Source organism: Lacerta agilis, chromosome Z, assembly GCF_009819535.1.
Source record: "Lacerta agilis isolate rLacAgi1 chromosome Z, rLacAgi1.pri, whole genome shotgun sequence".
Lineage (NCBI taxonomy): Eukaryota > Metazoa > Chordata > Lepidosauria > Squamata > Lacertidae > Lacerta > Lacerta agilis.
Window position 1 is genome coordinate 16485309 of NC_046331.1, and position 141740 is coordinate 16627048.

Here is a 141740-nt window from a genome sequence, read left to right on the forward strand (position 1 = left end):
TGCAATATTTTTGAAGTATGATTTTGGCAGATTTTTTTTTTTTTTAAAAAAACAACAACTATTGTGTGTTGTCCATACTTAATTTTGATGCATGATTGTGACAGCTCAAATAGTAATTGCAGTTCAATAGAAAACAGCCCAAAATCTGACACTGTGCCGACACTTAGTGCCACCAACTCTGGAATATTGCTATAATGGAGAAAATGACACATAATTTGAGATTTCAACAAGGACTAAAACCAGGCACTTTTTATATGATTTGGCATTATTTTATTACATATGGAGCAGAACCATCATTTTCAAGATAAGCCTCATCACAAGCAGGGGCATAGGAAGCCTCTTGGCCACCCGGGGCGGTATGCGGAGGCACCCCCTGGGGCGGGGCATCGTGGCGCTGCGTCGTGACGTCACGACGTGTGCAGCGTGACATCGCAACATGTCAGGCAGACTGCGCATGCGCAGAAATGCCACACATGCGCAGTCTATCCAGCCTGGTGCTGCTGCTCCCGCGGCGACCGGGCAAGCCGGTGAGTGGGTGTCGGCTTGTGGGGCTGCTCCGTCCATGCTGCTTTACGGGTGGGGCAGCCCCACGGGCCACTGCTCATTCAGCGGCTCGCTCGGTCGCCGCGGGAGCAGTGGCGCCAACGGAAAATCCGGGCATGCGCAGTCCATCCAGGCTGGTGCTCCCGTGGCGAGCGGGGGAGCTGCCAGGTGAGCGGCGGCTCGTGGGGCTGCCCCAGCCATCTGGAGCAGCACGGACAGGGTACCAGGCGGCGGGGCTCGGCTTGGGGAGTAGTGGGAGGGGCCGCCGAGAATCACCCCCCCTCCCCTGGAACACAGGGCCTGATCACAAGCCTGGCAAATTACAATTCTAGAATTCTATGATTCTAAGACTTCATAATCAGATAACACTGGTAGTCTTTACGTGGACTTTGTTATTTTAACCCATGTACTGAATCTATTTTAGTACCTATTTTATGGTTTTGTTTTTCATTTTTTAAATTATTATCTGTTGTTATAACTGTTCTCACTGTTTTATATATATTATTTTTAAAAACTTTTAAAAATTTACACCCCTACCCTCACAAAAAGGTTGCTTTTTACAGTTGTTCTACATGTCAAAATAATTAAAGATTGTGTGAAATGGGTGGCTTCCAGGATACCTGGAGAAGGGAGTGGTTCAGATCATGTCATTCATGGATGACAGTAATCAAGGAAGAAACCCATAGTCTCTCTGGAATTCAGAGAGCAGGGCAAAAGCCTTTTAAGGCAACACCTGCATGCTAATTTTGCATGTAGCACAGGGCCAAAAATCTGCCCTCCAAACTGCTCAAAGGTTTTCTCCACCCACCCCCATTTACATATTTTATTTTATGAAATTGGTATAGCACTTGATGGTAAAGAAAACTTCACCGTTATTTGCAAAAAGAATAAATAGGGTAGAATGATAAGGGGGGGAAACAAAAGCAGCTATTCAACAGCAGGATACAGGCAAGGGCATAGAAGCACAAATTTGTAAGAGTTTGAAGGGACCCAAAGGGTCATCTGGTCCAACCCCTTGCAATGTATGAATGGTAGACTGGTAGAACAGAAGAAAAGATCACCCAGTGAGCTTCATGGTGCATGTGGGAGGTTTCCAACACTTGAATCACTACACCGCACTGGCTAAAGATGCCTCATCTGCTCACTGTATATCCATCCATTCAATAAGTGACTGGTATAGATACATACACACATACACACACATAATGTATCATCATTAAGACAGCTAAATACCATTTTTTGTCTCCCTTACTGTGAAAAGGAGGCAGGGAGAAGAAGGGAAAATTTGTCTGCAAAATGAAAACCTTGCCAGCCACAGAGTGAAATATAATTCAAATAGCTCCTGACAGGTGTTCTAACACTGATAGATGACTTAGAGAGAAAGGAGCTATCTATACAGCTGGCTTAGATCTCATATTGTGGTGGAAAACCGCGGGGGCCACGGGGAGTCAGATGCCCCCTCCACTTTGCAGGCACTGCCAGGCCAAAGCAGCCCAACCTTTCCTACCAAGTGGACCACAAGAGTACTTCAAGGCCAACATCTGACCCCCTCCCTCCAGCCCTTGCCCTGCCTTCCCCAAGTCATATAACTGAGGCACTGGGCTTTGAGAAGGAGGCACAAGTCTCTGGCAAGGTGAAGAGACCTCCCATCTCCTCCTCAAAGTTGGGAAAGCGCTAACTAGGCTTTGGGAAGGAGGCAGGAGGAACCTAGGACCCTGTCAGAGCCCTCATACCTCCTTTCCAAAGCCCAGCACCTAGCTTACCTGGCTTTGGGAAGGCAGCATGAGGCCTGCGGAGGAGGGCATCATATCTTTCTGAGGGCTGCCAAAAAAAGGTCCTTGGGTCATGTTTTGGACCACCCTGTGTTAAGACAGTCACCATGCTTCCCAAACTATTCAATTCCCCTCTCCAAGTTTATACAGGAGTGTGGTGTTGGCCATTCCTTCTGAATAGGATTGTGCAGGTGGAGACAAAAGAGTTAATTAGCTGACCAATAGGAAGGCCCAGGGGCGGAGCCTAACTGTGTTTAAGGCTCAGCACAGGGGTTTTGGCAGTTAGTTGAGTTGGGGGTTCAGTTAAAAGTAGCAGTTGGAGTTAGCGGTGGGCAGTTGGTGTTGGTGGTTGTGAGGGTTGGTGTGTGGAACTATGTGGTGGGGAGGTAGAGGAGTTAGAGTGAGCTAAAGGCAGAAACGAAACTGAGAGGATAAAGTGTAACAGTGTATTTAATATTGAAAGCTCGTTGGTGTGTGAAAATAAACTCTTGATATTCTTTGTTTAACTTAAATCCTGACTGAGACTCAGTGTTTACTAGGGAGAACCTGGTTGGTGGCAGCGGTATAGTGGTGGCACAGGGTCAATAGTCCGTGGAACGACCGGGGGCTCTTTGTGAACGCCACAAGGAGGCTTGATATGTTTGCCATGGAATCATAGAAGTGTAGACTTGGAAGGTACCCTGAGGGTCATCTAGCCCAACTCCCTGCAATACATGAATTCCAATTAAAGCATTCATGACAGGTGGTCATCCAAACTGCTCAAAACCTTCAAGGAAGGACAATCCACCATCTCCCGGAGTCTGTTTCACTATCGAATAGCTCTTACTGTCTGAAAGTTCTTCCGGATGTTTAGTTGGAATCTCCTTTCTTGTAATTTGAATCCATTGGTTCAGTTCCTACCATTTGAAGGAGAAGAAAACAAGCTTGCTCCATCTTCTTCCATGTAACAGTTCTTTATATATTTGAAGGTGGATATCAAATCACCTCTCAGTCTCCACTTGTCCAGGATAATACCCAACACCCACAACCATTCCACATAAGACTTATCTTGGTCGCTCTCCTCTGCACGTGTTCCATCTTGTCATTCTCCTTCTTAGTGGCCCCCAGAACTGGACACAGTATTCCAGGTGCACTAAAGGAGCTAGATGTCCTCTCAGAACATCCATCTATAATCTTGAAGAATTCTTGGAGAACAGGTGTGGTCCTTGCAGACTAGAGGTGGGCAAATCTTCAAAAAGGAGGGGGGGAGCACCTAGTTGGCCACTGTAAGAACAAGATGCTGGACTAGTTGGGTCATTGGCCTGATCCAGCAGAGCTCTTCTTGTTTTATTAGGAAGAGGAGGGGAAATATGTCTTTAGATGTGATTCCTGAATTGCAGGGGGTTGGACTAGATAATCCTTAGGGTACCTTCCAACTCTACAGTTTTATTATTCTATTCTCTTGTGTTAGAGCACTTTATCTCTATAAAGCTTCTAGTTTCCCAGGCCAGTGCTTTGACCTCTTTTCCCCAGAAAACTATACAAAAATGGGGCAAAACCGAGAAACCATCAATACAGAAATATGCAAGAGAATTGAGCTAATCGCCTCAGATGCCTTCAATCCAAACACACTTTTTCTTCCAGGAGATCCATTAGTTGCATCTCTGAATACAAAACATTTCTGTGAGGGCTCTGACGCGAGGAGAACAAGCCCTGTGCCCTTTTCCTGAGATCCTCCGCTGCCTAATTTCAAAATAATATTGTTCTCTGTTAATGATCAATCGCAATTACTAAGTCATTTATATCCAATAAAGGCTGCCGCAGGAGGTCCGCGCAGTGATGCCTGGGTAAATTCGCACCCTGGCAATGGCTTAATAAAGCATTATGATAAGCAATCATGTTGCTGGTAGGAGCACAAGTCTTAGGTGCTAATTGAAGCAATCCAGCAAAATGTCAATGACTTTTTTCCCCTTCCTCGAGCCTATGAAATATTCATTAAAATCAGGCATTTGCATGAGAGGCAAATTGTTTATTTATACCTTTTTATTGGGCTTTTCTAGGAGGTTGCAGGAATGCACAGCATTTGGGATGCTTTCGGTTTTGTATGTCAAGTGCCTTTTTCAAGTTGTACGTATCACTATTTCCCCATTTCTTTGGGGGAAAGGACTGTGCCTCTTGGTTGCATGCAGAAAATCCCAGGTTCAATTCCCAATGGCACCAACAGGTAAACTTGGGAACGTCCCATGCCTGAAACCCTGGAGAGCTGCTGCTGCCAGTCCATGTTGACAACTCTGAGCTAGATGAACCAATGGGTCTAATTCAAAAGAAGGCAGCTTCTTAGGTTGGTATTTAAATCAAGCCTATTCATAATCATCAGGACTAGAATATTAATTTTTAGGGGAAGGGATGTGGCTCAGCAGTGGACCATCTGCTGCGCCTGAAACCCTGGAGAGCCACTGCCAGTCAGAGTAGGCCCTACTGACTTAGATGGACCAATGGTCTGACTCAGGATAACATAGTTTCTTTTTTTGCTATTTAAATTGAGTCTTTATTCAGAACCATGAGGACTAGAAACTTACTTTGTTTTCAGGGGAAGGGCAATAGCACAGCGGTAGAGTGGAAGGCTCCAGGTACAATCCCCCATAGCATCTCCAGATAGGGCTGGGACAATCAACTTCTTGAACAATACTGAGTCTTTATGGACCAAGGGTCTCATCCAGTGTAATGCAGGTTCTGATGTTACTGTGATCACCCAACCTGGGACAGGGAGAGTTTGGAGGGCCAGGAAAGTGTAAGGTAACTGTAGTGAGATTTGAATCAGTACGTCAAATGAGATAATGGAGGAACAAATGGAGGTAGGAAAGGTCAAGTTTGCGATGGCACAAAAAAACCCAGACACCCCTATTAATGTAGGCCTCCATGTCAGGCAGCTAGTGCCTATTTAGGATGGGATGGATGCCAGCAAAATCCATCTATGCAATTTTCCATCACTAGTAACATTTTCATGAAAAACACAGCACTTTCCTGCTGCCCTGTCCTTTAAAAGAAAAGTGTATAATTGTAACCAAATATAATGGACTACAGTATTGAGCTTTCATAGCTTTCTCCACATATTTGTCAAATCCTCTTTTAAACCATCGGGTGGTGGGGAAGAGAGATGGTGTCAGAGGCCAGGGTAAAGAGGTGTGCTTCCAGCACAAGGTGAAAGCTATGCAATGAAGATAACAGGCACATCTCTGCAGGGAGGGAATTCCACAGCTTAGGGGCTGCCAGTGCCACAGAGAAGGCCCCTTTCCCTGACCTGCCAAATTTCTGAGAGCAACAGAGCAACCCACAGGACCCCCTCTACCAAGCTTAACACTGCATTGAAGGAGGTGGCTCATCAGACAGCAGCTACATGAAGCTACTGACTGCAGGTGACATAAGGCCCATGGACCAATTGAGGAGCCTTCACTGCCCTATACTCTGTATGGACAAAGTCACTGGCAGATCCCTATCTAGTGCTTTCTTGTTATTTCAGATTGGCTTTGTGTAATCAACTAGGGACCCAGGTGGCGCTGTGGGTTAAACCACAGAGTCTAGGGCTTGCTGATCAGAAGGTCGGCGGTTCGAATCCCTGCCACGGGGTGAGCTCCCGTTGCTTGGTCCCAGCTCCTGCCCACCTAGCAGTTCGAAAGCACATCAAAGTGCAAGTAGATAAATAGGGACCGCTCCAGCGGGAAGGTAAACGGTGTTTCCGTGTGCTGCTCTGGTTCGCCAGAAGCGGCTTTGTCATGCTGGCCACATGAACCGGAAGCTGTCTGCGGACAAACGCCGGCTCCCTTGGCCTATAAAGCGAGATGAGCGCCGCAACCCCAGAGTCGGACACGACTGGACCTGATGGTCAGGGGTCCCCTTTACCTTTACCCTTGTGTAATCAAAGTGCAATTGCTGGGCTCAGCTGTTGGGGGCAGCAAAGTGCTGTTAAGGGCTCCTGTGCTTTTAATTAAAAGCTTCCACCTTGCTGATTATGTCCCATTTATTGCTTCCTGGGTGAAGATGTAATAAATTGTCTCTTAATTCCTCCGCTTCTGTTCCATTCAGGGGGTGGAGGTAGTAATTACTATTTTCTTTCCACTGTTTTCTTATAGCTGCTGATACCGTGTTTTTTGTGCCATCCGCTACTAGTGGAATTAAAACAGTTCCAGGCCATTTAAAATCTCAGCCAACAGTTTATGTGTTATTGTGTTTTAATACTTTAATTGCTTGGCTGTGTTTTTTATTGCTGCTTAATTGATTATTGGCTATTGATTTTTTTTAAGGTTTAATTTTGTGAGCTATTCTTGAGTGCAGACATGTTGCAAACAAAACACACTGCTCTTGCGGCACAGGGGAGCCAGTAAACAATGTGCAGCAAAGAGAAACACCCAATAGGTCTCTGGGTATACAGCAATTATCACCCTTGGTAGGGAGAGAACAAATGGATGAATCTGTCGATATTTTTCATTCTTCTCAGCTTCTGATTTTCCTAGCCGTCAGTCCAGTTTGCCAAATGTCTGCATTGTTTGCAAACGGAATTTAAGAGTCCTCACAAAAATTCATCATGGATTTGTAGAGTTGGAAGGGATTCCCAAGTATCATCTAGCCCAACCCCCTGAAATGCAGGAATTTCACCTGAAGCATCCATGACAGATGGCCATCTAACCTCTGCTTTAAAACCTCCATTGTAGGAGAGTCCACAATCTCCTGAGGGAGTCCATTCCACTGTCAGGCAGCTGTTACTGTCAGAAAGGTCTCCCTAATGTTTAGCTGTAATCTGCTTTCTTGTCATTTGAATCTATTGGTTCAAGTCCTCCGTGCTGGAGTGAATTATGAAGAAAAGAGCTGCCTTCCAGTTTGCGTACTGTTTCCAGGAAGTGCAAATTCAGAGAGGCCAGGATGAAACCAGAACCAAACTCTCTCCCCCCCCCCTTCACACAGTCTCTTCTGGTAGGGTGCTGAGTTGAGCGACAGTGGTCTCTCTTCTCCTGTGTCCTCCTAGGATGATTTGAGAAAATCAAATAAAATTGACAAGCAGGCACCTGATGAAAATTAAATAATGACAGGGACTTGGCTGCGTCCCATATTATTGCTGGCAGCAGCATGACAGGCATCATTAGACAGAAAGAGAATGTGGGTTTTTTTCATGAGTCAAAGCTGCAAATGATCAAATTTCAAAGCTTAGTTATAAGAGCTAGACAGTACACTGCAGATTGAATGGAGGGGTTAACGAAAAACCCTACAAGTGTTTTTATATGTCTATAAAGAAGTGCTGTTGATAGCAAGCCGGCACAAACTATGACCCCTGTGGACCCTCCTCCTTGCTCCACTGCCAAGGCTTCTCTGTGTGGGGTGCTGCTCAAAACGAAGCCCTGGATCAATAAAGCCTTTTCCAAACAGGGAAATCAATGCCAATGGCGCAGTTTGAGAAAGCAGCCTGGTGATCACAAAGCTATGTTTGGCGTGCCCCAGGCAGCAGGAACATGGTGTCATTTTAAGCCAGGGCATTTGTAAGAGGCCTCCCCCACAACACAATGCCCTGGCTCCTGAGAACGGTGGTTAAAAAAAAAAAAATGCAGAGAAATTGCAGCACATTGATCTCAATGGCAGGGGTAAATGATGGCAGAAAAGGGGGTGGGAGACAGGAGGAAAAGCACTGCAGGGGATTGGACTGGATGACTCTTGTGGCCCCTTCCAGCTCTACAATTATATGATTATATATACATGTTCACCTCCAGTAAAAACTTGTAAACGCTTGGGGAGAAGACAGATGGCAAATCCATCCAGAGAGTTAAGATTTCCATATAAAGAAAAGGAGGTGGGGGGAGAGAGAGACACAGAGACAGAGAGAGAGAGAGTCCCCTGTGGCCCTGTATGTTGGTGATCCCCATGGGGCAACTGCGCTGCAGCAATGCAGGTTATTAGGAGGGCATCTTTCTCCAAGAGAGACCTTCCCAAGCACCCCATTGGGCGCCATTGCCACGGACATCAGAGCTGTTAATCTTGCAATGCCCTCCTGGTGCTTTATGACAGCAGTGAGAGAAAAGCTCTTCAGAGATTTACTAAGAATGTTGGCTAGGAAAGGTCTGTGAATAAAAATATAAAAAAGCTTTGCTTTTTGCAGCTATTAAGGCCCGGCATCATGCATCTAAGTATTGGATTCTGGAGCAAGGTACTCCCAGCTGCCTGTTATTTGTCCTCTGGAAATAGCCGTCTCTTTCTGGTCACAAACTGCATTATGATTCTTTAAATTGAGTTAACGGCTCCATGGATGGGATGGGGCTCAAAACATCCGTCACAGATGAGTTCCATGAGGCCGAGCATTTGGAAGCTCAGGCAAGAGGGTGGCTCAGGCATAGGGAAAATTGTTATTGGAACTTAAAACATAAGACGAGTACTGCTGGATCAGGCCAGAGGTCCAACTGTTCTAGCATCATTTTCTCAAAGTGGCTGACCTAGAAGCCAACTCCAGGGGCTGAAGGTGCTTGGGCACCCACAATAATATAATTGTGGGGGCCGAGCACCCAAAAAGTCAATAAAAAAGCTGGCAAGGAGAGAAGCAGTTCAGCTCTGTCCTCCACACCCAGCCAGTGAGGCACCTTTTTCTGGGTAGTGGGGCTCAGGTATGAGTATGAGTTCCTCACTGTGGAAAAGGGTGCCTTGCTGGCTGCTGGCTATATGACGTCACACACACTACGTGCAGGTGTGTGTGTGTGGTGTTGCACATCTGCAAGCGGTGGCGGTCACCCACAACCCTGAGGGCAAGATAGCACCCCTGGTGGCCGACCTGATGCCCCCATGGGAAGCCTGCAAGCAGGACCCAAACCTCTCTCTCACTTTTGATTTGCAGCAATTGGTATTCAGAGTCATACTGCCTCTGGTAGTGGAGCTGGAATATCAGGAGAGCCTGGCTGCTGGATGAGGCCAAAGGGGACCCACTTAGTCCAGCATCCTGTTCTTACAGTGGCCAACCAGGTGCCTCTTATGGGAAGCCCAGAAGCAGGATATGAGTGCCCCAGGAACTCTGCTCTCTTGAAGTTTCCAGCAACTGGCATTCAAAAGCAACTAGCAAGGTACAGCATGGCTAATACTTTAATAAATATTCTCCTGGTAGCCGACAACCTCCAGGGTCCACATACCAGTTGTGGGTGGGGCCAGTGGCAAAAGAAGGCAGAGCAATATATTTATGGTAGGTTGTATCTCAACGTCATGCAAAATCCAGAGATTTCTACACACTACACATCTCTCTGTCCTTCATCCAGGTTAAGCAAGAGGCACCATCAAGGTTCAAAGACACTCAAGGAGGAACATGGCCTAGGGAGGGTTTGAGGGCCAGGCAGAGAGAGCCAGAGGGCTATGTTTGGCCCCCGGGTCTGAGATTCTGTAGCCTTGTTCCAAAGCTTCCTGGGAAAACTAGAACGTGGGCTGAGGAGGGCAACCAAGATGATAAAGGGTCTAGAAACTGAGTCTTATGAAGAATGGTTGAGGGAGTTGGGTACATTTAGCTTGCAGAAGAAGAGACTGAGGGGTGATATGAAAGCCATCTTCTGATGATATCTGAAGGCCATCTTCCATCACATGGAAGATGGAGCAAGCTTGCTTTCTGCTGCTTCAGAGGTTTGCATCCTAACCAACGGATTCAAATGACAAGAAAGGAGATTCCAACTAGGATTAACTTTCTGATGGTAAGAGCTGATGGTAAGAAGAACAGACTCCCTTGGAAGGTGGTGGACTCTCCTTCATTGGAGGTTTTTAAGCAGAGGTTGGATGGTCATCTGTCAAGGATTCTTTAGCTGTGATTCATCATTGCAGGGGGTTGAACTAGATGACCCTCAGGATCTCTTCCAACTAATTATACAATCCTATGATTCTATTCCTGTTGTCTTTGTCCATGGAGTTTTCTGACAAAGGTCCGTATAGTTAAAGCTATATGACATGACTAAACGACTAAACAACAACAACAAATGATTCTATGCTTGAAGCACATACGCTTTAGAGCACATCTCTCCTTGCAAGAGGATGTTCCTTTGACTTTGTCATGACTTTCTCTGGTGTCCTTTTCTATTTTTAAATTCAAGGATGCCAACTAAAATAAATTACTATGTTTCTGTTAAGTCTTTTTTTAAATATATATACATTGAGCTGGGTCCTTAAACTGTTGGATTCTTTGCAATCTGCCAGGAGCAAGCGAATGCCAAGGGCAAACCTCCTGCATTCTACACCCCCCCCCCACCATTACATCTTCTCTGCTGCAACAGTCCTTACCTCCACATTGTGTTCTGCTCCTCAATGACAAACCGCAAAAAACAGGCAGTGCTGCCTCTCAGTGGTGTCTGTCAGAATCTCCTTGTAGGTTTTACACATCGATTGCTTGCTGCGTGGATACCAATCACATTTTTCTCTAGGTAGCTTTTGAAGCATCAAAGCAGTGGCTACCAACCCTGATGGCTGTGTTCTACCTCCCCTGTTGGAGTCCATGTGGCTCTGGATGCCAGTTGTTGAGAATCAGATGTGGGAAGAGTTGCTGCTGCATTCAGACTCTGCTTTGGGGTTTCCCGTTGGGGCATCTGGGTGGCCATTGTGAGAACAGGATGCTGGACGAAATGGGTTTAAGGTACAAAACAGCAGAGCTCTCCATATGGAGGTTCACTGTGAGAGCAGAAGCTCAGGTTGACCATCCTGAGAACAAGATGCTGGACTAGATTCCCCCTTGGGGGCTGATCCAGCAGCCAGGTTTGTTTGATGTTACACCTCCCCTGTTGTAGATAGTATACCTGTGGACAGGGGCGTAGCAAGGTAAATTGGTACCCGGGGGCAAAAAAATAATAATTGTCGCCCCCCCCCCCGAGGCATGGGAAGGTCAGGTACCCGGTGCAGAAAATTTCTTGTCAACCCCCCCCCCATTTATCCCCCCCCAAAATGGTTTTACATTATTTCATTTTTTTTTACAAAGGAATAATAACAAGTAATAATAAAAAAACTTTTATTTATATCCCACCCTCCCCGGCCAAAGTTGGGCTCAGGGTGGCTAACATCAGATACATAACATTGGTATAAAATCAAACAATAATTAAATTACCTCCTAAAAACATCTCAAAATCAAATTAAAGTCTAATTGGATGGCTTTCCACAGGGTTAGGGTTGGGAACAACAGTAAGTGTTCTCTGAACTGAAATTTCAGCCTTCATGACATAGGAAAACAGCCAAGTGAACAGCTATTTTGGTGGAGTCAAGATATTAACCAATATGCATGAAATTTCATATATAGCTATATAATCCCTAGTATAGTAAGATAATGTTCCTTGATAATTTGTCACCCCCTCCATTATGGAACACGGGGCAGGCCTCTCCCCGCCCCCCTTGCTACGCCCCTGCCTGTGGATACTGGAATCACAGATAGTTGCTAATGCACTCGAGTCCCACTTTGGGGCACTTTCTTACGTTCTTAGGTTTAATGATAGCACCTGCCTAATGTGCAAGTGTTGCCACAGTGAATGAATGATTCCTTACAAATTCGAATCCATTCATTTAGAGGATAGGAACTGAACCAATTGATTCAAATTATAAGAAAGTACATTCCGACTAAACATTAGGGGGGCTGGAGATTTTTAAATAGAGGTTGGATTGCCATTTGTCAGGGATCCTTTCACTGTCATCTCTGCATTGCAGGAGGTTGGACTAGATTACTCATGGGGTCATTTCCAACACTATGGAATGCAAAACAGACCCTGTGCTGCCCTGTAGAAACGTCTGACATTTTGGACTGAGCTCACAAAGGCGTGGCATCTGGGGCAACTGGGGCAGCATTAGTGCAATGTGTCTGGAACAATGCATCCTAGTAGCAACTCTTCCACCATTGAAAAAGAACAGAGCTGAGCCACTGCAAGCCCCAAAGTAATCCTCAGGGTAACCTGCATCAATCTTTCAGGCCTTCTGCTGCATCGGTACAGCAAAAAGGCTCCTGTCAGGTTACATAATGGCACATTACAAAATCAAAGCCATCAAATTGGTGCTACCCGGCAGAGGCTCTTCTGGGGGCCGGTGATGAAAGATCCCCCCCCCCAAAAAAACAGGGAAGACATTAATAAGCTGTTTGTTCTTCCTGACATGAAAATAATCATACAGGAGAACCCTCCAGACCTCTCTGTGCTTCTATAACATGAGAAAACCCTGCCCGGGGGGGGGGGGTCTCCAGGAGGGGAGGGTCAGCTTCCAAGTGTTCATGGGCTGAGCAAAAAGCAGCTAGGAAAATTTTCCTGCTAGGTGATTTTAAATCAAAGAATCTAAGAACGTAATAAGAGCCTGCCAGATCAGGTCAATGGCTCATCTAGTCCAGCATTTTCTTCTCACAGTAGCCCACCAGATGCCTCTTTTGAGAAACCCACCAGCAGGATTCAAGCACATATGCACTCTCCCCTCCTCTGGCTTTCAGCAGCTAGTGCTCAGGGGCATTACTGCCTCTGACCATGGAGGTGGAGCACAGCCATTGACAGCCCTCTCCTCCATGAATTTGTCTAATCTTCTTTTAAAAAGTCACCCACGTTGGTGGTCATCACTGCCTCCTATGAGAGCAAGTTCCATAGTTTTAACTATGCACTGCGGGGAGGACTTTCTTTCAGCTGTCCTAAATCTTCCAACATTCGGCTTCACTGGATGCCCACAAGTTCTAGTGTTATGAGAGAGGGAGACAAACTTCTCTCTCTCTCTCTCTGCTTTCTCCATGCCATGCCTAATTTTATAAACTTCTATCATGTCACATCTTACACAACTTTTCTCTAAACTAAAAAGCCCCAAATGTTACAACCCTTCTTCACAGGGAAATCGTTCCATCCCTCCTGCCTTGAGTTGCCCTTCTGCAGGTAATTTCCATAGTTGGAAGCAGCAATGCTTCTGAATACCAGCTGCTGCTGCTCCACTTGGGTCCTGCTTCTGGGACCTATGGGCCCATTGGGACATCTGGGTAGCCACTGTGAGGACAGGAGATGGATCTTTGGTCCAATCCAGCAGGACTCTCCCATATGGAGGTCCAGTTTGAAAGAAGAACTTCCATGCCCAGGGGCAATCTAGCACTGAATGCTGGTTGCTGAGAATCAAAAGTCGGGTGAGTGGCTATTGCACTCAAATCCTGCTTGAAGGTTTCCCACTGGGGCATCTGGTTGGCCACTGTAAGAACTGGGTGCTGAACTAGATGGACCATTGGCCTGATCCAGCTTCAGGGGTCTTCTTATGTTTTAATGATGTCCAGCAACATCTGGTGTGCACAAGCTTATTCCTCTGTAAGGGTGAGGGGGGCAGGGTATGTGTTTTGATGTGCTTCGTGCCACATGAATTCCTCAGTGATGCCTGAATTTGCTGGCAGACCTATTACTGAACTAATTATCACTTTCCTCACTGCTGATCTTCTGGAGGCAGCTGCGAAGGCCGCTCAGAGCCCAGGAGCAGCACAATCTCACTCTCATTTTGAGAGAAAGAATGGAGGTCACATTCGTCTTAGAGAAATGGTCTTGGTGAGAAAACAGCAATGCGTTTTTGGTCAGCAATGCGAGGAACGTCTGTTCAGCTCACTCAAGGATAGTGCTGAGTGCTGGCTAGGTAGATGAGATCAGAAGGTGTAGTGCGGGGGACGACGACGACTATTTGAGGCAAGGACTTTATTTGAGAAGGGCTACAGCCTCGTGAGAGAACATCTGCTTTGCATGCAAAAGACCCCAGCTTCCTATTTATTCAGAAGAAGAGGTGGAGGAGGAGGAGGAGGAGGAGGAGGAAGAAGAAGAAGAAGAAGAAGAAGAAGAAGAAGAAGAAGAAGAAGAAGAAGAAGAAGAAGAAGAAGAAGAAGAAGAAGAATTTATTATTCTTCCAGAAGGATGTTATGGTTGATGGTGTCAAAAGCTGCTGAGAGATAGAAGAAGAAGAAGAAGAAGAAGAAGAAGAAGAAGAAGAAGAAGAAGAAGAATAATTTATTATTCTTCCAGAAGGATGTTATGGTTGATGGTGTCAAAAGCTGCTGAGAGATCCAGCAGAACTAGGAAACAGCTCTCACCTTTGTCCCTAGCCCGCCGGAGATCATTGACCAGTGCGACCAAGGCTGTTTCAGTCCCATGATGAGGCCTGAATCCTGACTGGAAGGGATCCAAATGGTCCACTTCTTCCAGGCGTGCCTGGAGTTGTTCAGCAACCACTTGATCAATCACCTTGCCCAAGAATGGAAGATTTGAGAACCGTGAGGACTAGGATCTTACTTTATTTTTAAGTGAAGGACCACAGCTCAGTGGCAAAGCATCTGCTTTGCATGCAAAAGGTCCCAAGTTCAATCCCCAATGGCATCTTCAAGTACAGCTGGGAGAGACTCCCTATCTGAAACCCTGGAGAACTGCTGCCAGTCAGTGTAGACAATGCTAAGCAAGTGGATAGCTGATGGGGAAAGTGGTTAGAGATTTTTTTTCTCTCCTTCTCTTAATTCTAGTGCTATACTACTTGAATGACTTTAAAAGAGGATTGGACAAATGCATGGAGGAGAATTGTAACCAGCCACAATGGCTCTGATCTTCCTCTATGCTCAGAGGCAGCAATGCTGCTGAATACCAGTTGCTGGAAACCACAGGAGCGGAAGGTGCTCTTGTGCTTGGATCCTGCTGGCACAGGCATCTGCTTGGCCACTGTGAGAACAGGATGCTGGATTAGATGGGACCCCTTTGGCCGGATCCAGCAAGCAGAATAGTTTAGGCATCTAAAAAGATATCATCTGCCTAATGACAATAGGTAAGGAGTTTCAAAGCTCTTATGATCTTAATTGTTGGAGAAAAGCAAATACCGGTACATTCCCTTCTCTTTACAAACTTAATGCATGTGTTACACAAGGACACTGTTTGTCTAATTACTGAGCCACCCCCCCCCAGCTTGTAGCCTCTGTCTAAGTTAACTCCACCCCTAAAAGACAAGTCATTCTGTTTGTCTTCTCTCCAGAAAAGATGTCTGCTATTTTCTCTCTCATCTCCACTCATACTATAAATAGGTGTTGCATGAATAAAGCCTTTGAACTTCAGAAACTAACTCTTTATTCCAAACTGATTCACACAAACTGCAAGGTCTGCTAACACTTATATCTTTTCAAAAATAATAATAATCACAAACTAATGAGGAAATGCAGCAAGATGAACCTGACGATTGGAAAAGAAAAAAGAAAAACCGAGAGAAACAGAAGTCATCCCTGTTCCATGGTCAGCTTGCTCTCTTACGTTAGGGTAGAGAGAGCCTGGATGGTTCTGCAGATGGGGTTCCCCATTGAGGAGTGCTGCTGTGGTGAGCATCAGCTAACATTTCATCAAGCATGCTGTAATGCGGAATGAAAGCAACTCTGGTTAGAGTGCCTACAAAAGCAATCTCAAACACTCCCCCACCTCTGGCTTGACCACCTCCTGGCTTTACTTCATGTATATTGAACACAGAAGAAGCTGCCTTTGGATTCCCTGGCAGCATTGTTGAAAGGAAATTCGCCTGCGATAATTCACATACCGATAAAAACATATGAAGAGCCTGCTGGATGCCCCTACAGGAAATATGCAAGCAGCACCCAAATGCAAGAACTCTCTCCCTTTCTGTGATTCCCAGCAACTGGTACTCAGAAGCATTGCTGCCTTGTGGATAGTATTATGAGGGAGAGACAAATCTTTCTACTCAGGAGACTGCTCTCGTTCTGAGGGATATTGATTGATTGATTGATTGATTGATTGATTGATTGATAAATTGGTTGGTTGGTTGCATTTATATCCCACCTTTTCCTCCAAGGATCTGAAGATGGCATACATGGTTCTCCCTCTCCTCAATTAATCCCCACAACAACCCTGTGAGGCAGTGACTGGCCCAAGGTCACCCAATAAGCTTCATGGCTGAGCAGGGATTTGAACCCTGGTCTCCCAGGTCCCAGTCTAATATTTTATCCACTTCACCACATATAGCAATCTTCAGGGCTGTGGAAGAGCCCCCAGTAATGCAGGAAAGAGGTCCATCCCCAAATTGAATTAAGTCTCAAGGACCTGAAGCTTTTCACAGCAACCCATCTCCCACGTTGAGAAAATAAATCCGCAACCAACGCAGGTCCTCATTTACACTTCTGCTTTCTTAACTTTCCCCAAGATGTGATCAGAATGCAAATTATAAATATGAGAGGAAATGATTCCATTCCTGATAATAATAACTACACACACACACACACACCAAACATGAAAAGAAAAAAGTCAGGCAGGAGCTGGGTGGGAGATGGAGAAGGGGATTAATGCAGATGGAAGGAGGAAAGAGGTAATTAAAGCTGCCTGGATCTGTGCTTAGCCCCAAAGGAGCCCCTTGAAGCAGGCTGGGTGCTCATTAAAGAGGGATAATTAGAAATCCGACTCCACTCATGAACCACTTTGAATCCCCAGCTCTGATCAAGAGGCCTCCAGCTCTTCCCTCTCCACGCCCGAGAGCCCTAATGAGCAGGAGGCAGTCAACACCAGGAGATTTAGGGGGCACGGCAAATCACACCTCTGCCACCCATGCAAAGAGGGATCTTCAAAAATGACACCTCAGTGAGAGGAAGGAGGCCCAGAGAGCAATGGGAGAATGCCCAGCTCTGCATTGTCCTCCAAATGCTGGACATGGATCTCTCTGGTTGCCTTGCCTCCAAAAGGACATTGTAGAGCCAGAAAAGGTTTTTTTTAAAAAAAGATTCAAATTCATGGAAGAGAGGGCTATTGATGGCTACTAGCCACAATAGCTATGCCTCCACAGTTGGAGGCAGCAGTGCTTCTGAATGCCAGTTGCTGGAAACCACAGCAGCCGAGAGTGCTCTTCTGCTCAAGTGCTGCTTGTGGGCTCCCCATAATGGGCATTGGTTGTCACTGTGAGAACAGGTTGTTGGACTAGGTGGACCCTCTTTCGGTCTTCTTATGTTCAAACTGAAAGGCACAGGAGCCATTTCAGAAAGAGAATGGGACACCCCCCTCTTTGCTCATGGCTAGCCTCTGTTTTGTCTTTAAGGACACGCCAGCCATCAGAAGCATCTCCTTGCTGCTCTGAATCTCCTCCCAGCATCGAGCATCATTTCATTCTCATACGCTGCATCCCAAATATCTTTATTCAAGCTTCACCAGAGAGACCAGCTTCTCTCTTTCCCCTCTGTCACTTCTCTGCTCAAGGAAACAGAGGCAAAAGACATGGGTCACATTACTAACCTCGCCATTTTTCGTCATAGGAAATGGAGTGTACAGCAAACTAGGAAGCAAACGCAGCCAGCCAGCCGTTTGCTCAGTGACCACAGGTCAGTCATCCTTGAAAGCAGCAAGCAAAAGGCAGGACTGCATATCAAAAAGGACCAGCAAATTTACATCTAGAGGTGTAGTTCATGCATTGGTGACTTCTGTGCTCTCTGTAAGGTTTCCCTTGTGCTTGATCCAGAGCAGGGGTAGGCAACCTAAGGCCCGTGGGCTGGATGCGGCCTAATAGGCCTTCTCAATCCGGCCCACGGACGATCCGGGAATCAGCGTATTTTTACATGAGTAGAATGTGTGCTTTTATTTAAAATGCATGTCTGGGTTATTTGTGGGGCATAGGAATTCATTCATTCCCCCCCCCCCAAAAAAATAGCCTGGCCCACCACATGGTCTGAGGGATGGTGGACCGGCCCACGGCTGGAAAAGGTTGCTGACCGCTGATCCAGAGGCTGCAGTCAGTGCAGAATGCTGCAGCATGATTGCTGACAGGAATGAGGTCTTGTCATACAACAGCTGTGCTCAGAGATCTGCACTGGTTGCCAATTTGCTAATGGGACAATTCAAGGTGTTGCTATTAATATATAAAGGCCTTAACAACAAGGGACCAGTTTACCTGTGAGATTGTCTTACACCAGATGCGCCAACTCAAACACTTCAATGATCAGAACTGGCATTACTACAGCCGCCACATACCGGGTACCGTAATTCCTATTCTGCATTTGTAAGTACGCAATCTCTTCGTGTGGCAGCACCTACACTTTGGAAGTCCCTTCCTCTTAACATCAGTCTTTGTTTAGGCAAGCCAGATGTTTAGAAAGCTGGTGCCAGTTTTAATCTGTTTTTAGTCTACTCATAGAATTGTAGAGTTGGAAGGGACCCTAACGGTCATCTAGTCCAACCCCTTGCCATGCAGCAATCTCAGCTAAAGTTTGAACTTTTTTCCCCTGACAAGGGCTTAAGTGGTTTACAGCTAAAACAGAAACAGGTAAAAACAGTTGGGGGAAGCAGTAATTAAAAAACAATTAAACATTACTGTATTAGAATTAAAATAAAATAAAAATGAACCTAAAGGTCACTTGCCTTATTCATAGGGATAGGTGGATCTGCTCATTTCAGTTTCTCCTTTTTGCCATTTTTAAGCTTCATTCTTCACATTCCCAGATCTGCATTAAAAAAAAAATTCTCAGGAAAATTCATTCTTGTGAATTTCTGCTCCTACACACATTTTTACATGCAAGTCTCCCTAAAGTAAACACATCTTTGCACAGCAATTTCCCCATATATAATACATTTTTAGTGTTAGTTTCACTAATGTATGCATTTTTGTATACACTTTTTCCATAGCACATGCTATTTCTTGTAAGCATATTTCGGCTGGAGAACGTTGCAAATTTCAGAGAAGCCTGGTGGGATTTTGAAGGATGGCAGTGTTTCTGTTTCCTGCATTTTTTTTCAGAACCTGCAAATCAGGTTAAGTTCACATTTAAATGCAGACTGACTTGAACTTCCTCCCACCCACCACCCACCCCCGCCTCTACTTGTTACTTTCTGCAGCCTGTTGCTTAATATGGTTGTGGTGGGAAGTGAGGAGAGATGAAAACCGGCTGGCTTTCGCAACACCTGCCTCAAAGGAGAGGAGGATGTGACAAGAGAAAATGTGATGTCTTCCTGGCCTGCCTCCCACAACCAGTCCAGCACCCTCCCACTGGGAGAGACATCTTCTGGGTTTTGGGGAACCAAATGTCCTCCTCACAAGAAAGCAAAAAAAAAAAAAAATGTCCTGTGAGGTTTCTTTCCCCATTTGGTTTTATTAAAGCTTTTTCATAATATAATACAATAAGAGAAACTAATCTAAATAGAAACAAAAGGGGGGGGGAGAGAAAAGAAAATGCAGCGTCTTCTCTCAAAGGTAGCTCTTAACCCTTGTCTCACAAAGAAAGAGGTGTTACAGGTGGGTAGCCGTGTTGGTCTGCCATAGTCGAAACAAAATAGAAAATTCTTTCCAGTAGCACCTTAGAGACCAACTGCGTTTGTTCTTAGTATGAGCTTTCGTGTGCATGCACACTTCTTCAGATGCACACGAAAGCTCATACCAAGAACAAACTCAGTTGGTCTCTAAGGTGCTACTGGAAAGAATTTTCCATTTTGTTTCAAAGAAAGAGGTGGACACTCCCAGCGCTCACCTGAGAGCTTCCCTTTCTTCTCCCAGTCTCTCACCTTGGGAGGTCTTCCCTTCCCTGCCTCTCACACACAGTTTTTCACCAACCAGCTATCACCTTCATGTGTGTGTAATCCTTGGATCCAGAGCAAAGGACACCAAGGAAAACATAAGAAAAGAGAGAAAGGGAAGAAGAAGAAAAAAAGAGATAGAGTGACTGAGGGGGGGGGGGTGAGTGAGTGTGTGTGAGTGAGAGAGAGAGAGAGAGAGAAGTCTTCCAATTTTCCGTCTGTTAATTACATAAAAGAAATTATTTAAAACATTCACTCTAGGATGATGACATCCAGCTGTTCTACTTTTTACTAAGCAATATTTTCCCAATCTTCAGACCCAAATGTCTCAGAAAAAGGTGGGATAAAAATGAAATAAATAAATAAAAAATACGAACTTATAAGCAGTATGTTATGCATTATCTCCACATTGCCAACCATTGACTAATGAATCTGTGCACACCCAAACCCTCGCATTCCCACATTAAACTGGCCACCCGTCAACACAGCAGAGAAGGTGGCAGGGTGTAAGTCATCACAAGACAGCACCTGCAGGTGTCTTCTAACTTCCAGGTGTGTGTTTGGCATACAGAATCCATCAAATTACTTCTGGCAGATGTTATTTTGAGATGCAGAGTGGGGCAGCCACCGCAGTGAGGAAGGAGAGGGGGGAAGGTGCAAGGAAGAAAATCACCTCTGCTGAGATTCCCGTCAAGACGCATTTGCATAATTAAAGCTTAAATTAGTCCCTCTCCTGTCATAACTATTGGAATGCTTTCAGAGCATGTAAGGTGGTGTTGACTGCAGAAATGTTCTGTCCCAGTAGAGGGTCAAGAGATGCGGGCAAGAATTCAGATGAAGTGTCACTGACAGCTGGGGGCGGGGCACTGTTTCTGTGGCTCTCAGTGGCCCAAAAAAATCAGGAGGAAAAATAAATGCAGCTTCAAGACAACAACTACTAGTCTGGTAATAGCCTTTGCCTTAATCAATACTAGGACTCGGTCCCTTTAGCTGTGATTCCTGTGTTGCACAAAGTTCAGCTAAATGACCCTTGGAGTGGCTTTTAACTATAATTCTATGATTCTCTAGCAATCTGCAGTCCATTGGCAAGTGATGGGCTTACTCGAAGAGGTATCCTGGGGAAACATTACTGATTGGCCCCACTCCCCCACAACTAGGACTTCTGACTCTTCCATTGCTACTGCTACAGGAAAAAAGCACCAAATTAGTTCCTGGGTTTATCTTTATCTTCATGCCTCCCCATCCCTTTTCTGTGTGTGGTGTCTTTCGGTTTATGAGGCTGTGCGCAGGGATTCTTCTGTTGAACCAAGGCCCTGCCGCCAAAATAGATAAATTAAGATTCCAGCTGATATAGACCTGGAGAAAGGGCTGGGTTAAATAGGAACCTATGAAACTGTCTTCTACAGAGTCAGACAACTGGTCCACCTAGCTCAGTATTGTCTACACTGACTGGCAGCAGCTCTCCAAGGTTTCACGCTGGAGCCTCTCCCTACGTGGAGATGCCATTGTGATTGAAGCTGGGACCTTCTACATGCAAAGCAAGTAAGTGCTCCACCACTGAGCTACAACCCCTTCCCAAAGTTAGCCAAGGTCGTTAACATTTCACTGGCTCAAAAACTGAGTCTTGCTAACATCAGACACATACAACCCATTGTCTTTTATTCTGAGAATTTGGTACTCTTTGGAAATAGCGAGGGTTGACTGGCGGGGGGAGCATTCTGTTTGTGAAATGACAAGTGTCTTTCTCAGGAACATCCTGGCAGGACACTCTGTGCAGAGAACAGATTCTCCAGAAATAGCATGGGAGACAGATTTTTATCACGAGGTCCACAAAACACTAGGCCTGCTGTTTCTGCCTCCGTTTCTGAGAGCAATGCTGCTGTCTGTGGAATGGATATGGGAGGAAAACTTTGGAATTCTCTGTGTTTCCAAAGAGGGGTGCGCTGGAACATATTGTCATCACCCCCACCTCTCTCACAGCTAGGGAAGGGGAAATCAGTCGATTTCAGTTTCTCATTTTTTTCCTAATCTGAAGTTTGATTCTCCACATTTTGACATCAGTTTGTGATTTATTTATTTTTAAAGACCTTGTGGAAATTCACTAGCATTTTACCAAGAATTTCTCCAAATGCACGTGTGCACAGACATCACTTTCCACTACCTCTCATTTTAATAGCATATGGACATCAGTAGAGGCTGCTGGATCAGGCCAAAGGCAGCCCATCCAGTCCAGCGCCCTGTTCTCACAGTGGCACCCCAGATACCCCAATGGTAAACCCACAAGCAGGAGCTGAGCAAAAGAGGAGATCCGTATTGCCAATCCTCTGTGTTCCAAATAAACAAGTTTTCCTATGATTCTATGATTCAGCAAATTAATGGAAAGGGATGATCACCCTTAAAGTACAAAGCCTTCTTTAGGCTGCTGCAAATCTGAAACAACCAAGAAAAACAGGTTTGCAAAAGTGCTATTGTGGGGCCACAGCACGGCAGCTCACTTGTATGGAGACTGTACCAGAGGCAGCAGCTGCATCCTCTGAGCACATTTACCACCCCTCCCTGAAGATTCCTGGGAACTGTAGTTTATCTCACACAGGGCTACAATTCCCAACACCCTAAACAAACTACAGTTCAAAGGCTTCAGGGGTGAAGGTGCTTTAAGTGTGCACAGCTGACATCCATAATGTTTCTGTACGGAAAACAAAACATCCTTGTCCATGCAGTCTGTCCTTCATCTTCTTGACAAGTCGTAACATTCTTGACAGCTGCTCACAATGATCCTAATAGGACTGAATAATGAGCTGCCACCGCCCCTTTTTTCACACTGATAGGTAGCTCTAAGATTTTCATAAGCCATGTGGGTTTCTAATGTTAGAAGCCTGACATCATGTGGACATAAGTGATATTCCCACCAAAATGTAAGTGTAGTCAAAGCTGTGGTGGATTGGGGCCTTCCCACTCTTGGGGTCCCTTCCAACTCTACAGTTCTACGATTCTGTGAAACGGCTTATTTGGAAGCAATGTGCAATTTCTTTTTAACAAGGATTCCAGCTACAATAGAAGCTAGTTTTATTACCAGTCCACCATGGAGCTGTGCTGAGATTATTTGGGGGATTGGGGAGGGGAATTACCTTAACGTGAAGTGTTCGAGCTTTTATTTTTGCTCAGGCGCTGTGATGGATGAATGTCCAACCAAGCCATTACCATCTAAGAGACGCCACAGGTATTTATTCGGGACAGCAAGCCTGCCCAAAAAGCAAGCCTGGGATTTGGCAGCTAGGGCAGAATGCCTCGCTCAGGGTTGTTGTTTCCTTTGTTATTCCTTTAAAGCAAATTTCTACTGGTTTGATGAATAGACCACAAAGATTCGAGAAGTTATTTAAATGTGCACAATAAATTTTAATAGAGGCTGCTCTTGTCTGTGACCAGCAAAGCATTTCCAAAAAAAGTCTATAATTGAATTCATAGAATGGCAGAATTGTAGAGTTGGAAGGGAGCCCAAGGGTCATCTAGTCCAACCCCTTGCAGTGCAGCAATGAAAAGGCTTTTTTAAAAATTATGAGTCATTCATCACCTTTCTCAATGTTGTTTTTGTAAGATAGCACCCAATTTAAAAAAACAAAACTGAAACAGGATTCCAGACAGTCCCAACTGGCAGTGACTTAGTGCTCAGGCCTCCCCACAGCAGCTGGGATCATAGAGATGGGCTAGAGAGGTGCACACTCAGGCAGCAATCTTTCAATGGCAACCAGCATCACATAGCACAAAGATAGATGAAAAAGTAGAGAGGTACATCTCGTTTGTCTGTCTGACCATCATTCAAGTCACCCCAGGGTGCCACAGCACCCTGGTTGTAAAACCACTGCTTTAGATACTTGAAGATGGCTCTCCTATCTCCTCTCAATCTCCTCTTCTCCAGGCTAAACATCCTCAAATCCCCCAGCCATTTCTCATAAGACTTGTTTGCCAGACCCTTCATCATATCAGACTCCCTCCTGCTAATTGTGCCCAGAACTGGACCAAGAACCCCAGGTGGGGTCTGAATAGGGCAGAATAGAGACGTACTATATTATTACCAGCCTGTCCTGACCGATAGCATGAGATGTGCAAAATTGGAAGAAGGGAGTTTCACAGAGCATTGCCCTTGAGGGGTGTAGGAAGGTACCAAATGCCCTGGCAATTAAGCCTGCAGTTTTATTATTATATTTATATTCCACCTTGTTTCCTCCAAGGAGCTCAAAGTGTCATACATGGTTCTCCTCCACATTTAATCCCCACAACACCTTGTGCGGTAGATTAGTCTGAGAGGCAGTGACTGGTCAAAGATCACCCCGTGGAATTCATGGCCAAGTGGGGATTTGATCCTTGTCCTCCAAGGTCCTAGTCTGACACCACTACACCACACTGGCTATCACAAGGAGAAGCCAAGGTAGAGTCATAGGACCAAGTATCCTATTTCCCATAGTTGTCCATTAAAAAAAAAAACTGTTCAGGAAGCCCACAATAATCTGGCTTCCTGCTTGTCCAGCAGAATTGGACAGGTATAGTTTTAGCTTGAAACTGATACCTGACATAATTTGCTCCCTGGACTATTATAAGATCTTTTGCCTGGGGCAAGAATCAATTATCTAAAATGGGTTTGCTCTGGAGAAATGGTCAAGAATGGTAGTTGGGGTTTTTTTTCTAAAAAAAAATGTGGCCTGGGGGGTAGTAAAAAAATCAACTAGGCAATGTTTTTGGCAGAAATTGCTACCTGTCAGGATCTGCTGATTATACCACGCTTGTTTCCCAGCCTTAGGAGCAGATCAGACTTGCTTAATCCAGACTGATCTTTTCTGGAACCAGCTCCCTGTCAAAACAGCTGACCATCTGCTTCCCAGTGCCAAAGGCAACAGAATATGATGGGCAGCCTGTTGGAATGATTCTGTTGCCCGAATCCTTCCTTTCAAATATCTGATGGGATATCATTAATGACAGCCAGGTCATTGAAACCTGCCTGTTGGAATCTCCTGCCTGCCTCCTCTTAAAGATTTGCTACAGAAAAAATCAAACCCATTTCCCACAGCAAACATATAAAGTATTGATGTCACAGATGTGTGTACATGCATATTTGTTTATAAACGTGTACCTTCCAACCAAATAAAAATAAATAATAATAAACCACCTTCATGTTGGCTCACAACCAAGGCAATACAATAGAGTAAAACTGTCAAACCAGATCCATAAAACATCAGCAACTAAGATCAATTAACATTGGAAGCAAAATCTGCTTAACAGCTTTTGAGTCCAGACACTAAAGTATGAAGCCCTGGTGAAATAAATGTTGTTTTTTCAGGATCCCCTAAATTATAGGGCTTAAAAGAGTCAAAATCCCTTAGGTACATATGAAGCTGTGTTCTACCAAATCAGACCACTGGTCTATCTAACTCAGATGTTGTAAAACAGCTTTTAGATGTTTTACATTCAGGCGTTGTATTAATTTTTAAATAAATAAATAAATAAATAAATTAAATAAATAAATAAATATCTGTATTGTCTATACTGACTGGCAGCATATTTCCAAGGTTTCTGCAGGGATTTCTCCCAGTCCCACCTGGAAATGCTACTGGGGTTTGAACCAGGGACCTTCTGCATGCAAAGCATCTGCTCTGCCACTGAGCTACAACCCCTTCCCCAGTTTCTGTTATTTCTCTTCTGGATGAGGGACCAGCATGTTGCTCCCCAGAGATGCTGTGGACTACAAGTTCATTGCTTGCCGTCTGGGACTGATGGGAGCTGTGGTCCATGACATCCGAAGAGCAACACATTTGCACCTTTGTTGCAAGGGGTGCAGCTTCTTGAATTCAACCTGGAAAGTAAATTGTAACCAACAAAGCTTTGGAGCAGGGGTCCCCAAACTAAGCCCCGGGGGTCGGATGCGGCCCAATCGCCTTCTAAATGTGGCCCGCAGATGGTCCGGGAATCAGAGTGTTTTTACATGAGTAGAATGTGTCCTTTTATTTAAAATGCATCTCTGGGTTATTTGCGGGGCATAGGAATTCGTTCATATTGGTTTTCAAAATATAGTCCGCCCCCCCCACAAGGTCTGAGGGACAGTGGGGCGGCCCCCTGCTGAAAAAGTTTGCTGACCCCTGCTATAGAGGATTGGACAAATTCGTGGAGGAGAAGGATATTATTGGCTATTAGCTACAATGACTATGCCCTGCCTTCATGGTTGGAGGCAGTAATGCTTTTGAATACCAGTTGCTGGAAACTGGAGGAGGCAAAAGTTGTTGTTGCACTCAGATCCTGATTGAGGACTTCCCATAATGAGAATCTGCTTAGCCACTGTGAGAACAGGATGCTGAACTACATGGGCCGCTTTTGGTCTGATTCAACAAGCTCTTCTTATGTTCATAGTGTTGGGGGGGGGGGTGGAAAGATGACAAAGTTGAAGCCAGCACCTTTAATTCTGAAGTTAATTTATATCACGAGATCTCTGCTCCTTTATGTGTTTGTGTGTGTGGAGAAGTGACCTCACATTAGGAGGGAAAAACAACTGGGGGCTTCTGAATAGGCAGGAAACAATTCCTCCCAAGAGCAATTGTAACTCTGGGAAAGCAATTTGAGATGGAGGCTTTGTGTTTCAATTTGAGGGTCAACAATCCAGCTAGGTGATGTAGTTCTATAGCTGTAGCAATTCAATTTTTCTGTGCATCGTGAAGTTGATGGGTACCAGAATCTGATACCGAGACAGCTAGCATATTGCTACAGGCCACCTCAATCTCTGCCAAGCAGTAGCAAAATTTTAGGGCTCCTGGCACTTTGGACACTGTAGTGTTTTTAAGAAATCCTGTAGTATTTCTGTACTGTAGTGTTTTTAAGAAATATGGTTTATCCACACATATTTACACCTGAGTTTAGGAGGAGGGGGTGCAGAACATTACATCCCAGTAATGTCCCTTGTTGCTCTCCTCCTAAGTTCAGCAAGCTTGGGCCCAGAGCAAAGCCAGCCATGTTCCCCGGTCTTTTGGTGCAGCATCTCCCAGCCAGCGCACATGGAGTTCTGCCCCTCCCTTCTTCTTCCCAAAAACCATTGCTCTAACAGTACTCAAGCCTCATGTAAAAAGGGCATCTTTTTTCCTATGGTGACATCATGCCCCTGTAACCCTGGTAACGTCCTCTCCCAGCTCTGCTATTGTCTTTTGCTAACATATAGGTAGCTTGAGGATGAATTCCACCCCCCTATTTGTCTGATACTTTTTGTCTCTCGCCTATTGTCAGGGTAATGCCCCTGCCATCACCTGTCTTTGTTCTTTGATGGCACCTCTGTCAGCCAATCTTCTGAACAGGAGAACTGACTCAGCCTATATTTTTACACTGTGCCTGCCCTGGCACCTTCCCGTAATACTCCAAATGCTAAATTCTACCATTTACTAGCAATAGCATTATTATTATTATTATTATTATTATTATTATTACCCAAGGAACTAGGAATATATTCAGCTAATGTTTTCAGAAAGCCTATTACAAAGTTAGCCCTCTGATGTGACTCACCTGGGGCTGGGGGCATGAATCAGAGAGTGGTCAAAGCTATCTTGCCCTTGGCACATTCTCTTTAGCACAATTTCCTTGGTGGTCTTTGAGTGTCAATCTCCCAGGACATTTTATACAAGATCTCAAAGTAGCTGTCTTATTAAAAAGGAATTTCAGAAATAGACTGGAAAGAGAAGTTGCTGAACTGCAACTCATTACCAAACTTAAAACCATGGAGAGACCTGGTCTGAATAGAGACATTGGATTCTTATCTCATAATACATGACAAAGCTATTTTTAACCTTCCCACGCCTTGCTTTTTCCTGTAAGACCAATTGCAGTCGTTAACAGTCGTCAACAGGTTTACCACAGCTATCAGCCTATCACCCATTCCCACCACCCTTCTTAGTAATACCCCTCCCCACCCTCTCACTATATATACTGGTAAGTGTCTGGTGACTTCTGTTTCAGTGTATCTGAAGAAGTGTGCATGCACACGAAAGCTCATACCAAGAACAAACTTAGTTGGTCCCTAAGGTGCTACTGGAAGGATTTTTTTTATTTTTGTTTTGTTTTGACCCAAAGAAAAAATATTGTTATGAAATTGTAGGGGGGTAGATCCCCATACATTTTTAATTTAGTAAATTTGCACAAACATAAAGAGTTTTTGAGAGAAAATGAGCTGAAATGAAATAAATAAATTAGTAAATAAATGCACTTTAGGGAAGAAAGAAAAGGAACAGGAAACTGGTGGGAGGAAACAATAAATAAGATTTAGGAAGGGAGGGAGGAAATGTTAGAAAAGGAGAAGGAAGCAGCCTAAAAGAAACTAAGGCAATGCAGAAGAAATACAGAAAGCAAGAGGGTGAATAAGTTTAGGAAGGAAAGAAGAGAAAGAAGATGCACTCTGAGTGGAAACTGAGGCAGAATGGAATAAAGCAGAGGTTTTTTTGGGGGGGAAGGAATGAAGAAATTTAGGAATGAAAGCAAAGGAAGAGGGAGCATTTTGTGGTTGACTACTGCAGAGAGAGTCAGGAGTGGAAATAGAAGTAAGTGGAGAAAGAAAATAAACGTTAGGAAGGAAGAGGAACAGGAGCTTTGAGGTAAAACTGAAGCAGAGTGTAATAAAGTGAAGAATGGTTTTGAAAAAGGAAGGAAAGGTTGAGAAGACATCTGGGGGTAACTGAGGCACAGGGAGACAGAAAACAGATTGGGGGGGGGGAGAGAGAAGGCCCCACCCCAAATATCTCCCTGTGGTGGGAGGGGGTGGCCTCCATTAACCCTTTCTTCCACGCCGCCCTCTCCCCTCCACAGGCAGAGCCCAGGTCTCGCCGTCTTCGCCGCCGCCTCCCCGCTCCTTCTCTTCTCGCGGGCGGAGGAAGGGAGGGAGACGGGAGGACGGAACAGCCTGTCCGGTTTGAACCAGCGGAGGCTGCGGCGGCAGCAGCAGAAGAAGAAGAAGGGGGAAAGGCGGCAGAAGGGACGCCGGGCTAAGTCTGGGAGGCGGTCCATCCCGGTGCTTACTTCGGAGAAGGTGGAGGAGCGGTGTTCCCTCGGAGCATGTGAGGCCGGGCAAGGAATAGCGGAGGGCGGGAAATGGAGGCGGCTGGCCCCGGGTCCTGTTGGTACTGCGCAGGAGGCTGCTGGCTGTGGCGGTAGGCCTGGGAGTTTGCCTTGGCAACGAGGCCTTAGGGGGAGGAGGGCCCTGCAGGGGACGGGAGCTGAGCGAGCGAGACAGGCAACGGCTGTTGCGGTTTTAGAGTGCTGTTTTGGCGCGGGAAGGGAGCCCAAGGCCAGGGCGGGGGAGAGGGAGCGTTTTCCTCACTAATAATAATAATAATAATAATAATAATTTTATTTGCAGCTTGTTTTGTTTTGTTTTGCTATGGCAAGTCTTACAAAAAAAACAAAAACGAAATACACATTGAAGTGAGGTGTGGCGGAATACGTTCGTCAAAACACCTCATGCTCCGTTACCCTTCAGGGCGAGGATCCACCTGCAGAGGCTGTTTCTTTAAAGCGGATACTTAGCGTGTATTTAAGGACACGGGATTTCATTGAAAACTCCATTGTGCTGAGTTAGGCAACTGGGTTCCGTCCAGTTCAGTATAGTACTGGCAGCAGCAGCGGTTCTCCAGGGTTCAGCCCTGACTGAGGATGCCAGGGATTGGGACTCAGCATGCAAGGCAGGTGCACAGGAAGCTACCTTCTACAGATCCAGAGCAACTGGTCCATCTAGCTCAGAGTCCAGTCTTTCCTAGACCTACCTGGAGATGCCATAGGGCAGGCATGTGCAAAGTCCGTTTCGGGGGCCTAATCTGGCCCGCCGGTTGGTTTAATCCTGACCCTGTGGCAGTTTATTTCCTGGGGTAAAATCCTTTTAAAAAGTCAACAACTTTGGTCGGCCCTCACAGCCCTTCACTTCATCAAATCTGGCCCTCTTTGAAAAAAGTTTGGACACCACTGCATAGGGGATTGAACCTGGAGCTAAGCAAAGCATGTGCTCTACTACTGAGCTATGGCCCTTCCCTAAATTTGCATATCCTAATTTATATGTACAGGTAAAAGTTTAGAAATTGTGTCTGTGACTTTGTCAGTGGTGGTGCATTTGCTTTGCATGCAAGAGGTTCCAGGTTCAATCCTCAAAGGCATCTCCAGATAGGACTTACCAGCCCTTCATCTGCTATTGAAAGGGTATTAGTTAATATAGAACATGTCATATGTATAATTTGATTGGGAAACTTCAGTGCATTTGCTTTCTGCATAACTGGCATTGTGTTCATGTGCATCCTTTATTTTTGTGTTAGGATGGTGTAACAACTTGCCTGAGAACCTGTACCTGAGAGGGCCTCCTTGCTACCGATTAGGATGTTTCTCATGAACACCCCCCCTTTGGTAGCCCTCCAGAGGACATGGGAGCCCTTTGTCCCATCGAGGAACTGCAGGTACCCCATCTGCTTCTCAGAATCTGAAGATGACATTGCTAGGACAGCTGTCAGTGCCCAAGTCCAGATGATCATTAACAACCTCCAGAGTGAAGAGGCATCCTTGGATGCCAGTTGCAGTGAATATGGCTGCCTTACGCAGAAAAAGCAGAAGGGAACCAAGGTCAGGAGCCCCAAGCTCAGGGCCAGCAGCAGGACGCTGCAGAAACACATTGAATACACCCAGAGTCACTGCCCTGCTGACTCTGATGGCATGGAGGTGGAAGAGAGCTCAGAATTTGGCCCTCTCTCACTGAATTCTGATAGTGATGATTCCGTTGACCGAGACATAGAAGAGGCCATCCAAGAGTATCTGAAAAACAAAGGCCAGTGCATTTTGCCACTGCCAAGCGAGGCCAAGAGTTTGCACAGTGTAGACAATGCAGCTTGTAATGTGTTCCCTACAAATGTGAAGTTGAATGAGGTTCAGTGCCCCTGTTCCCCCAATTACTTTGAGGGAGACACCGCTCTCTCCCCGTGCAGTGTGAGCAGCAACGATTCTTTTGAACAGAGCATCAAAGCTGAGATAGAGCAGTTCTTAAATGAGAAGAAACAGCAGTCAAGGAAAAAGGATATAACACTGGGGAGTAGGAAACTTCACCAGAAAGAGGCCCAAGAGAAGTTGGCAGTTAGGAACCGGAAAGAAAGTCGGCAAAGGTATCTGAAGCAAGAGCGGGGCAAGGCACTCTTCTTAAGGCACCACCTGGAACTCAGAGGCGCCAATGCTTCTAAACAGGAGTCAAAAACCAATGGAGAGGAACTTGGTGACTTCAGTACAACAGGCCAAGCACCCTTGAAAACACCTTTGGTTGGTCATTCTTGCATCCTGGAGCAAAGCAGAACAGGCAAGAAAAGGCAGGCACTTTGGAAAGCCAGGGAAGAGCAAACCCTTCAAAGCATAGACATCTCTGATTCAAGTAGTGACGATGGCATTGAAGAAGCTATCCAGCTTTACCAGCTGGAGAAAACCAGGAAGGCAGCAGACTCCAAAGTAGGCCACACTCCTTTTCCGAAAGAAGAGTTTGGGGCCATCAGGATAAAAGATATATCTGCCAGGCTGATGATCCGTTCAGTAAAAGGTGCCTTGCCAGAGATCCCCAGGAAAGCTTTGAGCAGGAAGGGGAGGCAAAGCTGCTCTAAAGCAGCAGAATTTAATAAGTTGGATGCCATTTGCAGCAAGACAGAAGAGAAAGGCAATGTTGGCCCTACTCTGAAAGACAGCTTTGCCAAGTGTGCACTCACCTTCCAGGCCTCTTGTAGGACAGACACTGCTGCCGAGCTGATGTGTGCAGAAGCCATCCTGGACATCTCCAAGACTATTTTACCTCTCCCTACAGGAAGCAGCAACAGCAGCAGGTCATTCGCAACAAGTGATCCTTCATTCTGCTCCCAGAGTGTGCCACCCTTCCATATTGAAAGTGACAGCTACAGCGTGAACAGCAATGACAGCATTGAGCAAGAGATAAGAACTTTTTTGGCGGTCAAAGCACAAGCAGGAGGCCTGGTAGCAAAAAATGAAGGGGTCTCACATATTGCCCAAATTCCTCCCTTCTCTGGGCAACCATTAAAACTGTCACCAAGTCAAAAAATGAAACCCAAGGCAGGAAGCAAGCAAGGCCAAAGCACACAACTGATGCTGTCAAATACACCCCAAGGGGAAGGTGGTCTGAGCATACTGAAAAACAGTAAGGTTGGAGGGGCAGTGGCTAGCTGCCAACAAGATGCTGTAACCATTGCCAGTTTAATAGATTTTGGAAACCCTTTGTCACAAGGACAGCTTGGTGCTAGAGAACTTTTTAAAAGCATGGCATGGGGTCAACAGAAGTACATCATAGAGGATAAGAGCAGTTCTTTGGATAGTGATGAGGACTTGGACACAGCTATCAAGGACCTCTTGAGGTCTAAGCGAAAGTTAAAGAAGAAACCCAAAGACCAAAGAATCCCATGCAAGAAGAGAGTCCGGTTTAGCGAGACAGAGATGCAGATTCTGAAGGATAAAGAAACAGACTGCAAACCCAAAGCTCCCACCTTGCTGAAGAGTTGCCTCATGAGCCCCGGAATAAACTTTGGGGAAGAGGATGCAAAGAAAGGGCCCCGAAGCATCATGAAGTCCCAAAGTGCAAAAGCCACACAGTGTGTGTTGGAATTTAAAAAGGAATGCCACACTAAGTCAGTGGCAGGGCCCAAAACTCGGGATGGAGCAAAAAGCAATCAGTGTCTTTGGGCTGCCACATCCCTGACAGACAACAGCAGCTCCATGGATAGTGATGACAGCATCGAGCAAGAAATCCAGAGGTTCTTGGCAGAAAAGGCTAAAGATTCCACAGAAGTACCCAGAACTGATGGGATTGTTGAGACCTTGCAAATTGATAAACCCCAAACAGCCATATCTAAAGCCAAGCACCAGCTGTTCAGAGACAGAGGCAATGCCTTGCTGGAATGGAGTAAAAAAGCAAAGAAGGCAGGTCCACTTATGGTTGTGTTGAGAAGTTCTCTGAAGGCTAAAGAAGACATGCACGTGGTCTCGTCTGAGTGGGATCTGTGCAGTCAAGGTACTGTGCAGACAAAAAGATCAGGTTTACCTGCAAAACAGGCAGTGGTTCAAAGAAAGGTTGGCTATGATAGCAAGCTTGACCAAAAAAACATTCCACCTGGGAAGGGCAAATCTGAGAACTTTAAATCACAAAATTACTTTAAACCATTGTCTTCTTTCAAAAGGAAAAGCCCATATGAGTTCAAAGTTTCCAGCAAGTTTATAGCAGGCCTCAGAAGCACTCAGAATAAAAAAAAACCTGTGTTTGTAGGGAAAGGGCAGGGTAGGGAAGATCTGTCATTCAAGAGGCAGGGAGGTGTCCCAGTATCAGATTTGCTTAGTAAGAGGCAAGTAGTGAGACTGCAGAGAGCGAGGGTTCTAAGATCCAGGTGTCAGGCAGGATTTAAAGAGGCAGATATATCTTCAGGAGGGGCTTGTCCCTTTTTGACTGGTTTTCCTTTGCACGTACCCAGCACAGCTAATGACCAAGGGGTCAGAGTTAGCACAGTGTCCCTGTGTGCTGAGTTCCCTGACGGGGTAAAAGAACGGAAAACCCTGGAGCTTCACACCAGTTGAAAGGAGTGTAGTAAAGTTCCCAGCAGCTCTTATAGCTTGCAACAGATGGAGAATCCTTGATTGGCCAGGATAGGATAGCAGAGGAGCAAGCAAGCCCAAAGAGTTTTAGAGGAAGGCTGTGCAGAATTTGTAGGTGTAACCCCAGTGGAGTATACACGCTGGTGAAAAGCAAGATCTCCAGTTTGTAAGGGCTTTATTTTTTACAGCATCCGTGTGTGGGGGTTTTTAAGGTAAAAGCCTGCATTACAGTTAGGTTTTCTGACATCTTGATTAATTTTCATGCTGGAAGGGGTGAGGATTTCGTTGCAACATTACTGGGGTGAATGTTCTTTTCCTCACCCTCCCCTGCATCATCCTTGAGTTACAAGGACAGAATCTTCTAATTGTAGAGTTTGAAGGAATCCAAAGGGTCATCTAGCCCAACCCCCTTATCTACTCAGCACCTCAAGATATTCATCCACAGTGGAAAACTTATGCCTCCCCCCTCCCGACCAAGAGATTTATCCTTATCAGAGAAAGAAAATGTAGTCTTTATTAAGTAGCCCCGAGTGTCGTGGTCTTCAAAGTATTCAAAATGGAAAGAGAATTTGGGACAAATGCAGATAGTATATCTTTCCATTGAAGGAATCTGTCACCTATTACATAGACTTGATTCCCATCCCCCCCCTTTTAAAGACTGTTCTAAGTTATTTTAAAAGTGCTTTGTGAGTCTTTTTGTAACAGTTTATAGAGCACCCCTAACTGCAGAGAACTGTAGTTCATGTTCATTGTACTACATCAGGATTGGAAAACTTGTGGGGTCTCCAGATGTTGCTGGAGTAACAATCCCATCATCCCCAGCCACTGGTCATGCTGGCGTGGAGTTGATGGGAGTTGGAATCTAACAATATCTGGAGGGTGCAGGAGTTCCCCACCCACTTATCACAGACAATGAAGATAACTCTGGTCTGAGACTTTTGACCTTATTCTTAGAACAGCCTTCCCTAACCTAGGGCCTGTGCTTCCTGGAGCTGATGGGAGTTGTAGTCCAGAACTTCTGGAAGGCACCTGGTTGATGAGGGCTGTCTTAGACGCTTCCACAGAGTCATGTGTTTCATTCCAAGAGCAGGTATATTGAAGTTACTTCTTGCCTTCCTTCATAGAAGGTAAACGTGATAGCAGAAAGTGGTTGCATCTCAGAATTTGCATTTCCCCCCTCCAACTAGTCTCTCTCTCTGTGTGTGTGTGTGTGTGTGTGTGTGTGTGTGTTTTAAAAAAATGCTGCTTTCACATCTAATTTTACATTGAAACCTCATGACAATCTGCCTCTTCTCACTATAAACCCTTACTATAAATTCTTCCATTGCTCTTTAAAACCCCAGATCAGTTTATGGGGACCCTTGGGGGGGTGCATCTGTATTCATCAGTCAAATTGCAGTACTTTGTAGCTTGTGGTTTCGATTCTGTGTGACTGAAGAAGCACTTTTAAACTTGTTTTGTATATAAGAAATGGTGTACATTCATGCATTTATAAGATTTAATAAACCGGGTTCAGAGTTTGAACCATGAAACTAAAAGTGTTTTCTTTTTTAATGTCTCAGATGTTTCGGAGAGATTTAGGTCCATAGCCACCACTTGGTCCGTTGCCGTTTATCTTACTCGGGCCGTTTCCAAAGGGGCTCTGTCCACCATCTTAAGGTGTGAGCAGAAAGGAACAGTTGTATTCTGTACCCCAGTCAATAAAAGAGCCTACTAGATCAGGCCAGAGGGGTCCCATCTAGTCCAGCATCCTGTTCTTACAGTTGCCAACCAGAACCCCCAATGGAAAGAAGCCCACAAGCAAGACCAGAGCAAGAGCAACTCTTTCCGCTTATGATTCCCAGCAACTGGTATTCAGAGGCATTCTAGCTCCCAACAGCAGAGGAAGAACAAAAGAAAAGCCTGCTGGAAAGGTGCCTGCCTGGTATCAATAGCCAGGGTGTTCCCAGAGTGTAGGTGCTGCCATACTAAAAGATGGATTTCTTACTAATGGGGAATGAGTATTATGTGGCACCTGTAACAGTGCCAGTTTCACAGGTTGAAGCAGTCGTGTGAGCATTTACGGAGTAAGGTAATTTGCAGGTAAACTCATCCCAAGTTTATGACTTCATTGTTCTGAATTAATTAGGAACATAAGTGGCCATATTCCAGCTCTGACTGTTGGTCCACCTAGCTCAGTATTGCCTACAATGACTAGTCTTCCCATAGTTACCAAAGTCTTTCCAGGGTTTCAGGCAGGGCATTCCCAGCCCTAGCTGGAGATGCCAGCAGGGATTGAACCCGGGACCTTCGACATGTTCCACCAATGAGATACAGCCCTTCCCCAAGTGTGAAGGCAGACAATGCATGCAGATTGCTGCATTCCCAACATTTTAATGATGGACACAATACTATTGTTACACGGTAACCTTAATTAAGCCTAACAGTGATATTCTCTGCAAGCTCTTTACCCTGGATGCAATCCAACGCCATTTAACCCCACTTGTTGAAACCTGTAAGAGCTTTCTAGAGAGAGGAGCATGTAAGCAGAAATTGTTTACTGAAACTAGGAATGGGGGCCACAGAAAAAAGCTGTTTTTTTCAGGAGTTTCAAAGTAGTCAGTTTTCATAATCATTCCTTGGTGTCGTTAGTTAGGATAAAGGAGTGAAAGCTTAAATGGGCAGCAACTTGGCTTCCAGGTGCCCCCTACTCGCAAAAGGATGGCCCCCCAGTCCTGTAACTGGGGTGGAAGTTTAGCGTGTCAAAGCAGGTGATGAAGTTTTCTGAGCCTGTCACATAGCTCTTCTCTGTGTGGGTGTTGATCCCGCTGTTCCGGTATGGGCCAAACTTCACAAGGTGGTTTGAGAAGGCATGTGGGGAAGCATGAAAGCTGGTCTGTTGGGAAGAAAGTGGGATGTGAATGATTATCTGGAACTTGAATACTCAGACCACAGGGAACCCCCTCTAGGCACACAAAATGAAAGTTTTGTTTAGGAACCTGTGCACTAAGGACACTGACTCCTGCCTAGAAGGCAGGGAAGTCACCCTGCAGTCTGTATAAGAACATAAGGAGCCCCTGCTGGAACAGAACGAAGGGGGCCCACCCAGTCCAGTTTCCTGTTCTCACAGTGTCCTACCAGAGGCCCGCTATGGGAAACCCACAAGCAGAATTCCTAGTGGAAAAGTCTTCTGCCAGTTGGCAATTCCCAGCAATGTACTGTATTCAGAGGCATAGTGACTCCAGCACTAGAATTAGCATGTAGGACCTAAGGACCTAAAAAGAGCTCTGCTGGATTAGGCCAAATGCATATCTAGTCCAGCATCCTGTCATCACAGTGGCCATGCAGATGCCCGCTATCAGAAGTTCCCAAGCAGGACCAGAGCACATGAGCAACACTCCCATCCTGCGGTTTCCAGCAACAGTCATTCAGAAGCATTATTGCCTCTTAGCTTATGGAGACAGAGCATAGCCACCTTGGCCAGTAGCCATCAATAGCCCTCTTCATGCACACACAGTTGTCCATGTCCCTAATGATCAACTCACCCACAATTATGGCACCCCAGAGGACTACAGTGGTGCCTCGCTAGACGAAAATAATTCGTTCTGCGAGTGCTGTCGTATAGCGAATTTTTCGTCTTGCGAAGCACCAACGAGAGAGTAGCGGTTTGACGAAAAAAAGAAAAAAAATCGGAAATTTTTTCGTCTTGCGAGGCAAGCCCATTGAAAAATTCGTCTTGCGAGACAGCCTTCCGCTAGCGAATGCCTTTCGTCTAGCGAGTTTTTCGTCTAGCGAGGCATTCGTCTAGCGGGGTACCACTGTATCATAATGAGGATAACTTCTCTCAAAGAATGGGTCTTTTTCTAAGAAGCAATTTCCCTCTTTCCTAGGGACAATTAGAAGTAAGGTTCCAGCTGCATTTTGAGTGCTCTTCTCATGGAGCAACTCATGATATTTTATTCATTATTATAATATCTGTATACCACACTTCCATTAAAAATGCAGCAATACAAAATTGCTGGTGTTTCTGCTTATCTTCTTGTAAAAACATCAATACATACTGACGGGGGGTTGTGGGGGGTTTTAAAGCCATGCTCTAAAGGCCTGTCTGGGTAGCACCATTTTAAGGAGACATCTAAAAAAAGGAAAAAATGATTCCTACCAAACCTCCACTGGCAGGGAGCTACTCAGGGCAGGGGCTCCCTAATAAAGGCTGAGTGAACCAGTGTAGTGTAGTGGTTAGAGTGCTGGAGTAGGGCCTGGGAGGCCTGGGTTCAAATCCCCACTCGTCATGAAGCGCACTGGGTGTGATCTTGAGCCAGCCTACCTCAAAGGGATGTTAGGAGGAGAAACCGGGAACATGTATAGTGCAGTGTTGTGGTTAAAGTTGTCGGACTTGGACCTGGGAGAGACCAGGGTTCAATTCCATACTCACCATGAAGCACACGGGGCATGACATTGGGCCAGGCCCTGCCTATCACCCAAACCTACATTGCAGGGTTGTTGTGGAGATTGAGCAGAGGCAGAACCAAGTTTGCCACCTTGAGCTCCTTGAAGAAAAAAAGTGGGATATAAATAAAATACATAACCTCGGTGATTCAGGTAGAGCATAAGAGATCAAGTGGTTCTTAAGGTGTACTTTGGCCTCATGATTTCTAGGGCTCCGTGGATTAAAACAACGACCATGAACCTGTCTGGGACACAACAAGTCAGCAAAACTGCTCATACCGGCATGTCATGCACCGTGGGGGGTTTCCCACCGTAGTCCATGTTGGTGGTCCTGAACAGCGGGTTGGGCTCTTTATATCTGAAAGACAGGATTCCAGTTGAATGTAGGTAATCACACTTTTACTATTAGGACAACCAATGTTGGCAGAAGAATTGGTCATATATATGATCTTGGCAGCTCGGACAGTAATTGCAATTCAGTGGGGGGGAACCCCAAAAACTGGCACTGGACACTCAGTGCCACTCACTCTGGAAGAGCTAAAATGGAGAAAATTACAGATTTGAGATTCCAACAGGGACTAGAACTTCCAGACATTTTTTTATTTGATTTGGCATTCCTTTATGACGTAAACAGCAGAACCATCATTTTCAAAGACAAACCCTCATCACAAGCCTGGCAAATGTGGAAGTATTCTTTACCACCAGTTTCGTTATTTTAACCCCTGTGCAACTGGATTTGTTATGTGCCTACTTTGTAGTTCCATTTTTCATGTTTTGATTTGCATCTGTTATAATGGTTCTCTTTGTTTTATATACCTGATAAAATTATATTTAATCATATTTACAAAAAGAAAAAAGCAGGCACTGACTGGCAGCTGCTCTCCAGAGTTTCAGGCAAGGTTCTTCTCTCTCCCCCCCCCCCAACCCAGTGATTCCTTTAGGGGAGGGCACATTTGTTTGCAAAGCAGGTGCCCACCATCCATCCCTCTCACCTGTAGCCCTGGAACCATCCAGGATTGTTGAATCTGCGAGGCAAGGTTGGCTCCACTCTGTAGTAATCAGAGGTCCTCTGGCCCACCTCCCCATCCTTTTTCTCAAGGGAGACTGTTGTATCTGGGCAACGCTGCTCCTGGGACATTGCAGAAAGAAGGGGCTATGGTGCGGGGGGGGGGGTTGTAACTCTCTTTCTGAAAGGCTGCTGTGAGGGGGGGGGGGGAGTGGCAGAAAAGAACCCACCTCAAAGATGGTGGTTGGCTCTTGTATAGAAACAAAGCCACTGGGTTGCTAGGAGACCGTGCCAAGCAGGAACAGCTCTTAAAGGGACCATCGTCCAATTTGGACAACTTTCCAAGAATATCAGTATGGATTTGACACCCAGTAATACTAGGGCAGTGTTGTGTGGTAGTTAGAGCAAGGTTCAAATTCCCACTCACTCAGGAAACTCATTCAGTGACCTTGGGCCTGTCACTGACTCTTAGCCCAATGTACCCCTTTGGGCTGTTGTACACCACCTTGAGCTCCTTGGAGGAAAGATGGGCTGTAAATAAAATACATAATACATAGGACAGGACCACCAAGACCCACCCACCCCCACCTCTGGATTGATAGTGGGTCAAACCACTGGTTCATCTAGCTCAGTATTGCAGACACTGACTGACAGCAGCTCTCCAAGGTTTCGGATGGGACGTTCTTAGCCCTATCTTGAGATGCCAGTGGGGATTGAACCTGAGACCTTCTGAATGCAAAGCAGGTGCTCAACCACTGAGCTACAGCCCTTCCCCTGAAAATAAAGTAAAATTCTAGAGCTCCTAGCCCTGAAAAAAAGCCTGCATTAAAACAGGAGCATGGGCAGTGGCGGAGGAAGCCGCTTGGCTGCCTGGTCCAGCGCTGCTGCTCCCGCAGCAACCTTACGAGCCACCGCCGCACGGACGGGGTGCTGGGTGGCGGGGCTTGGCTTGGGGAGTGGCGGGAGGGGCTGCCAAGTGTCACCCCCTACCCTGGAACACAGGGCACCCCGCCCCTATCACCCCCCACCTTCCTACGCCACTGAGCATGGGTCCATATAGCTCAGTGTTGTCTACACTGAGTGGCAGCAGCTTTTCGGGGCTTCAGACATAAGGCATCTCCCAACCCTACCTGGAGATGTTTCAGTGGGCATTGAACCTGAGACCTTCTGCATGCGAAGCAGGTGCTCAACCACTGAAGTATGGCTTTCCCCCTGAAAATTAAGTAAGATTCTAGTCCTCATGGTTCTGAATAAAAGGCTGGATTAAATAAGAGAATGGGAAGCTGCATTAAACCAATAAGGACATTTGTCCATCTAGATTAGTATTGTCAGCACTGACTTTCCTGGTGGTGGTGGTGGTTTGAATTTATATACCGCCGTATACCCAGTTCCTGCTGATCTTTTAGTGGGGCAGGGTTGAATTGGATCTGCTTAATAATAATATATATATATTAAATTTGAGGAACAGACCTAGTTTGGTGGTAGATAATCTGCTTTGCGTACAAAAGGTCCCAGGTTCAGTCCCCAATGGCATCTCCAAGTAGCGCTGGAAGAACCTCTCTCCCAGAAACCCAGGAGAGCAGCTGTCAGTCAGTTGTCAACACAAAGCAAGATGGAGCAACGTCTTGATTGAGTATAAGGCAGCTTGCCCTGTTCGTATCAATAAGATGCATTATTTGATTACCCTTTCAGGTTGTTTTGAATGCTTGTTTTTGTAAGTTAGGTCTCTGAGCCAGGCGTGACAAAAAAGGGCCTTGGGGATCCGCATTCACCGCGCACGATTCACTTCGTTCTGTAAAGCTGCATTGGCGGGGAGGGAATTGCGTTTGAGTCCGCTTTGCGCTTTTGCAACAGCAGGTGGAGCTGCTACGCGCAGGGACAGGCGGCCTCTCGCTCCCTCCCTCCGACCTTCCTTCCTTCCTGCGGCCAGTAGAAGCATAATGGCGGCGCCCAGGTTTCTCCGAGGAGCAGCGGCAGGTAAGGAAAAGGAAGGGCGAACGCGGCGGGCAAAGGTTCCCCCCCGCTAGGCATAAAGCAGCTTTTACGCCTGCAACGCAGGAGGAGGAGGAGGTGCAAAATAGCCTGCCTCCAAGCGCAATGCAGAACACAAGCCCCGCGTGCACGCGTGTACGGAAAGGGAAAAAAAGCACGTTGTACATGCTCCAGGACTGCTGAATCGGGGTTAGGAGGGTTCTCGTAGTTTTCTGTAGGGAAGGAAATTGGAGACGGGGGCTACAAACCATAATGCAGACTTGAGGGCTTAAGAAGTGCCTGGCTGCTGGATCAGGCCAAGGGGGGCCCATCTAGTCCAGCATCCTGTTCACACAGTGGCCAAACCATAGCTGTCAACTTTTCCCTTTCCTTGCGAGGAATCCTATTCGGAATAAGGGAGTTTCCCTTTTTTAAAAAAAGGGAAAAGTTGACAGCTATGCCAAACTTCCCTAAAAACCTAGGAATCTCGATAGACTCCCTCTGGACTTGGACAAATATAATATAGAGGACACCTGCCTTGCCAGTAGTATGTGTGAAAAGGATCTTGGAGACTTATAAGACTACAAGCTGAACACGAGTCAGTGGTGTGATGCAGCAGCAAAAAGCACTAATGCTATTCTAGGCTGCATCAACAAAAGTATAGCGTGCCGACCCGTAGAATGTAATAGTCCTGCCTTATTCTGCCTTGGTCAGACCACACTTGGTGTACTGTGTCCAGCTCTGGGCAATACCATTTAAGAAGGATATTGATAGTGTGCACAGAGGAGGGTGACCAAGATGATGAAGGGTCTGGAAACCAAGCCTTATGGTGAACAGTTGAGGGAATAAGGTATATTTAGCCTGGAAAAGAGGAGAAAGAGAGGACATATGATAACCATCTTCAAATATCTAAAGGGCTGCACATGGAAGGTGGAGCAAGCTTGTTTCTTCTTGCTCCAGAGGCTAGGAACCAAATCAATGGATTCAAGTTTAGAAGAAAGACTAAGCATCAGGAAGAGCATTATGAATGTAAGAACTGTTCAACAGTGGAACAGTCAAGAGGTGGTGGGTTCTCATTGGAGGTTTTTAAGCAGAGGTTGGATGACCATCTGTCATGTATATTTTAGTTGAGATTCCTGTATAAATTCTGTGCTGCGCCAACACGTACTTTTATCTGTCCTGAATCTTCCAACAGACTTATAGTTACTATGCCCGTCTATTTCAGAAGTTTGTTGTGACTTACCTTCTACAAAATTGTGTTGTCCCAACCCCATCCCGGTTTCTCTCTGTACTCTCTGCCTGGATCAGTCCTCCCCAGACTTTGCAGCTTGGGTGCTTGGACCAAGACCCCTCCCACACTTCAGAGGCTTTATACAACTCTTCAAGCAACAAGTCCAGAAGAAGCTCCCACTGGTGAGCATCGCTGGGGAAAGAGGAGGGTGGGATTGCTGCTGACGGGAGTGCTGGATTTGGCCCTGGGATTCAAAGCCACTTCAGTCACAAGTTGTAGCTGGATTGGGGCAGGGGAGGGATCTTAGGCCATTTCAATCCTCTCTTCCATTCAGGAAAGGGTGGGGAGGGTGAGGTGTTGACGAAAGGAAAATGGGGTGAGTGACCCTATGAGAACTAGTCCTGCTGAATCAGGCCAAAGGGGGGGGGCTGTCTAGCCCGGCATCTCTGTGGCCAACCAGATGCCCCAACAGGAAGCCCATGGGCAGGATCCAAGCACAAGAGCCCTCTCCCCTGCTGTGTTTTCCAGCAACTGGGATTCAGAAGCAGAATAGCCATAATGGTTAATAGCCATTTCTATGAATTTCAAAGCCACTGAAAGGGTAGGCTTAAAGGGTTGTGGGACAAATAGCTGGCAAATCAAAAGGAGCTGTGATGTTTTTGTACAAGGTTTTGATGCAAATCCCAAAGATTTCCTCTTCTCTTGTGCTATGTCATTTGGCAACTGAGTTTGAGCCAATTAGTCACTTTCTCCCCCCTCTTTCAGTCGATTATGACAGGCTCCTAGGGGAGCCCCTGAAAAACCCTGATTTCTTCAACCTGCAAGAGCTCTTCTCCTTAAGGGACCTCTTTGATGCCAGAGTCCACCTGGGCCACAAGAAGGGTTGCCGTCACAGGTCAGTGATCCCACCAGTTTTCTTGTAAACAGAGCCCTTAATACAGGGGTCAGCAAACTTTTTCAGCAGGGGGGCCGGTCCACTGTCCCTCAGACCTTGTGGGACACTGGACTATATTTTGGGGGGGGGGAATGAATGAATTCCTATGCCCCACAAATAACCCAGAGATGCATTTTAAAGAAAAGGACACATTCTACTCATGTAAAAACACGCTGATTCCCGGACCGTCTGCGCGCCGGATTGAGAAGGTGATTGGGCCGCATCCGGCCCACGGGCCTTAGGTTGCCATTACACCACACTGGTTCTCATGCATTAAGACACCCTGCAGGTTCACTGGTCCCAAGTTGTGAAGGGCTTCATGTTCTAGTAGATAGAGAGATAGATAGATAGCTACACATACACAGAGAGAGATTTTGAGATGTGTCAAGTCTCCCATGGCTTTACAAAGACCAAAAACCAAACCCCACCACTGCTCATGTTTCGCCTCTGTCTCCTACAGATTCATGGAGCCATACATTTTTGGGTGCCGCCTCGATCAGGACATCATCAACCTGGAGCAGACAATGGCACACCTCCAACTGGCTCTCAACTTCATAGCTCACGTCGCCTACCGCAAAGGCATAATCCTCTTCATCAGCCGGAACCGTCAGTTTTCCCACCTGATAGAGGCCACCGCCAAGGAATGCGGTGAATATGCTCACACTCGCTACTGGCAGGGTGGCCTGTTGACCAATGCCGATATCCAGTACGGGCTGGGCGTCCGCCTGCCTGACCTCATCATCCTCACCAACACCCTCACCAACGTCTTCGAGCCCCACATGGCCATCCGGGACGCAGCTAAGATGAACATCCCCACGGTGGGCGTGGTAGACACAAACTGCAACCCAACCCTCATCACCTACCCCATTCCGGGTAATGACGACACCCCCTCAGCTGTCGAGCTCTACCTCCGGCTCTTCAAGATGACCATCACGAGAGCGAAGGACAAGCGGAGGCAGATGGAGGTCTTGTGCAGAGGGCAGGACAAGCCTTGCTAAGGAAGCCGGAGCGGCTTGGTGGGAAACCATTCCCCCCCCCCCCACTCCTGAAAAATTCACTAGCTGGTCCTAGGTGCAAAATCTCTCAGACTGTCTTGGCCACAGGCAACTGAGCCACATTCACATCATGTGTTTAAAACACCATGGTACCATTTTAGAGCCATGGTTTCTCAAAAGAATCCTAGGAACTGTAGTTTGTTAAGAGTGCTGAGAGTTGCTAGGAGATCCCCTATTCCCCTCCCAGAGCTATAGTTTGCAGAGTGGTTTAGCACTCTTCCCCAGGGAGGTCTGGAAATTAAAGCTCTGTGGGAGGGAAGAGGGGTCTCCTAACTCTCAGCACCCTGAACAAGCTAAAGTTCCCAGGATGCTCTAAATCCATGACTGTTTGAAGTGGTATCACAACACTTCAAATGTCTGGTGTGAATGTGGCCTGTGTTAGGTCCTGTCCATACATTTCAAAGCATTCTTAACACCACTTTAAACAGCTGCGGCTTCCCCCAAAGAATCCTGAGAACTGTAGTGTGTTCAGGTTGCTGCGAGTTAAAAGGCGACCATGTTGTTCCCTGTGAACAAGGAATTAATTGTTAAATCACTCTGGGAATTGTAGTTTTGAATGGGGTGGAGGGTGTCTCCTAACAGCTCTCAGCACCCTTAACACACTATAGCTTCCATGATTCTTTTGGGGGAAGCCATGAATGTTCAGAGTGGTAACAGATCGCTTTAATTTTGTGTTTTAAGCGTGGCCTCAGGTTGCAATTCAAAGCATGCTTGCAAGAAAGAAAGCATACCACAGATAACTCTGAGGTTATTTTCCCAGGAAACATCCGTCTAGGGTGCAATAACGTTCCTTCAACCCCACAAGTCGTGCCCTTCCGCCTCGCCTTTGCTGTACGTCTTGACTAGGCTTCCTCAACCTCGACCCTCCAGATGTTTTGAGACTACAATTCCCATCATCCCTGACCACTGGTCCTGCTAGCTAGGGATCATGGGAGTTGTAGGCCAAAAACATCTGGAGGGCCGAGGTTGAGGAAGCCTGGTCTTGACTGTCCCATCATCAGTTTTAAAGCAACAGCAGCTCTGAAGCAGGACGTGTATCTGAAAAAGTTAATTGTGAGAAGAGGATAGCTTACAGCATTTCCTAGGGCAGCAGGAGTGGGAAACATCTGGGAGCCATGCAGGTGCTTCTGAACTACAACTCCCATCATCTCTGACCATTGGCCACACTGGCTGAGGCTGCTGCAAGCTAGAGTCCAGCAACATCTGGAGGGTCACAGATTCCCCAGACACAGCCCAGACTGTCACAAAGTACGGGCAGAGAGCAGCGGTAGACTGGGCCAAATGCCTTTGCTTCTGCATTGGAAGTTGTTTCTCGCACCCTTTTTTCAACCTTACGTTTGTTTTCCCTTATAAAAAATAAAGATATGTTTGCAAACAGAAGCATTTATGTATTTAATTAACAACATAAAAAGAGCCCTGCTGCTGAATCCGGCCGAAGGGGCCCATCTAGTCCAGCATCCTGTTCTCCCAGCGGCCACTTAGATGCTTATTATGGGAAGCCCCCAAGCAGGATCTGAGCACAACAGCCACTCTCCCTTCCTGCAGTTTCCGGTGACTGGTATTCAGAAGCATTACTGCCTCCAACCATGGAGGCCAAAGGAGGCCATGGCTAGTAGCCACTGACAGCCATCTCCCTGAATTTGTCCAGTCCTGTTTTAAGGCTATCCAAGTTGGTTATTGTCAGGGAACTGTCCCCGGTGCAGCGCAAGGTGGTGGATGGGCTCTCGGGATCCTACAGAGAGCCCCGGTCCCACCTGACCAGCAGAACCTCTTCTGGCAGCGGAGGGAGCAGCAAAGCTTCCAGCGGGGAGGGGCATGCGTTTCAGGGAATGGAGGGTAGTGGCTCTGAGGATGCGGGAAAGACCCTGCACTCCCCTAGTCCAAGGGGCGATGAAAGAGACACGCAGCTTCCATCGCCCCAAAGGCGTAGAGGGGTGAAACGAAAGGATGGGAGGTGGGGTTTTCGTATACCGAAACTCTTGTTGGGGTCAGAACCGGAAGGGGCCATTCCCGGATTCTGCCGATGCTTGATACAGACATGAACTTATTAGTTTGCACAATAAAACTATTAAAGGAAACTTGGAGTTTTGCCTGCTTACTCATGAGCAACTAACCGAGGACCTTACAGTTATCAATGCCTCCTGCAAGAGCAAGTTCCATAGTTTTAACTGGAATAATTAATCTAATTAGTTTGTGTGGGTTTTTTTTTTTTTAATATCCTGTCCTTTCTCAAGGCAGCGTTGAAATTAGCTAGCAGAGGAGATGTGCCAGTCTTGTTTCCAACATTGTGTATTACCTGGAGTTCCTTCTCTCATTTTATAACTGCTGACCAGAAACCTGCTCTCCAATTTCTGTTTTCCAATTCTGCCTTTATTTCTGTTTATCTACTCAGCGTCAAATGGCTCTTAGCACCAGAAAGTTACTCATAAGGTTTAGTTGGTTGGAATCTCCATTCTTGCAATTTGGATCAGTTGGTTAAAGTCCTTCCCTCTGGAGCAGCAGAAAACAAGCTTGCTCTGTCTTCCAAGTGGGAGACATTTAGGTATTGTTACAGTATTCCATGCACTCTGGTTTCCGTCACAGTGTTCTGTTGCGCCAGAAGGTGTTTAGTCATACTGGCCACATGACCTGGAAGCTGTCTGTGGACAAACGCCAGCTCCCTCAGCCTGAAAGCAAGATGAATGCCACAACCCCAGAGTTGCCTTTGATTGGACTTAACAGTCCAGAGGTCCTTTGTCGTTTTACCTGTTACAGTATGTGTCTGAACCCACCTGCGTGTCCAAGCACTCGTGTGTTCATACACACACCGACAAGAGGTTTACGATCTTTTGCCGGAGTTAAGATATGCGCTTGTTATGAATATGTGTTTTACCTTTAACCTTATGCCAAAAATTATGCTTTCACACTAAAGGAATAAAAAGCTTGGTTTGTTATATCAAATGGAAGTGACAGAATGTATATAAATGCTGCTTCAGACAGCTAAATATTTGTGAGGCAACATCTCACAATAAATACATACACATCTTGATCTAAAGAGTAACAGAAATACCTATTTTCAAAAAGCCTATAGAAAAGTGAACTTGGCAATTTTGCCACTGAAATCCACACTAAATAGCAAAGCAGAAATGGAAAGGGAACACTGTACGTGTCCTTAACCACATATATGCTGATCCTTGAGAGCCTTGCATAAGTTCTGTTGAAGCTAGCAAACTGACTACTGGCAATTGGGGGTTTAAAATAATATTGAGCTTATGCCTCCTAGTAGGGAAGTGAGGGGCTTTGAAATGAACAATTCCTGCCCATTTCTCACCTTTGTCCATCTTGGTGGGGAAAAAATGGCTAAAACTGGTCATCCAGTTTGCTTCCCACTGGTGTTTTGCTTAACAAAAGGATGAAAGCCTGTGATAGTGAGCCATTAACTGTACCTGGCCATCTCTTCATCTGTTCTCTGCCTTATCTCTTTCCTGCTGGTGAAAGTGCTTATAAGGGATATAGATACACACACACGTAAAAATAATAGTGCAACACTTTTGAGTTCAGTGGGGCTTACCCTCAGGTAACTGTCCATGCAGGATAGCAAGAAATGGCGAAACTTACCAGAAGAATAAGAAACCAAGATAACAAACTTTATAAAAGAATGGAAATTGAATATTTACAGATAAATTGTAAACATTGGCAGGATTGTTGTAATAACCTGCAGTCAAAGTTTTAAATGTTAAAATGATTGTAAAATTAGTGAAATGTATAAAACAAGTAAAATGTATAAACTTGAAAATTATATATAAAATTTGTAAAACTGGGGAGCGGGGGGAGAACAGTCTTCCACGCTCGGCCAGATTTTTCCCACCTGATAACTTGGAGGCTGAAAAGATCTGGTTCATCCTACTAGGCTTTTCAGGGCTGGCCCTTGATGCCTTGCTGGATTCCAGCATGGCACCAACCAATTGTATTTGCAGCATGTCCTGGAAGCCTTACCTGTCTTGTTGTTCACAGTTGGGGTGTAGCCTCTCCCTTGCAACATTCATGGTTTGCCTCAGTTTCTTCAGGAAGGGATAAATAAGGAGCTTAATGTCAGCACTGTCAAAAAAACAAGTGGCCTCTGAGCAGGGTTTTTTATTTTCTGGGTAGGGATCCATTGAATTCCTATCCTACGTATAAACTTTTGTTTGATGGAGTTGTGTTATCCTACTCCCCTGTCATACATAGAACTCCTTGGAATTAAAATTGGGCTCTCACAGTTATCATGGGTCCCCATTTTTATCCACAACTCAGCGCTCTTCATCAGGATAAAGTTGTAATATCCCCACACCTTTTCTCATGCCTAAAATTCATTCAGATGTAAGATGCATAACTGGTAAGCTGAGCAGAGCTGATAGTGCATCAAAAACCAGCCACACAAATACACTAACAAATATTTTTTTATTCAACCTTCTGCCTATCCAAACTCAATATAAAAATAACACGCCTTAAGTTAATTATATGTTCCAAAGATACTCTCACTGGTTGCTCAAAGGTGATCCTGATTAAAACGCCTTTCCTTGTTTCTCTTTGCAGGATGGGAAATAACAGCATAGGTCAGCATTCCAGGCTAATAAGCTCACGCTCCCTGAGTGGTGGGAAACAGAGAATCTCCTGAGACATCCATTCCCCTACAGGCGTTGCAGCTGTGGCTGATGTGCCACAGTTGTGTCAGTAGGTGGCAGAAAGGAACAGACCATGTCTAGGCTCAGTGTTCTGCAACCCATGAGCATTCAGAATGATTAGTAGCCTGACAGGTGTCCCGAACTTCCTCAAATATGATGTTAAGGCTCCTGCAAAAATCATGTTCTGTCTGCCCAAAATTGAGGGGTCTTAGCAAGTCTTCATGGTTCTGAATAAAGGGCTGAATTAAATAGGAACACAATAAACTCCATTCAACTGAGTCAGCCCTTTGCAGTCCACCTAGCTCAGTACTGTACTGTCTGCTGTGACTGGCAGTGGCTGTCCAGAGTTTCAGGCAGGGAGTCTTTCCCAGCCTTTTCTGGAGTGGTCAGGGATTGAAACCTGACACAGACATCTGCACACAAAGGAGACGCTCCACCACTGAGCTCCAGGCAGTGCCTCCCACAATTTCCCCACCCGGTAGAGCAACTTTCAAAGCCTGACAAACTTGCAAGTTCACCTCTCTTCACGCTTGTAAAATGCATGTTGCTGGGTTTAACCTGGGAAGTTTCTGGGTTAGTGAGGAAAAAATAGTGTTTTTATAAAATGTGTTCCAGTAGATGAGCAGACAACAAGGACCTTTTATAATGTAAGGCTGTAGAACTAGCTTGCTTTCACCCAGGCACCAGAGCTGTTAAAAGTCCATCCTCCAGGGATATTTGAGCTTCATTCTGTATAACTACAAACTAAAGCAGGAATATCTGGCTTGCTCCAGGTCAAATGAATAACCACCTATGATTTGGAATGGGGATACAGATTTCTTGTGCTTAATGCAGCCTTCGGCGGCCTTCAATTTCAGCATATAATTTCAGGGTCTATGGATTAGTTTGTTTAATACCCTATTTTCTTCCGTTCAAAGGAGAGTTGCTGCTGGATTTCTGCAGCAGATATTTTAATGCACGAGGTAAGCCTGGCAACAGGTTCTCCAGACACAGATTGAAGAACTTTGCTGCCATGCAGCAGCTTTGTAGAGTTTGCACTTGTAAGATAAAAAAAAACAGGGTTTGTTTTAGGGTGTTGTTTTTTTTATATAGTGACCCAGATACATGCAGAGTGGAGGCAGCCAGGTACACTTGCCCCAGGCCTTGGAGGGCTAAGTTGGCTGGGGGGCATCACTAGGAGCCTGCCAGACTTACGATGTCATGCCAAGAATGCCCTATGCCTCCCAGGCAACTGGGGACTTACTGGGCAAAACAGCCATGGGCAAAACACCACACCTGCCTGTATGCACTGCAAGGCTTTGACAGTAAAAGCTGGACCTGCATTACTGCGTACAGTACTAATGTGTAGCATCAGATCAGATTAGCCAACAGTGCTGCTATGTCACATGTCATGTTTGTTGGAGCCATGTGTCTGGTTCATCTTGTACCAACAGGGCTTGGGTAAGAATGAGGCGTGTAGATTTAGTTTTGCAAGCATGGTTGAGAAGTGCACAGTACTTGTTAAATCAGTGTGGAATGTACAAGGTTTCTGAACTTCCATTTTTTTCTCTGTTTAAATTTTAGCTCCGTTGGAACAATAAAACAGGTACATCCATCAGGGGTGCAAATGAGGAAAAAGAAGCAGAAAGCAGATGCTCAGAGAGCAAGTCAGTCGCTCTCACAGTGGATTTGTGCACATGGGCAAGACCAGTGTGACCAGGACAAATTCAACAACCAAACCCAACAAGGATCCACAACAAGGGACTAATCATGAAGAGTCTACTAAACAACCGGAGCCATTTGAGAAACCTGATTCTGGTAATTTTGGGTGCGTCGATGAAAGCGATACAGGGGAGATTCTCACCTGTATTCTTCAAGATATGCATCTTCTTGCAGAGCGCAGTCAGTCAGGAACGAAGAATACAATTATTGTTTTCAGCTACATGTCAAATAGAATTCAAAATGAGTTGATTGCAGCATATGTGGAAAAGGTGATGAGCATATTGCAAAAGGATTTGGAGATTCCTACTACTACTATAGCATTATAGTTGATGGTATACCTGATTGCTATCACAAGGAGAAGCATGTGTTTTTGGTTCATTTTGTGGTGAAGATCAAGGAGCAGTGGGGAGTTGTTGAGCGTTTTCTGTGCATGGAAGACTGTAGCAATAAGACTGCTGAAGCTATTGCTAGTCCAGAGCATGGACTTTTCCACATGCCCTGGCCAGATAATGTTGCAACCATGTTTTGAAGTTCATAAAGGCGTTCAAGCACAAATTGTTCAGAAAGTGCCCAAAGCTTTCTTTTCAAATTGTGTAATGCACTCACTTAATTTTTCAGGATGCCATGATGCACAGGCCAGTATCCAAACAAAGTGTTTTTTTCAACTATGTGAGAAAGACATATACTTTTTTCACTTGCAGTCCACCACTCTAAAAAATACTGACGCGAGTCCTCAACACATCACTGCATTCAGCAAGTGCAACTCTTTGGAGTGCAACAATGCTATGTGACCAGTGTATGAAAAGCCAGAAAATATAACTTGAAAATATAACTACATTCACCAAACTCTCAACTGGAGAGCCTGTTACTTCACTGAGTGAGTGTCTTGAAAAGATCTGTCTATTGATGTGTATCAGATGACACATAAGGACAGGAAAACTTCCCACAGATTTGGCCCTTCTTGAACTTGCTCCAGTGAGTCATTCAAAGTGGTTAGCAACAACAAACAGGCTTGGTCGCTTATGGGTTTCAAAGCATGACCTTAAAGGCAAAACCCTCCACAACTTAAGACTGATAGAGGAATACATCATTTGTGTGTGGTACCCCTGCTGGTTCAGCATCAAAATAAAATACTCTTGGGGTGGAATGCCCACATCTTGTTTCAGGTGCAGTGAGTTAGGCTGCAAAAGAAGGTTATAGTGGATCCTGTTTTGCCACCCATCCAACGCTCAGCATGGTAAGCATTCAGGAAGATGATAATCCAGACACTCTTGGGCTCAGATGGCAGTGAGGAGAGCTGGTGTCCAAAAGATCCTTGACTTGAGGGGTGGAGATGATGACACTCTGGGAGATCTTTCTGTACATCTCAGGAATATATATTCCACAAATCCCAAGTGTTTTGTCCCTGTTGGAACTGATAGATGAACCAATGCAAGACTTGATTAAACTTGTTTAAATTTCTTATTAGCTGATGTCATTACTGTACCTTGTAATTAGAAAACATTAGAAAGTAATGTTGTATGTTTAGTAGGTTATGTTTTATGTAGATAAACTAAAAAAAATTTATAGGATTACCAGGCACTTTCAGAAGTTAAACTTTAAATTATTTGGTTCTCTGAGATCAATTTATGTGCTTTTTAATGAAATGTGGATTGATCAAGCTAAATGTTGTCCCGTCACAAAAATAATAGATTTGAATTCCCCAGACCCAAAAATAATATTTTTAAGACCCCTCACTGAAGAAATTTGGAAAAAATTAACTTTCACTCCTTAAAATTACATGCCCTAAATTGTGGTGGGCAGCTTGCAGTGTTTTGAATTGTGATGCTTTTGTAAACTGATAAAAGCACACAATAAAATTACTAAAGGGGTGTGTGTGAATGGGGTTGCATAAGCAATCATTTTAGCCCAGAAAGCCACTGTTGCTCTGGGGGAGACCAGAGGCCACCTTCACACCATACATTAGTATGCTATACCACTTTAAACAGTCATAGCTTCACCCAAAGAATTCTGGGAGCTATGGTTAAGGGTGCTGAGACTTGTTAGACCACCTGTCTCCCTCACAGACCTACAATTCCCAGAGTGTGTGGAATAGGGGCCTCCTAATAACTCTCATACTTTTAAACTATAGTTTTAAATACAGTATGATTCTTTGGTGAAGGCCAAGACTGTTAAAAGTGGTATCCAGTGCAGTCATAAAATTCTAGGAGCCCCAAAGAGTCCTAGGAGCTGGAGTTTGTCCAGAGTTGTTAAGAGGACCCCTGTTCCCTCCCCCCCCAAAAGCTACAATTGCCAGGGTGGTATAACAATCCCACATCCCACAGTACTTTGGGAAATGTAGCTTCGGGAGGGGAATAGCAGACTCTATTAACTCCCAGCACCCTGAACAAACTATAGCTTCCAGAATTCTTTAATGGAAGCTGTAACTATTTAAAGTGGTATCATTGCATTTTAAATGTCTGGTATGAATATGGTCATATGCACAAGCAGACAAGAAGAGCTCAGATAGGTTAGCCCAGGACCTGGCTTCTCCCTGTTTTTTATACTGGGACTCTAGCAAAAGAATTCCCACCCACCCACCCCCATTGTTGTTCTGCTTGCATCAGTTGCCAGCCATCCCTTTTGGGGTTTCTCTTGCAGGATGAGGTGTTGTTGCCACCCAAAGATTTGAGAGTGCAGTGGTGTTGTTGTTTATGTGCCATGTGTGGCATGAATCTGATTGTCAAAGCTCCCCAACCCCCAGGCAAAAGGGGGGGGGGTAGAAAAAATGTGTTGATGTTGTAAGATGTGACAAGACTGGTAAGATTGGGGAATTGCCCAAACTAGCAAATTCTAGTTTCTAGGAGTGAAGCATGCTGAAACAGCATTTTGCAAAAGATCTCTGCACCTGTCCAGAGGCCATCAGGTTTGTAGCTCTCTTGGAGCTACAAGTTGCTCGGAAGCTGGGGGTGGGTGGTAGACCAGTGGCCCTGGGGTCAATCCCTTGGAGCATCTCCAGGTGAGGCTGGGAATGTCCCCTGTCTGAATTGCTAGGGAGCTGCTTCCAGCCCTTCTGGACAACACTAAGCTATATGAACCCAAGGGTGTGACTCTGCATAAGGAGACCAGGATTCAAATCCCCTACTCAGCCATGAAGCTCACTGGCTGACCTTGGGGCAGTTGCTTGCTTCTTAGCCTATCCTAGCTTGTAGGGTGGTTGTTGGGATAAAATACACTCACTACCTTGAGTTTCTTGAAGGAGAGGTGGGGCATATAAACCTTAAGGACAAGGCCAAAGAGATAGAGAGAGCACTATTTATTTACATCAGAAGCTGTTCATCCAAAACAATTTCCCTTGCTTCACTGACAGTCTGTCCATCCAAAAGGGAGGAGGACCCATTGGTTATTCCACTTGTCCTTCCCCTCACCTGGCGCTAAATCTTCCTGCTTGCATACTTTTGGGGGCGGGGAGGGAGAGCTCCCTGGCCCTCTTCCTATTCTGCGATCATCTGTGTGCAACATCAGTGGTTTTCGGCATCCCACACCTATGAATATTTGGTATTTGAGATTTTCTTCCACAAGAGTGTCTTGAGGCTGCTGAGCACCAGTGAGTGGTGAACCTCCATCTGGCTGGCCAAGCCGCTGAGGGTTGTGCAGGTCTTGAGCTGCTTCTGAAGCTCATCTTTCAGATCGGACGGCGCCCCGTGGAGCAAGTACTCCTGCAGAAGCCCACACACCTTGGCCAGGTTGGGCTGGACCACGTCGCTCTTGCACTGCTTCATGAGCTTGTCGCAGGGGGCCATGCAGTCCCTCCCATAGGTACAGTCCACGTTCTGCTCGCAGTGGCGCCCTTTGAGGAAGCCCCGGATGGTCATCTCTGTCGCCACCTTCCGGAGGTCCACCATCTTGAAGTCGTGCCTGTCATTGTAGCCCATGTTCTTGAAGCCCGCCTCGCAGATGTAGAAGTTGCCGTACATCCCGTGGAAGATCTCCTCCACAAACTCCAAGAGGCCAATGGCGATCTTCGCTCTCTGCGGCCAGGCTGGGGAGAACCACCGGTGGAGGACCCTGTGGATGGCTGTGGGCAGCAGTGGCTGCAGGAAGCGAGGGACCTCCAAAGTATAGAGGGAGGTGTGGCGGATCTTCTCGGTGACGTACAGGTCCCCGCAGTGCCCCAGCAGCTGGGAGGTGTGCTCCTTCTCATGCAGGGAGAGTGTCAACAAGAAGTCATTCAGCTGCAGCAGCGCCCAGATGGATTTCGCCTCTGCCAGTGACAGTTTCCCATCTCGACTGACATCCGCCATGGCCATTATCTTGTTCACTAAGTTGGTGAAGGAGACCTGGTCGCCTAGATTGGACTGCAAAAGACAGATAGTTTTTCATTTCATTTCATTTTACTTCCTTCCTTTTCTCTCTCCTTTTATCCCTTTTGCTTCTAGCCTTTATTACCATTATAACAACCCTAAAAGTGCAGTAGCAGGGTATTACATAATCCCATATCCAAAGCAGAAAAACAGTAACTAATACTGTTATGAGATCGCTGGCTTCCCACCGCTACCCCCATCCCTTTGCCCTCCTTCCAGGACTTCCAACAGCCAGCTCTGTTGTTCTGGATCCTCAAACCCCTGAAAGCAAAATCCCTTCCCTCATACCCTGCTGGTGTAGTGACAAACTCACTTTTAAGAAATTCAGGAGCATCTCCTTGAACTCATCCATTGATGTCCCCCGGGTTGGCTTGCTGAAAAGGACCACATCTCTCCTGGGGGCTGAGTCAGGGTGGCCATCAGCCTTGAGGGCCTCTTCAATGCCACATTTGATGATCACCTCCTTCTCTTTCCAGAGGCCGCTGTATACCTGCACCAAGGAGAGGAATGTGACTTAGAGAGACAAACTGGATCTGCAGGACACAGATTTATTTGACAGGTGCCCAAAGTTCACAGAATGTAGCATTGGAAGGGAAGACACACACACACCCCTCCAAAGGGTCACTTAGTCCAACTCCCTGCATCGCAGGATTCACAGCTATGTTGACCAGCTGTCAGTATGTGCCTGTCAATATGAGAAGAGAGATTCCGAAAAGGGCGGCCTGAATGATTAGGTAGATGCAACTCAATGTGTAAAGTGATGCATGCTGGCGCAAACAAATCTTAATTCAACATACACAGGGGTCTGAATTGGAAGTGGCGGACCATGAGCCAGAACTTGGTGCCATAGCAGAGAGCTCAATGAAGGTGTTGGGCCAGTTTGGTGGTCATGAAAAACACAAACCATGCCTAGGGATCATCATGGAAGGAATTGGAAATAAACTGCCAGTGTCATTGCGCTGTTATACAGATCTAAGTTGCAACTGCGTTTGGAATATTGTGTGCCATTCTGGTTGCCTCGCCTCAAAAAGGATATTGTATATTATTGATTTTTTAGAAATCATTTTTATTGGCTTTACAAATACAAAATAAACAGAGAATAAAAAAGTATATATAAAGCGATTCTCTGAATCTCAAGACTTCCCCCATCCCCTCCATTTTAAATATCTACTACTGCATCTTCGTCAATACTCCATTTTTTATATCAAATCATATTATCCATCATAATTTTTACACTACAAGTGAAATCAAAATCCTGCCTTTGTTTCCATCTGCTTACAGTGGTCTCCTAAATAACTTATGAAGTTTTCCCATTCTTTTATAAAGTTTTTGTCCTCTCGGTTTCTGAGTTTTCCAATCAGTTTTGCCATCTCAGCATAGTCCATCAGCTTGGTTTGCCATTCTTCTCTGGTAGGGACTTTGCAAAAAGGATATTGTAGAGTTGGAAATGGTTTAGAAAATGGCAAGTAGAGGATCGAGCAGATGATGGAGTGTCTCCCCTCTGAGGAAAGGACTTTCCAATTTTGAGGAAAAAGATAGGCAATAAGATTAAAAATTTACAAAAATTTACATAGCATGGAAAGAGGAATGGGTTTTCTCCTTCTTTCGTGGACATTCAGTGAAGCTGAATTTTGGGAGGATCGAGGACAGACAAAAAGTCCTTCATGCAGCACACAATTAAGCTTTGGAACTTGTTCCCACGGGAGGCAGTTGCAGCCAGCAAAATGCATGGTTTTAAAAAAGAGGATTGGACAAATTCACCAATTTAAATGACCACCTTCCCACCAGCATATGGCAAGACTTAAGCGGCCTGCCCAGCACTGTGATATCCCCACCTCATCCCTGCTCCCTGCCAACAACTCGTGCCAACTTCAAAGTCTTTCCATAGCTCCAGCCAACGATGGAAGGTCAACCTACCTGCTGGGTGGGAGAGGACGAGAGGCAGTGCTGGAACACCAGTGTATGCTCCTTGCAAAGGTCTTTACACGTCGACCCGGAAATTATTCCTTTATTATATTGGTCACACTGGAAAGGAGGAGGGGGAGAAAACAAAGGAATCAATAACTGTTAGCAATCATATCCCACCTTTCCTCAAAGGAGTGTGAGGTGGTGTATGTGGCTCTGCTTCCCCTGTTTACCCTCCCAACAACCCTGGTGGGGTAGGGCTTAGAGACAGTGGCTGGTCCAAGGTCAACCAGTAAGCTTCATGCCCTGGGGTTGGTGTCCCTTCAAATGCTACAGTTCTATGATTATACAGCTCAGTTTCTTCAGCAAAGCATTGGGTTCCCATGTTATTTCCTTCCCTCCTGAACCAGGCAGAAAAGAGGATGTCAAATTTTTCAGGGGAAGGAGAATCTCACATTTCCTCACTGCGGCCAAAAAGCCCCTCCTGCTCCTTCCCCAGCAGTCAGGGATCATTCCTCATTGAACCATCATTAAATCAGAGCTCAGAGAACTCTTCATTAGAAGGCACCACTCTGGGCAAGTGGCAGATGGCAAACAGCAGCCATCTGGCCATCAAAGCTCCTCTGGAGGCTCCTTATCCAGCAACCAAAAGTTCCAGGCTTCTCTTCTGCTCACTCGGCTTCAGATCCATTATAGGTCCAAGTCCATGCAGCACCCCAGCTGACAGGGAACTTTTTCCAATGGAAATGCTATCACAATAGACCTTAAGGGAAGCCTGGCTACAGCTCCATCAGGCCAATGGCACATCTAGCCCACCATCCTGGTCTCACAGGGGTTGACCAGTTGTCCCGAAAGGATGCCCAGAAGTAGGACCTGAATGCCTAGGACCTGCAATTCCTAGCAACTGATATTCAGGCAACCCTAGAACTGTAGATTTGGAAGGAACCCTAAGGGTCATCTAGCTTCCAGCAAAGGAGACCCCACTGCCTTCCGATGTAATATTAATCATAGTAATAATAAATAATTTTGCAAATGTGGATGGGGGGCACTCACGATGATCATCTGGCAGATGTGTCCTCTGCAGAGTTCTGAATAGGACGAGTAATGCATATAGACCACCCAGCTGCCCACAAAAATGCCCAGCCAGGCAAAAAATAGGTACTTGACCTTGATGCCAGGAAGACGGCTCTGTGGGGTTGGGAAGAGAGAGTAAAAGAAATTTAAGGAGAGCCAAAACAGGTATGGAAGGATATATCTATATATACACAAAACCCACATCTGTCAACGGGTTAGAGGCAAGGTGAAGGTCCCAACCCACGTACAGTGTCCCAGGTCCAGAAAAAAACCTTGCTGGCATCACAACAGCTCAAGAGTAAACCCAGAGTTTCATTTTCGCTTTTCCTCTTTCAAAGTCTGCCTGGATCAGCACCTGCGCATGCCGGTGTGCCAGTCAGCATGGAATATTGGTTAGAGTGTCTGGCTGCTAGTACCTGGGAGAGACCAGGGTTCTAATGAGAAAGAGGCTCCCTGTCTGAAACGTTGGAGAGCTTCTGCCAGTCAGTGTAGACAGTACTGAGTTAGATAGAACAATGAGCCCAGCTTGATAAGAGGGCAGCATCTTATTTAAATTGGCTTGTTATTTAGAACATGAGGACTAGAGCCTTATTTTTTAAGTAAAAGGCTCAGTGGTAGAGCACTGGCTTTGCCTGCAGAAGGTCCCATGTTCAATTTCCAATGGCATCTCTAGGCCATGCTTGTGAAGACTGCTTGAAACCCTGGCGATCCACTGCTGCCAGTCAGTGTAGTCAATACCGAACTAGATATACCATCATGTTGCATCTTAAACTAAAAAGACCGAACCTTTCCTCTAGGAGAGTTGCTCCATGTCCACTTTCAGTTGCCCTTTTCTGAACCTTTTCCAACTCCCAGGCCGGAACTGTACACATGATTCCAAATCTGGTCCCCCCCCCCAACTGGTTGTGTATCCCCCCCCCCCCCGGTCCATTGGCCTTCACACTTGGGAAAGAGATGCCCCTTATTCTAACACATGCACAGACCCGCCGGGTGCAGAGCAGCCTAACCACAACTATACACTATTTCTTACCATCGTCTGCAATGGATGTTGGGAACACTGGAAACTGCCTTCTGCAGGACCAGACCCTTGCTCCATCTACTTCAGTATTGTCCATACTGACTGACTGGCATTCACACTTCCCCCACACTTCAGGCAGGGCGTCTTTCCCCAGCCCAACCTAGAGATGCCATTAGGGATCGAACCTGGGACCTTCTGCATGCCCAGCAGCTGTTCTGCCACTGAGTAGAAATCCTCTGAAAATATTTTCAACACTGACTGGCAGCACCTCTCCACCCATTCTGGCAGGAAGTCTCTTTCCTTTGCCCTACTTTATCTGGACACTACTGCCCCTCTCCTGAGAATTGCAGGATTCAAGAGAGGTCTCACTGCCATTTCCAAGCCAGTTTTCATTCTTCACACACACACACACACACACACACACACACCCTTGCTTGATTTGAAGGGCATTTTGTGTGCCCCTGCTGCAGCATTTGTCTGGCATTTGGGCACCAGAGATGTTGCAGTGCAAAATGCCCCCAAACTATTGGCCTTTTGCAGTTGCCAGCTGGCCTGGCTGATTTGCATGGCTGCCTCCAAATGGGCCAGATATTATTCTCCAGCACTCCCACACTGTCTCTGGCCTTTCCTCAGTATCTCCCCACACACAACCAGTCTCCCAGGTTCATTAAAAATAATACAGTAAATACACGTGCTTTGACAGTGAATACACTTCTTGCAGGGGCTTCTGCTTGTAGAAGCTAAAACCCAAAAACCCGAAAAGGAGGGGGTGTACTAGAATAGCAGATGAACTGGTGCAGGAGTTCTCCTCCACCTGCTTGTGGGGCCAACAAGAGGGGGTCCCCCTTCGCCCCCAGAAGGTTCCTCCTGCTTTTTTACCTGCTGCATCAGGTAACGCCCAAGTACCCCTTTAGCGCTTAAGCGGTAAACGGTCCAGTGGTGGGGAAGAAGCCGCCTTTGACATTGACAAGCTTGTCAATTTCAAGAGGCAAAGGCGCGCGGCGCCCCAGTATACAATCTCCAGCAAGAAGGGCGGCATTTTTATCGTTATTTTTTTGCTCCGAAGTCTCATCCCATCTTGAGAGATCAATTCTCCGCCTCCGCCCCCACGCAGTACCTGCAAACGGCACTGAGCTTCAGCTCGGAGGCCAGAGAGACACCCCCTCCCCTTCCATCGTTTCTCTCTCCATCCGCGCCCGCCTTCGCTCTCACCTGCAGCCCCATGGAGAGGGGGCAAAAAAGTACCAGCTGCACAACCCTTCTCATGCTGGGCTCTGGCAGTGCAGGGGGGGGTGTCTCTTTTGTTCCAAGCCCCCCTGGACAGAAGGGGGGAGGCACTGCGCTCACGCCAGACTGGAGAGGGCAGGGACTGGGGGGCTCGGTGGGTCCAAAGCAGTGGGTCTTCCAGGCTGGCCGAGGTGGGGGGCCCTGCTGCCTCCCCGTTTCTGCCGCATCTTCCTCCTTCCTCCTCCTCTGGATGATGCTGCGGAGACGCTCCTTAAAGGGGAGGCCTGCCCAGGCACATTTCTGCCCGCCGATGGAAAAAGAGACCCAAGGGGGAGCTTCCCCCCTCCCCTTCTCCTTCCGTCCACAATTGGGTCTCCAGCTTCCGCTTGTAAGTCTTTCTGGTATCTTCAGGCAGAAGGCAGGAGGCTTGGGGGGGGGGGGAAGAAGGGGAGCCCAGCTCCCGCCCCCCAAAAAACCTAGAGGAGAGGAGGGGGTCTCCCAATCCCAGGAAGGGCAGCTGGCATGCCACATTTGGAAATGGATGAAGTGGCATTGGTACTTTCTGCATAACACACTTTGCATCCTTTAACCTTAAGACTCGCTGAGAGAACCAACCACCTGGGTAGCAATGATCTTATTACTCTCCCTTCACCCTAAGATCAGAGGGCACGTTACAACCATTTAAAATACAATTTTTAAAAAAGGAAAAAATAAGAACGTTTCTGTATCAGGCCAGTGGCCCACTTAGATCAGCATCCTCTTCTCAGTGGCCAACCCAGTGAGAAACCTGCAGGCAGAACCCAAGCACAAGAGCAACATTCTCCCCTAATGTGGTTTCCAGAAGCACTGCTGCCTCCAGCTGGGGAGGTAGGTCAGAGCCATTGTGGTTAGTAGCTATGGATAGCCCTCTCCACCTACATGAAACTGTCTAATCCTCTTTTGGTGTTATCTTGCTTGGTGACTGTCACTCCCTCCTGTGGGAGTGAGTTCCACAGTTTAACTATTTAACATTTTAAAAACAGTTTTCCAAAACTTACAGTTACAGGAGGTACTATAGCAAAAAAAAAAAAAAAAAAAAAAAAAACATTAAATAAAAATATCATCTAATAAAAAGTAACAAAAGTCCATACAATTGCTTATATTTTAGATTTCCAATCTTTCTGCATCAGAAATCTTCAAAGCTTGAAAGAGGGTGATACCAATTGGAGGAGGAGGCTACTGGTAGCTACTAGCCCTGATGGTTAGGTTTTGTGAGTGTGTGTGCAACAGGACCTCCACTGCAGGATTCTCTTAAGACAGGATGCTCAGTCTAACCCACTTGTGTAGGAACGGAGGAAGCTGGCTTAAACCAAGTCAGGCCACTAGGTCCATCTAGCTCAAGACTGTGCACACAGATTAGCAGTGGCTCTCCAAAGTTTCTGGCAGGGTTTCTTTCCCAGCCTTACCTGTAGATGCCAGCAGGGATTAAACTTGGACCTTCTGTATGCAAGACAGGTGCTCTGTATCTACAGCCCTTCCCCTAAAAATAAACTAAGGTTCCAGACCTCATGATTCTTAGTGAAAGGCTGATTTTTCCAGAGCTTTTTGGCAGAGGGTCTTTCGCCAGTACTGTGTGCAGATGTCACTGGGGACTGAACCTGTGCCTTGCAAAGGAGATGCTCTACCCCTTCAACTAAACATAAAATACGATTCTAGTCCTCATAGTTCAATTGAAGAGGAACGAGGGGATCTGCCTTCTATCAAGTCAGACTGTTGGTCCATCCAGCTCAGTACACTGGCTTGCAGCAGTGGCTCTAGTCTCCAGGGTTTCAGGCAGGGGTCTTTCTCCCCCAGCCTCTGGAATAAGATGGATCCAGAGCAGCATGGATTCTGAGCAGAATCAGTTGCCTCTTGAATAAGACCTCAGCCAATCCTCAATCTGACGTTTTATTTTCCTTTGCAATTTTTTTTTTTTTTTTTGCCCTCTTAACCATCTCAGCTCTGCGCACCACAAACTGAAGGAGCTCCCAGGAAACGGTGGTGCACAGGTCAAAAACACCACCCACCCTTCAAGAGAACAGCTGTGTTGGAGCGCATCTCCCACAGAGGGGTTTGCACACCTGACATAGCCAGTAGGTGGCATGTTGAACTCAAGAAAAAGAAAGCCTCCACCTGCAGATAGTTTGGAGGTTAAAAAGGAAATAACGTATTTACTCAAGTCTAATGTGGAACGCCCTCCCATCAGAAGTCAAGGGAATAAACAACTACCTGACATTCAGAAAACACCTGAAGGCAGCCCTGTTTAGGGAAGTTTTTAAACTGTGATATTTTAAATGTATTTTAACGTTTGGTGGAAGCCGCCCAGAGTGGCTGGGGAGACCCAGCCAGATGGGCAGGGTACAAATAATAAATTGTTGTTGTTGTTGTTGTTGTTGTTGTTGTTGTTTTATTATAATGTGCCATCGAATCTAATGCGCACCTTAATTTCCACAACATAATTTGGCCAAAAAAGGTGAGCATTAGATTTGAGTAAAAATGGTAGTTATGTTTTTCTGTTTTAATTCTATCTCTTCTTCTGATGGGTATGCCTTAAATAACTGCATTAAAAGTATAAAATCTCTAATAAAAGCAAAGTTAATAGGAAAGAAAGGGAACATCGGTGGCACTTCAGACAGACTCCAGCTCCCAGCAGCCACTGTAGATCATCTGCTTTGGTTGCAGTCAGCCCCAAGTTTCATCAATGGCATCTCCAGGTGGGGCAGGGAATGTTCCCTGCCTGAAACCCTAGAGGCACTGCCAGTCAGTGTGTGCAGTGCTGAGCTAGGTGGACCAAGGGCCTGACATGATCTAAGACCCTTTGCCCCTGAGATTACTTCTGTTTATTAAAAGTCACCTTATTGTGATCTCTATCAGTGTAACATTGAAAACAGCCTAAGGTCACCAACAGTTCTGTTCCCCAAAGATCATACAGCAGGCATAGGCAAACTTGGCTCTCCAGATGTTTGGAGACTTCAACTCCCATCATCCCTAGCTAACAGGACCAGAGGTCAGGGATGATGGGAACTGTCATACAATCTACATGAGGAAGAATTTTCTGGTGGCAAGAGCAGTTCAGCAGTGCTGTGGAACAGACTCCCTCAGAAGGTGGTGGACTCAGAGGTGTAGGAAGCCCAGAGGGTACCGGGGGCGACAATTTTTTTGTCACCCCCCGGGACCCGGAGCGGCGCCTGTACGGCACCCGGTATGGAGTGTGCATGTGTGGAATTCTGTGCATGCACACTCCGTACGGTGCAGCTCCACCCAGCCAAGCGCTGAAAAAAGCCCTTAAAAAGAAAAAAAAAGGAAAGGAAAGCAGCTGCCGGCCGAGCGAGCAAGCTGCTGCATTCCTTTCCCCCCCCCCAAATAATATTTATTCTTTTTCAAAATAAGCATACAAAAACATAAAACACATACAAAAGCCTTAAAAAAACATAAAAAGATTCTTTTTTCTCCTCTACCTTTCTTTAACAGTGTTAGCTGGCTTCCCTCAGTCCTTCCCATCTGATTTTCATTGTTAAATCATCATTAGCAGTTTGGTTTATCATCATACTTAACATATTAATAATAATTACCAACTTAGCTATTATTGACCTATATTATTACTTCACCATAAAAAACAAAACAACAACTCTATACTAAAACCAGCCTTCATGCTGTAAGCCTATAACTCCTCCTCTACAAGTCCATAATTCTATATATTGCAATATTTTTTCAAATAAGCTTTGAATTTCTTCCAATCTTCTTCCACCGCATCTTCTGTCTGGTCATTCAGTCTCCCCGTCAGTTCAGCAAGTTCCATAAATTCCATCATCTTCATTTGCCATGCGTCTATGGTTGGTATCTCATGTGTCTTCCAGTTTGGGGCAAGAAGTAGTCTAGCAGCTGTTGTGGCATACAAAAAGAATGTAATGTCCTTTTGGGGGATTTCTCCTCCAATAATTCCAAGTAAAAAGGCTTCTGGTTTTTTTAACAAATGTGATTTTCAACACCTTTTTCATTTCGTTATAAATCTTTTCCCAGACATTTTTTTACTTTGGTAACAACCATACACCAAATGTAACTGGCTGAAAATAGTATCAATATTGCATCATTTTTTCCCCGTAACCTATGTATATTTACTCACACCAATAATATAATCTAGAATGAAACAAAATGAATCTGCAAAACATGCAGGAGCAGGGCCGTCTCATCATAGGGAGTGGAGTAGGGAAACTACTCTCTATCGCCAGACTCCTTAGTGTTTCGTACACCGGTCAAGACAACGACATCCCTACACATTTGATTGGCACGACCACAGCAACCATCTCCATATCCAGCACTGTCGGTCTTTGGGACCTTCATCTGAATCATATGATCTACACAGGACTTGCTGAACTCTTGTGTTATGGACTTCTAGTAGAAGGAGTATCCTCCTGCATGTTTTGCAGATTCATTTTGTTTCATTCTAGATTATATTATTGGTGTGAGTAAATATACGTAGGTTACGAAAAAAATGATGCAATATTGATACTATTTTCAGCCAGTTACGTTTGATGTATGGTTATTATGCGTGCTACGTAACTTAGGTTTTTTTTGGTGTTTGATACTAGTTTTTTACTTTGGGGCAGGCCCACCACATGTGCAAAAAGGTACCTTCCTTCTCTTTACATTTCCAGCGGCTGCTTTCCTTTTCCTTTTTTTTTTAAGGGCTTTTTTCAGCGCTGGCCCAGGCGGAGCCGCAGAGGCGAGGGGCGGGCCAGCAAGGAGGGCTGTCATGCCAGGCCAGCCACAAGCGTGACACCCCTCCTTGCTGGCCCGCCCCTTGCCTCGGCAGCCAAGCACTGAAAAAAGCCCTTTAAAAAAAAAAAAAAGGAAAGGAAAGGAAAGGAAAGCAGGTGCCAGCGGCTGGCCAAGCAAGTAAGCAAGCCAGCTGCCGCCGCTGCGCACCAAACAATGTTTTAGGGCTCGGCTTTGGAGGCGCTGATCACAGGGGTGGGGCCCACCATGAGTGTCACCCCCCCAGGGTGGTACCTGGGACGGTCCGCCCCCTTGCTCCGCCCCTGGGTGGACTCCCACTTCCTTTGAGGTTTTTAAGCAGAGGTTAGATGGCCATATGTCATGGATGCTTTAGTTGAGATTCCTGCATTGCAGGGGGTTGGAACAAAATGACCCCACTGCCAAAGTCCTAGCTCCACAATCCATTGGAGGGGAAAAGCCCCTGAGCTCTCAGGAACTAGCCTGACCCCACGGACGCAGGTTTTGGACCACTTCCAACATCCCCTCTCACTTCCAAAGGAGGCATCCTTGATATCTGCATAGCCAGTCAATGGGGAAAGTGGTCTCTGGGAAGGTTTCAGGCAGGGGACATTCCCATTCTCACTTGAAGATGCCAGGGATTGAACCTGAGACCTTCTGCACGCAAAGTGGGTGTTCTGCCACTGACCTTCCTAAGGCTTCCAGGAACCAGGATTCAGAAGCGTTACTGCTTCTGATTGTGGAAGCAGAGCATAGCCTTATCTTCCATGAATAGCCTCATCCTCTATGACAGGGGTGTCCAGCTTCCAAGAGACTGCGATCTATTCCCACTATAAAAAACACTGGCAGTGATCTACCCATTCGATTGACCAAAGTTGTTGAGCTTTTTTGTTTTGTTTTTTGGTCGATCAATCAGGATCACGCGATCAACCATAACACCCCACGATCGACCGGTACATCACGATCGAACATTTGGACATCCCTGCTCTATGAAATAAGTGTTGATTAGTTCAGATATCAAAGGTTCATTATTATTCCACAAAATGTATACCTCTTTAAAAGTTACTGTAAATCTCATGACCTAGTTTTGCAAATGTGAGGGAGTACAGCAGGTGTTGTTAATTGAGCTGTAAATGTAGTATATAAGGAGCATTGTGTACTCCTCTCTGTACCCTGGTGGGTGGGTCGGTCACTGGCTGGGTCATGGTTTGTGGGATTTTGTAATCTTAGTATAACTTCTATTATTATATTTTTTTCTATAATTAAAAACCAAGCAAAGGACCTGTTTTTGCATCCTCTTAATTATTTTAAATACGTGTAGTTTTCTCAGCATATCTTCTGCTCAGCGGTCGCTCCACTGAATTTTCATAACAATAAGAAGAGCCTGCTGGATCAGGCCAGTGGGGGCCCACCTAGTCCAGCCTGCTCTCACAGTAGCCAATCAGGTGCTCCCATGGGAAGCATGCAAGCAACAGCAACACTCCCATTGTTATTCTCCATTATCTGGGTATTCAAAGGTAGACTGCCCCTGGGCATGGAGGTTCTGCAAACACAATAGACCTCCTTAAGAAGAGCCTGCTTGCTGGATCAGGCCAGTGGCCCATCTAGCCCAGCACTCTGTTCTCACAGTGGCTAACAGGATCCCTATTATGAGAAACCCACAACCAACACTTGAGCACAAGAGCCCTCTCCCCTTGTGTGGTTTCCAGAAACTGGTATTCAGAAGTGCTACTGCTTCCTATGGCGGAGGCAGAGCATAGCCATCATGTAGTAGCCACTGATAGCCCTCTCCTCCTCCATGAATTTGTCTAAGCCCTTTAAAAGCCATCTGCGTTGGTAGCTACCACTTCCTCCTGTGGGAGCGAAGTGAAGAAGGACTTATTTTTATCTGTCCTGAATCTTTCAACATTCAGCTTCACTGGATGCCCACGAAAGAGGAAGAAGGACTTCTTTCTATTCACTCTCCATGACACGCATAATTTTGTGAACTTCTCTCTTTTACTTGCCTTTCCTCTAAACCAGTGGTTCCCAATCTTTTTTTGGCCACACCCCACCTAAGCATCTCTAAAATCCTGATCCCCACCCCCATTACATATAATTCTTATTATTCAAAAAGTGAACTCCTATTCACGTGGAGGAAGCCTAAAAGGACATTAACTTGGTCTAAACGTTCTCGAATTCACCCCCCTAAAAAACAAATCGCGCCCCCCCCTGTGGGGCATGCGCCCCACGTTAGGAACCACAGCTCTAAACCAAAAAGTCCCAAACTCTCAGGAGTCACTCAAGATAAAGCAGGGTGCCCCAGTTCTAGAGCCCCCAGCAACTCAGCTCTTAGCCTAGAACACCTGTCATGAGATTGTTACCTTCCTCAGCCTGCTGCAGTTGCCTTGAGTTCGGTTCTCCAGGGAACTGGGTGCCTGATGGTAGCTGAGTCAGGCTCCTTTTTTTTCTTAAAGCACGGGTTTCCACATTTTGCTGAGGCAAGACCTTTAAACCTTGTGATAGATTGGGAAGAGGCAGCTGATCCAGGTTTCTGAATTTTTGTTTTTGAGCTGGCTGGCCTTGGCAACATTAAGTGAAAGAATTTCTGCCGAAGATAGAGGGGAGGGCTTGTTGCAATTGCTGGGGGGGGGGGGGTTGGTTGGAGGATTTTTGTATTCCAGCTAAACTTAGTGTGATGCCTTTGCAGAAGTCTCTGGTGCTTTGCTCAGTCTGGTGCTGGCTGAACCTGCAAAAATGCACAATCCTACTTTCACTCTTGTTATAGATGAGGTGTGTGGCCAAACCCAATAAACTAACAATTTTTCTCTTCACCGGCTGGCCTAGTGAAGAGCAAATCTGTTAACATGACAAATAGGACATCTGAGAAGAATCCTGGGGTCTGGGGAGACAGGTGTTGCCAAGGTGATGGGGTGTGTGTTTGAAGTGACAGGAAAAGAGAGTTTTTAGCAAGGTGTTCTGCGAAAGAGGAGGGAAAGACTTGGATCCATCTTCGGCAGGCTGGCTGAAGGCTGGCTGGGAGAGATGCCTTGGATTCCAGGGCTACTCTGCTGTGGTGGACAAGCCCCTCTTGAAATGGCCATGCTGTAAGATCTGGACTCCCTCCCTGCAGAGTGAAGGTGTAAATAGGTGAATAAACTATATTTCTTAAAACTACGACAGTCTCCGCTGTGTCTCAATTCTTCAAAGGAACACAAACCCTGGGTGAATGCTGGGAACCCCCTGGCCTCATGCTACTGCTTAGCAGAGAGCAGGAGAGGCACTCAGCTTTCGTAACAACTCTGAATGAGAGCTGAGTTGGGAAAGGGCTACAGCTCAATGAGAGAGCACCTGCTTGGCATGCGAAGGATCCCAGGTTCAACTTCTACTTTATCCAGGTAGAGGTTCTCCATCTGAAACCCTGAAAAGTCACAACCAGTCAGGTGTGAATATTACTGAGTAGATGGACCAAGGGCATCAGTAGAAGGCAGCTTTCTATATTCCTATTTAACTCAGAACTATGAAGACTAGAATCTTACTTTTTAAAAAAAAAATTATTTGAAAATAAAAAGCTTACAACCACAATCACTGTAACATATATCATTTTGCTTTTATATCATGCTCTTAATACTTCTTCAAATACCACCTTCTATTTCCCTCCCTCCCTACTTCCCCTCACCCATGTGCGATCTTGTTGGTACCGTATTTATATTGTTGTTTCTTGTTGTGTTATCAGTTGTTTGTACTTAATAATTCTATCCTTTGTAATATTATCCTGTACCCTTGCAAGTAATTCCTTTTATAATTATTTTAAAATTTATTTCCATTTCCATATTTTTCCATATATGCCTCTTCACACTCCCACTCTCTCTTAACGTTTTGCTTAGAGCTGCCTCTAATTGAAGCTGTTAATTTTGCCATTGCCATAAATTCGCAAATCTTGATTCTCCATTCTGATATTTCAGGTATTTATCCTTTTTCCAATTCTTTGCCAGTAGTGGTGTTGCCGCTGCTGTCCCGTAGAGGAATACTGGTATGTTCTTTTTGTCTTTGGGAATATCATTGGTTATTAAGCCCATCAGATATGCTTCTGGCTTCTTGAGAATTGTGCTCTTAAATATTCTTTTCACCTCTTCATGTATCTTAGTCCAGAATTGTTTGATCACCTTACACCTCCACCACATATGATACATTGTTCCCACCTCTACTTTACATCTCCAAAACAGTTTTGAATATTTTTTATAAATCTTAGCCAATTTCACTGGGGTATTGTACCAACGGTAGCACATTTTCATTATGTTTTCTCTTATCACATAGCAGGGTGTAAAATTTATATCTACACTCCACAATTTTCCCCACCTCGAAAAATTAGAATATTGTGGAAAGGTTTGTTTCTTTCAGTAATTCAACTTAAAAGGTGAAACTAATATATGAGATAGACTCATGACATGCAAAGCGAGATATGTCAAGACTTTATTTGTTATAATTGTGATGATTATGGCGTACAGCTGATGAGAACCCCAACTTAACAATTTCAACTTTGGGGTTTTCATCAGCTGTGCGCCATAATCATCACAATTATAACAAATGAAGGCTTGACATATCTCGCTTTGCATGTCATGAGTCTATCTCATATATTAAACTCCAGTAGCTAATGAAAACAATTGCTTTCATAAATGGACTTTTCCACGATATTCTGATTTTTCGAGTTTCACCTGTATTGTCTTGCCGAGATCTTGTGACCACTTTATCGTTGTTTCTCTTATTACTTCATCTTTCAATTCCTACTCGAGGAGTAAGTTATACATTTTCAATATTATCTTTTTATTTGGCTGCAATAATTCGCTTTGCAATTTAGAGGTTTTGTGTTCAAAACCATTTTTTTGTCTTCGTTAAACAGGTGAGCTATTTGATGGTATTGTAGCCAGCTATTACAATATTCCTTAATCTCATCATATGGTTTTAATTTTACGACACCATGTTCTATTGTTAATAGTTGTTGGTATGTTGGCCAATTCTTTTCCATGTTTATTTCTTTTTACTGCTAATACCTCTGGTGGGGAGACCCACCAGGGTATCTTTGGTTCCAGTAAAAAAGGTAAAGGTAATTTACTCATACTTTATGCTCTATAGGGGTTTTCTAATTATATGATTTAGGAAATCCTTACTTACAGCCACTTTGTCATAGTGGCTTTTTAGGGGGAGGGCCGTAGCTCCGTGGTAGACCACCTGCTTTCTGACTTTGACTCTGGGGAGTCACAGCCAGTCAGAATAGACAGTGCTGAGCTAGGTGGACTGATGCTCTATAACTCTGTGTCATGCAACTTCTTATGTTTGATCCTTCAGTGGCTTTGCAAAGGTTTTTGGACCTGGAAAGCAGCCATAACTGGAATGAATGAATGACTAAATAAAGGCATGGACTAGGTGTTTGGAGAACAGTGGGGTGAGGGGCAATCCATTGACCAGCCTTGCAAACTCAGCAACTGGTTGGCCTCCCGACTCCCTGTGGTTATCCCTACTATCAGCACAGCATCTTGCTGGTAGGCACAATGGCTATGCTCTTCCTCTGAAGATGGAAGCAGCAGGAGAGGAGAGGGCTCTTGTGTTCAGGGCCAGCTTGGAGGTTTCCATTTGGACCATCTCACTGGCCACTGGTGAGAATAGGATGCTGGACTAGGTGGGCCATTGGCCTGATCCAGGAGGGCTCTCTTTATCTTTTTATTTAAGAGGAACCCTGCTAGATCAAGCCAAGATGGGCAACCCCACCAAACCCAGAATCCTCTTCTTTACAAGAACCCAGGAAGCTCCAGGAAGCCCACAAGCCTGGTATCTCTTTGCATCTTTGCAGGGGGACATCCCTAGTTGCCTGGAATCAAGAAAATGTAGTTTTGTGGTTGCTTTTATGTGATAGTTCTCATTTTAAAAACAAGTTTGTCCTGTAGATGATGATAATTGCATAAGAACCAGCCCCTGACTTCATCAGAAGACAAGGAAATTGGCTGGCTGCCTTTCCCAACACTCCCTGCTCTTGTTTTTTGATTTTGTCAACCCTTAACCCAGATGAAATTTTGTGTTGAAACCAGAAAGTGTTTCTGCTGGCAGTTTAAGTACAGGAAAGCAGAAGGCACCCTGTGGTGGGCAGAGCCTCTTTAAGATCAGCTTATTACACTGATTTCACCCAGTATCAAAGTTCAGATCTGGAATGTGAAGCAAGAAAAGACAACAGTGCTCCTGAGTCAGGTGCAGACTGCATTCCCCTCCCTGCCAAGAAACCACTGAGAGTCTCATGCACATCAAGGATGAGGGAGAAGGATCACAGTTGTGTGTGTTTTCTGGAAACCTTCTGGGTCATGCCATTTCTGCTGGCCACAGAGCCCACAGCCTTACATCAGGTCAGATCCCTAGTCCATCTGACTGGCAGCAGCTGTTCTGGCTTTTAAGCAGGGGGCTCTTTACCAACCCTATGTGGAGATGCCAGTGGGGATTGAACCTGTGACCTTCTGCATGAAAAGCAGGTGCTATACCACTGATCTATATGCTAAAAATTAATAGATTCCAGTCTTCAAGGTTCTGAATAAAGGGATTGAACCTGAGGCCTTCTGCATTTAAAGCAGCTGCTCTGGTAACACAGAGGCACTGTATTTTCTGAATTGGTGTTTATACTGGCAGGCTATGAACAAGGGCTAATTTTGAAAAGCAATGCAGACTCAATACAGAACATGGAGAATTCCCACACAGACCTACCCTTTTTTTTTCCTTTGCAGATTGCATTCTCTTTATAAGCTGCCTTAGACAATATTTCCACCAGGGGCAATAAATCAAAGCAAACACCACCAGGTTTTGTCAGTGGGGGCAGAATCTCAGCTAAATTGCAACCCAGCGAGCTTCCCACCCAAAACTCTCACCTTCCCAATCTGCACTTACGTAATCCTGGCCCTTCAACAAAAGCATCCAAAGTCCATCACCACAGAGAGGCCCTTGGGACAGATCCTGCCAGTGCCTTTTGCCAGAGTCACGATGGAGCAGTCTAACCTGGGAATAGCAGTGCACTTTGGAACACAGCAACACACCCATCGGTACACAAGCAGGGCTGTCACATATAATAAATGATATGTATACATGCAAATTTAGGCCAATACTCAGGAACCCTTGGATGCCAGATCTTACTCTGAGGAAAGGACTGCCAACATTATATTATGGGCCCAGCAGGGAGGGGGCTTTTTCAGCCTGAGGGCCACATTCTCTTCTGGGCAACCTTCCAGGGGCCACATGCCAGTGGTAGGTGAAGCCAGAGGCAAAAGTGGCTAGAGCAATTCATGCAATTTTACCTTTTGACAATACAGTAAGCTAGTTCCTACACTTGTATGAAGAGTCTGCTGGATCAGGCCAGTGGCCCATCTAGTCCAACATCCTCTTCTCACACTGGCCAACCAGGTGTATCTTCTGGGTGGCCCACGAGCTGGACCTGAGCACAAGAGGCCTCTCCCCTCCTGCGGGTCCTAGCAACTAGTGTTGCAGAAGCATTGCTTTCTCCAACTGGGGAGGCAGAGCATAGCCACTGTGGCTTTTGGCCATTGTCAACTACCTCCTCCATGAATTTGTCTAATCCTTTTTTTTAAAAGCCACCTAGGTTCGTGGCCATCACTGCTTCCTGGGGATGAGAGTTCCAAAGTTTAACTCTGCACTGTGTGAAGAAGCCCTTTCTTTTAACTGACCTGAATCTTCCAACATGAGAGGGGGGGGGGAAAACTTTTCTCTCCCCACTTTCTCCACACCATTTTAGACACTATTATCATGTTGCCCCATGCATACACACACACCACAGACCTCGATAGGTCAATGTTTCCTTATGATTTTTAGTAGGACCAAAGAAAGCACTTGCGCAACAGGAGGAGTCAAACTGCAGATTTAGAAGCCGCCCCAATTTGCTCTCCAGAACCAATGGCTATACTTGCATCTCTTCTAAAGCATTAAAGCAGCTTAGCAATCAGATCCTCTTTAAGAAAGACAGTGAAAATACAAGCTCAGAGATGCAGGGTTTCCCCTTTCTGGTCTTGGTGCCGGCAAAGGAGAGGCCTTTTATCTGGTGCAAAGAGCCGGAGAGGATTCTGCGCAAGAGGTGAAGAGAGAGAGAGGATTTAACTAAAATAGCCACACCCTGCTGGTTATCTGGGGCATGCCCTATCAAGAATATCCCCATTGAATCAAGAAGGGGCTGGTGAGCTCCTTTCCAAGAGGGGTGAGTGTCTCATAGAAAAATGAATAGTGAAGATTCAGGACAGATAAAAGAAATGATTTATTCATGTAGCACATTGTTAAACTATGGAACTCAGTGCCACAGGAGGCAGGGACAGCCTAGGTAACTTTAAAAGAGGATTAGAAAAATTCATGGAAGGGCTGTTGATGGCTATTAGCTATGATCACAGTGCTGTCTTCACCTTTGAAGGCAGTAATACTTCTGAATCCCAGTTTCTGAAAGCCACAGGAGGCGCGAGGGTGTTTGTTCCTGAGTCCTGCTTACAGCAGGTTTCCCATGGGGCATCTGGCTGGCCAGTGGGAGAACAGGATGCTGGACCGGGCCCCCTTTGGCTTGATCCAGCAGGTGGTTCTTATGTTCTTATGAGTTACTGAAATATGGGAGCGGTAGGATGGGAGAAGAAAGTGGGTATAGGGTGGACAAAGAAAGGAAAGAGGAGACACCTCCCATCTCTGAACCTTTGGGGAACCACTGCTGCCAGTCAGTGAAGGTAATACTGGGCTGCTGGGCTGACTCATTTTAATACACTTTCCCATGTAGCTCAGTGTTGGAGTATCTTCTTTGTTTGCAGAAAGTACCCTATTCACTCCCTGGAACTTCCAGGTACAGCTGGGATTGTCTCTTAAATCTGAAGCACTGGGAAACCACTACTGCTAGTCAGTGTAGTCACTAGTGAACTAAATGGACCCCAAGGGTCTGACTCAGAAGCATCCAGCTTCCTGTATTCCCGCTTGATTCAAACTTCTTCAGAACTATGAGGACTGGAAACTTTAGGGGAAGGGCCATAGCTCCCATGAGAATGTCCGCTGTCTGAAATTCTGGAGAGCAGCTTCTGCTGTTAGCCAGTGCAGGCGCAGCCAGTCCTGAGATTCAGTTAATTCAAAACCATGAGAACTAGTATCCTAACAAAGGCTCCTCCAGAAGCCCCAGAAAGACACTGCTGCCAGTCTGTGTAGACAATACTGAGCTAGATGGCTCAATAGTTGGACTCAGTGGCAGTGCAAGGCACTTCCTACGTCCCTATTTCTTCCAGGCTTTTCTCTAGAACTATGAGGACTAGCATCTTACTCGAAGCTTCCTGCCTGAAATTCCTGGAGAGCTGCGGCCAGTTCATGTAGACAGTGCTGAGATAGATCGACATGTGCTCCTGTTTAATTCAGCTCTTTCTCCAGAACCGTGAGGACTAGAATCTTTATTTCTTTTCAGGAGAAGGACCTGATAAAAGCTCTGACTCAGCCCTAAAGCAGCTCCCTCTCTTGGAAAGCCAAGCCCGGGCGCCGAAAAGCGAGCAAGGAGGGCGTGTCCGCCGGGTGTGTCCGCCCATTAAGGGACGGGACGGGCCCGGCTGAGCCGCCTGGAGTTGCGTTCCGTCACTGCTGCTGCCGCTGTCACCTTTCCTTCCGCGTCTCCAACGTTTCGCGCTCCACTACGCGGCTCTCCCGGGCTGTGCGCTGCGTGGAATCCCGGCAGCCCCTCTCCACAGGACCCCCCAAAAGGGGAGAGCGAGACTTTTTATTGCGGTCTCCCGGCACCCTTTTGCGCGCAGGATGGAGACCCAAAGCGGGTGGCTCTTTTTCTGGGCGCCGCTTCTGCTGGTGCTGGTGGCACTGGCGCTGGAGCTCAGCCCGCGGGCCAAGTTCAGGGCGAAGATAGGCTTCTACTGCGTCCTCTGCGTGGTTTGCTCCACCTTCACCGCCCCCGTCTGCCTCCTATGGAACCGAGGAAGGACTGTCCACAACATGACGTGAGCTTGGAAGCTTCCCCGCTTCCCCGATCTCCTTTATTTATTTGGGGTGGTTTTTTTTGCATAATAGCTAAGAGTTTGGGCAGTTTAAAAAAATACAGACATGCATCAAGGGGGTTGGACTAGATGATCCTTTGCGCCCTTTCCCATTCTACGATTCTGTGAATCCCTCCCACCGTTTCCTTTCCCGGGTCGGGATTCCTTTCCGACTCAAGGTGTGGAGCTCTGCGCACGCTCGCAAGCTCTCCTCGTGCTTTACTGTACTTTCAGGGATGTTTCACTGGCAGTTTGCAAAGTGTGGCAGCGTTTGGAGGCTCACCTCTGCCAAGGACATGCTCCTTGTTTTTTCCACACACATGCCTTAATTTTTTTAAAAAGCAGTCACTTATATTATGCTTTGCCGCTCTTAAAATATTTGCAAAAATCCACAGAACGCGGCTCTTGCAAAGTCTTTGGAACCCCGTTTTCTCTGCTGCCTTCTAGCAAAACTCTTAATGCAAACTTTCCGTTTGGGTGACTTGTGGAGCGAGCCTTTTCTGAAAGGAGAGTTTTCCTCCTCCGCTCTTCCGGGTTTGCAAGTCCTGCCCCTTCCTGGAGAGTAGAGAGCAAGCTAGGATAGAGAAATCTCGCTTTAAACCCTTTTGCTTTCCATTCTCTTAGAAACCTTGATCCTTCACTTCCTCAAATCTCATGCGCACACACACTTTACAAGAGCCCCAAATCTCACACCGGGGTGGGGGGCGAATTCTCTGAGCATAGAGAAGCGCTTTTCAAACTTTTTCGGCCACCGCCCCCTTGGTTCCATAAACTCATCCCCAGCGCCTGTTACCCTACCTATAAAAAGACATTGTTCAGATTTTTTTTTTTTTGTTGGCATCCATCTGTCTCGAGAGACAGTGGAATGCGCCTCCGGGGGTGAAGTCAAACTGCTGGAGAATCACGGTGCCAATAGCAGACAATAACAGTAAAATTCAAAACAGCAACAGTCAATTGCACATTTACTCAAAATCCAGTTAAAACTGTTTGGCTTAATTAGTCAACAAAACGGAGAACCTGATCCAGTGATAGCAGCTTTTCAAAGTGTAATAGTCATTTACACCTTCAGTGCCACTCTGCCCCCCTCTTGTCTCTTAGCGCCCCCCAGGGAATCAACCTCCCCCCATGTTACTGCCCACTTTGGGAACCACTTGGTCAGGGTGTCTTTTTGCACCTGTACCTCCCCTTGCTATCGCAAAAAAACAACGACCCCAAGAACAAAATACGCAGCTGGCTGCTCAGAAGACTGCCCCCCTCTAGATTTGGGGAAATTGTGTACACCCACCCAGCTATGCCAGTTGTCTCCAGCATTCCTTCCTGACTCCAGTCTAAATTAAACCTGCCCAAAGCATCGATGCGTCATCTGTGTTATGTTTAAAAAGTTCAGACCCTCCAAGTGCCCCTATTTTCCAGGGACGTCCCTGGTTTAGAGAAGCCGTCCTGGTTTCTGATTTGGTCCCGGAATGTCCCACTTTTCCTTAGGATGTCCCTATTTTCATTGGAGAAATGTTGGAGGGTATGGAGTTATCTGACCCCCCCCCCCCAGCCATCTGAAGGCAATCCTGTATAGGGAACTTTTTATGTTTCATGTTTTATTATGTTTCAAATATGTTGGAAGCTGCCCAGAGTGGCTGGTGCAACCCAGTAAGATGTGTGGGGTATAAATAGTAAAATTACCATTCTGGAATGGGACGTCCCTATTTTCATCGGAGAAATGTTGGAGGGCATGAAAGTTGTTTTCTGGCTTGCATATGCACCACATATGTAAAGCATATTTCCACCCACCCACTCACCCCCCCCCCAAGAATCCTGGGTAGTATAGTTTAAGGGTGTTGGAAACTGAAGTCTTGTGAAGTATAGTTCCCACGATTCTTGGGGGGGGGGGTTGTTTTTAAATGTACAGTATAGCGTGAATTCAGCCTTTTAAAAAGTGGTGTGAGTTTGGACTAGATTCTTATTATTCATTCTCTCTCTCTCTCTCTCTCTCTCCTCTTAAAAAAAGAAGACTGAGATCTCATTTTTCTTCCCTTATTAGTTTAGCATAATCTAATGAAACATTAATGAAATTGCCAGCGTCTAGTTTGCAGGCACTTTCTTTTAAAAAAAATAAATCAGCATGGCACCCAACGTCTTCAGATGTGTTTTATCCAACAATATCTCCTTAGAGTAGACACACTGGAATTAAAGGGCTTGACTGATTTGGGTCCATTAGTGTCAGTGGGCCTATTATTTAATGTGTTTATATTTATACCTGCTTCCTCCCAAGCTGGTATGCAAGGCAGCTCATAGCATTCAAAAGCAACATTATAAAATACAAAGTAATTATACAATAATTATAATACATCAAAGTTGGACCACAACCCCATTGCTTTTCTATCTCCTCCACCCACTTTAGTTTTGGAAGCCAGCTTGTGCTACACAGAACGGGGGCCGCAGTTCCTGCTTCCATGAACTTGATTTCTTTCTCTGCAAGAGACCCATGATATATTTTCCCCTAATTAAATGATGTTGTCTAGTGGCTGGCCTAAGGGAGCTACAGCAAAGATAATGAGCTGCTATTTTGAATCAACTCTAATTACAGCACTCTTGCTGTGTGTGGTTTGCAGAATCAGACCCTGCCTGGCAGGTGGCAAGTCACAGTCTGGATTTCCACAGCATTTTTTTTAAACACATGCTAGTATCCATACTGCTGAATAACCAACCTGCAAAAATATTGTGGCAATTTAAATGTTGCCATTATTTTTGCATGAAATAAACAGGCCTGCATTTCTGTTTCTGAGCGAGAGAGAGAGAGTTGGGTGGGTGCAATAGTGTGAATTGAGGTGTCTTTGTCTGGCTGCACATACTGACTTCTAAGCAAGCAGAGATCAGCATTCCAGACCCACCCAATTTTTACTTCTTTATATGCTTCAGGGCATCTAGGCCTGTCAAAAGGGGTGAGAAGAAGATAACCTCTCTTTGTGGACCTTCGCTTCCTTGGGTGATTAAGGGACACAACTTGAATTATTTCAAGCATCTAGCCCTCATGGTTACTGAGAGAATCTTAAAATTCATGCAACAGCCTTTTAATTATTATTATTTTAAAGCCCCAATTAACTTGCATTTCAACTGGTTTTGATGTTGGCTTTATTGGGACATTTCAGGATTTAATGTGTAGAAGTTCGGAGGTTGGGCATTGGAGCAAAGTCACTCCTGTCAGTCACGTGTCATGAAGTGATTGCTAATTGTTCTGCTGGTGTGTCTGCAGAAAATGTGTGTGTGCATTCCCTTTATTGCAATTGGACATGGCTGTCCTCCAAACCGGGGCGTTCATGTGTACCAAAGTGTTTTTATGCAATAGACAAACATATTCCTCCTGTAAACAGTGTAGGAGAAATATAGCACAGTGGTACCTTGGTTCTCAAACTTAATCTGTTCCGGAAGTCCGTTCCAAAACCAAAGCGTTCCAAAACCAAGGCGCACTTTCCCATAGAAAGTAATGCAAAATGGATTAATCCGTTCCAAACTTTTAAAAACAACCCCTAAAACAGCAATTTAACATGAATTTTACTATCTAATGAGACCATTGATCCATAAAATGAAAGCAATAATCAACGTACTGTACTGTAAAATAAATAAGATAGTATTGTAGATGATAAAAATTAAAAGTAAAAAAATTTCTTACTTGTACTGATGATAGTCATTGTTTGGATGGGGGTCTTTTATCCATTTCCGCAGTCACACAATCAATCAGTAGCTGAACTGGGTTCCACACAGTCACAAAAGCAAATTAACCGAAAAAGCCTCAAAAACAAAAACGTAAAATAAATAGCAAAAACAAAAGCACCAAACTTAATCCATTCCAGAAGTCCGCTTGACTTCCGAAATGTCAAAAACCAAGGCGCAGCTTCTGATTGGTGCAGGCACCCCTGAAACAATAGCCAACAGCCACTTCGGATATTCAGCATCAGAAAAATAATTGAAAAACACACACTTCCAGGTTTTCATCGTTTGGGAACCAAGGCGTTTGAGAACCAAGGTACCGCTGTATTAAATAAAATACCTCTTTATTTAAAGTTTCTTTAAACACTTTTACTGAAATGCCCTACATGAGAACATGGGTGTAGTCTGGATTTTTGTTGAAGGGGCAGGCCTTTTGTTTTCTGGGGGGCAGAGCCTCGGTGAGCTATGTATTTTTATTTATTTTGGAGGGGCAGCTGCCCCTCCCTGCCCCCGGGCTGCACTCATGGGTGGGGAAACTGAGCTGGTGTGAAAGGGAACCTCAGTTCCATGGTCTCTACTTCCACCCCCAACATCTGCCATGCCAACTGTTTTCTCTCATCCAAAATTGTGTGTCCCTTTTCTTGGTAGATACAATACACAGAAATGGCTGCCTTAAGAGTGCAGTGGTACCTCAGGTTACAGACGCTTCAGGTTACAGACGCTTCAGCTTACAGACTCCGCTAACCCAGAAATAGTACCTCAGGTGAAGAACTTTGCTTCAGGATGAGAACAGAAATCACATGACGACGGTGTTGCAGCAACAGGAGGCCCCATTAGCTAAAGTGGTACCTCAGGTTAAGAACAGTTTCAGGTTAAGAACGGACCTCCAGAACTAATTAAGTTCTTAACCCGAGGTACCACTGTATTAACTTCAGGGTCTACATTAACTTGAGCTGCACCACCACCAGTTTCGTGGTGTAGGCCTCCCCAGCGTGCTCTGCCGAGCCACCGCCACCACCCCCCCCAAAAAAAAACCTGTGACTACTTTTGTCAGCTGCCAAGATGAAATCTGGTTACTGAATGCAGCCCTTTCTTGCTCAGGGACAGAGCATTCACTTTCCATGCAGAAAGCCCCAAGTCAGTCGTTGAAACCTCCATATATGGCTGGGAAAACATCCCCTGCCTCAAACCCTGGAGAACAGCTGCTGCCAGTCAGTGTAGACAATATGGAGCTAGAATGGACCTGACTCCATAAAAGGCTGTGCTCCTATTTAATTCAGCCCTTTCTTCCAGTCCCAGACTTATCCCTCCTTTCTTGTGTTGCTCCACACCCTGACGGACTGGAATTGTTTGTGTCCCGTGAGGTATTCAGAGGTGTGTGGGCTCCAAACACACCTGTGTGTGTGTGTGTGTGTGTGTGTTTGCGTTGCTGTAATGATGCTTTCATGTCAAAAGCTTTGTTTAAAGGAGGCAAGTTGAGGCAAGAATTTTGTTTAGCAGGAATGCCTGTGGAGAGGCCTGACACTTTGCCACACGGTCACTTATTTGCATGCTTTTCGCAAGGACAACACCTACCACACAAAGCACGAGAGGTGGGGAGCCTTCCTTTCCCCCCCTTCAAATTAAATTTTTATTAGTTTTAACAAAATATAACACACACATAACAGCAACATAAACAAACAAACAATAAAAACAATAATACAAAATAAACACTTAAATCTTAATACAACTATCTTATTTTCTTATCATTGTGGGTTGACTTCCTCACGTCCTCTCTTCCTGTGTTCCTTGAATATCATATTTAGTAATTTCTTTACATTATTAAAATCATCTTTTTGTTTATTAACCTTAACATCTCTTCTTATCTAATATCCTTATCATTTATTCAAACAGTTATAAACCTTAAATCTATCTTCTGAATCTACAGCCTAACATATCTTTCATTTTACATCTAATCTTTAATCTTACAGTGATCTTTTAAATACATTTTGAATTTCTTCCAATCTTCTTCCACCGCTTCTTCCCTTGGGTTACGAAGTTTCCTGGTCAGTTCAGCAAGCTCCATATAGTCCATCATTTTCATCTGCCATTCTTCTATCGTTGGTAACTCCTCTGTCTTCTAGTTCTTAGCTATCAAAATTTTAGCTGCTGTCGTGGCATACATAAAGAAAGTCCTATCACATTTTGGGATTTCTTGATTTACAATACCAAGTAAAGTGGTGCCTCGCAAGACAAAATTAATTGGTTCCGCAAGTCGTTTTGTATTGCAAAAAAATTGTCTTGCGAAGCACGGTTTCCCATAGGAATGCATTGAAATTTAATTCCCATAGGAATGCATTGAAATTTTCATCTTGCAAAGCACGACCATAGAAAAATTCATCTTGCGAGTCACCTAAAAAATCGCAAAACCCTTTCGTCTAGTGAGTTTTTCGTTGCGCGAGGCATTCGTCTTGCGAGGTACCACTGTAAAAAGGCTTCTGGTTTGTTATTAAATGTGTTTTTCAACACCTTCTTCAATTCATTATAAATCCTTTCCTAGAAATCTTTTACCTTTGGGCACGTGCTGAAAATTTTATACCTGTTCTCCACAGTTTTCCCCAGTCCTCCATCATGATGCTGTGCCCCACATCCTTAGCCCAGTCTATCATTGTTGATTTTACCATTTCACTCAAGCAATAAATTGTACATTCTGGATAAATTATTGACCTTTGGCTCTAGCAATTCCATCTCCAACTTAGATTTTTCCAACTGAAAACCAAGTTTCTTATCTGTCTTGAATACTTCATTAATCTGATAGTATTGTAACCAATCAGATATTTTCCCTTTCAACTGCTCGTATGATTTCAATTTAAGATGTTCTCTTTCTTGTTTCAAAATTTCATTGTATTTTGGCCAATGCCCTTCCATGTTCATTCTTTTATGGGATTTGGCTTCTAGAGGTGATAACCATCTGGGTGTTTTTCTTTCTAACAAATCTTTATACCTCATCCAAACCTGAAACAGAGATTTTCTAATAATATGAGATTTAAAACCTTTATGGGCCTTAATATTGTCATACCACAGATATGCATGCCATCCAAATACATTATCATGACCTTCCAAGTCTAAGACATCTGTATTTTCTAACACAAACCAATCTTTCAACCAACAAAAGGCAGCTGCTTCATAGTAAATCCTTAAGTCTGGCAGGGAAAATCCCCCTCTTTCCTTCAGTTCCGTTAATATTTTATATTTAATTCTGGGGGTTTTCCCCTGCCAGATAAATCTCGACAAGTCCTTTTGCCACCTTTCAAAACAGTCCATCTTATCAATAATTGGTAGAGCTTGGAATAAGAACAATATCTTCGGCAATACATTCATCTTTATCACTGAAATTTGGCCTGTGAAAGATAGTTTCAAATTTGTCCAAATTTCTAAATCTCTTTTAATCTCATGCCATATTTTATCATAATAATCTTTGTACAAATTTAATTTTTTTGCAGTCATATTAACACCCAGGTATTTCACTTTCTTGACAAAATTCAGCCCAGTAACATTTTGTAACCTACCAGTATCTTTCTCTTCCAATGACAGATTTTTCACTAACACCTTGGTTTTTGCTTTATTCAGTTTGAAACCTGCTACTTGCCCAAACTCTTGTATAATCTCCAGTGCTTTTACAGCACTGTGCTATGAGTCTTGTAAGGTCAGTACCAGATCGTCAGTGAAGGCTCTTAATTTATACTCTTTTACACCCACCCTTATCCCCTTGACATTTTCATCTTTTCTAATCATATTCAGTAAGACCTCCAGAACTGTTATAAATAACAACAGGGAAATCGGGCATCCTTGTCTTCTTCCTTTTTTGATTCTAATATCCTCTGATACCACATTATTCACTATAATCTTAGTTCTTTGCTCAAAATAAATAGCATTTAGGCCATTCATAAAGTTCAGTCCAACCTCCATTTTAGCAAGATTTTTCTTCATAAAACTCCAAGAAATATCAAAGGCCTTTTCCGCATCTATAAACATCAAAATAGCTCTTGTATTAATTTTCTTATCTAACCTTTCTAATATATCCACCAGATGGGGGAGCCTTCCTTTTGCACATCCCCCGGTGCACATTCCCTTACAGGTAACATTCCAGGGGCCACAGGCCACTTTTAGGTACAGCTGCACACAGGTTGGAGGGTTAGCTATGGTGTTAGTCACGTGCAGAGTAGACCTGTTTAAATTTTTTAAATGTGGCCTGCAGACACCCCATGCCTTTGGAGTACATGGTTTCTTCCCCCAAAGAATATTGGGAAGTGTAGTTTTGCTCCCCAGGGAGCTACAGTTCCCAGTGCCTTTAACAAACTGCAGTGCCTATAACTATTTGGGGAAAGCTGAGTGCTTTTAATTTTTTTATTTCATAAAATCTATACAGCACTTCATGATTTAAGAAAGAAAAACTTCAACACAGTTAACAACAGAGTCAAAACAATAAAATTATGAACAGGATGAATTAACAATAATTTAAGACATTCGAAAAGTTAAAATAGCAATAGACTAAAGCAGATTAAAACTCACATCTGCTTTCTAAACAGCTGCATAGGCTTGTCTACATAAAATTGTTTTTTTGCATGTGCCAAAAAGAATATAGCAAAGGTGCCTGACCAATATCCATAGGCAGGGAGTTCTGGGGGTTAGGTGCTGCTACATAAAAAAAAGAGTTCTGAGAGATGTGGGACAGGGATTATGTGTACACAGCCTAACACTGGCATGTTAAATATGTGCCTCGGGAAAGGTTGAATCAACCGAACACATTCTCCTGACCTGCCCATTTTATGTTGCCCTTAGACAGAAACTGATAGCTCCACTCTTAGGCCACCTTAGCCTGGTAGATGGAGAATGTCAGGTTTCGTTTTTGCTGAATAATTTTACTGGCACCACAACTTTTGAGGTGGCCAAATTTCTTTTTTTGGCCCTTAAACAGCGTAAGGTCAAAATCGATGGTATCGATATGGGTTTTTATGTATAATTTACTTTTAGTGTATGTTCTAGTGTAAACCCCTCTGAGTTGTATCAGGTTTTAAAATTTGTATGGATGATTGTGTTCTGACTGACGGTCGAATAAATTGTTATTGATTGATATGCTGTCAATTGTAAAAGGTTGATAGTATATTAAAAAGGTAAAAAGGTAAATATAGGATAGATCTGCACCCTATATTTCATAGCTGTCAACTTTCCCCCTTTTTTAAGGGAAATTCTCTTATTCCGAATAAGATTCCTCACAAGAAAAGGGAAAAGTTGACAGCTGTGCTATATTTATCTATTTGGACTTCCCTAAATGAATCCTGGAAACTGCAGTTCACCCTTTTCAGAGCATCCTTAACAAACTGCAGCAGGGGCTGTACCTTGGAGCAGCAAACCTTCCCCTAAAAATGAAGATTCTTGTCATGGTTCTGAGTAAAGGGCTAAATTTAATAGGAACTTGCTACTTACATTTAACTTAGGAAGATGCCTTCTACTAAGTCAGACTCTTGATCTACTGTCTACACTGGCTGACAGCAGCTTCACGAGGGGGCTTCTGGCAGGGAGTCTTTTTCCAAGACCTACCTGGAGGAGATGCTGCTGGTTGTTGAACCCAGGACCTTCTGCAAGCAAAGCAAGTGCTCTGCCACTGAGCTGCAGCCCTTCCTCATACATTTGTTGCCCTCCAGGTGTTTTGCACTAAAGCTCCCATCAATCCCAGCCAGCAAGTCAAAGCCTTGAACAATTCAGCTAAACACTTGTTTGCAGAGCTTGCATTAACAGCCTGTCCTAGAGATATTGGCTGGCTTTCCTAATTTGGGGTCCTTCTGACACACAGGAACTCACTCAGATTGTCATGCAGACCCGACAACAAACAACTGGTTGCTCAACCAATCTGTTTCCCCATCCCCCCACCCCTTATTGCCAGCCCTCACTTTCCCCTCTTAGCAGCTCTTTCCTCCCACAGGCCCAGCCAGATGAAGCCTGCAAAAGAAGGAGCAAAAGAAACATCCTAATGTGTGAGCATTAGCCCCAGAAGCCACTTAAAAAGGGATCAAGGATGCAGTGTGGCCCACATGCAGAGGGGCGGTGATCACACTTACTCATCCTCTTAGAGCCTATAAATAGAAATCCTAGAAGCACATTCACCAGGGGTGGCAGAGTTTCTTTATTTGCAGGGCATAGTAAGTTCTGGCATCAGGCAAACCCGAAGGCCTTTAAACAACAAGAGATTTTAAAGTCCTAAATCAGCAACTGGAAACTTCTCAGGCCACATGTGGCCCTTTGCCCATCTCTGTCCAGCCTCCAGTGCTCTTTCCTTGACTACCCCCCTGCCCCCAACTCTCCCCCCATGGGCTCTGCTGCTCCTGGAGTACATGAGCCTGCTTGGAATGTGTCCTTGAGCTGTGACAACACTGCTGGCCTGCCTGAACTGAGACATGTCTATATCTGTATATCTATGTATAGAGCAACCTCTGGGGCTGCAGTTGATGAAACTCTACTCAGAGTAGACCAATGAAATTAGGGAAGGGCCATGGCTCTGTGGAAGAGCCCCTTATCTGCATGCAGAAGGTCTTGGGTTCAATCCTCAGTGTCATCTTCAGGTAGGCCTGGAGAGTTACTGCCAGTCAGTGTAGACAATATGGAGCTGAATGGACCAATGGTCCAATGACTCAATAGAAAGCAGTTTTTTATGTGCCAGGTTTGCACCAGAGGAAAAGACTCCTGTTTGTTATCAACCAGGGTTCCAGAACAGCCTCAGAATGTAACAGTGTGGTTCTGGTTTTGCAGTTCTGGGGTTGCACACTTTTTGTAGCAGCCAGATGCCCGGCCGGATAGCGAGAGGCCAGTGGGCCAGTTTTGGGGATACAGTTTGACATTTTTTTTAAAAAAAAAGTATTAGTAATGTTGTTTGTTATATAACCTTAGTGTACCAAGGGGCTGACCTGACCCAGGAAGGCCACCCTGGCCAGTAGGTCACCTCCAGAAGCAGGTTATCTGGCCTCCTTGGTCATCAAATATCCCTGCCCTGAGATTTATATAAACTGCAAAGGGGGTTAATCTGGCCTTGCCTCAAAGGCTGTGAATAGCTAACTTTGTATTTCAAGAGTCAGGATTGGGTTTGTGTATAAGGCTATGTACACACTGCACATTTAAAGCAATAAAAAACCCCACCCACGCACCCCTTTAAAAAAAATGAACCCTGGGAACTGGAACTCTGTGAAAGGTAAAACAAAGTCCCCAGGGCTCTTTGAGGGAAAGCCATGTGCTTCATATGTTTGGTATGTACACACAACCAATGGAAGGGAGCCCGTTTTGTTGGCTGGTTCTTGTTTTACAATTATCTTGTTAAGTTTATATTGCTCCTTATTCCTTCCTAGGATGGAGCGGCTCCCCTTTGAAGAAAGTTTGCAGCAATGGGGACTTTTTAATTCAAAGAAGGCCTTTCTTTGCACAGCACATAGTTAAACTATGGGACTTAACTTCCACAGGAGGCAGTAACGGCCACCAAGCTTTAAAAAAGGATTACAGTGGTACCTCAGGTTACGAACTTAATTCGTTCTGAAGGTCCGTTCTTAACCCGAAACCGTTCTTAACCTGAGGTACCACTTTAGCTAATGGGGCCTCCCGCTGCTGCTGCGTGGCCGGCGTGCAATTTCTTTTCTCATTCTGAGGTAAAGCTCTTAACCCGAGGTACTACTTCCAGGTTAGCGCAGTTTGTAACCCGAAGTGTTTGTAACCTGAAGCGTTTGTAACCCAAGGTACCACTGTATACAAATTCATAAAGGAGGAGAGGGCTAATGAGGGCTACTGGCCATAATGGCTGTGCTCTGCCTCCATAGGTGGAGGAAGCAATGCTTCTGAATACCACTTCCTGGAAACCACAGGAGGGGAGAGAGATCTTGTTCTTGAATCCTGTTAGCTGGTTTCCCCTTTGGGGTATCAGGTTGATCACTGTAAGAACAGGGCACTGATCTAGCTGGCAGTTTGTAAGATCTTATAAAGTGGTTCAAGGCTGCATATATGGGTTTTCTGCGTCAGCCCTTCCAATTTTATTCTCACAACAACCCTGTGTGGTAGCTTGAGTTGAGAGTGAGAGGGGCTGCCTCAGACTTCATGGCACCTGGGCTTCCCTTTGTGCTGATGTTATGAATAAAGTGTGGCATTTTCATATGGGCCTTTTCTGAGGAATCTTCAAAGTCCTTAGAGGTGCATGACCAAGTTGTGTGGCAGTGCTGGCTATTCCTGTTTTTCAGAGAATACAGTGCCTTGAATCAAGCTTACTGTATGAATTGATGGTTGAGGCCTTGTCGGAATGAGGCCACCCACACAGGCAAGAATAAGGAAACAAACAAACAGGCATTCTACATACCTAGGGACACTTTTGCCTTTTCCTTTTTTTAACTGTTTTATTTGAGGGCGGGGGAATGGATTTGCTGGTGCAGCTGACATCTGTGTCATGAGGGAAATGTTGCAATGCTTTCTGATGGAGCTGTGGTGGTGGTGGAGCTCAGTGTAACATCATGATCCTGTCGTCATTTCAGTCCTGGGTGAGGGTTCGAGATGCTGTAATCAGAGAGTGACTAAAAATCATTACATAAGGAGGTCAGAGGAAGTTGACTGTTAAAGTGCAGTGTGCCTTTTGAAGAAACACTGTTTCCTGTGTGCGAAGTCTGTGTGTGTAAAGTTGTGGGGGGGGGGGGAGGTGGAAGGCAGCAAGTGTGCTCTGGACTCGCCCCTGGCACAAAGAGAGGCTGCCTTAGACTGAGTCAGTCCATCTAATTCAGTGTCACCAACACTGACTGGCAGCAGCACTGGCTTTCCAGGGTTTTAGATTGGAGACATTCCCAGCCCTACCTTGATATTCCCGGAGGGATTGAACCTGGGGCCTTTGCATGCAGAGCAGGTGCTCCATCTCTGAACCATGGTCCTTCCTCCTGGACAGAAGGTTGCCATAGAGCAGGGGTCAGCAAACTTTTTCAGCAGGGGGCCGGTCCACTGTCCCTCAGACCTTGTGGGGGGGGGGGCTGGACTATATTTTGAAGAAGAAAAAATGAACGAATTCCTATGCCCCACAAATAACCCAGAGATGCATTTTAAATAAAAGGACACATTCTACTCATGTAAAAACACACTGATTCCCGGACTGTACGTGGGACAGATTTAGAAGGCGGTTGGTCCGGATCCGGCCCCAGGGCCTTAGTTTGCCTACCTTTGCCATTGATTCTGCAGAGGAGGAGATAGGAATGCCATGGCTTGCAAAACTGCAACAGATTGGCTCTTACTTCAGAACCATGGAGTCTTTCTCCATAGGAAAGGGACCATTGCCAGAGGCAGGGCATCTCCAGCTAGGGCTGGGAGTGAGCCCCCCACCCCTCCCCAGTTTGCTCTTATTCCATGAAAGGCAGCTTCCTAAAAAGAAGAAGAATACCACTTCTGGTAATTCTAATGCTGTTGGGTTGGCTAACAACTGTGAAGCAAGGGCAGAAAATTTAGCAATGCTTTGTTTATTTATTTTCCTCCGGCAACAGAAAAAAAGTTCGTTTCGTAAGGTTGTTATTAGGATTGGATGTCCTCCCATTAGATGAGGGTAGGTACAAACGCCGCAAGCATACCCGTGATTGATCCTGGCAGTCCGTTTTTTCCTTGGCTGTGCTTTTACTGTACAGTATTAGGCTACGTGTGGACATAAGATGAGCCTTGGTGGATCAGGCCTAAGGGGATCTGAGTAGTCCAGGACCCTGGACCCAATAAAATTCCCTGTGCAAATTACTCTAATTTGCACATGAAAATTTCCCAGGAAATTCACATCACCACATTAAGAACATAAGGAGAGCCAGTTGGATCAGGCCAATGGCCCATCGGGCCCAGCATCCTGTCTTTACAGTGGCCAACAAGATGCCCCCAATAGGAAACCTGTAAGCAGTTGGCACAAGGGCACTCTCCCCTCCTGTGGTCTCCAGAAACTGGCATTCGTAAGCATTACTAACTCTAACTGTGTATGCAGAGCATTGACATCAGGGCTAGTAGCCACTGAACACCTCATCTCCATGAATTCATCCAATTCTCTTTTAAAGCCATATAGGTTTGGCAGCCATCAGGGCTTCTTGGTCCTGGCCCATTGATGATGCTGTGGGAGACACCCACCTTGAATGGCAGAAGCCCAGGGAGGTGGCACCCACCTTGCCTCTGTCTCAGTGGAGAAGCGTCACCCTCAACTGGCACAAATTTCTGGAGAGATCTCTTTTAAATATTGTGAGATCTCATGGAGCACTTGAGAATTCGCAAGACTTTGGTGGTATCTTGCAAGATGACATCTTGCAAGACAGATATCAGATGACAGAATCTGGATTCAAGAAATTGGATACATGGGCCCAAACTGACAAGAGCTCCACTTGCTCAGCTGCTTAGAAGCGTGAGGGAAAAGCAGCCAGGCCAGTTTCTGGGGAGGCAGCCTTCTTGCTGATGTCTTGCTGAGTCGATTTGCTGCAGAGCATCCAAAGGAGGAAAGGTGGTTCCAAACCCTAAAGCACCATGTATATTTCATGATTGTTTATTAAGTTTCTGTCCTAGGATACAAGAAAAGTGGTTTCTCTAGCCCAAGATCACCCCCAGTGAGCTCCAGGGCTGAGTTGGGAGGGATTTGAAGCCTGGTCCCTGTCAGGGCCTAGTCCTCATTTAATCCCCACAACAACCCTGTGAGAGAGGAAATTACTGGCCCCCAAGGTCACACCCATGACCTTTGTGACCGAGTGGATGGATTTAAACCCTGGTTTCTCCCAGGGCATAGGGATGCAGATGGCACTGTGGTCTAAACCACTGAGCCTCTTGGGCTTGCCGATCAGAAAGTTGGCGGTTCGAATCCCCGCGACGGGGTGAGCTCCCGTTGCTCGGTCCCAGCTCCAGCCAACCTAGCAGTTCGAAAGCACGCCAAAAAGTTCAAGTACCGGTGGATAAATAGGCACCGCTCTGGCAGGAAGGTAAACGGTGTTTCCATGCACTGCTCTGGTTTTGGTGTTCCATTGCGCCAGAAGCAGCTTAGTGATGCTGGCCACATGACCCAGAAAAAAACTGCCTGCGGACAAACGCCAGCTCCCTCGGTGAAATATACTCGGAGTCGAGTGTGAATTTCATGCTCTTTATTCAGCTCATAGTAGGAGCTGGATTGGGTGGCTCCTGCGGACCAATCAGACTGCTGCAATCTCAATCCTATTGTTCTGGGACCAATCAGACTGCTGCAATCTCAATCCTATTGTTCTGGGACCAGTCAGACTGCTGCAATCTCAATCCTATTGTTCTAGGACCAATCAGCCTGCTGCAGTTGGATCCTATTCAACTCAGTACATAACACTCGGCCTGTAAAGTGAGATGAGCGCTGCAACCCCAGAGTAGTCTGTGACTGAACTTAACTGTCAGGGGTCCTTTACCTTTACCTTTTTTCTCCCAGGGCACCCTAACAACTATACTCCAACACACTACAGAGGCAACAGGCCATTCTGGGCTTTTGAAGCTGGAAGGTTGGGCAAGTTACACATTATCCCAAGAGTGCACACACTGGCTGGGACACTCATCCACCACTCGCCTGCTCTCACCTGAGAGAGGGCAGGGTCCACTCCACAGCTCTCATGTGCCCAGGGAGGAGTTCTCTGGAGAGAAGCCAGCTGCAGAAAGGAAGAGGCTTGGTGCCTCGTGAACCAAACAACTGTACTCCAGCCAGGGTGGCAAAGCACTTCATCGAAACCGCTGGTCAGTGTAGACAACGATACTGACCTAGATGGACCAAGGGTTTGACTCAGTATAAGGCAGCTTCCTAGGGACGTGGGTGGCACTGTGGTCTAAACCACTGAGCCTCTTGGGCTTGCTGATTGGAAGGTTGGTGGTTTGAATCCCCGTGATGGGGTGAGCTCCCGTTGCTCTGTCCCAGCTCCTGCCAACCTAGCAGTTCGAAAGCATGCCAGTGAAAGTAGATAAATAGGTACCGCTGTGGCGGGAAGGTAAATGGCGTTTCCGTGCACTCTGGCACTCGTCACGGTCCTCCGTGTGCCAGAAGCGGTTTAGTCATGCTGGCCACATGACTCGTAAAACTGTCTGAACAAACGCTGGCTCCTTTGGCCTGAAAGCGAGATGAGCGCCGCACCCCTATAGTTGCCTTTGACTGGACTTAACCATCCAGGGGTCCTTTACCTTTACCAAGGCAGCTTCCTATGTTCATCATCATCACCATTATCAATATGTTCCTGTATAATTCAGCCCTTTATTGAGAACTATGGCGACTTGCTTGTTCTTCTTAGGGGAAGGGCTACAGCTCGATGGAAGCACATCTGTTTTGCATCTCCTAGGTTCAATCCCAAAGGCAATTACAATGCAGCAATAATTTGTGTTGTCATGATTCAACATAAATCCAGCTGTTGAGGGGTGTCTGGGGTGTTGGGGAGGGGTTGTACCACTGGTGGGGGACATGCTGTGCTCCTTCCATTGATACTCTGTCCACCTTGGGTCCCCACCCTGCACTCAGCTCTCACCTGTGGCCCTAGAAGCTGTCAGCATGCAACAGCAACTTCAACTGGCCAGCTAAACCAGGTGAGGAACTTCCCCTGCATGTGAGGACAGGCTGCGGTGGACAAGACCAATAGTGGGTGCAATGGTCCAGAAGGTTTGAAGGGAGCCCATCTAGAAGAAGGAAAACTCTGATCTTATACCTTTGCTGCCTTGCGGGACATCTTCTGGAAAAGAAAAGACTAAGCAGTAAACCCTACACAATTCCGGAGTGAAGTCCCTAGGACGGTTGGGTGGTACCTTGTATGCCTCCTTTGGGCAACTCCTGTAGCCAGGGTGGTGCCAAACATATAGCTCTGGCCACTACCAGATGGCTTTAAGAGAGGATTGTGGAGGAGGACAAGACTATCAATGGCTACTTGACATGATGGCTATGCTCTGCTTCTGCTGCTGGAGGCAAGATGCCTCTGGACACCAGTTGCTGGTAATCACAAGCGGAGAGAGTTCCTGCTGTTGCGTTCCTGCTTGTGAGCTTCCCATTGGAGGCATTTTGCTGGCAACTGTGAAAAGACAACATTGGATGAGATGGGCCTTTGGTTCAATCAGCAGGACTCTGCCTGTGGAGGACTACTGAGTTTGCAGACCTTCCATCCCGAGGGGCAGTCTAGCTCAGAATGGCAGCTGCCAGAAGGTACAGGTGGGGGGAGCTGCTGTTGCATTTGTGTCCTGCTTGGTGACTTCCCTTTGCAGCACCTGGTTGGCCACTTTGAGAACAGGACAGTGGACTAGATGGGCCATTGGGGTCACTAAACTTTAAGCTTACTGAGGTCATCTGGTTGACTGTTGCTAGAGCCAGAGAGGTGTGTGATGAGCTGAGCTGGAAGCAGCCTGGAAGCTGGAGACACAGAGACCTGCTTGCTCTGTGCTGGATCCAAATCTGTGGCTAATGGAAAAGCAAGATTTGTTGGGGTCATAATGCTATGAGCCCCTCCATTCTTTGCTCAGGTTGTATATATGTGTAAAAAGAATCACATATCCTGAAGACACCGCAGCATCCCAAAGAAAACCAAACCCAGGGTTAAGCACTTGGAATCCCCGGATTCTCTATTTGGAGATTGGGGTGGCGTTTAACAGTTTTTTCCCCCTCAAGTAGCCAGTCGCTTTACATGTGATTTTATTTATTTAAAACGCTCCCGTTACCTGACCTCTCATTTCCTTTCCTGCCCACAGGATCATCAAAAATGTTGTCCGTAGCTTCAAGTACTTATATGGGCTGAGGTTTGACAAGAAGGGCCTAGAGCACTTTGAGGTCGAGGGGCCCTGCGTCATCGTCTCGAACCATCAAAGCATCTTGGACATGATAGGTGAGAATAGCCAGAAGAAGCTTTCCCCTGACCCAGCACTCAAAACTGGCTCACGTGGTGATGACATTTTTCCAGAGTAGAACAGAAATACAGAATATAAAATGCAACACAATTTGTATAAACATGAACAGCTAAGTGACACAGCAGTAACTATAAAACAACAACCAGTACTCAACCTAGCCCAGAATATAAAATACAGTTCATTGCACAGGCTGCCTGAAACATGGTATTCAGAGCCTTTTTTCAAAGAGTTGTTTGTGGTGATGTTCCAGAGGTTAACAGGCGACGAATAGCAATGAACTACAAAGCTGTGGAGCCACCACTAAAAAGGCGCCCTCTCTCTAGAATCCCCACCAATTTCACTACCCGAAGGCAGAGGGCAAATGACTAGGGCCAACGTTGCCAGTCTTTAATGTGTAGGCAGGTTGAAATGGGTACAAATGGCCTTCCAAATAATTGTTGTCCCAAAGCATTTTGGGCTTTAAAGAATTACACACACAAAAAACCAACCGTGCTTTGAATTGGGCACCTAAGCACACCAACCACCAATACAGTGGAGATGATAAAGGCATTTTGTGCCCCTATCAGAAGTCTGGCGGCTGCCTTCGGAACCATCTGAAGTCTCTGAGCCATCTGTAAGGGCAGCCCCATACAGTGCTCATTATAGAAGTTAAGCCTAGATCTAATTAGAACACAGATGGCTGCAGCTAGGTCCACTGTAAGACATTTTAAAAAATATAAGTTGACTGAATATCTGTTGGCTAATTAAGCACAGATGTCTAAAGATTAAATCAGGGCAGGGAACCCTTTTTAACCTGAGGGCCGCATTCCCTTAGAAACCCATAAAGGGGCAGCATGCTGGTGGGGGGGGGGGAGCCATAGACTAGGACCTGAGTGTTAACCTTTGTCCAGTGAATCCTGCGAAAGTCGGAAGTTTCGACAAAAGGACGCCCTGCACATCTCTCCATCTTCTAAGTTTAGATCCTATCAAAGCATCAACATAGTTTTGAAAGAGGTGCAAGGTTTATCCTGTTTGTTTGTTTGTTTGTTTGTTTGTTACCTGCCCTTCACCCCAAGGCCCCAGGATGGGTTACAAAATTAAAACAGTTTAAAACAATGTACAACCATAAAAATGAAGTGGGTCCTTATGCACGAAGAACCCTCTCTGTTAACCTCAGCACCCAAGAGGGTCTGTAGGGAAGGAGGGGGTCTTTCAGGTATTTGGATCCTGAGTTGTTTTAGGGCTTTGAACAGTAAAGTGAGCACCTTGAATTGGGCCTGGAAATGAACTGGTGATTGGTAACCCGCTCATCAGCCCTGTAAGAGAGGTCTTGCGCCAGCAGAGTCTTCCCAGTCCAAATCTAACACTCCTGCCCTGTGTTGCCACAATGGGGGCTCCCTGATAAGGGAAAGGGAGATGATTCATACTGGAACACAGAGCAGAACTCAGCATCCTGCCTGCTCTCCTATCCCTTCAGGCTTGATGGAGATCCTCCCAGAACGCTGCGTCCAGATCGCAAAGCGGGAGCTCCTCTACTTCGGCACGGTGGGCCTCATCATGTACCTGGGTGGTGTTATCTTCATCAACCGGAAGAGAACCAGCAACGCCAAGTCCGTGATGGCCGGAGTGGGCCAAGCCATGATGAAAGACAATGTGAGTTGCAGGCAGGAGGCAGGTTGCAAATATGTTTGCATGTGTGTACGCACTTGAGAATTGTGCTGTGGCATTTCTCCTCCAGTAGAATATTTTTTTGGTTTTATCCTAAAATGCCACTGATCAACTCAATAAAACCTGCAGAGTATTACCTGTGTACATCAGTCACCTGTGAGAAGGACAGTTATCCTTTATTTCATTGTATTTAAACTGTGGCATCTTGCACTCAAGCGGTGGGTCCCAGGCGGCGTCCTGCAAGCAGCACATGCAACGACACACAGGGTAGTCCTTCTAACTTTATTCTTTGTTTATTCTTCTGTGGATATCCCTCTCCCCCCACCCCCCAAAGAGCTAAAGGTGGCATACATGGTTCTCCCTTCTGCCTCATTTAATCTCCACAATGAGCCTGTGAAGGGAGGCTAGGCTGAGAGGCAGTGACTGGCAGCCAAAGTCACCTCCAGTGAGCTTCACTGCCAAGCAAGGAGTTGGACCCTGGCGTCTCCCAGGTCCTAGCCCACATTTAATCCCCGCAACAGCCCTGTGAGGTAAATTAGACCAAGAGACAGTAACTGGCCCAACATCACACCCACTGAGCTTCATGGCTGAGTGAGGATTTGAACCATGGTCTCCCAGGTGCTAGACTGACACTCTAACCACACTGGCTTTATAGGACATCATCTCAGTAATCCTAACAACAATCCTGTAGGGAGGGCCAGAATTACTTCTTGTCCTCCATCTTGTAGCTGATGGTAGACAGAGGGATCTTACTCTCTTAAGACAAAGTGAAGTGAATTCATAGGAGACGCAAGGTTTGAACCAAAGCTCTGAGAAGCTGAAATCCTTCTAAGCATCATGGCAGACTGGGGATTTGAACCCTGGTCCTTCAGGTCATGATCTAGCACTCTAACCACTAGGACACACTTATGACTTTGAGAGCTGTATGTGTCTTTCCACAGGTCAAGGTGTGGATCTATCCAGAGGGTACCAGGAACGGGAGCGGGGAGTTGCTGCCATTCAAGAAGGGAGCTTTTCATCTTGCCATTCAGACACAGGTGACCAACCGCCCCTGGTTTGCTCATGCCACGCTTGCATAGTGGTTAGAGACCCCGCCCCATCTTTACTCAGCATTTCTTACTTGTTTATGGGGTGGTTACAAGGAAGCAGACACTCATCTTGATTTGCTTGTGTTTAGTATTTACACACCTTCCCATTAATCATTAGTTTACCACACTTTAACTCCCTTTAATTGCATGAAATTTGGAAGGCGGTGGAAGAGTGCCCCTTTGTGGGTGAAGTCAAACTTTTGGAGGGTTACAGTGCCAGCTGTGGCTGTAGAGACCAATGCAGGAGAGACATGTTTTGTTGCAGCTGGGGCAGACGAAGGTGCTTGGTTGTTATGCTGCAGGTGTAGCGTGGCATTTCTTCTTTCTGTGGTCATCCCAGCGGTCATTTCTCCTCTGCTGGTCACTGATATGGATGCACAACTTGTCTGTCTCTAGGCTCTGCTGTCATCTGCATGGGATTCCCACATGGCGGGATTAATGTTGCCAGCCTTCATGCCATGTTAGCAGACATCTTCGTAATGTGGAGTTGGTCTGCCTACAGGCCTGGTGCCTGAAGCCAGCTCCCCAAGAGATCGTGTATTTGGGGATCCCCAAAGACGTGCATGAACCAAATGTTCCTGTACATGCAGTGGAATCACCCCCATGAAATAATGGCAGAGGCCAACCCATTATATGAAGCCCAAAAGAAGGTCCTGAGTGCAGCAGTCCTCCTCTGCCGTTATTCCTCAGCAACAGAGGTAGACTGCCTCTGAGCTTAGAGGCTCCATTTTCAGCTATCATGGCTCCTGCAGTTGGATCAGGCCAATAGCCCATCTAATCCAGTGGCCAACCAGATGGCTACATGGGAAACGCACAAGCAGGAGAAGCAACAACTCATACCTCCATCAGTTTCAAGTGACTGTTATTCAGAAGCATTGCTGCCCCCAACTGTGGAAGTGAAGCATAGCCTTTATGGCTGCTAGTGCCCTTCCATAGCCCTCTCCTCCATTCATTTGTCTAATCCTCTCTTAATGGCATATGTGCTGATGACATTGCTGCCACTTCCATACACTTCCATAGTGTAACTCTGCACTTTGTGAAGAAGGTCTTTCTTTTCTCACTCAGCTTTATTAGATGTTCTGGCGTTCGGAGGGAGTGAGGAATAGCTTTTCTCTATCCACTTTCTCCATGCCAGGCATCATTTTGTAAACTTCTATCATGTTGCATAAGTGTCACATTGCAGAAGATACCCATGCCAAAATCTGTGAACCCAGAGGGGTCCTAGGGCCAAAAGTGGGGTATAAATCCTTTTTTAATATGCATGCAGTAGCAACAATAGCAGATCTCTTTGAGGTCAGTTGCTAACCATCCTCCATGCCTTCTCTTGTCTCCAGGTCCCAGTAATTCCTGTGGTGTATTCCTCCTTCTTATCATTTTACAATTCGGAGAAGAATCTCTTTACGTCAGGTATGGTAGTGGCTGGTCTGCAAACTGTCCTCTTCCCAGACCCTGTGCATTATTTTTAAAAGAATAGGTCTGCCTGGTGGTCTGGGCCCTTGCACAAAATAGCCAATATTCCAAAGCCCTCTCAGGGTTCATTCAGGGGGGTTGCTGTCACTGGAGACTGCCCTATTGGCATTGACCCAGGACAGGGACTTCTTGGTAGTGGTTCCCCATTTTGTGTAATGCCCTCCCTAGCAAGGTGCATCTGTGTCCCTCACTACTGATTTCCAGGAAGAATGTTTAAACATTCCCAGTTATCCAGGCATTTGATGGCATTTTTTAGTGTGGCAGCACCTGCACATTGGAACTCCCTGCCTATTGACATCAGACAGGCACCTTTGCAGTACACTTTTCGGCACCTGCTAAAAACATTTCGATTAGACAAGCTTGCCCAGATGTTTAGAAAGTTGATGCCACTTTTAAGCTGGTTTTAGTGTATTGTTATCTTAACTTTTTGGAAGTCTTAAATTATTGTTTTGTTCTCATCAATAATTTAGTTATTTTATCTTTTTTACAACCTCTTTGTTTTTTGTTTGTTTGTTTTACAGTCAAGCGATGTATAAATTTGACAAAATAAATACATAAATGATTTGTTTACCCTCACCAGGCAGAATCCAGGTTGAAGTCTTGCCCCCCATCCCAACCCAGGGTCTGACTGCCATGGACGTTGACGACCTCACCAACAGATGTTACAGCAGCATGAGGGCAACCTTCCTCAGGCTATCGGGGAGGCCCAGTGAAGTCAACGGAGAGGCACCCAGCCTTGCACAGTGACAACTTTTTGAAGGCCCCAGTGCAAAAGATGCACACCTTTCAAAATGACCTGTTGCCAAAAATGAAACTTTGTGGTGGTTCTTCTTTGCTTAGGATGGAGGGGAAAAGTTTGCAAACTCTTCCTCAAAGTCCTAGGGAAAGGAAGACGCGGAAGGGAACGCCTCTGCGTATGTCTATCATTATCATTCCTATTCTCGTCTTCAGCTTCCCTTCCCCAGACCAGCCACCACCAACACACAGATTAAACTCTCCAACTTGTTGCTGTGACTCTTTGGAGTTTGGGGGGGGGACCCCTTTGACTGTCCAAAATCCAGGCAGAAATGTGTTCATTTTTTCCCCTCTCTCTCTCTCTCTCCCCTCTGCTTACTTGAAAGGGCTTGGATCTCACCTGTTCAACCATTCCCTATGTTTTAGGGTTACTGTTCCTTCAGCCACGCCCCATCTCTATGGGGCTCTAGGTCGTCCGTCCCCCCATCCCTTTAGAGCTTGAGAACAGTGTTAACAACTTTGCCTCAGTTTGTATAACTGGAAAGGGAATTATGAAATGATGTCTCTCAACATTGTGGAGGTTTTTCACTGCTTGGGGTATGTGTTCTCCACACACACATTCCTTAGACACGCGATTTCTCACTTCCTAAACATCAGTGCACTTCCAACTGTCTGGGGCCCACTTCTCATTGGGTGGGAGCAATGTCCCGAAAGGGGCTTCTGTACAGAAACAAGTAGTAATAATGGGAGGTGCAGGCTTTTTATCATTTTAATCATATGTACTTTAGGGGATTTGGGTGCAGAGTTCCAGGATGAGTTGGAGGGAGAACCCCACCGAGGATGGTCTCTGTGAAACTCCAAGGATGGAGGGTCTCCATTGGTGCTGCAAAAATGGGCGACCTTAGCTTGTCCTTTTGTGTTGGTTCTCTGTTTTATGTTGTGGGTGGAGGGGAATGTCTCTGGGAAAGGGGTATTGGAGGTCGGAGAGCTTTGGGCTTCAGATACCAGAGTTTCTGTTAGCTTGGAAAGTCATCCTTGCTTCCTAACAGGGTTGGAGGAATCTGGATGTTGTCTGATTTCCATCTGCTCTAACCACAGTGATGGATGATGGGAATTGTAGTCTTGTCAACCTCTGGACAGCTACAGATGTTACCCTTCCATGAGATGAGGCCAAAGGCCCATCATTATAATGGGAAGCAAGTGACATCTCCCCATCTGTTGGGAGCTGCGGATGTTAAATGGATGTACGTGTCAGGGGAGTTTGGTAGCCAGAATGATGCTCACTCAAGAGCAGGGTAGCATTTGGCTAAGTTCCCTGCACTGCCTGCCTGTCTTGCTTTGTTTAAAGGAAGGGAAACACTCCCAGTAAGTTGCAATTGCAGGTGGATCCTGCAAAAATCTTGCAGTTGCATTTTGCTTCAAGGGTATGATCCCACAGCCAGCTTCTGTTGGCCAGGATCTTGTGATCTTGTGTAGGGCGATACTTCCAAAGGATTTGTTCCGTTCTGTTTTTAGGGCACAATCTGGGCAAGCTCCATTATGCGGGTGGCTAATCCTGCTCGCCCACCAGAGGTTCTTGGGGCTTCCCATCAGCCAGCATGACCAGTGGTCAAAGACAACAATGATGGGAGTTCCACTCCAGCAAAATCTGGAGGGCCACGGGTGTTACTCGGCACTTCTTTCATACATAAGAAATGCCCATGAGCTAGACTTGTTGGTGTCCTTTTTTGAGGGGAGGGGGGAACTTGTCACGGGAGTGTGTCCCTCTGGTCTGAGATCGTTGCCTGCTTAGTTCACAATCTCTGGGCACAAGTCATCAGTTTGGGTGTCGTCATAGGGGACAGGTGTGTGGTGAACTGGACTGGCTCGTCAGATGGGGAGGGATTGCTCAAGGTCATGCTATGTTTTAATGTTCTTAGACGGCAAGTTGGGGAATTTTTGGCCACTGTTTTTGTTGAAAGGGCTTTGTGTGCGTGGATCCGCTCTGATCCCTAAAAGACCAGCTGCTCTCCAAGGGTGCCTGTAATAGGTGCGTCTCCTTGGAACAGATGTATTTTCTCCAAATGAAAAAATAAAATAAAATCATATTGTTAATAGCTATAGGATTTGAGAAACTGAAAAATCTTCCCAAGCACTTGGGTGCTTCTCTTTCAGCTGGGGAAAAACCCAAAGCATTAAGTGTGGGGGACAAGATCTGTAGACAGGTTGGCGGGGGGGGGGGGGGGCTTTTGCTCCTGTTAACATGGTGACTGGTGGGGCACTTCCTTTTGCACCATGAAGGGAGCAGCCTTTGCCAACCTCCATGTTTCAGACTTCAAACACTTAATATCATCATCTCTGAAACTTCACCATCTTGGCCGAGAGCTGATGGGAGATGGCATCCCAACACCATCCAGAGGGAGGCCCTCAACCTGCACCCATCACATTCTGGGCTTTTTTCTTTTTTGAAGTTGCTTAATTTTTTTTTTTTTTAAGAAGCAAACCCGCCCCCATCCAGGCGGCGGGGGGGGTACCCTTCTCTATCTGGGTGTCATCAACTAGGACACAGTACCACCCTCCCACCCAAATACAACCCTGGGAATAATATGGATTTTTGCTTAAAAGTCACACACACACTCTTTTTCCATAGTTCTTTGTGTAAAGGGTGTCCTCAGCATGGACTTGAAGGGCCATCAGCAGGTCCTGATCCATGCTCAACCCTCTCTTCAGAGCAAGTGGGGCTTATCTTAGTTGCCCTCTTGTTCCACATCTAAGCCAGGAATGCACTCAGGAAAAATAAGGAAAAAATAAGCCCATAGGTCCTTGAGTAGAGCTGCCCCCTCACTCCAAGAACTGAAGGAGACTTGAAAGCCAAATTGCTTCTGGGGTGTGTTTGTTTTACAAGACTTGGTCTAGTTTCACAAACATCTTTGCGCAAAGGCAAGTTAGGCAAAAGCGTCCAACCCCAAGCAAAGTTTCTGTCTGGCCTGCTTTTTTGGCTCTTGGTCCCAAGTGACAATTTTGTTCCCAAGCCACAAATAGGATGTGGCCATGGTCTCTCTCTTGCTTAGTGGCAGGTGAGCGCTGGAGCCTTCATCTCCGTGGCTGGGCATGGGCAGTGTGGCACAGGGCACCCAGTTGTTGAAACTGAAAAACCCAGCAGATTCTGTGCAGCCTGCCTGCCTTTCAAAACAGCTGTGCCAGTTTCCAAGTTTGATTAATAACCCCTGAAGGAATAGGGGAAACGGGGATCAGAGTAAGGCAGCCTGCTCCCACCTGCCTGCACCTTCCAGGTGTTGCTAGACTCTCAGCCCCCATCACCCTCTCTGGCTAGGCCCATGGGACCAACGGAACTTGGGAGTTCAACTCTGATATTCCAGAGGGTGCCAAGTTGGGGGAGGCTGCAAGTAAGTCACACCCCTTGAAAGCATTGGGGGGGGCAACATACTGTATAAAGGGCTGTATTCAGCATTAGTCCTATGCAGAGTAGACCAGCTGAACAAACTTGATTTTCCATGGCTGTAGTTGGATAAAGCCTAGAGGACACAGACACCCCCCCCCCCACTTGGGCAGCCGAGAAGATGCTTTGGCACAGATGATGCAGTTCGCAAACTGGTACCCTTCAGATGCTGTTCATTTCCCCAACTCCCATGAGCCCTTCCCAGACTCCCATGGCAAATGTTCTGCGGTGGTGATTGGAGTTGCTGTTGAACACCTGGAGGGTACTTTGTTGATGTGGCCAAACCTTCGTAGTCCATTCCGAGGGCTTTCTAGCCATGGGTCACGGAAAACCCACTCTATACTAGCTTCTATAGGAAATAACCATAAAGGTGTTGTCCTTTCCAGTAGCTCTTGATATCTTGTCCACACTCTATATAAACTACTTATACAGTCATACCTGGGTTGACAGAAAGCCTTGCGGCTCAAACGTTTTGGGCCCCCAGACACCGCAAACCCGGAAGTGAGTGTTCTGGTTTGCAGGCGTTCTTTGGAAGCCGAACGTCTGATGGAGCTTCCGCGGCTTCCAACTGAATACAGGAAGCTCTTGCAGCCAATCGTAAGCCGCACCTTGGTTTTCGAACGTTTTCGGAAGTCGAACAGACTTCCGGAACAGATTCTGTTCACCAGCCAAGGTGCAACTGTACAATGATTCAAAAAGTCAAAGAAAACCAAATTGCTGTTTGCTGCATAAGGAGTGGGTTTTCCAGAGGGAAAGTGGTAAGACAAATGAAAGTGTGGGTAAGACCCATGTGTTTATGTACAGGAACTTGCCAGGGACGGGGGCTGCCACCCTCTGGCCACTTGTGTTAGGAAGAGAGGGTTAGGGGCTAGCTGCTCATTCCAGGACAAACTGTTCCACTTCCAGGCTAAGTATTTTTTTTCCAGTGGTCATTTTGGGGGGTGTTAATGGGAACCTCCTTGGACTGTGCAACCCGGGACATTGTGCTTGACCCTGGCTGCAGGACTGGGGCTGCGTTCATGCACAGATCCTCTAAATGGGGGACAGGGAGAGAAAGAAATGCCTCTAGCAATCAGTGGCTGCATGCTGTTGGTATTTGACGTTTTGAGGGGGGGGGGTGAAATGTGTGGTCTGATTTTTATAAAGCACAATTTATTTAAAGAGGAGTGTCTCTGATGTGGTGTGGTTCATTTTGCAGAAAGAGCTTTGCTGTTTGGGGCAGCGGGAAGAGGTCTCAAATGCTCCCTTGGAGTTTGCACAGTTGGGCTGGATGTTCCCCACCCAGCAATGTATTTAATGGTTCGAGATGAAATGATTGGCCTTAAAACAATATGACTTTGAAATTTCATACTAGGATTATCACAACAACTATCCAACAGAGCCTTATTCCACCTTCCCCCACCCCTGAAATTTGCAGATATATTGCCACTGAATGAGGAGGCTCCATGAAGTTCTAAAATCCTCTACTCTTGAGGCCTGTGTTTTATTTCATAAAATTTATATACCACTTGACTGTGTAAGTAAACAAAAACAATCCTTAAAGTTGTTCACAAAAAAGGTAAAATAATAAAATCATCAAGACGCAAAATTAGCAACAATAATTTAAGTCTTTTGAAAAGTTGAGATAACAATAAGAGACTAAAATAACAAAAGAGACTAAAACTGGCACCAGCTTTCTAAATCATCTGTATAGGCTTGTCTAAACAATGTTTCAGCAGGCACCCATGGGGTGTCAATAGACAGGGAGTTCCCAATGCAGGCACTGCCAAACCGATCAATTTCTTATCAGATATGAGTGGGTGTGTATACAGCCACTAAATTGAATGGGAGGCTCTATGGATTTCTTAAAATCATCTACTTGGAGCCCTGAATGTTGGCAGCAGCCACCACCATTTCTGGCAGTAAATTCCCCCAATACAGTTTCTTGTCATCTGAAGAGAGGTTACACCCAGTGACCCTATTTCTGCACATGAGTGCTATGCCACCTCCTCTCCTTAAGCCCATTATTGCAACCGCTTTCCAAAGAATAGCATTTAACTCTCTTTGTGTGTGTGTCTTTTATTGGGGGGGGGGGGAACAACTTATTTCCAAAAGGAAAATAATAATATTATTGCATCAGGTCATTACTGGTGCCAAGCCTTTGCACTTTTGATAGAAGAGTGAGTAAATTGTACCATTAAGTTCTCTCTAGGCAATTATTTTCAAAATAGGAAGGTTTTGTACGCGCTTTATGGTGGCGGAAGAAAACAGGAGGCATGGCCCAGAGTAGGGTGGAACCTGCAGCTCTCCAGAACATAAGTATCATAGAGTTGGAAGGGCCCCCAAGGGTCATCTAATTCAATGCAGGAATCACAGCTAAGATGCCACTGGGCTCTTGTGTGGATGCTGAACTAGATGGGCCACTGGCCTGATTCTGTTGCCGGATGCTTAACTCATGTCAGCCACCCAGCCACCAGAGCTGGCATGGCTCAAGGGCTAGAAATGATGGGAGTTGTAGTCCCAAAGGTATCAGGTTTGGGCAAAGCTGCTTTAAGATAACACAGCCTTCAACCTCTCTTCTCCTTCCACCAACAAAAGAAAAAACAAAAACAAGGTAGTTTACTGAGCTAAAAAGGCCAATGGTCTAACTTTGTATAAGGCAGCTTCTTTTGTTGCTACTTAAGTCCTTTATACAGAACAATGAGGTCTAGAATCTTGCTTAATTTTTAAGGGAAGAACTGAAACCCTGGATAGCCGCTGCTGCCAGTATAGACAATACTGAGCTAGATGGACCAAGGGTCTGACTCAGTATAAGGCAGCTTCCTATGTACCACATTTGGGGATGGGAGTTGCAAGCCTCTCTATTACCAGAAGCTGCAGCTTGCTTAATTTTCAGGACATCAATAAGAGTTCCTTTCTAGCAGGCATCCTGTGTTTCTTTATCGCCTGATGGCTTCACTTTGCTTCTTTAGTCCACAAAGTTATTCGTTGCTGTACAGATGCATACTTTGGTGACAGAGAAGAGGCTAGGAGTCCCGCTCCATTTGAACCTTCTGTTCTCTTCCTTCACCTTCATTTTTACAAGAACCTGCAGGGTGGAGAGAGAGAGAAATGATCAAAGCCATCAAAATGATATTCCCATCTGTTTGAAATCCAACAAGATGTCGTCCCCTGTCCCTGCCAGCTTTTATTGTAATAATAATAATAATAATAATAATAATAATAATAACAACAACAATAATAATAATAATAATAATAATAATAATAATACCCAGCCTACTTCCGGGATTCAAGGCATCTAAAAAACCACACAATTAAATCAATACACATAAAAATACAAAAAGCTAAAAACGTATAGACGATTATTGTTAAATAGGAATTAAACTCTTAATAGAATTAAAACAATACAAAAGCAGATATATTAAAAGACAAGATAATAAAAACATGAGTGGGGATTTGAATCCTAGTCCTCATTTAATCCCCACATCAACCCTGTGAGGTAGGTTTGTTTCAGAGGCAGTGAATAGCTCCCAAGGTCACACCAAGTGAGCTTCAGGGCCATGTTGCGGGGGATATTGCCATGGTCTCTCCTAGATCCCTAGTCTGACACTCTAACCACTGGCTCTCCCAGGTTGTATCATCTTAGAAGGGGTGTAATTATCAAGAAAATATGCTGCCCTTCTGAATTTGCCACTATGCTCCTGTGCGTTTCCCATTTCCCAGCATTTGTTAAAAGGGGAATAAACAGGGTTAATGAAAGGGAGGCTTGTGCAGTCCTGTTCTCTGCCCCCCCCCCAAGCACACACTTTATTGCCACTTACAAATCTCTAGCCGCTCCTCCAGGAAAGAGATCTGTTCACTGAGAGAGTCAATTCTGTCCAGCTTCTGCAAAGAGTGCACCAGGAGAGCGATGGGGTCGGCAGGGGTCCCCTCCAACCCTGGCACCTCCACTTTGAGGAATGGCGCTAGCGTGAGCTGAAATTTCTACCCAAAGAAGTTTGGCAGGCGGGGGGGGTGGGGGTGGAAGAGAAACAGGTAAACCTTTAGTGAGCAGGTGAGCAACAGGTGTCTACCCACAAAGACCAAGTGTGACCCCAGCTGCTGCTTTTGATTTAAAACAACAACAACAACCATTGCTGCCATGGTTAACTAAGGCATAACTACAGCAGGAAAGCCACCCATGGAGAGGTTCATAACCAAGACCAGCCAACAAGCCACTCAAAACTCCCACACCAGGAACCAGGAACCCTTCTCTCACCCACCCCAGCATCAGTTAAATGTTACGAACATGAGACGAGCCTGGCTGCCGGATCAGGACAAAGGGGGCCCATCTAGTCCAGCATTCTGTCCTCACAGTGGCCAACTAGCAGCTCTGATGGGGAAAAGTCCCTGAATGCAATAGCAATTCTCCCTTCCTGTGGTTTCCAGCAACTGATACTTGGAGGTAGACTGCCCCTGGGCATGGATGTTCTACCAGGACAATAGTAAATTACTTGCTAAGGGCCAGGAACCAACCACCTGTTCCCCATCCTTGCAGAGGGACCCTCTTCCCACCCACCAAGAACTAGCAGAGAAGACTCACTTCCTCCAGAGCAGCCATCCTGGTCTTCAGCTGCCGCACTTCATCCTCCACCATCAGGTTGGTGGTACTAGCTGCACAGGTTTCACAGCAAAGAGGAAGAAAAAAATACAAGTAAGACAGTGGTTCCTTGAACTAAAGAAACTGAAGATTCAATCAGTCAATCAATCAATCAATCAATCAATCTGGTATTCATAGCTGGACTGTCCCTGGGCATGGAAGTTCTGCGGTAATAGATCTATGCCGAGTCCTCGTGGATCTGGCCAAAGGGGGCTCATCTAGTCTAGCCACCTGTTCTCACAGTGGCCAACCAGGTGCCCAAAGCAGGACCTGAGCATGCATATGCTGCCCACCTGCAATTCCATCATCTGCACAGGAAGGGTTTCCATTGACCAGTCCCGCCCAGGCGGAAGGACATCTCTGTAGGCCACGGATGGCAGCATGGGGTCGTTCCCACGGCACTGGGGGGTGTCCTCTGCAGCACACCTGAAAATCTGAAGATGATGCGTGGGTCCTCTCACGTCCTTCTGGCGCAGGTGCTGGGCTTCCGCGCATTATTACTCACGGTACGAGTTTGAAGTGGCACAGCGCGTACCAAAAGTAATAATGGGCGGCAGTCAGCCTTGGCTGGGCGTGCTGCTCTTCTTCCAGGAGGCTAGAGGGCAATGGAGGCAAGCAAACCATGGGGGCAAGCAGCTCCTTCAGCTCACTGGAGCTCAGACTGGGCACTTAAGAGGAGTCACGGCATGCTCACACTCAGGGCCGACTGCTCTTGGCAAGGCCAGCAAGAGACCATGTCTGGCCACGCACGGATGTTATGTAGCACAGGTAGGCAAAGGTGATGAATAGCATCATGCCCAGGTGGGCTGCTCCAAAGCACAACTTATGGATGATGGGAGAAAGCTGGTTTTCTGGTGCTTAACATGAATCAACAGTGTGATGGGTCAGCAACAGCACAAAAAAAGTAAAAAAGCAGCAGGGCAAACAAAAAAACCCCCACTCAGACCCATGTTTTCTAGGCACAGGACAAGTGGAAGTGTGGACAAACCCACAATGGTCACCCGGAGGTGCCCATGGGAAGAAGGCCCCAAACAGGACCTGAGCACAATAGCAACTTTCCCCTCCTGTGACTTCCAGCAACTGGGATTCAAAAGCACTACTGCCTCTGACCATGAGGGCAGAGAGTAGCCAACCTGGCTAGTAGCGATCGACAGCCCTCTCATCCGTGAAATTAGTTTAATCTTCATTTAAAGCCATCCGAGTTGGTGGCCGTCTCCTGCAGAAGTGAGTTCCACAGTTTAACTTACACACTATTTAGAATAATAAATAGGCAAGCTCCTAGCTTGATGTTTTTCCTCAGTTATTTCATGGCTGAAATGCAAGGCAAAGCTACAAGGGCACCCCAAGAGTTCACCTGGTCTACATTGGCCTTACCAGGGCTCACAGCATCCGTGGGCACCCCCAGAGCCTCACAGGTCCTTCCATCCGCACCGAGTTCGTAACCTTGCTGGCAGGTGCAGTGGTAACTCCCAACCACGTTGTGACAGGTGTGGCTGCACCCGTGTCTCCCTCCAGCACATTCGTCGACATCTGAAACCACAAAAGGAATTGTGTCCTAAAGGATGGGTCTTAGTCCAGCCACAATAGCAAAGTCACAAAGCCCCAAACTATATACCGCTTGATTGCGGGGGTTGTACTAACTAAATGACCCTTGGGGGTCCGTTCCAACCCTACAATTATCCAGCACTACGATCTCAGCCAGCTTCCCTTGCATGTAGCTGTTTTCATCACCATCAGACCAGATACAAGTATGTTTCTCATTGCAATCACAGAATGATTTTAGTTGTAAACTGTTTTTAGATGCTTCTAACTGGGGATGAAGGGCCAGGCTTATTCAATAAATAAACAAATTCAATCATAAAAACCAGCTGCTTTTGTTTTCTTTTTTGCAAGGGAAGTTGAGACTGTGACCACCAGAGACCTGCACACACAAATTCATTCTGAGCGCCCATGGAAGGCAGCCCTGATGTATTTGGATAGACAGATAGAAAGGGAGAAGAAATGGTTAAAAAGGTGCTCAAGGGCCAATTTTAGAGGGGGGCAGGGAGTGGCCTTTACCTGTCTGGCAACTCCTTCCGCTCCATCCTGAAGGGCAAGAACACTTGTTAGGGGACAGACACTTCCCACCATTCTGGCAAGGGGGGCGGCAGATTGCTGGAAGAGAAGGCCACGGTTAGAACAGGGGTGTGTGAAAAGGAAGATCCTTAAACGTGGCCCAGGAAAATGTTTCTGCTTTCACACTGTGTGTGTTGCTTCTCAAAAATCAATTAGTAATATAATGAGTGGGTAAGAGGCCACAGTGGTCTGTGGAACAGACTCCCTTGGGAGGTTGTGGACTCTCCTTCATTGGAGGTTTTTAATCAGAGGCTGGGCATCTGTCTGTCAGGGAAGCTGTAGCTGTGATTCCTGCATTGCAGGGGGTTGGACTAGATGACCCTTGGGGTCCCTTCGAACCCTACAATTCTATGATTCTATGAACACTGGACCTGAGACAGACCAGGGTTCAACCCCTCCCCCCAACTTGGCCCTGAAGCTCAGTGGGTGTAACACAGGGAGGCAGTCATTGCCTCTCAGCCTGACCTACCTCACAGGGTTGTTGTGGGGATTAAACAAGGAGGGAGAGAACCATGCAGGCCACCTTGAGCTCCTTGGGAGTAAAAAGGTGGGGTATGAATGCAACAAATAAACAGATACTGGCAAATAGTGGTGTCTCCACTGCTCACTTGCAGCCCAAGCAAACAGGCATGCATTCTTTATACACAAAGCAGCATACATAATTTCACCTGACTAAATGAGGCCACTGGTGGCAAATACCCAGACCTCCTAAATGGTTCTTTTTTTTTCTGGGCTCAGAGCCCAACACCCCAAACCCCACAGATAAGGATAACATCAAAGCTAGCCAATTAGCTTATATCAAAGCAAGTGAATATAAACATATATGAGCTCATTGCTGCATCCACTACCAATTAATTGTGGGGTTATCTTGACTCCCAAGATGGTACTGTCCCTTGCATGGAGAAATGCTGCTGGGTGACTGAGAGAAGGCGGAACAGTTCAACCCCTACTTTGCCTCTTGTCTTCACCCAAAAGGAAAGCAGTGTCCAACCTAGCGATAACAGAATAGAAGGTGCAACGAGGGAGCTGCAGCCTAAGACGGGAGAGGAGGTGATAAGGGAACGCCTAATTAATTTAAATGAATTCAAATCTCCACAGCCTGATGAGCTAAACTCAAGGGGTACTAAACAGCTTGCAGATGTAATCTCAGAGCCTCAGATGATTCCTCATCATCCTGGGGGGAAGTGACAAGAGGAATACCACAGGGTTCTGTTCTGGGCCCGTTGCTGTTAAACATCTTTATAGATGGCTAGGTGCAGATGACAAACTGGGAGGGGTAGCTAATGCTGCAGAAGACAGAATTGGAATTCAAGATGACCTTGACAGATCAGAGAACTGGTCCAAAACTAACAAAATGAATTTCAATAGGGACAAATGTAAGGTTCTACACTTAGGCAGGAAGAACTAGCTGCATAAGTATAAAACGGGGGACACCTTGCTTGCCAGTAGTACATACGAAAACAGCCTAGGGAAATTAGCGGACCACAAGTTTCATGTGATTCAACAGTGTGATGCAGCAACAAAAAAAACCTAATGCAATTCTAGGCTGCACCAACTGAAGTCTAGTATCCTGATCAAGGGTAATCATAGTTGCAGGTAGGAAGCCATGTTGGCCTGCCATAGTCAAAACAAAATAAAAAATAAAATAAAAAAATCCTTCCAGTAGCACCTTAGAGACCAACTAAGTTTGTTCTTGGTATGAGCTTTCTTTTCATATCTGAAGAAGTGTGCATGCCAAGAACAAGGGTAGTCATAGTTCCACTCTATTCTGCCTAGATCAGGCACCACCAGGAGTCCTGTGTTCCGTTCTGGGTGCCACAATTCAAGGATATTGACAAGTTGGAACATGGGCAGAAGAGGGTAACCAAGATGATCAAGGGTCTGGAAACCAAGCCTTATGAGGAATAGTTGAGTGAGATGGGTATGTTTAGTCTGGATAAGAGACTATGAGGAGATATGATAGCCATCTTCAAATAACTAGAAGGGTGTCCCAAGGAAGATGGAGCAGGCTTATTTTCTGCTGCTCTGGGGGGTAGGACCCGAACCAATGGCTTCAAGTTACAAGCAAGGAGATTCCAACCAAACATTAAGAAGATCTTTCAGTAAGAACTGTTTCACAGTGAAACAGACTCTCTCAGAAGGCAGTGGACTCTCCTTTATTGGATGTTGTCAAGCATATACCTGTCACATTTGACCTAGCTGAGATTCCTGCATTGCAGGGGAATGAACTTTGGGTCTATGAGTATATGGGTCTATGATTCTATGCTTGGGAAACCAAGGGGAAAATGCTTGGGAAACCAAGGGAAAAATGAATGAATGAATGAATGAATGAATGAAGAGGTTTACCTATACTGCATCCATGCCCAGGGGCACCATTTGCCCGTCTCCACCCAAGACAGCAGGCATATGTTGGATAGGACTGCTTCCGATACGCTACGCGCTGGGCAGTTTTGTAGATGGTTCTGCAAATAACGCCAAAACACAAAGATTTAGTATTCAGAGCCTGCAAGGCTTTTTAAAAAATGAAATGGCTATTTTTACCATTTCCACAAGAAAAAGGAAACAAAAGCGTTCAAAAGTAAGTAAGAACATCATCTGGATGGCCAGAAGAGGCCCATCCAGCCCAGCATCTTGTCTTCACAGTGGCCAACCAGATGCCTCAATGAGAAGCCCCCCAAGCATGATTTGAGCACAGGAGCCCTCTCCCCGTCCTGCAGTTGCAAGCAAATGGCATTCAAAAGCACCGCAGCCTCCTACTGCAGAGGCAGAGCACTGCCATCATGACTAGCAGCCATCGGCAGCCTCTCTTCTATGAATTTGTCCAATCCCCTTTTACAGCCAACCAAGTTGGTAGCCAACCAAGTTGGTGGCCACCCCTGCTGCCTCCTGCAGGGAGAGAGTTCCACAGTTTAGCTATGTGCCGACTGAGTAAGTCCTTCCTTTTATCTGCTCTGAATCTTCCAGCATTCAACTTCATTGGATCTCTGCCATTTCCAATATTACTTAGAAAGGCAGTAAAAAAAAAACTGTTTTCCTTCTATCCATTTTTTTCCATGCTGTGCTTAATTTGATAAAAACTTCCAGCTCTTATTTGCCTTTTCTTTAAATCAGGGATTCCCAAACTTGGGTCTCCGGTTGCTTTTGGACTACAGTTCCCATCATCCTTGACCCCTGCTCCTGCTAGCTAGGGATGATGGGAGTTGTAGTAAAAAGAAAAAAAAGCATATGGAAACCCAAGTTTGGGAAACCCTGCTCTACACTAAAAAGGCTGAGTATGATTCCATACCTGTACATACTGCAGAGCCTGTATCCCTGGCACAAGGTGAGGTAAGGCTGGTACACAGGTTGGGCATGGGACACGAGGTAGGACGCCACCTGGCTCTTCAGCCCCATGGAGCACACTCTGGGCCTGCAATGGAGCAACCAAATACAGACCCCCACATCAGGTTTACAGCAGCATAATACGAGCCCCCCCCCCCCCCCAAACACATGCCACATCCTGGTCCATTTTGCACTTGCAAGGATCCATCCTCCAGCAAGGAAGAAATTTGATTTGAGGCAGGGGCCTGTTTTTGGCCTCTGAAAAACTTCCTCCTTTAAGCAAACCTCCCCAGGCATGCAAAAGCTGACATGTGTTTTAATATGCAAACTTGTTTTCAACGTCTGATTTCGCTGGTAGTTTTAGTGCTTTTTTGTATTTTATGTAACCCACTTAAATGTTTTGATGATTATGCAGTATATAAACCCAGTTAAATAGTTGCATATGTCAGAATCTGATATCTGGCCTCCTACGCACGCATTTACACACACATGTACATATTTTTAAATTACTTGCGGAGCGTTCCTTAAGAAAGGAAAGAAGAAAGGAGAGCTAGTGAAATCAACAGAAAGCAACACAATATCCCAGCCTTCTTGCAACCTACTAGGCAGTGTGGTGCAGTGGTTAGTGTGTCAGGTTAGGATCTGGGAGATCAAAGTCCCCACTTGGCCATTACGCTCCAAGCAAAGCAGCCTTGGAAATGGTGCCCCAAAGAGAAAGGACACTTACCCTGGTCTAGAGGCACACTCAGCATTGATCACAGCAAGGATGAAAAGGACCACTGCCAGAAGGCAGCTGACCCTCCTCATTTCCTATCCTCTGCTGGGCCTTTTCTCCCCCACCCCTCCAGTGTAGCAAATATAGGTTTGGGTGGGGGGGGTGTTTTTTCACAGCAAGGGGCTCTTCAGTACGCACACCTGGAAACAAAGAGAGAGCAAGATGAAGGAATTTGACAGCACTTTGCACGCATGCAGGAGACTACAGCAGAAATGAACAGTTGTGTGTGTGTGTGTGTGTGTGTGTGTGAGAGAGAGAGAGAGAGAGAGAGAGAGAGAGAGAGAGAATGTCACACTTGCAATCCCAGCCTCTGAAAGGGAAAGGGCAGGTAAGAGGTAAAAAAAAAGATGCACCTGTCTGTGGGTTTTCAGGGACTCGGTCAAAAACAATGCAAAGTCAAATAACTGAGCACCTATTTAAATCACCAGAGCCAGCAAGAGGTGACACAGAATCATAGAATTGTAAAGTTGGAAGGGACCCCAAGAGTCATCTAGTACAACCCCCTGCCATGCAGGAATCCCAGCATTTATAATAAACATGACATGATAATAAAGAAAAATAAAATGAATGACAAACTACATGGCAAGTAAAAGGTGGACGGGGGGGGGGACCCTTTTTCTCCCTTTCCCATAACACTAGAACTTGTGGACATCCAATGAAGTTGAATGCTGGAAGGTTCAGGACAGATAAAAGAAAGGACCTCTTTACACAGCACATAGTTAAACTATGGAACTCCCTCCCACAGGAGACAATGATAGCCACTGACCTGGATGGCTTTTTTAAAAAAAGGATTGGACAAATTCATGCTGAAAGCTATTACCACAATGGTCAGGCTCTGCCTTAACAGAGGCAGCAATGCTTCTGAATCCTAGTTGCTGGAAGAGATAGGAGGGGGCTCTTGTGCTCAAAGCCCGCTTGCTGGTTTCCATTTTGAACACCTCGGGAGCCACCGTGTAGAACAGAGTACTAGATTGGAACCAGCAGGCTCTGCTTATGTTCTTAATTATCTGACAAGGCAGGGAGAACTGTCCCATCAGAGCCAGGCCTCAACACTTTTAGGGAAAAGTTTAGCAACCCAGGAACAGAGCTGATGGTTCAACCATGAGCACTGTCGTGTTTGCATCCTGCTCACTGTGGGTTTTCCAAGGCGCATCTTCCTGACCACCAGACGCAGGATGAGGCAGGCTCTGGGTCCAATCCAGCAGCCAGACTCCTCTTAATGTAGAGCACGGGGGATTTTTGATCAGCACCTGAGAAAATCTGCAGGAAACTGTTCTGCAAAGTAATTTACACTCCTACATATAAAGCATTATTATTAGCTTGGGGAGAACCATGGAAGACAAAATATTAGTTAATGGAGTGGTGATAGATAGATAGATAGATAGATAGATAGATAGATAGATAGATAGATAGACAGACAGACGGATGGATGGATGGATGAATTATATTAAATGCGGGAAAGTTTCGCCCCCAGCAGTCAGAATTCTCCAACTTTGTAAAGGAAGAAGCACTAACCCACCCCACACCAGGCAGATGAAGAGATTTGATCATGGAAATAAACTTTAGCCAAAAGATAGATATCCTGAATGCTGTTTAGAAACCAGATGGCTGAAAACACTTTCTGGCATCTCACGTTTGCCACTGTCACTGATCTCCTGGCTTTGTCCTAACTGCTGCTGCTGCTGCTGCTGCTGCTGCTGCTGTGATCGTGCCTCTGGTCCAGAAGTTCAAACCCTGATTTCTGGACACCTGGCTAACTGGGCATCTGGTTAGCAAAGCTGGACCCGGGAACAGCTGCCAGACCTGTTGCCATCACCATAGAAAGCGGGGGGAAATTACAGGTTCTTCAAACAATGGGGTGTCCCTATAGCACCCTGCTCCACCCAATGCATTTGGGGAGAATTTCTGATCAAAATATGCCCGTGATGAATTACTTTAAGGGTGCTAGGAACTGCAGCGTTGTGAGGTGAAAACTCACAGAGTGCCCAGGTTTTTTTGTGGGGGGGAAGCCATGTGCTTTAATGAATGGTGTCAATGTGACCCTGCACCAGAGGGGGAGGACCCAAAACAACTGATTCAAACTACAAGAAAGGAGATTCTGACTAAACATACTAACCATTCCGACTAAAACTTTCTAAAAGTAAGAGCTGCTCGACAGGACAGAGGAACAGTCTCCTTTGGAAGGTGGTGGACTTTCCTTCCTTGGAGGTTTTAAAGCAGAGGTTGGACAGCCATCTGTCACAGATGCTTTAGCTGAGATTATTGCATTTGCAGGAGGTTGGACTAGATGACCCTCAGGGTCCCTTCCATCTCTACAATTCTATAACTGAGTAGCGCACAGCATCTTGGGTAATGTCAAATATCCAAGCCAGCCCCCCTTGGGGTCTGTGGGGAGCTAGACATTACTAAACATTCATAATGCATAGTTGGCGGTTAAGAGCCAAGAATTAGCAGAGGCTCATTTGAGACGTAAAAATCTCTTCCAATTCATGCCGAAACTGCGTTAACTCTCACACAACTCCCTTATGTGCATTCCAGGTCCCGTTCCTCCACTCCAAAACAATAAATAAATCCCAGAACACCATCAACTGTGCAGTCATGAAATTATGCTTGCAGGAAGATAAATTCCAGCAGTCAGCCCTACTCAGATCTAGATGCATTTCCCACAACATTCCTCTCAATCAGCGCCACTGACTAAATGAGAATGATGCCAGATAATGGGAAACATTCACAAATATCTCCACGTTATGAAGGGACAGTGCCGGTTTCTGAAAATTTGTAAGCAATGTCAATGCAGCACAGCAGCTGTGGTTCCTGAACTACAGGGGTTGGACTAGACGGCCCTTGGGGGTACCTCCCAACTCTACGACTCTATAGTAAATAGGGCACACTGTGGTTTAACTGCAATCCTAGATTTCACTTAAAACCAACCCGTTCCTCATATAGGTTGCAATCAACAGGGAGACGCTTGAGAGCTCCATTGCAGAGCTTATGTCCTGTGTTCCAGTCCTACCTCACCTCCAGGTAAGGCTCCCAGCAGCCAGCATCACCCATGGTGAGGAAGGACATTTGAACCACCAGCTCTGCTCCTGCGCTGCTAAACGTTTCCTAAAAGTGTTGAAGTCTGGCCCTGATGGGACAGTTCCTCTTGGGACCCGCTGTTTTAAATGGGTTTTCCATTATTTGACAGTCCATTGAGTGAACACTGTTTTTGACCGAGTTCCAGAAAACCCACAGGCAGGTGCATCTTTTTACCTGTGATCTGCCCTTCCCCTTCAGAGGCTGAGATTGCAAGTGCAATTCTCAAACACACACACACACACACACACACACACACGCACGCACGCCCTGTTCATTCCAACTGCTCAACTTTGTGCTGGAGAATTATCTTTGGTCTCCTACATGCATGCAAAGTGCTTCCAAATTCCTTCTGCTCATCTGAACAGGACGGACACCTAGGAGCAGGGGGAATCTCTCAGTTAAATTAGTGAAGCTGGTAATTAGACAATTTCATGGAGCAGTAAGAGGCTATCAACGGCTACAAACCACAATGACTATGGTCTGCCTCCACAGTCAGAGCCAGAAATTTGAAATCACAGAATCATAGAATTGCAGAGTTGGAAGGGACCCCGAGGGTCATCTAGTCCAACCAGAAATCTCAACTAAAGCATCCATGACAGATGGCCATCCAACCTCTGCTTAAAAACCTCCAATGAAGTCCACAACCTCCGAATGGAGACCATTCCGCTGTAGAACATCTCTTCCCTTTAGAAAGTTCTTCCTAGTTTCTTGTAACTTGAAACTGTTGGTTCAAGTCCTACCCTCCAGAGCCGGGGGGGGGGGGGGGAAGCTCACTCCATCTTCCGTGTGACAGCCCTTTAGAGATTTGAAGATGGCTATCTTATCTCCACTCCGTATCCCCTTTTCCAGACTAAGCATGCCCAACTCCCTCAACGGTTCAATGGATCACATCCCTCCTCCTCCACAACCAATTTGATCTCATCTTACTAGCTCTCAACATCAGGCCTCCCTCACAGGACTGTTGTGAGGTCAAAGCAGCATTTTAAAAAAGCATGTTTGGTTGAAAGTTTTAAATAGCTTTTTAAAACTTTTTTTAAAAATTTATAATCTCGTTTTATTCTTTTCATAAACCACTTTGAGGTTGCTGTTCCTTTGCAATACATCTATATCTACATATTATTAAATAAGGAATAGATAAAGAATGGGTTTGAAAAACATTATTGGTCCAAACAGGTTGCATCAGCTATCTAAAACATCCTGTGCATTTTTTAAAAAAAAACACACGCGTATATACTTTTCTTTATGCATTTGTTTAAAAATGAAGTTTTTCTATGTTGAGGCAAGTTAAACTTTTTTTTTTACCATTACTAGGTGGGGAAGTCCTCTCATTATAATATATATAAATCAATATATAAATTTAAAGAGCTTTACACTTTGGGTAAAATGAGTCTTCAGTGCAACGGGGTGGGTTCAGAAATAACTACAGTTATTGTTCAAGCGACAGAAGCGAAGGAGATTCTCTCCGGGGGCGGGATCGGAGCCCTTTCACAACTCCCCCCCCCCCGCCCGGTTCAGTCCTATTGTTTAAGCAACAACTCCTGCAATAAATCTCTGCAGGAGATTCTCCTAAATTCTGCTGCCTTATTTGCCCTCTTCTCCATCTCTGCAAATTCTGCTTTCCGCGCCACAGAGAGGGACCCTCCCGCCTCCCGCTGCAAAATGTTTTGCAAAAGTTGCATTGCACGAGAGAACGAGGCTCGAACAAACAACAGGCACCCACCGCCCCAAACTCCCTCCCTCTTTTTTTTTTTAAAAAATCTTGCATTAGCAAAAAGAAACCGGATTTTGGAATCTCTCTCACACACAAAACTCCACACAGGTCCCTCTTTCTCCTCCCAAATCCAGCAGCTGATTTAAGTCTCGCTTTGCCTCAACCAAAGCGTGCAAACAAGAGAGAAAAATGGGGAGAAGCAACATTAAAAGCCCCCAGCAACGGTCCTTGCAAGCGCTTTTCCGCTTTGCAAAAAATAAATAAATGCTACTCACTTTTCCTGCAGAGGCGCTTTTGCAAACCGGCCGCTTCCTTCCCACCCCCAGAAGAAACCAAATCTCCCTGCCGCCCCGCTTCCTTCTCCTCTTCTTTTTCTTCCCGTTTTTTTTTTAAAGTAATATCCAGAAATGCTTTTTAACTCACACAAACCCCATGTCTACCTCGCCTGCTTTGCTCGCTTCTGTCTCTCTCTCAGTCAGTGCACTGATCTCATGGAAAGGATTATCAAGAAAAGATTTGAGCTCTCCACCATCCTTGGACGGGGCGTGGGGGGAACCGTCCACTTTTTTTGCAAAGAGGTTGCAAATTGCAAGAAGAAAGGAAGGAATTCTTTCTGCACTGTTCTCTCCCTCCCCCCCCCCCGCCCATTAAAGATAAGAAACTTGCCTTCAGAAAACTCTCCCAAGAGGACACTGCCCCCTCCTTCTCCATAAACCGCATGAACACGTGTTTGTGTTTTTGAACCCCGGGGTTCAAAAAAACGAATAGGAGGTTACTTCTTCAGGAATCACGAGAACCAGAAACTTAGGTCAGGGTAACAGCAGGTGAGAAAGCTAGTGAAACTGGTCCTGAGTTGCTATTTACAGCCAAATCCTGTCCACTTCCCCCACCACCACCACCACCCAGAAATAAGCCCTTCCTTGTTACAATGGGACTTATTCCCCAAGGGAAAGCTAGCACATCGGACTGAGAGCCTACAACCTGTGAACAAGGTATCAGGTTTGGGCCTTCAGTTGGACATCTGGGAATGGGGTGCAATTTTGCAGTACATCTTATTTCCCCTTGTTTATGAACAAAGCCCTACTCAAAGTTGACCCCGTGAAATAAATGGGCCTGTTAGCAATGCCTATTCATTTCAGTGAGTCTACTCTAGATACAACCAGGAGCTTGCATCCCCACCCTTTCAACATTTTTAAACATTTGGCAAGCAATACAATTAAATAATAATTTTGTTATTAAATCAGGGCATCATCGCGACAATATGTGTATAGCTATATTTGAAAGCACTTGTGCATGGATCCTTGTGGCGATCACAATGAAAAGAGTCTACACACCATAAATTACTACTACTGTTACTACTACTACTACTACTACTAATAGTAGGAGTAATAATAAACTGCCCTTCATCTTAAGGCCCCAGGGCCAGTTGCAACAATTAAAATAGTTCTAAACAATTGTCACCAAAATAAGTTAGATCCTAAGCACATTCTTTCCCCTTTCCTAAAAGAATCCTGAAAACTGTAGTTTGTTGAGGGTGCTAAGAACTGTAGCTGTATGAAAGGTAAGCTGCAGTTCCCAAGATTCTTCAGGGAGTGCTTAAAATGCGCTTTAAATATCAAGTGTGTGTATGCAGCACAGAAAAATTCAGTATCTGACAACAGGCATAAGCAATTAGTGGTAGATCATGAGAGACCCTAGTCCTCATGAAACCCTGGAAAGCTGCTGCTGGTCACAGAAAATGTTATTGGGCTAGACAGACAGTTAGCTTATGCCTCACAAATTAGAGTCTACATTCAGGCAGCCTCGCTTGGAACAGAAGAAGAGGCCAATAACACAACTAGTCAATCATGCTGTTCTCACATTAGTCTGCCAGTTGACTGTAGGAAACAAGCAAGCAGGATTCTAGGACCAGAGCCCTTTCTCCTCCTGTGGCTTCCAGCAACTGATATTCAGAAGCATTGGTGCCTCTGACCATGGAAGGAGAGCACTGACTGCCATTGTAGCTAGCAGCCACTGATAGCCCTCTCCTCCTCCATCAATTTGCCCAATCCTCTTTCAAAGCCATCCAAGCTAATGGGCATCACTGCCTCCTAAGGGAGTGAGCTCCACAGTTTAGCTCTGCGCTGTGTGAATAAATTCTTCCTTTCACCCATCCTGAATCTTCCAACCTTCAGCTTCATTTGATGTCCCTGGGTTTCCATGCTTTCTCCATGCCACGCATCATTTTATAAACTGCCATGCCTCTTCCTTGCATTTTTTCCATAAACCCAAAAGTCTCAAATGATGCAGCCTTTCCTCTTAGGGGAGTCATTATATCCCCTTGATTATTTCGGTTGCCCTTTTCTGAACCTTTTCCAGCTCTACAATATCATTTTAGCCTTGTTTTATTTACTTGGCAAAAGGGTAGGGACTGTATTGCAGCAACTAAAATGACTCACCTGAAGCATCTTGATCCGTCATCTGTTATTGAACCGAAGTGGATTCTCTCCGAAGGGCACTTTGACTTCTTACTGCTGGAGCAAGAGGAAAAAGCACAGTGGTGCATAGTCTAAGAGGTTGTTTTGTGGGATGTCTGAATCAGGCATCCATTAATGAGGCAGGTAATGCATGCAACTTGCTCAGATTGCCAACTTTCTGACTGGCTACTGCTCCTGTGTTGTGTTTTTGGTTTGGTTTGGTTTGGTTTTTTACAGCAGCTCAACCACCACCCCACTGCAGATACTGTATTAATAGGTGGCAATGCTTCATTCCAGCTGTGAAAAGAGTTCCTTGCTGGTTTCTGCAGAGCACATTAAAGGCATTGAAGGTAGGAGACCCTGGACTCGAACTCACATCTCCCCTGAGGGTTGGCCATGCTGTCTCCTGGGCCTGATGGGAGCTGGAGTCCAGTAATATATGGGGGTGCAGAAGGCCCCCTTCCCTGATATGCAGGAAAGTATTTCAGCTACCGATACATCCTTTTTGTACCACAGATGTCAAATACTAAAAAAAATTAGGAATATGTCAGGAATTCAAAACCTGCCATAGCATTTTAGAAAGTCAGCCAAGAACATTGGCAGAACCTTTTCATCTCGCTTACAGGGAAGGCGGATTTGCTCTGCCACTTCCCTCACTCAGGTCCAAGAGAGAGTAGCAGGAGAAACAGTTGTGGGGGACTTGGTGGCATGGGTAGTCAGAGGTGGTCACACCCATTTCCACCCACCATCCTACTCTCTGCTGCTTTGGCCAGATGCAAATGAGAAGGTCCACACACACACACACACACACACAGACACCGCCCATTATCCTACTGTATCTCATAGTAACATCAAATTTTAGAGCTGAAAAAAATCATCTAGTCTAACCCCCTGCAGTGCAGGAATCACAGCTAATCTTCACGCTCTGAAAACAGCAAAAAGATGACTGGAAAGAGTCATGCAAGAGTGCCTGCTTGTCGTGCAGAAGAACTCCATTTCCATGCCCAGCGTGTCCAGATGAAGCTAGACTCCTGTCCAAAACCCTGGAGAGCCACGGACAGTCTGTGCAGACAACACTGTACTAAAGGAACCAATGATCTGGCTCTGTCTAAAGTAGCTTCCTGATTTCCAGTTTGTTCAGAACTATGAGGACTAGAATCTTGCTTTATGCCAAGGGGAAGAGGCATAGCTCTGTGGTAGACAGCACTGTAATATATCACCTGCACTAGCTTAGTACTGTCTACACTGACTGGAAGAAGCTCTCCAGGATTTTAGGCTGGAATCTTTTTCCCAGTCGTTATGTGAAGAAGCTCAGGACTGAACCTGAGACCTCCACACTACAGTCCTCTTTTCTTTTTTAAAGAGAGCCTCCTCAAAGTTATTTTTCCTTTTTCCCCCGCAAATTTTTTATTAAACTTTGAAATATTTACATACCAATTCCAGCTTTTAAGTTTGTTATACATTTCTCTTTAAACCTTTACTTTCCACCTTTCCTTACATGCTGTTTCTTCATCCCATCCCATCCACATAATGCATTCTAATAAACATTTATCCTAAGACACATTCTTCCATTTCAAATACCATCATTTTTCTTTCACTGCTCTCAAAATTATTTCCCTATCAAGTCAGATCATTGGCATCTCTAGCTCAGCGTTGGCAGTAAAACTCTTAAGGTTTCCAGGTAAGGTACTTTGTTTATTTGCAGCCCTACCTGGAGCACCACTGAGGATTGAAGTTGGCACCTTTGGTATGGAAAACAGGTACTCAGCTGCTGAGTTATGGGTCTTCCTATGTGTCTAGTCCTCATGGTAATGGCCAAATGGCTGAATTAAACAGGAACACGGTAAGCCACTTTACGCTGAGTCCATCTGGTTCATTATTGCCCACATAGACTGGAAAGATTTCGGAGAAGAGGTCTCTCCTAGCCCGACCTGGGAATGCCATCAGAAATTGAACCCAGGACCCTCTGCATGCCAAGCAGATGCTCTGCCACAGTACTATAGACCTTCTCCCCAAAACCAAATAAGGTTCCAGTCCTCATTGTTCTGTATAATAAAGGGCAGAATTAAACAGCAGCATAGGAAGTGCCTTCAAACACTATGTTCTGCTCAGTTCTGTCTACACTGAGCAGCAGCAGGGGCTCTCCAGGATTACCAGTAGGGAATGTCTCCCAGTCCTACCTGGAGATGCTGCCGGGGTGTGTGTGTGATCAAACCTGGGACCTTCTGCATGCAGAGCATGTGCTCTTCCACAGAGCTATGACCCTTTCCCAAAAAATAAAGTAAGATTCTAGTCCTCATTGTACTGAAGAAAGAACTGAATTCTATAAAGCCAAAGGAAGCTACCTTATAACAGAGTCTAGACCCATGTAGCTCAGGACTGCTAGCACTGACTGGCAGCAGTGGCTCTCAAGGGATTCAGACAGTGCATGTTCCCAGCCCTACCTGACGATGTCATTGGGTATTGAACCTGAGAGGCAAATGTTCTGCCACTGAGCAACAGCCCCTCTCCTAAAAATAAAAGACTACAGTCCTCAAAATTCTGAATAAATGGATTGAACCTCGGACCTGCCACTAAACGACAGCCATCCTCTGTGGCCTGGCTCCCCAAACAACCCCAAGCCTTAGAACCCTCAACAGTCATACGATACCTGCCATGTGTCCTTGTCAGCTGTCTGTGCCCCTCTGCGGCGGCCAGGCAAGGTGGGCCACTCTCTGTCTCCCTAAGCAACTCCCATCGAACCCAGTTGCCACCATGGCCAGCACCACCTCTGCCGGCCTTAGCAGTTCCATGGCGGGAGGCCTGCCCTCCCCAGCCGGGGCTGCTTCTGTGTTTGCTCCCTCTTTCTCTCCCTCTGTGGTCCCACTGTGATGCTGTCTGGAGACAAGAGGTCCCTCTGGATGGGGAAGGGCAGCCTTTTTATTCCCGCCTTCCTGTGCAAATCAAGGCTGGGATGGACAACCTGGGCAGGAAATCCCTGCGGGTGTCACTGGCTGATAAGGAACTTTGCAAGCAGAAAAAAAAACACAAGCCAGCTCAGGAGGGACCTGCAGAGAGAGAGAGAATTTAATACCTTAGGACATTTGAAAAGACTCCCTTGGTAGATGTTGGGCTCTCCTTCCTTAGAGGTTTGTAATCAGAGGTTGGCTGGCCATCTGTCATGGATGCTTTAGTTGACATTCCTGCATTGCAGAGGGCTGGACTAGATGAACCTTGGAGATCCCATCCAACTACACAATTTTATCATTCCATGAGGAGGCAGATGGGACTTGTGAACAGGGGGCCAAACTTTCATCCCCAGAGGGATGGCACTTGAGGATCGGGTGATGGGGAAAGCGTCTGCCAGAGGCCATGAAGAGCTACTGCTGGTCAGAGGTGGAAGAATCAGGCCCTTGGTCCATCCTTCTCAGTATTGTCCACACTGACTGGCAGCTCCTCTTCAGAGATCGAGACAAGGGGGTGTTGCTATCCCTTCCTGGAGATGCAGGGATCAAACGAGGGACCTTTGGCATGTAAACCAGATGCTCTGCCACTGAGCTACAGCCCTTCTCACCAAAATATAGTGAGATAGCTTAGTTGATTAGAGCATGGTGCTAATAATGCCACTGTCATAGGTTCGATCCCTGTATGGGATGGCTGCATATTCCTGCATTGCATTCTATGATTCTATGATTCTAGTTCTCACAGTTATGAACAAAGAGCCTTTTCCAAAGGCTTGTTGGTATCTCGTCACCATGGCTGCTTTGATTTCACTATCCAGGTCCAAACACTATCCAGGTCCAAATTTTGAAATCAAACACCAAATACTCAAAGCAAATACAATCACATGTCAAATGTGGATATCTAACAGGCTGCTAAGTCTGACAAAAGCATAATTTCCTATGGCAAGTCTGTGCTCATCTCTTTATCTTGATATTGTCTCTCCTCAAACAGGTTCCGCAGGTTTTGGTGGTGCTTGAAAAACTTGCAGAACTGTTTTAGCGAGAGCAAATACTAGGTGCTCCTATCACAGGGAAAATGTTTCGGGAATATTCAAAATATTCAGAAATGAGCCAAGACTTGGATAGCTCAGTTGGTAGAGTATGAGACTCTTAATCTCAGGGTTGAGGATTCAAGCCCCACATGGAGCAAAAGATTCCTGCATTGCAGGGGATTGGACTAGATGGTCCAGATGGTCCCTTCCAACTCTGTGATTCTATCACCCTGTGAACATTCAGCATCAAAATTAGAGACTTTTTTGAGGAGCAAATTCAGTGCAATTCTGACATGGTATAAGATTATGCATGGTCTGGAGAAAGCAGATAGAGAAAACTTTCCCTCCCTCTCTCCTAACAGGTGGATATCCTATGAAGCTGGATGTTTAAAGGTTAAAGGAAGGAATGCAGAATGGAAGTCAATATAGCATATACATTTAACAAATAACAACCCCAGAAAACAAGGCACAATCCACACTGTACATTTAAAGCAAATTCCCCCTCAAAAGAACCATGGGAGCTGTCGTTTGTTAAAGGTGCTGGGAATTGTAGTTCTGCCAGGCGTAAACTACAGTTCCCAGCATTCTTATTGGGAAGCCGTGTGCTTTAAATGTTTGGTGTTCACTCAGCTTGAGTCAAAACTAATTCCACGTCAAAGCAGTCTTAAATTAAGGGTTGTAGCCACATTCAGTGGGAGTGTTCAGTAATATTAATGGACCCTATGAACCAAGTCCATTTAAATGGGTCTACTCTGAGTAAAATGTAATGGGATACAACTCATTATCTGTTAAGAATTAATGGAACAAAGATTTATGCAGCAGCCCATCTGAAAAAAAGCCCCCAGTCTTTGGCCATCTCTGCTTCTTAAGAGTTGCACAAGTTAATTATACATTAAAGGGGCACCACTTTGGGTGACTTCTGAGTTTGTATGGAGGAAGGAGAGATTCCCCTAACCTAAGCGATTCTTTATTTCTGGTGGCTGTGGGGTTGTGTAATAAGAGAGGAAGTGCTTTGCCCAAATGCAAGTAGAAGCCACCTACCCTTTTCCTCTGTGGGGTGGGGTGGGTGGGGGGTGGAGGTGTCTGTGACAGTTGTCAACACACTCATGGATAAAATTGTATAGTCAGTGGCAGTGCTTTCTAAGAACAAAAGAAGAGACTTCTGGATCAGGCCAATGGCCCATCCAGCCCAGCATCCTGTTCTCACAGTGACCAACCAGATGCCCCTTTTCTGGGAAACCTGCAAGAAGAGTTGAAGCCCGAGCAAGGAACTCCCCTCCTGTGTTTTCCAGCAACTGGTATTCAGAAGCATAGAGGCAGAACATAGCCATCAGGTCTTGCAGCCATTGCAAAAACACCCTGTATCAAAATACCCTGCATTTAGACCCTGCTAAGGCTCATTTTTATTATGCTCTAAAAGGTGAACAGCACCAGAACACCCACCCAGAAGCCCACCTGTATATAACAAGCCTACACCTTCTCACTTTTACAACTCCGTCAAGTTTTCTTACAAAGAATAATCTCCCATTTGCTGACTTCCCATGCTAAAGGCTGAACTCAACCTTAAAATATAGCAAATGCAGAAGTTAAAAAGTTAAGAAAGAATTGTGAGGGGGGGCGGTTGTTGTTGCTGCTGCTATGTGCCCCCTCTCTCTCTGATTCTCCCTCTCCCTCTTGGGTTTCAAGGGTATCAAATGCACACTCACATTGTTTTAGCCACTTATCTCTCTTCACCAGGGGGGAGGGAAGGTGGGGAGGGGAGAATGCTATTCTTTTCGTGAGTGCACAGTCAGTATTTTTTAAAAAAACAGTGATTATTTTGGGGAGTGAAAACTTCCTGGTTTCAGCAGGACTCTTATGGCGGGGTGGCTTTGCAGAGTCGGGAGTTTAAACCCTGATAAGGCTTATTTTATTTCTGCATGTGTGCATTTTAGTAAAGATTTCTTTTTTAAAAATTCATTTTATAATGCATATAAAACAGAGAGAACTGTTATAGCAACAGATGAAAATTAAAAGATGGAAAAACAAAATTTGAAAATAGGCGTGTAGAATTCATCCGGTTGCACATGTTCATCCAGTTCACCCGGTTGAACATGACAAAAGTCCAAGTAAGGACTATCAGTGTTATCAGATTGTCAAGTCCAGTTCCAGATTTGCCAGATTCGGGTCAAGGGTTGTCATGAAAGTGTATATGTCATAAAAGAATGCCAGTTCTTATATAAAAATGCCTGGAGGTTCTATTCCTCAGCTCTATGATTCTGTGATATCTGAAAATATGCATAATTTTCTCCATTCTGGCTCTATACCAGAGTGAGTGGCACTAAGCACCCAGTGTAAGATTTTGGGCTGATTTCTACTGAGTTGCAATTACTATTTGAGCTGCCAAAATCATACATCAGATGATCAAAATCTTTTTGACTACTTAGCTACAATATGTCTACATTGGCATCATCAGACATATTCATTGATATTAATTATGGACAACAAACAATAGCTTCTTTAAGAATACTTTATTATTAAGAGCATAATAATAATATTCAGGATTTAGGTACCAGTTTGGGGAATCCATGGCTCTTCAGATGCTGTTGGACTACAGCTCCCATCAAAGGAGGCTGCCTTATACATTGGTCATAGCATCATTGAATACTAGAGGTGAAAGTGACCCTGAGGGTCATCTGTTCCAACCCCCTGCAATGCAGGTCCGCCAAGCACCTCAATGCTGTCTACACTGACTTGCACCTGAAGGTGCTGTTGAGGAAGTTTTTAATCTGTGATATTTTAATGTATTTTAATACAGTATTTGTTGGAAGCCGCCCAGAGTGGCTGGGGAGACCCAGCCAGATGGGCGGGCTACAAATAATGAATTATTATTATTATTATTATTATTATTATTATTATTATTATTATTAGGATTGAATCTGGGACCTTCTGCATGCAAAGCAGGTGCTCTGACCCTGTGCTCTGACTCCCCCCCCCCCCCCCCGATATAATAAGGTTCTAGTCCTCTTAGTTTTGAATAAAGGGATGAATTGAAGAGGACCACAAGAAGCCGGCTTATACGTAATCAGACCCTTGGCCCACCTAGCTGAGTATTGTCTACATTGTCTGGCAGCGGTAATGTTAATTTTGGACAACAAACAATAGTGTCTTTAATTTATCGTATCTTTCAAAATTAAATCTCAAAAATCTTGCTAAGGCTTATTTTTATGGTGCTGGAAGCCACAAGGATTTTGTTGCTTTAGAGTTATTCAAGGCCTTTCCCCCTTCAAATATATATATATATATATATATATATATATATGCGCGCAAAGGGATGAAGATTTGCAATGAGGGATTTCAGCTCATTCCATTCCTGCCCCTTGCTAGTTTGCACCCTCGCTACAACTCGAATAACAGTTCACATACCCCTAGAAATATCTGTTTCTGCCCTCTGTCAGGAAACAGGAAGTGGATGTGAGAAAGAGATTTGGGAGTCTGCTTGGGAGAACAATTAGAATCTCAACAGAGAGGAAATGGGAACTGCGTCAGGAGTAAAAAATCACTTTGTTGGTCAGGGAAGAGGGAATGACCTTTGCAGTCCAGAGCCCGTGAAGTTGATGGAGCCTCTGCACAAATATATAGCCTTAAAAGGCCTTTTTCCTGGAGTGGGGGTGGGTGGGTTGGGGGCTGAGCAACAGGACCCACCACTCTGGGAGAACCACAGTCCTCACTACCTGAAATCCAACGACAAAACATTGTTTCATCTTATCTTTAAAATTGGACTTCTAAAAAGCTGCCACAGCAATAAAGACCATTTGCTACAAAAATGCCACCTCTGAAAACAACAACTGGATGACGGTAGCTCAAAGGCAGAGCATCTGCTCTGAGTGCATAAGGTCCCAGGTTGAGTCCCCAGCAGCATCTCCAGACAGGGCTGAGAAAGATTAATGCACAAAACCCTAGAAAGCCACTGCTACCAATCAGTGTAGACAATGCTGAGCTAAATGGACCAAGCACCTGTCTCTGAATGAGGCAGCTTCCCATGTGCCCCTTTAACCTAGACTTTTATTCAGTACCATGAGGACTGGAACCTCACTTTGATTTTAGGGGAGGGCTTGCGGTTCAGTGGCAGAGCACCTGTTTTGCATGCAGAAGGTCCCAGCTTCATTAGCTGGCATCACCAAGTGGGGCTGGGAACACCCCCGGAATCTGAAGCCCCGGAGAGCAACTGCTGGGCAGCATAAACAATACTGAGTTGGACCAGCCGTGTGACTTGGTATAAAGCTGCTTGCTCTGTTCTTATGAGTGGAGGTCAGAGCTTTGAATGCAGAAGGTCCCAGGTTCACTCCCTAACAGCAGCTTCAGGTAGGGCTGAGAAAGACCTGAAATCTTGGAGAAACACTGTTGCCAGTCAATGTAGGCAATACAGAGCTAGATGGGCCACAATGGTCTGGCTCAGAATATGACCCCTTCCTCCACTCCAATGTTCAATATATAGTACAGAAATGAGTCTGAAGGAAGAGGCAATGCCTCCTCAAAGATTTCCAACTCCCCCATTCTTTACCATTGATTTCATAGAATCATAGAAGGGATACCAGGGGTCATCTAGTCCAACCCCTTGCAATGCAGGAATCACAGCTAATTTCACAACAAGTACAATTGACAGGGGAGCAAGGATTTGATCTCTGTGATTTAGGACCTTAATAGCCTTTGTCACCCCTTTACTTATTTCTGGAGTCATAAAAGGGACCCTGAGGGGCATGTGGTCCAACCCCCTGCAATGCAGGAATATGCACCTGCCCATACAGGGATCGAACCTGCCACCTTGGCATTTTCAGCACCACACTCTAACCAACTGAGCTATCCAGGCTTGTTATCTGACGTTCCAGCTGGAGAAGAATCTGAGTTGCACCTTTTGACCAGCTTTAGCCCATTAATCTAGTGGGCTTGCACCAAGCAAAACTTGGGATACACATGCTCACATACAACAAATCATATTTCCCTGACAATGAAGCTTATCGCACCTAGAAACAAAAACCTTATCTGTCTCCCTATTTATAACTTTCGAGAGCCAGAAAGTCTTAGTTCGAGGACGGGTCCTCCACAAAGCCAGAAGTTAAGCAGGCACCACCCAATTCTCTCTTTTTTATAATGGTCTTTAAAGTTGATGATAAACTTCCTCTAAGTTCAGTGAAACAAAACAGGAACCTTGGACCTTTTGTCAACAGGAATGAATGGCTGGATGAAGCCAACCAGCCTTTGCCAGAGCCACGTCTCAGGGGCTGGGAGAAGTGTGAGGAATCTCACTCACTACCAGCTGTATATGCATTTCTGTATATTGTCTTCACCAATATATGATTTTTAAATGCACATTTTCTCCCTCTAATGAATGCATTTTAATGTATATATATTCTCTGATTGGAGAATTACATTGCAAAATTCAGAGAAGTGTGATGTGGTTTCCAGAAACCAGTTTTGAGAAGCATTTCGTGCCTTTGACCATGAAGACAGAGCATAGCAAACATGGCTAGTAGCAATTGATAGCCATCTCCTCCTCTGTAAATTTGTCTAATCCTTTTTTTCAAAGCCATTCAAGGTAGCCATCCCTCGCTTCCTGTGGGTATGAGTTCCATACGTAGTTTAACTATATGGTGCATGAAGAAGTCCTTCCTTTTTTCTGCCCTGAATCTTCCAACATTCAACTTCAATGGTTGTCCACCAGTTATGAAAGAGGGAGGAAAACTGTTTTCCATCTGCTTTCTCCATCCCATTAATTCAAAGCACAAATATGCTACTCCAACAAAGCACAATTATGCTACTCATTATCTTATTCCAGAACCATTTACATCGTGTTATGAGTTGGTGGGGAGGGGGGGGCCTGCCAGGGACTAGCTGCTTTTTTTAAGTTTATAACTTTATTCAGAGAAGACTCCTGCCCCAAGCCTTACCCAAACTCTGCATGGGCAGTCAAACTGGATGACAGACTCCTAACCTGTGGATCCAGCTTCCCATGTTCAGGAGATCACCTGAGAGATGGGCCATTAAGATAAGAAAGCAAAGGTAATGAGCCATTAAGAAAGCCAAGGAGAGGGAGCTTTATGTCAGAGGGCAAATTGGTGGGGCTCCTCCTTGATCTCTGAGATACTTAGAAGAACAAAAGCCAGAGTTGAGTTGGGAGTTGGCTGTGTTGTGACAGAGAGGAAGAAAGGTTGCAGGCTGGTAAAGACAGAAAACTGAAAAGCGAGAAGGGAGAGCATAGTGTTTGATGAATCCAAGGCTGTGGCTATAGGAGAAACACGACCCTTTTGGGGTGTTGATGCTGTAAACCACTCTATCATAGGCTTAGGTTGTATATATGTGTAAATAAATCATATGTCACAAAGACACCATGGTCTATGCTGTGCCTCATTCCCAAAAGAAAACACTAACCGTAGCTAAGAACCTGGAAGCACTCAAGAGATTGGGGTTTTGTGCAACAATAAACACTTTATTTCCTGAGCAATTTTCCTTCCAGGGAAAATATTTGTTCAGATCTCAAAACTATTCCTGGATAAGATCAGCAGTAAAGTGGATGTTAGAAAATGATAGTTAATTACGAACTGGGTTTCCTCCATTGCAATCTGAAGTTAAAGACCCCCCCCCCAGGTGGGTGGGTGCAGCTGGCCCAAATTAGACACTATTTTGGCTAAAATGCGTTGGATGCTGAAGACTTCCATTCCAGAGAAGCCGATTGTTGCAGTTGGCTGGAAGACCTGAGAGCTAATTTGGGGCCTGTTTTTTGCACCAGAACGGAACAATTAAAATTTCGCAGAGCCCTGAAAGCTGTTCAGGAAGAAACTAGCTGCACTAGATATTTAAAACCGTTCTAACAGCCATTCCTTCTCTCCAGAGCAGGGCTGAGGAATCTCAAGTCAAGGAGGGCCAGATAAAGGTCCCTGGGCTTCTCTGCCTGGACTTCCCTGGGGCCATGTTCCCTCTTCCCAGACCATGCCCCTTGCAAGTCCTGCCCATAGCTGTCTCCTTGAGGGCTTTTGGCTTGTTGGACCAGAATACATTTAAAGCACATCTGACTCCACACCCCACTAAGAATCCTGGGAACTATAGTTTGTTAACGGTGCTGGGAACATTTGCCGCTTGGCCCACTCTCATCTCTGGCCGCTCCCACCACTGCCCTGCAGCCCCCCAGAACCGTTGCTTGGGAGGGGCCGTGGCCTCAGGCTGAAAAAGTTTCCTAATTCCTGCCATAGGGAATTCCGGGAGTTGCTATTCTGTTTTTGATGGCTGGGCATAAGACTAACCAAAAGCTGTCAGGTGAACGAATACTGTATGTGTTTCTGTTTGTGTGACTGGCTAAAATGGCAGAGTTTTGAAGCTTTAATCCTGGCAGCTTTAGGAAGGGTTGGCTGAACACGTACTTCGCTTGTGACAAGATTAAAGGACTTGCAGGCCGGACAGCCAAACAGGATCTCTCTCTCCCCCACCCCCCAACCCTGGCTTTGCTTCTCCTTCCCTGCCTTAATTAGCTCAGGGCTTTGTGTTCAGGGCCCAAGTGGGAACTGTGAGCTCAGCATTTCCAAACAGAGCCCCCCCCCCTTTTCGCAGAAGGCCCCCTGCAACACAGGAAGCTGTTACTTTATCGTTACTTTAACTGTTGGTGTAACTCACTCAGGGTTGTGGGCACTGACTGGCAGCAGCTATGGCTCTCCAAGGTTTCAAGCAGGGAATATTTCCAGTTCCAGTTCTATCTGGGCATTGTCAGGAATTGAACCTAGCACCTCCTGCATGCAAAGCGTGGGCTCTGCACTGATCTATGGCCCATCCCCTGAAAATAAAGGTTCTAGACCTCATGATTCTGAATAAAGGGCTGAATTAAATAGGAATGAATGAAGGCATTGCATTGCAGAGGGGTTAGACAAGATGACCCCTGGGGTCCCTTCCAACTCTACAATTCTATGATTTTAAGGCACTTTATACAGAATCATACCATTGGTCCGTCTAGCCAGTGGCGGAGGAAGGCTCCGCGCTACCCGGGGCGGCAAAAGGGGCACCGTGACATCACATTGTGACGTCACGATGGAGTGCCACCGCCGCTTCCGCAGCCCCCTTTTAAGCCGCAGAGTCCCCGCCGATTGCGCACGGCAACCCCACAAGCCACCTTTTCACTCTGCGGCTCAAAAGGAAGCCGCGGAAGCGGCGGTCCGACGACAGAGTGCAGCAGCACGAAATGTTGCGCAGGTGCACTCCGTCGTCAGGCCGTGCGCTGCCGCTCCCAGGGTGATGGAGTGAGCAGCGGCACGTGGGAGTGGTGGGAGGGGCTGCCGCTTGTCACCCCCACGCACCGCCATTCGCGTACCGCCCAGCAGCAGCGCCCGGGGCGTCCCACCCCCCCTAGCGACGCCCCTGCATCTAGCTCAGTATTGTGTACACTGACTGGAAGCAGCCCTCCAGAGTTTCAAGTATGGGATATTCCCACCCAGCAGGGATTGAACCTGGGACCTTCTGCATGCAAAGCACATGCTTTACCGCTGAGCTCTGGCTCTTCCCCAAAAACTAAAGTAAGATTCTAGTCCTTATGGTTTTGAAGAAAGGAACACAGGAAGCTGCCTTGCACCAAGTAAGAACCCTTGGACCATCTAGTTTAGCATAGTCTACATTGACCAGCAGTGGCTCTCCACAGTTTCAGGAGGAGCCTTTGTTAAGACACTAGTCCTCATTGTTCTGAATAAAGAGATGAATTAAATAGGAACAATGGAAGCTGCCTTATACTGAGTCAGACCATTGGCCCGTCTAGCTCAGGACTGTACACAGTGATAGGTAGCGGCTCTCTGGGCTTTCAGACAGGGTGTTTTTCCACAGGGCCACCTGGATATGCTGCAGAGGGTTGAACCAGGGACCCTTTCCTCACAGACCAACCAGTCTTAGACTGAGCCAAGAACCTTCCTGTGTGCATCCTAAGAAAAGCAAACTCCACTAAAGAGACTGTGTTGGGAAGCGGGGAGGTTATTTTCTTTGTTTTGGTAAGTGGTTTGTTTAGTTCTGGTGGTGGTGGTGGTGATGGTGTGTGTGTCCTGCTGCCTTTCAGAAAATCCTGGTTCAAATGACAGGCTATATAAACAACACGAGACCCTCCAGACAAATGGTGAGGATTTTTAACACAAAGTCAGGACACAGCATTCACTGGTCACTACTAGCAAAACATAGCAGGGCTGGCAGGGTGGGGGAAGAACCCAAAACAAATGAAACCTTTTCAGAAACATAAACCAGTTGGCTTTAAAAGAGGATCAGACAAATCCATGGAGGAGGGTAGTGGGGTCTTTACCATATGTGCCACCGGGGTGCAAAGATCTGCCCAGCTTGTGAATGACAAGCTGGTGCGGCACAACTTTGGTAAATGAGCGCACAAAGTCGAAAGTCCTTTAGTGAAACAGTAGGTATACATTTCGGTAATACCTAGGTATTAGGATTTACCTAAGGGACCGCCTCTCCTGGTATGTCCTGTGTAGGACCTTAAGGTCCTCAAATAATAATATTTTGGAGGTCCCGAGCAACAAAGATGCTAGGTTGGCCTCAACTAGGGACAGGGCTTTCTCGGTATTGGCACCGACTTGGTGGAACAGTCTATCACAAGAGACCAGGGCCCTGCAGGATTTGGCATCTTTCTGCAGGGCCTGCAAGATGGAGCTGTTCCACCTGGCCTTTGGGTTGGTTTCTGTTTGATAGTTATGCTTCATTCTTTTATTGGTGGGCTATTTGGAAATGAGACTGCAGTTTTAATTTTTAATTTTTAAATTTGTATTTTAATCTGTATTTTAAATTGATTGTTTTTATGTTTTTGCTGTGATTTTAATTAGTGTTAGCCGCCCTGAGCCCGGTTTTTGGCTAGGAAGGGCGGGGTATAAATAAATATTATTATTATTATTATTATTATTATTATTATTATTATTATTATTATTAATGTATTTTGCTTTTCTAGCGTGATCAAAATTAATTATTATTTCATAACAGGTAGATAGTTAAGAGCTTAGGCGGCTTCAGCGGCGGGCACCTGGCGCCCCCCAAGATTTGGTGCCTGGGTGCCCTGCACCCCTTGCTCCCCTGGGTAAAGACGGCCCTTGAGGAAGGCCATCAGTAGCTACAAGCCATCATGGCTATGTTCTCTCTTGCCTGCCAGAGGCCATGTGCTTCTGAAGACCCATTTCTCAAAGTCATTAGTGAGCAGAGTGTGGCCACTGTGCTCAGATCCTGCCCATGGGCATCCCATTGAGGAATCTAGTTGGCCACTGAGAAGACAGAAGGTTGGACTCTGGCCTTATCCGGCAGCAGGCATCTCAATATAGAAGTCTACTGTGACAGCAGAACCCCCATGCCCAGAGCAGTCTACTCCTGAATACCATAGGTTGGGGAACTGGATAAGGTCAGTGGCTCATCTAGTCCATCATCCTGTTCTTACAGGGGCCATCCCAATGCCCCCAAATAGGAAACCCACAAGCACAAGAGCATCTCTACCGTCCTGTGATTTCCAGCAACTGGTATTCAGAAGTATGGCTGCCCCTGACTGTAGCGGCAGGGCAGAGCCATTGTGGCTAGTAGCCATCAAAAGCCCTCTCTTCCATGAACTTGTCCAGTCCTCTTTTAAAGCTGTCCAGACTGGTGGGCATCACAGCCTCCTGTGGGAGCGGGTTCCACAGTTTAACTCGATACTGAATGAAGGAGTCATTTTCTTGCATCTGTCCTTAATCTTCCAATGTTCAGTTTCATGGGATGTTCAAATAGTTGTAGTAGTAAATGCTGCTCTCTCTCTCTCTCTCTCTCTCTCTCTCTCTCTCTGTGTGTGTGTGTGTGTGTGTGTGTGTGTTGATTCAATTTTTGTTGCTGGAGAAGTCTAACTAAATTTTTTTTTGGGGGGGGGGGTTCCAGTTCTCAAACTGCAAACCTCACTGCAAACGTTAAAACGCCATGGCAGGAAGCAAACTGGGGGAGGAGGGGAGGAGGGTTTCCTGCCTCTCTGGAGCGAAACAGTCAAAAGATCCCATCTGTCAACAGCCTTTGCGAGTGCAGCCCCAAGATAACTCCCCAGCAATCCTCCATTGCTTCCGCCTTTTGTCCCCTGAATTTTTTCAGGCTTTCCTGCCCAGGAACGTCCAGCATGGAAAGAATTTTATTTCCTCATTCGTTGGCCTGCTATGCCTTTCGATTCTCCCCCCCCCCCCAACTTGCCAATAGCATTTATTACCACCACAATCACTACCACCGGGTCATCGTGCACAGACCCCTAGGTGGATAGAGCCCCTGACAGCCACCCATAAAAACACCCAGTTTATTTTAAGTAATGGGGAAGAGGAGTGAGCAAGGGGTACTTAATGTTAGGCCAGGTGGGTGGCTGACAGCAGCACAGATCAGTGCGCCAGGTGAGCCCAGTTCAGGCCACAGGTGGATAGCACTGAAGTTTTGGGGAAGTTATGACTCAGTGGCTTTCATAAACATAAGAATATAAGACAAGCTTGCTGGATCAGGCCAATGGCCCATCAGGTCCAGCATCCTCTTCTCACAGAGGCCAGTCAGATGCCGTCAGGAAACCCACAAGCAGGATTTGAGCATTCCTGGTGCTTTTGAGCAACTGATATTCAGAAGCTTTGCTGCCTCCAACTGTGGAGGCAGAGCATAGCCATTGTGGCTAGTAGTCATCATGGTTAGTAGCCATCAATAGCCACCTCCTCCTCCCTGAATTTGCCCAATTCTCTTTTAAAGTCACCCAAGGTGGTGGCCACCACTGCCTCCTGTGGGAAGGAGTTTCATAGTTTAACTAGGCATGGTGTGAAATATTTTTATTTTCTCTGTCCTGAATCTCCCAACATTCAGTCGCACTGGATGTCTCCAAGTTCTAACGTTACGAGAGAGAACAGAAAACCTTTCTCTAACCAATTTCTCAGTTTCATTTCCCTCTGATCTCATTGCTGACAGTTCCACTTTCACCTCTCTCTGTACCTGCTTTGTCCAACCTGGTACACTCTGGATTTTGTACTATGTTGGAAGCTGTCTTATCCCAAGCCAGACCATTGGTCCATCCCACTCAGTGTTGTCTACACTGGCTGGCAGCATCTCTCCAGGATTCCAGGCAGCATTATTTCCCAGCCCTACACATTTCAGCCCTTTCTACAGAAATCCAGCCCTTTATACAGAATCTTACTTTATTTTTCAGTGGAGCATGAAGAAGGTTGCAGGTCAATCCCAGGCAGCATCTCCAGGTTGGGCTGGAAATGTCCCTGTCTGGAATTCTGGAGGGCCGCTGCTGCCAGCCAGTGTATGCAGCCCTGAGTAGGATAGACCAATGGCCTGGCTCAGTATAAAGCAGTTTCTGATGTTCCTACATACATGACAATGTGGAAACCAAAGGTGGTTGAGACAGTACAGAAATGTTATGATATACAACTCCATGGTGCAGCCATATTTGGAATAAAACCATATACAGTTCTGGTTGCCTCACCTCAAAAAAGGATATTGTGGAGTTGGAAAAGGGTTCAGAAAAGGGCAACCAAAATCATCAAGGGGATGGAGCGATTCCCCTATGAGAAAAGGTTGCAGAGTTTGGGGGTTCGGTTGCTTAGAGAAAAGCATGCAGGGTGTGAAGAAAGTGGAGAGAGAGAAAAAACTTTTTTTCCTCTCATGACAACTCTGGAACTCAGGGACATCTGAGTGTTGGGAGATTCAGGATATACAAAAGGAAAGACTTTTTCACACAGCGCATTGTTAAACTATGGGACTCCCTTACACAGGAGGCAGCAATGACTACCAACGTGGATGGCTTTGAGAGATAATTTGAGAAATTCATGGAGGGGAAATTGATAGCTACCCTTGATGGCCCTGCTCTGCTTCCACAGTTGGAGGCATCAATACTTCCGAATACCTGTTGCTGGAAGCTAGAGGAGGGAAGAGGGCTCTTGTGCTCAGTTTCCAGCTTCCCAGGGAGGCATTTGGTTGTCCCCTGTGAGAACAGGATACTGGACTAGATGGGCTGACCCAGCACAGTTCTCCACTGTATGTTCTTATCTCTGAGAGTACAAGAGGGTGAAGAAAGAATCTTAAAGCTTGTCAACTGGGAGTGAGGGATCTCTTTCAGTCCTGGGATTTCAGTCCCTTATTGGAAAGTTTCCAGGGGTCAGAAGCGAAAGGGGCTGGGGCAGCTCATGTAGCTCTTACCTTTGTACAGTGGGACACATTCCAGCTGCGAAAATGTCCCTCCACTTGGAGAGGGGGTGAGTACTTAGAATCTAGTGAGGGCATTTTCACCAGTAAAGCACACTGAACAGTCATAATGATTTCTGGACTTCCAACATTCCCATAAAAACAACAGCACAGAGTGCCTCCCTACACACACACACACACACACACACACACACACACAACTTATTAGGCACAGGGTGCCAGACCCCCCCACCCCACCCCATTTGAAAGCTACACACACACATAGAGAGAAGATGGTCAGAGAGAGTTGTCCAATCTTTTGGAGCAGACGTTTCCTCTGGGCTGTGCTTCACTCATCCCCTTTAATAAATCACTGATACCTCGTGGCCTGTGACTCGCCCCAGAGAGGAAATAGGAGCCAGGCAGAAAAAAAGGAGTGGGGGGGGGGGGCTGCTCAGTTCAGGGACATGGAAACAACTCTTCCTCCACCAACAGCCCTGCAAGTATCAAGCACCCTTCCCAGAAAGAGGCACACAGATATTTGGAATGAGCAATGGTCCTGCCAAGCTGAGCACCAGTGCCAAATAAGACCCCCCCTCCAGCCCATCAACACACACTTTCCTGTGAGTCATTATGGCGCAGCTGTTAATTTATATGTCTGAACATAACACAACTAGCATCTCATCTCCCGAGAGTCTGCCATCAGCAAAAGGCTCTTCAAAATTAAACATCCTGATCCTGCCCACCTGGGGAGGGGAGGGGGTGCAATAGCCAGGCCAAGAGCTGTGAGATGTGGTCAATCTCTTTGCAAAAGTTGCCCAAGCAACAGGGATCCAAATACTTCACACCAGCCATCAGTGTAAATAAGTGGTTTTCAATCTTTTTGAGTCCACGGCTCCCTTGACCAACAACATTCTTTCTGAGGCTTCCCTGCGGGATACAAGGGAATCCTCACTTATGTGGGGGTCCCGTTCTGGGCCACCACATGTGTCACTGGGATGCATGTTAGTAGGAATTCCCCCATTCTGCCCCCCGCATACCGCCCCTGTCCCTTTTTAGCGACATTTTCTGCACACATATAAGTGGGAGCATGCAAATGAGGATTCCCATTTCGCTTTTTATTAGTGCTTGCCAAACTAAAGAACTTTTCCATATTGCTGTGTTTTAAATTTAAGCATGGGACCTGGGTGCAAGAAATTCTGGAAGCAGAAAGAATAAAATAGCTGGCAATGTTAGCCCAAAACACACATCAGTTGCCAATGATTACTGGCAGTCATAAGAGAATGCCATCAGTGTTGACACCTGCCTTGATTTTACAGTTTTATATTTTATTTTTTCATCCAAATGCTTATATTTATTGCAAGATCTGTTGTTGCGCAGCATGCAAATAATGGCAGTAAATAAGTGCTTTATTATTTAGAACAGGGGCAGGATACTTTTTATTTATGGCATTGAACCAAAGCTGAACTATTCCAGAAGCTTTGTTAATGCCATCTTGGTAGTCAAGATAACCCCACAATTAATTGGTAGTTGTTGCAGCAATGAGCTCATATATGTTTATATTCACTTGCTTTGATACAAGCTAATTGGCTTGCTTTGATGTTATCTTTATCTGTGGCGTTTGGGGTGCTGGGATCTGAGCCCAGAAAGGGGAGCCATCTGTAAGACTTGGGTATTTGCCACCTATGCCCTCATCTGGTTAGGTGAAGTGATGGGCGACATTTGCTTGTGTGTGGACAAGCCATCTCCTTGCTGTGGTGTCCATCCCACATCTGCAAAGGCTAGGAGAACTGGCAGGCTGCTTTGCTGTAAGTCTACATCTTCTCTAGAACTGACCATTCTGAAGTTTTTGACATTACTCTTTGGTATCCCTGCTGTTATGTATTGAACTCTCACCCTAGACCACCAGGGGTGCTGTGTATATAGTTTCACTCTGCCGACCGTGGCTGCAGTTCTCACTCAGGTCCACACCATGCAAATGAAGGATTGGGGGGCTGGGGCAACTTCAAGGCTTCAAATCCTCCATTCAGATATGAAGCTCACTAGGTGGGGGTCTGGTGACTCCCTCTCAGCCTGACCTACCTTGCAGGGTAGCTGTGTGGAGAGAAGTGAGAGGCGAATGATAGCATTGCGATAATATACACACAATAGCCCTAAACACACAAGACACAACCAAGCAAGAAGTTCTCCTGCACAAGGCCCCTTTCAAACCAGCGGAAACCCAAGTAGCACCACGGCTCTGCAGGGCCAAGCTAATGCTCTTGTGCTCACCATTTATAAGTTTCCCCTTTGGGGCATCTGGTTGGCCACTGTGGGGACAGGCTGCTGGACTAGAGGAGCTATTGGTCTGGTCCAGCAGGCTTTTCTTAAGCTCTTATATTACATTCTTAAACTGTTTCCCACATGTACTGTCATGAATTCAGCGCCATTGCTCCTCACTTTGAGAGCAGGATTCCAGTTTGGGAATTTGAGGTCATTTCCAACAAACACAGAAAAAAAATCCAATTTTCCTGCAGCAATTAATTGGATGACCATGGAGGCAGACAACAGCCATTGTCATAGCTGTCAACTTTTCCCTTTTCTTGCGAGGAATCCTATCGGAATAAGGGAATTTCCCTTTAAAAGGGGGGAAAGTTGACAGCTATGGCCATTGTGTCTAGCAGCCATTGGCAACTTGATCTTCCACAAATACCCTAATCCTTCATGACTTAAGGAAAGCCTGCTGGATCAGGCTTGTGTCCAACGTAGTCCAGCATCCTCTTCTTACAAAATCTTCCAACATTCAGCTTCATTGGATGTTCATTAGATGTCACCTGTGTCTTTGCAGGTCACTGATCCATTCAAACCAGCAGTACTGTTCTTCATCTACCACATATGTTGCATTGCAATTTAATTTTGGTTTAGTTTTTATTTAAGCATGATTTTTTTTAAGGTTATAGATATAACAGTGGTTTTTTTTAATCCAGGAGCATTGTTTTATTTTTCTCTTCTTCATTGTTGAGCTTCAGACCTCCAACCCCACACCCCACAAGCCCTTCCTCCCTCTCTGCTGTTTTATTTCTCCAAAAAGCACAATCCACAGGAAGAGATCTCACTGCCCCTTGGCTGGACAGGGAAAAGAAATCCATTCAGCATTCCCTGGGATGCAAACCAGCCTGACACTTCCTGAAACATGAGGCAGCCTTTGTGAAATTTGTACTTCTTTGAATTTGGCAGGACAATTGTTATTGTTTCTCTCTCTCTCTCTCTCTCCCTCTGTGTGTGTGTGTGCACGCGTGCATGCGCTCAAAGCAGTTTACTCAACTTAAATAAAGATAAAACACAAAAAGGTAAAAGCATAAAAAAGATTTAAAAGTAACTGAACTCAAATAGAATTAAAACATAAAAAAACTATTAACATACAGATAATAAAAACTTTGATTGTTGGCATCCGTCTTTCTCTGCAGACAATGGAGTGAGCGTCTGGGGGTGAAGTGAAACTGCTGTGTTAGTAGCACTTAAGTGACCTCCCAGGGCACAAACCCAGGCAGTATGGGGTTTTTGGATTGCCTAGACATCAAGACCCCCCTCTCGGCCTTACTAATGTGGTCCAAAGGAAAGCAGAGCTATACATTTGGCACTAACTTGGTTGCAGGAGTTTCCGGAAGGAGGCCTGCAAGGCACAATACAAATGCCTTAGGACTCCACACTGGACTTTTGTAGGGTTTACTCCTTAGCCTTTTCTTTTCCCAAAGATATCCCACAAGGCAGTGGAGGTTAGGATCAGAGTTTGCCTTCTCGTAGATGAACTACCTTCTCAGGTTGAGGAGCCCCATTTGCCCCTCACTTCCTGCTACAAACACATGCAGAAACCACCTTCTTGGCCATTAAAGGTAAAGGTAAAGGGACCCCTGACCATTAGGTCCAGTCGCAGATGACTCTGGGGTTGCGGCGCTCATCTCACTTTACTGGTCGAGGGAGCCGGCGTACAGCTTCCGGGTCATGTGGCCAGCAGGGTGTGTCCACTGTCTCATGCAGACAGCTTCTAGGAGCCACAGGTGAGAGCTGATTGCAGGGTGGGGGGGGCCAAAGGTGGACAAACTGATGTTTTCCCCCATCAGAGGAACTGCCCCTTCCCTAACACCCCATACAACAACCCAGCAGTATTAAAGGCAGTTACTTAACCAACAACAAAAATGAAAATGTGCATGGTACCATTTGGTACCACTGGGAGAGACTCCCTGCCTGAAACCCTGGTGAAGCTGCTACTGGTCAGCACGGACAATAATGAGCTAGATGGACCAAGAGTCTGATTCAGTAGAAGGCAGCTTCCTTCATTGTGATTTTGTCCAGCCCATTCTTCAGAACTCCTGAGAAATTATTTAGAATGTATAAAAAATATTCCAAATACATGATGGAAATGTAAAGAACATGAAGGGGAATATTATCATGCTTGGTAGACATGTAAAAAAGCAACAACAAAAAAGCATACGAATACATACTTTGATACGGTGAACACTGAAGATTTTCCTGCTGGTGCTCTTGGATGGAACTTAGTTACAATTTATGATTATGGCTGCAAGACTTCTATATGCACAAAGATGGAAGGACCCAGTTATTACCAACAATGGAAGAATGGCTGTTAAAAATAACAGACTTAGCTGAGATGGCAAAACTAACACGTTTAATCAGAGAAAAGTCATTGTTAACATTTGTTAAAGACTGGAAACCTCTCATAGACTTTTTGGGTGAAAAAGAAATAATGATATCTGGATTTGAGGATTGAAGATAATGTTTGTTTATAGAAAGTGGCTTTGTTGGGTGTTACATTGGATTGGACGAAGTAAGTATTGTTTTTATATAGCGGGCAGATGAAGAATCAGAAGTTCTTTATTTTCTGAATCTTAATTTTCTATCTTTCTCCTTTAACCTCTTTCCTCCTCTTTCTTATTTCTTTTTCTTTCTCTATTTCTTTCTCTCCCCACCCCCTTTTTTGTTTTTATTGTATCTAGATAAAAGTCTGGATAAAAAACAACAGAGGGGCGATATTATGTTTTTTATTTTTTTCTCTGTAAACCTATAACAGCTATGGGAACTGGAATCTTTAAGGGGGAGGGCTAGAAATGCCCCCTGCCTGAAAGCCCTGAAGAGGTGTCCCGCCCTTGAATCCTTCCCTTTATCTATCATGAATCTTCCAGTGTTCAGTCTCATTTGATGTCCACCACCGGCTCCAATACTACGGGTGAGAGAGAGAAACTTTTATCCACCACTTTCTCCATGCCTGCACTGCAACCTTTCCAGTTGGGGAATCACTTCACCCTCTTGATCATTTTTATGGCCCTTTAAAAACAAAACAAAAAAACAAAAAAACCTTTTCCAACTGTTTAGGGCGCTGGGGTGTTGTTGTGTGCATGGTGCATTCCAAGGGGTATGTGGCAACATCCTGACCAGGCCAGCTGTGCTTGCAAAGCCTTCTTGGCTTGGATGGTGGAAGCTGCAGTCCAAAGCAGCCAGAGGGGGGTGCCAGGTGGCCTGTGACATAAGTAGAGAGATTTCTACACTGGGGTTTGGCCACTGGATGGCAGGCTTGCCCTAAAATCCATCCTTCACCTTCATCTGAAGGCAGCTTAGGAACACTGACCATAAGCACATAAAGGTAAAGGGACCCCTGACCATCAGGTCCTGTCGTGTCCGACTCTGGGGTTGCGGCGCTCATCTCACTCTATAGGCTGAGGGAGCCGGCATTTGTCTGCAGACAGCTTCCGGGTCATGTGGCCAGCATGACAAAGCTACTTCTGGCGAACCAGAGCAGCACACGGAAATGCCGTTTACCTTCCCGCTGGAGCAGACCCTATTTATCTACTTGCACTTTGAC

The 141740-nt window shown here is 45.7% G+C and overlaps 6 protein-coding genes and 1 non-coding gene across 8 annotated transcripts; 4 read left to right on the top strand and 3 right to left on the bottom strand.

Moving 5' to 3' along the window:
- The first annotated feature begins 28822 nt into the window (after window positions 1-28822).
- Window positions 28823-33394, top strand: PPP1R26 (protein phosphatase 1 regulatory subunit 26). Its single transcript, XM_033138233.1, has 2 exons — window positions 28823-28863; window positions 30109-33394. Exon 2 carries the CDS (start codon window positions 30170-30172, stop codon window positions 33392-33394), a length of 3225 nt encoding a protein of 1074 aa, XP_032994124.1. The 5' UTR covers window positions 28823-28863; window positions 30109-30169.
- Window positions 33395-35991: 2597 nt separating this feature from the next.
- On the bottom strand, window positions 35992-38993 carry CZH9orf116 (chromosome Z C9orf116 homolog). The gene is made up of 3 exons (XM_033137629.1): window positions 38833-38993; window positions 38120-38198; window positions 35992-36287 (listed from the first exon to the last, which is right to left on the bottom strand). The coding sequence occupies exons 1-3, from the start codon at window positions 38976-38978 to the stop codon at window positions 36099-36101; spliced, it is 414 nt and encodes a 137-aa protein (XP_032993520.1). The 5' UTR covers window positions 38979-38993; the 3' UTR covers window positions 35992-36098.
- A 1784-nt stretch (window positions 38994-40777) lies between these two features.
- Window positions 40778-44028, top strand: MRPS2 (mitochondrial ribosomal protein S2). The gene is made up of 4 exons (XM_033137814.1): window positions 40778-40823; window positions 42126-42230; window positions 42814-42943; window positions 43443-44028. Exons 1-4 carry the CDS (start codon window positions 40787-40789, stop codon window positions 43978-43980), a joined length of 810 nt encoding a protein of 269 aa, XP_032993705.1. The 5' UTR covers window positions 40778-40786; the 3' UTR covers window positions 43981-44028.
- A 4651-nt stretch (window positions 44029-48679) lies between these two features.
- Window positions 48680-48813, top strand: LOC117040541. The gene has a single exon (XR_004425868.1). It is a non-coding gene; the product is annotated as a small nucleolar RNA SNORA17 (small nucleolar RNA).
- A 4847-nt stretch (window positions 48814-53660) lies between these two features.
- On the bottom strand, window positions 53661-60247 carry DIPK1B (divergent protein kinase domain 1B). The gene is made up of 5 exons (XM_033137851.1): window positions 59934-60247; window positions 57683-57817; window positions 56642-56749; window positions 55038-55214; window positions 53661-54718 (listed from the first exon to the last, which is right to left on the bottom strand). The coding sequence occupies exons 1-5, from the start codon at window positions 59985-59987 to the stop codon at window positions 53906-53908; spliced, it is 1287 nt and encodes a 428-aa protein (XP_032993742.1). The 5' UTR covers window positions 59988-60247; the 3' UTR covers window positions 53661-53905.
- A 14011-nt stretch (window positions 60248-74258) lies between these two features.
- On the top strand, window positions 74259-97508 carry AGPAT2 (1-acylglycerol-3-phosphate O-acyltransferase 2). Its single transcript, XM_033137667.1, has 6 exons — window positions 74259-74680; window positions 92141-92274; window positions 93753-93928; window positions 94885-94980; window positions 96366-96438; window positions 97082-97508. The coding sequence occupies exons 1-6, from the start codon at window positions 74484-74486 to the stop codon at window positions 97246-97248; spliced, it is 843 nt and encodes a 280-aa protein (XP_032993558.1). The 5' UTR covers window positions 74259-74483; the 3' UTR covers window positions 97249-97508.
- A 4754-nt stretch (window positions 97509-102262) lies between these two features.
- EGFL7 (EGF like domain multiple 7) lies at window positions 102263-111624 on the bottom strand. Of its 2 annotated transcripts, XM_033137642.1 has the most exons (8): window positions 111457-111622; window positions 110695-110817; window positions 109755-109870; window positions 107352-107447; window positions 106668-106823; window positions 105237-105307; window positions 104476-104638; window positions 102283-103742 (listed from the first exon to the last, which is right to left on the bottom strand). In XM_033137642.1, exons 1-8 carry the CDS (start codon window positions 111534-111536, stop codon window positions 103681-103683), a joined length of 867 nt encoding a protein of 288 aa, XP_032993533.1. In that variant the 5' UTR covers window positions 111537-111622; the 3' UTR covers window positions 102283-103680. The 2 variants fall into 2 exon arrangements, with proteins under 2 accessions (XP_032993534.1, XP_032993533.1); XM_033137643.1 differs by lacking the exon at window positions 107352-107447 and having other exon boundaries at window positions 102263-103742; window positions 111457-111624.
- Between the last annotated feature and the right edge of the window lie 30116 nt (window positions 111625-141740).

What these genes read in the sequence shown, in the direction of transcription:
- PPP1R26 (XM_033138233.1), top strand. Translation starts at nt 30,170, where the DNA reads ATGTTTCTCATGAACACCCCCCCTTTGGTAGCCCTCCAGAGGACATGG.
- CZH9orf116 (XM_033137629.1), bottom strand. Translation starts at nt 38,978, where the DNA reads ATGTCCCAGGAGCAGCGTTGCCCAGATACAACAGTCTCCCTTGAGAAA. An exon ending in GGATGGTTCCAGGGCTACAG is followed by an intron (nt 38,199 to 38,832) that starts GTGAGAGGGATG and finishes CCTGTCTTTCAG; the next exon opens with ATATAAAGAGCCCAACCCGC. An exon ending in CCACGGTGCATGACATGCCG is followed by an intron (nt 36,288 to 38,119) that starts GTATGAGCAGTT and finishes TCTTCCCAACAG; the next exon opens with ACCAGCTTTCATGCTTCCCC.
- MRPS2 (XM_033137814.1), top strand. Translation starts at nt 40,787, where the DNA reads ATGGCGGCGCCCAGGTTTCTCCGAGGAGCAGCGGCAG. An exon ending in TCCAGAAGAAGCTCCCACTG is followed by an intron (nt 42,231 to 42,813) that starts GTGAGCATCGCT and finishes CCCCTCTTTCAG; the next exon opens with TCGATTATGACAGGCTCCTA. An exon ending in AAGAAGGGTTGCCGTCACAG is followed by an intron (nt 42,944 to 43,442) that starts GTCAGTGATCCC and finishes TGTCTCCTACAG; the next exon opens with ATTCATGGAGCCATACATTT.
- DIPK1B (XM_033137851.1), bottom strand. Translation starts at nt 59,987, where the DNA reads ATGAGAAGGGTTGTGCAGCTGGTACTTTTTTGCCCCCTCTCCATGGGG. An exon ending in CCCTCTCCATGGGGCTGCAG is followed by an intron (nt 57,818 to 59,933) that starts GTGAGAGCGAAG and finishes CCAACCCCACAG; the next exon opens with AGCCGTCTTCCTGGCATCAA. An exon ending in CGTCCTCTCCCACCCAGCAG is followed by an intron (nt 55,215 to 56,641) that starts GTAGGTTGACCT and finishes TCCTTGGTGCAG; the next exon opens with GTATACAGCGGCCTCTGGAA.
- AGPAT2 (XM_033137667.1), top strand. Translation starts at nt 74,484, where the DNA reads ATGGAGACCCAAAGCGGGTGGCTCTTTTTCTGGGCGCCGCTTCTGCTG. An exon ending in AAGCATCTTGGACATGATAG is followed by an intron (nt 92,275 to 93,752) that starts GTGAGAATAGCC and finishes CTATCCCTTCAG; the next exon opens with GCTTGATGGAGATCCTCCCA. An exon ending in AAGCCATGATGAAAGACAAT is followed by an intron (nt 93,929 to 94,884) that starts GTGAGTTGCAGG and finishes GTCTTTCCACAG; the next exon opens with GTCAAGGTGTGGATCTATCC.
- EGFL7 (XM_033137642.1), bottom strand. Translation starts at nt 111,536, where the DNA reads ATGAGGAGGGTCAGCTGCCTTCTGGCAGTGGTCCTTTTCATCCTTGCT. An exon ending in CGGAAGGAGTTGCCAGACAG is followed by an intron (nt 106,824 to 107,351) that starts GTAAAGGCCACT and finishes TTGTGGTTTCAG; the next exon opens with ATGTCGACGAATGTGCTGGA. An exon ending in GGAGGAGCGGCTAGAGATTT is followed by an intron (nt 103,743 to 104,475) that starts GTAAGTGGCAAT and finishes TCCACCCTGCAG; the next exon opens with GTTCTTGTAAAAATGAAGGT.